Source organism: Diadema antillarum, unplaced genomic scaffold, assembly GCF_040938485.1.
Source record: "Diadema antillarum isolate AM-2024a unplaced genomic scaffold, OU_Dant_1.0 scf00000045, whole genome shotgun sequence".
NCBI classification, from domain to species: domain Eukaryota; kingdom Metazoa; phylum Echinodermata; class Echinoidea; order Diadematoida; family Diadematidae; genus Diadema; species Diadema antillarum.
The window spans coordinates 1859350-2003528 of NW_027270934.1; the positions used below are offsets into that span (position 1 = coordinate 1859350).

Sequence of the window (144179 nt, forward strand, 5' to 3'; positions counted from 1 at the left end):
CTTGAGAAATTTCAACCTTAACAAATAATGAGATTCGACTTGCACATCATTTGTGGCAAATATGAAAATGATTGATATAATTATAATAAGACATATATACTGGGAATAAAGAAATTATACAGAAAATCATGTTTTTAGATAACTTGCTATGTATTTCCTTATATTTTGATAAATAGCGCCCTCTGTGGGTGACCTTGAGAAAATTCAAATAAGCGGTCATGTAGAGTATGAGTTGTTCTACTCATATGTCAAATATGACGATGATACATTAAACAATAACAAAGTTATATAGGGGCACAATGCGCCCCCCCCCCCCCTTTGGGCCTGGGAAGGGTCAAAATAGCTTGGGCTTTAAAGGGTTAAGTAAGTGTCAGATCACTTATACGACGTTAAAGAGTTTAAGTCAAACACAAAAGACAAATCGATAACCTCACATTTTCAGATTAAAATTATTCAATATACAACTTTGTATAAAGTTTGATACCGATAATGAAAATCCCCAAATATGGAAGATAGACATGTAGAATTAGAAATTAGAATTCATTGTATCTATACTGAGCGAATATCATTGACCACCAGTATATTTTAAAAATAGCCCAATCATATCAACCTTCATATTCAAGTAGCTGATATGTCCATTACTTCTGGCAATCTATTTTGAATAATCATGACTGAAATTCAACGTTTCTCTCTTTCTGTGAGGAAGATTCGCAGTGCTTTTGTTTTTTTAGAGGATAAAGTTAACTTGTTTCAATAAGTGGGTAATGTACTTTCATTGCATTTGTCCATCAATTGTTTTATTCCTTTATTAAACATTCTTTTGCAGGTTACAGATTCGTAACAATTCGATAGGGTCAAGATGATTGATGTATAGCTTATAGCTCTCTATATGCATGATATGGAAAGATCGTGTTCATACATTCATTACTCATTAATGTACTGTACTGCACTGTACTGTACTTTACTGTATTGCATGGTTGTTGTCATGGTAAATCAGCCTTGAACCCAGCTAATTGCGCTCTCAATTTCTGCCACAGTGTTCATAATTCTTCCTTCTCTAACAGACATTGGGGAGGGGGTGCGGTAACAGCTGGTATTTTCATTCTCACTGCTCTGAAACTGGTTGTTGGGTGTCTTTTTATTTTTCATGATTTGCAGGTGCATGTGTTCTCTTCTCAATACTTCCCCGTCTCTTCTGAAGACAAGAAAATGTATAATTTTCTAAAACTGTCTAAACCGTATCATTGTCATTATCCATTGACTCATATTGTTATTATTGCCAGAATGGCAATGGCTCATCCGCTTACAGCATGTGGCTTATCCGACCCCCAAACCTGCATTAGAGAAGAATTTGCTATATCCCTGTGTATTTGTGGGTTTTTTCTCTCTCTGTTTCGGTCATTTGTTGTACCCGTGCTCCTCATCTCAATCTGTAGCTCGATTTTAACTGGGACCTACGCTCCACAAGCTTGCTTTTAAGTAGGTTCCTTCATATTTCTGTAGCATTCATTCTCAGATTCCAACTTTCATAGATTGACCACTATGTTTTATATGTTTGCAATAGTATGCAGGATATCATGTATTATCTAATTTTGTTATATTTCATGTATTTTTTTCATTGAGAAATATGAAAAATAAAATGAAATAGAAAATTACTCATTAAAGGCCGGATGAAAAATAAAGTGTAAAGAATTTTTTTTAAAGAACTCATTCATTAAAGGTGTAATGATTCAAGATTTCAGATGCTGTATTCATTTTACATTGTTTCCTTGTATATTTTTTTTCTCATGGAGAGTAGATCCATGTTATTATTGTTATAAGGAGAGATTTCTTATGCTTGAACCAAGTGCGGGTATACGCAACTATTCACTCAACATCGGTTTTTCATCTGTTTCAGCTGTAGTTTATATTGGTATTACAATGTAACACGTCATGATGTCCGATGAATAAATATGGAAAACAAAGTATTGGAGGGATCATTCAACAAAAAAGGGTGTTTTCTTTCAAAAGCAAAGTTCATTATGTCCTGTTCTGGAGCCACATTTCATGGTGTCAAGCCCCACTATATACTCGGATATTCGCTCGTTCGTTTCATCAAAACCCTCTGGGCTGCAGAACTATTTTCGATGTGTGTCTGTTAAAACGGTACCCCTCGTTCTCTCTTCCGGTATTATTTTTCGAGGCGAGGTATTTTGTTCTCTTGAAGTCGTCATGTCTGTTAATACAGGGCTTTGAATAGTGAAGCTGTGCTTATAGAGACAGTTTGCTGTATTCAAATTGTTTTCTCTTTCATTTCTTTGCTTTGAAGTATTTCGTCTTTCAACTGAATGTCGATTCAACATGACATTGCTTTCAATGTTTTCTCACGTAGGTATGTATTGCATTATACTGCATAATACTTCAGTACACATATTATTATTATGCTGCCACTTTGTTAGCTTTCTTAGCACTGTCCAGCCAATAAAATGTAAAAGTGAAAGGAAATGAAATAATTTGAAATGAAATGAAATGAAATGAAGAGCAACTTTGGGAACCTTTCTGAATAAGTCATATAATCTCATAAACTATATAGTTTTCTTATCCAGAGACGGCGGCACCGAAATCTTAAAGGTTCATAACTTTTGAATCGATTGTCTATTTTTCCCGATTATCAAACAAACTGTAAGGCAATATGCACCCCAATTTCTTTTGCACCTACCACTATATCACCTCCCTCCGAAGTTCGTACACATCTTTAAAACTCACTCAAGTGATCAGTAGCACACCACTGATTCACATTGCCCTTGTAAGGATAAAAAATACTTATTCACGATTGATAACAATAGTCCTTTTGTAGACAAGAGAACAGCCATTCATCGGAGAGTGCACATATTCCCTCCTGATGGCGTATAGGTCGACATTTTGAAACTTTCAAGTATGAGTGTACTATCAATGATTATACCTTCACACGTGTGCAGTTCGGCGTCAGCAAGGTACGTATACTGTAAGTTGACACATTAATTTCGTGTTGGCATGCTAGAGTGTTGACACTGTGCAGCTTCAGGTAGGCGTTTGGGAGTCTGCCTGAATGCAGAACACTACGACTAATGTGGCATTAGTATGTTATGGCATAGCGATGTGTTACCCACGTTGTGGGTTATGCTTGCAGACTGGCGCCCCGGAGTCGGTGCAAGTGTGTGTTTAATGCTATAATGTACTAGTCAATGAGTAACGTGCTACATGTGGACTGGAGTAGAATTAGGACCAATATGAGCACTGGTCGTCTGTTGCATATAAGTATAGTGACCACACATTTATATAAATGTAATTCTCGAGTAGGGAGATTCTTTAGGCCATTTGTCACGTTGGTCAATAGCATTCGAGCCGAGTGTGCGCTCACGACGCCCGTACAGACCAGAGATATACACGCTCATACGACAAAGCGACCACACACGAGTACACAGGTATGCATACTCACGCACCCATACATAACATACATACACACACACACACACACACACACACGCATTTTATATATATATATATATATATATATATATATCCGTTTGGTATATATCCGTCGGGAATATGTAGTTTGTTGAGGATTGAAAAGTGCTCAATGCTGTGAAGCAGGCACAGAAACACACCACTTTGTCAGTCTGCCTGAGGATCGCGACAGCGTGAAACCGCCGGTAGCAGACAAGGCACCAAAACACAGGTACGCTATATATATATATATATATATATGTATGTATGTATATGGGGATGTGGGTGTGTGCCTGTGTTTGTGATGTACTATTCTTAGGCTTTCTGAAAAGTCACTGTTAGCATACGTTTTCAATGCATAATGAAATCTGCCCTTGAACGTTAAAACAACTCAAAGCCAGGATTCAGTGAAAACATTGTTACGCCAGCATATTACCAATAGATAACACCTTTGGTTTAGTTAGAGTATTGTACTTAAGCTTTACACATAATTACACTATATATTATCGTATTGTTTCACAGAAATTATTTGAAATGATATAGTATGAACATCTCCCTTTCATATTTCATAATTGTACATTACTAATGTAAGGTGTTGTATTTGTTATTGTTTTTTGCAAGTCTACATGAATGCATACCTGCTGTGCAAAGGCCTACATGCATAAAAGTTTTCAACTTTTGATTATTGATAAGGACGAATTTACCAACGATATGGTAATAGGAATCATTATATAAATCTTATTTTTTAAGCAAAAATCCCCAAAGGTACATGCTATGCAATTCTTAAAATTTCCAAGGATATTTCCTTTTTGATGTTAGTCTAATTTACTTTTCACATTTATGTCTAACAAGATAAAAGTAAAACAAGACATTTCGATAAAACGTCTCCTCGGCACTAAACTTAACGATTATTGTTATCATCCTTTTTTTTTTTTAATGATGAGTTAAATCTTAAACTTGCTATCGGGTACATGAGCTGTGTGTGAATGCTGCATAACATTTCTTTCTGGATCTTTACCTAACCTTGCTATCAAGTAATCTGTCTATATGTGGCTTGGCGACAGTTTGAGGGAAAAAAAGAAAGAAAATGGCGGTTGCGTGACTGACCTCCAGTATAAAGCATCAACATATCAGGACCTTCGTTGTGTCTCCTAAGAAAATCGCATTTGATCCTCCTATAGGATAGAGCACGCGATTTTTGCGTATTAAGAATTCATGCGTACATGTAGGGGGCTATGATGTGAGTAGTCAGTACTCAAACACACTCGCATTTTTTTTAATATGCATAACATTGAGAAAGAGAGAGAGAGAGAGAGAGAGAGAGAGAGAGAAAGAGATACGAGAGTGACACTCTCTACACGATCGCATTATCACAATCAGTGACAATTGTGTGTCTTACATAAGCACGGAAATGTGTCACTGAACACATACACAAAAAAAGTATGTTATCCTTGATCACTGTTACATAGCTGGCTTGAATAGAACGTCTCTGGGAGAGCAAGACAATTCGGTACTGAAAATCCTTCAATAACTTTTTCAGAACCTTTGTATAACAGTCTATTTCTTGTTTACCAAGCTCACAGTAGCAGACGCCTCTATCTCAATAGAGAAAACACCCTACATACATGGTTCGCCAGCTATAGAGTCGGAGCCGAGCAGACGAACAAACTTGCAACATTTTTGGAATCGTCCCGGTAATAGTGGTTTAGATATGAATTGATTATTTAACTTTTATAAAGACTGATGTTAGATAGATTTTGTGTTAGGAGTCTGATATAGTATAACGTGTTCGGGTTGAATTTCAACAGTCCCCCTTTATGTCCGAAATGTTCTGGTGATGTTTCTTTTTTTTCCCCGAAGGTTCGTCATCAGGAAGGTTCGCTCTCCGGAAGGTTCGTTATCCCGAAGGTTCGTTATTCCAAAGGTTCGTAACACCGAAACACACAAATTCCCTATACCTAGATATTCGTTAATTTGAAATGGGAATAGTGTTTGCTAATCCGAATATTATGTAATTGTTTGCGGTGTTATTCCGAAGATTCATCAACTCGAAAATGACTAACGAACCTCCGGAATAAGGAAATGTAACCGAATTTTCATACCACCCTTCGCCAATTTCACACCTGCCTATCTCATATTCTACTATAGGTGATCTTAAATATAGTTGTCTCGCTACGCTATGGATGATGGACGTATCGCTGAAGAAGGGAGCAATAATCCCGTAAAAACTCTCGATGAAACTCGACGTGATGGCGAGAAGTGCAACACTGTACTCGACGATGCCCATGTCGATGTCGACACACGGGATCTGTCTTGCGGTTGGTTCGGATGTCGACCAAAGTGCGTGCAAAAATCATGCAACAAGGCATCAGCTCTTCTGGCGGTGATGTCTTGCGGCGCAATTTTTCAGGTAGGTCTGATTAGTATGTATTTGACAGGCACTAGTATCTATTTAGGCCCCCATTTTACATAACGGAAACCCTTGAAAAACCACTGAAACACCCAAATTGTGCAAGCTCCCACAGCAGTCTAAGACCAGATAAAGACATTGTCAATGCAGAATGGCTAAAAAAAAGAAAACTTAACAAATCATTGAAATACAAAAGGTTATTTTCCAGCACATTTTTCAGAGATCTATACCAGGTGTATACCATGTCAGATCCTGATGATTAGAGAACGTTCATTGAGAGACCAATAAGACTTGAGGGATCACTGAAAGACCATCTGACATCATACTCTCTGAGAACTTCACGAGATCAATCGAGATCTCTGAGAGACTAGTTTTTTAATGGTTCCTCAGTGATGTCTGACGGATCATAAAATGGACAAAATAATATAATTGTATAGTAATAATTGTAAAAATCCTGAATTGTAACTTATTTTGTTTCGTATTTTTGTGAACACACAGTGGAAATGAATTCAAATCGATCAATCAATCAATCTGTCAATAATCCTTAGTGTTCTTCTCAAAAAGCGGCAGTTTTTGATGGACTGTCGAATAAATAATCGAAGGACTAGTAGATATCCTTGAGCGCATGTTGAGAAATTGCTGAAAGACCACTAAAAGACCATTTCATGAAAGATTGCAAAAGACTACGTTGAACCATTTTTTAAAAACATGGAAATACATTGAAACCACGAAAATCACTGAGAGATCACTTCTCTCATAATACCTCGAAGATCTTTGAAAGTTCAAGGAAAGATCACTGAGGGATCTTCAAATTTTTACAGCCTTCCATTGGTTTTTCAGAAGTCGTGCTGTATGTGGAACTTGGTGTTTAACTCACCGCTGCGGGGCATAACATAATTATGAAAGTCTATTCTTCGTTTTTTTTCCTTGGGGCGCAGGACATACACGCAATGATAACGCTCATCTCTCTATCATACCAGCTAATCGTTTTTGTACAAGTCCCCGCTCTAGTGTTTCATTAAAGTTGTAAATTTACCTCGTTAACAAATAAAAAATGAAAATCGATTCTAATGTGTCTCATTACATTTTCGATATCCTGCTGCTAAAGTTAAAAAAAATACATGGAGTTTTCACTTTAAAGGGGTCCTGAAATCCAAATGCATGTTGATTTGTGTTGATTTATGATACCCTCAACATCACTTTTGAGGTAAAACAAATATCTAGAAACATTCCATATATTTCTAACGATTTTTTATTTTATTTTTCTTGAGATTACTTGGGAACGCCCACAAAAAAAATCCTTCCAAACTAATCAATATTAATATTCTTGAGATGACATCATCTGTCAATCATTGCTGAAGTACTGAAATGTTTAACAAAAGACATTGGAATGCACCTTCCTCTCGACTCAGCATAACTTGCATGATTCTGTCATATTAATGTGACTAACAAAAGACATGGCGAGGGAACATGCAAGTTATGCTGAGTCGAGAGGAAGGTGCATTCCAATGTCTTTTGTTAAACATTTCAGTACTTTACCAATGATTGACAGATGAGGTCATCTCAAGAATATTAATATTGATTAGTTTGGAAGGATTTTTTGTGGGCGTTCCCAAGTAATCTGAAGAAAAATAAAAGAAAAAATCGTTAGAAATATACGGAATGTTTCTAGATATTCGTTTCACCACAAAAGTGATGTTAAGGGTATCATAAATCAACACAAATCAACATGCATTTGGATTTCAGGGCCCCTTTAAAGAGATGAAAAATTGTGCTGCAAATAACGCCCTTTAACACCTCACTGTCTCAACCTTTTTTTTTCAGCCCGAAGCTCATACAAATCATTTAGAAACCCATAGTTATATCCCATATGTATCTAAAGTCCACCTACAAGAGTTTCGCTGCCCGGCGGTTGAGAAGCAGTATTTTTAGACTATACACACATGAAATTAATGTTTTAACAATAAATATTATACATCCTTGAGCAACGACCAGAACCCCTTAAGTGTTTAAGCTATAAAATGGAACATATATACCAGTTCAAAAGCATTTCAACTCATTGAAGCGATCTTACTTGTATCAAAATACTGCCAACATCTCTCCTTAATCACGTTAGTATTTGACAAATAGTTGATGATAACTTTGATAGAAAGAACCACATGATAGTGCCACTGGCTCTTTCTCCAAGCACGTATGCATGATTGTCCTGAAGAGTTATGGATAAATTGGTTGAAGGGATAACCCGCGAATTGGCACCACAGATATCATGAAAGCAAGGTTCACATCATGAGTTCGACACCCACGAGTCACCTAGCCCATGAATCATACAGCCAGAAGTTATGCAGCCAACGAGTCACACATCCAACGAATTCGACGCTAATATTGGCAAATAAGGCCCATAAGACCTACACGAGACAAACAAGACCCATGAGTTCGACACGTTAATAGCAAACGAGGCCCAAGAGTTCGACACTCAGCAAATAAGGCCCAAGAGACCAACACATCAGGCTCCGTGATGTAATATCAAACCAGTTGACCGTTTTTGCCTCGAGTCTAACTCGTGGACCTTTTTTGCTTAGTGTCGAACTCGTGGGTGTTGGTCTCGTGGGATGACCGTCATAGCATTGCCAACCCGTTCTCTCTTCTTTTTATCAGGGAATGTTTGTTACAGGTCTCATTCCAAGCTCTCTCACGTCCCTCGAGCGACGATTTCAGCTGTCGAGCCAGCAGACGGGTCTACTCTACAGCATCTATGACATCGTCAACGTGATCCTCGTCGTGTTCGTCGCCTACATTGGTGGGCGTGGTCACAAACTCCGCTGGATGTCGTTCGGATGCATACTGGTTGGTGTCGCATCATTTCTTTTCGCTCTGCCGCACTTCACCACTGAAGCCTACTCTTACGCCGACCTTGAAACCGGTTCAGTTTGCAGAATCACTGACAACGGGACTAGCGACCAATGTATGGAAACTGATGAGGGTTCAAAGGTCAAGGCCTTGTCTAACTATTACTACCTGTTTGTAGTAGCCATGTTGATCGCATCCGTTGGTTCTGTGCCGTACTTTTCTTTGGGTATACCGACCTTGGACGAGTCCGTTTCAGATGCTAACTTTGGAGTGTATTTCGGTACGAACATAGCAAGGCTGCTTTATTTCTGATAATTATGATTTCAAATCCTAGTAATGCTACTGCTAATGTAACATCTATTAATTTGCACACGTAAAGATCTAACGGAATTAATGGATGCGTATCATAAAAGGGAAACATTTTAGGTAATGTTGTTTGAAGTAGAGTGGATATCATCGATATTGCCAGGGAACAAGATATCAAAATATTGGATAGATAGACCGACGAAGAACGAGCAAAGGGCAAGAAAAAGTATCAGCTCCATAACAATTACGTATTTTATCTTGTGCAAGGTTCCATCACTTTCCTTATCCTGAGATAAAATTGTGGGGTTGTTGTTGTTGTTGTTGTTGTTGTTGTTGTTGTTGTTGTTGTTGTTGTTGTTTTGTCCTCAACCATTACTTGTGCTGAAGATGCCGGGAGGGGGTTGCAATAAAAAAAGGGGGGTTAGAAATAATCAATGATTTCTTCATTCTCCTAATATTTGTCCATAGATCTATAGTAGATTTTTTTTTTTATATACACTGTTATGTATTACCATTACCACATGTTTTGACACGCCCTATAGTATATAGGCCTACCCCATGATTTTAAGTTATATATATATATATATATATATATATATATATATATATATATATATTCATATATTTCTTTATAATAACAAGTTTATATCTCCCACGCAGGTATATTCTATGCGTTTTACTTCCTCGGGCCGGCCATGGGTTACTTCCTGTCTGGTGTTTTCCTGGACATGTTCACAGAGCTAGAGATACCAGAGGGGTAAGGACTGGCCATTGAACGTTATTTTGTGATTAGGTCATGCAATGAAAATCTGCCAGGCAAAACATTTTGTTCTACTTCAGTGATGCCGATGGACTAATCTTTAAAACCTACATTTATTTTACTCTGGTAGTTGAAGATTATACCCCTTTACATAGACCTCAATACTATTTCAGGCTTCGGTAGAAAAGAAATTAGTTGCATTGCCTTTATCTGACCTCATATCGAAGAGATCAAATGAATTCGTAAGAGTAGTGTTATGATGAGTGAGGAAAAAGATTAAATATGTCATGAAATGAACAAGTAACTATGATTCCATAACTATTGTATTGACATGAATTTTTATGTTTGAGTAACAATGACTGAATTAAGAAATGTTCGATTGATTTAACTTGAACGGTACATGATACGAGACTCATATCCACACCCATAATGTGTCATTATGTATTCTCTTTCATTGTTTTCTTTTTAGTATAAAACATAATGAAAAAGCTTCCACAGATGAGACATTACAGAGTATAAAGTCTGTACATGAAAATTTTTGCGTGAACTTGGTGGGCCTGGTGTGCAAAGTACATTTATCACGTGTTTATGGTCATATCATACTCTTGTCTGGAATGAGTCTTTCATAGTTTATTTCAAAATGCAATTGTAGCGTATTATGCCTTCTTATTTTGACGTAACAATACTGCCAGTGCCTAACAAGACCTTATGCGACTGGATTGATAATGCACTTTCCCCCATAGCAGGCGGATTGAATAAAAACGCAACTTAAAAGGTAAAGGGCTACAGTGCTTTCGGGGAAAATCGTGAATTCTAACTCGCGACAGAATGACCAAAATAATGATACGTTTATCGCCTTGCAAAGATATTTCAGGTTTGCAACATAATGATTTTTCACTTCTGTATCAGAGCGAATCTATCACCAGAAGACCCCGGATGGGTCGGCGCCTGGTGGATCGGGTTCTTGGTGTGCGGCGTTCCCATGGTGATCGTCGCCATACTCCTCAGCTTGTTTCCGTCGGAACTTCCAAGTAAGCCTTTTTAGCACTAGATCCCATATCACGTAGTGGTCCAGGAGAACGATACTATTTTGAGAGAAAGTGTCTGACATTTACTTTGATTAATCAGGGAGGTACTTGAGAAGTCTCACCTCCCTGGAGTAATTGACAGCTTATTCACCCAAATTTTTATCCACATTGGCTCCAAAAAACATTTTGGTTCTGTTATACGGTGCATAAGTCGTGTTCAATTTGAAGCAACTGAAGGAGTGGCACCTGGGTCCCATTTCATAAAAGATGATAGGATGGCAACTCTTGCTGGAATGGCAACTTCCCATAGGAACAGCCAATCAGGAAGCTGGACTCTTTTCATTACCATGACAATTTCCATCCAGCAGGAGTTGCTCTCATATCCACTTTTTATGAAATGGGGCCCTGATCTGTGGAATGCTCCCTTAACTTGCCTAAACTGAGGGAAGTAATAGCAATCTGACCAATCTAAAGTCTGAAAGTCAATAATGAAAGATTGCTCGATTATATTCTCTTGAATGGCTAGATACTTCCTGTAAAGATATCTTTAAAACAACTGGGGGGGGGGGGTATATCTGTGTAATGCAGTGTTTAACATCATGATCGACAGATGTAACAAAGCAACCTAATAGTTGAAGCTTCTTTCACTGCTGTCTTTACTATTCCCTAATGTTATCAATAATATTGTCATTCCTGTTATTGTTAGTACCATCATTATCATCATTGGTAATACGATCATTATCACTATAATAATTTTGCATAATCTATTTGTTATGCACATAGCTACAGCCGCAATCCGCGCAGAGAAATCCAATCAATCTCATAGAAACTCTGGATTCCTGGAAACCACTCAGCCCGGGTTCGGCGAGAAGCCCGGGGATTTCCCGAAGGCAGTCAGATACCTGCTGGTCAACCCTACGTTCGTTTTCACCTGCCTGTCCGGTGTGAGCGACGCCTTCTTCGGGAATGCGGTGGGAGCCTTTTTACCGAAGCTGTACGTCAACCAGTTCGGCACTTCTACCAGCATGGCCAATGTGTTCGCAGGTAACGGTCACAGAGAAATATTTTCCGTGCATCTGTATGTTAGTGTTAAAGTCACAATAAAATGATGATAAAGTACTGATTCATTGTGTTTAATATTCCGAGTAAGACCATACCTAACCTGTTAATCTGTTAGATACTAATAAGTATTGTTGGGCGAATTGGATGGATTTTGTGGAGGAAATCACCAGAAGGAATTTAACTAAGGACTACCCTGCCTGTATGGTTAAACAGGATATTCGTTATCATCAATTTATCAATCTTCTAATATTTACAACTTGGTAGGAAATCATTGATCTCTGGAAAAAAAAATCAAGAACAAATAAACGATTGGCTGGTCGTCAAGTCGCCTGCAGTAAGTAATCTCGCCTCTCTGATCGGTTGTATCTCGGAAGATTGTCGTCCGTTTGTGCTATCGCAGTGGCGGATCCAGAAGGGGGCGCACCGGGCGCGCGCCCCTCTTTATTTTTTATTAAAAAAATATCAAAATGGAAAATGGGGGGGGGGGGGGGCGTGCGCCCCCTGTAATTTTGTAAAGGCGCCTCCCCTTTACGGAATTTCTGGATCCGCCCCTGTATCGATATAATCGTATTAGCCCTTGACGATTAATTGCTCGTCATCAAGGTGTCTGCTACAAAAAGTATCGCCGTGATGATCGTCGATCAGCAAGAGAATGCGATCTTACCAATAGGTGGGATAGTTTATATAGGGCCTTGAGTAGCACACTTACTCAGACGTTGAATCGTCTGCTTCGACAGGTATTGCCGTACTGGTCGGGGGAATCTCTGGGGCCGCGATCGGTGGCATCCTCCTGCGACGGCTGGAATTGAAGGTCCGCGGACTCCTGAAGATGACCCTCGTTGGAAACTTCGTCACGTGTATGTTCGTCATCTGCGCCATGCTCTACTGCCCACAGGGTCGCATCGCTGGGGTGACCGCTCCTTACAACGGCACAGAGTAAAGGATCCTCCTCCTCCTCTCACTCTTAACTTTATGTTCCTTAAAGTGTCCCCGATGAGGAAGAGATCACTTCATAAAACTGCAAGTCAATGCAGAAATTATAAGTTACCTTATCTGAAAGTACAAATGTGCTGGTGTATCTGACGTTAGTGGCGATCTACTCAACTGATCATGATGAAAAGTCAGTTTCATAGAACATAGAAAATAGGCAATATTTCATTTATCAGCAGTGACGTACGTAATGCCATAGGCCTACAAATGTGAGTGATAACTTTCCTTCTCCATCATTCTTTGTTTCCTCAATCTACGTGGTCTTCTCCTTTCCTAATATTTCATCCCTCTCCTTAATTTCCCAAGATATATAGGCATACGATCAACAAGTTTTCCTTTCTCTTTCCTCAGAAGAACATCATCCATGGACGTGAACCTGACACAGGCGTGCAATCAGAATTGTCTCTGCGCAGTGGATAAATACATTCCAGTCTGCGCACAGACCGAGAACGGTCCCATAGAATACTTCTCTCCATGCCACGCTGGATGTTCGCTGGATACCGGAAATGGGGTAAGGGTCCACGGTAAACATAGTCCCTGTAACCCTGGAAAAAGACCCATGGGTATAAGCCAGGGCAGACGGAGTGGGCCTCTGAGTAATTGATATATTAGATATGTTATTCAAGTTAATTCAAATTTACATCAAGAGTTTAGGTGTCTATTGAGCCTTGAATTTCGGCGTGCTTAATTGAGATATTGTTTAAATTGTAGATTACAACAATAACTATTTTCATGAAAATATATGCAGCAAACACGTCATGCTTGTGATAAAAGCCAATTACATTAGTCAATATAACGTCGGAGCTAGGGGTTTTGAAGAGCCCTGAAGAAATTGATATTGTTAAGCAACGACATCACGACGAATGCAATCTAAAAACAGCAACCACAAAAACAACCAAAATTAGGAAACGTTGTATTTCACATGCAGACGAATGTCTTTGCATTTATATCACGTATCATTGCTTCACAAATACAGGCAAGCATGATGAGGCAAAAGTTTCCTCTGCACATGAACAATTAATTTTCGCATTTGATTCACTATCCATCAATCGTAGACATTCGGTGACTGCAGCTGCCTCCAAGATGCGGATTCGTCTCCGTGGGTCACTGACGGGCTGACGACCGTATCTGGCCGTTGCCAAACACCAAGAGACTGCAGCTTCTACCCGCACATTGTTACATTTCTCTTCATATTCATCGCCATAGCAACATTCTCATCCTTTGTTTCGACGATCAAAGTCTTACTGAGGTAATGCCCACAGACAATTTGATCTTCCTGCTTTGCCGTTCATATACATGGATTTCTTAAAGCTTGTTTAAAGCTGGTTGTCCCCTTATGCTCGCTCATGAAAATACCATGTTGTTATCCAGAGGAAGATACTCCACACGATATTTCCGATATGTTGGGACGTTAATACCAAGTAGCACCTTACTACATGGAAGTACCAAATTTGCATTTCACTATGTTCACAAGGGAATGATAAGGTAATAATCGATACTCCTCAATCATTACCACGGGAAAGCACCATACATTTATAACCACAGGGAACTATTAAAAACAACAATAATACACAGACCCATTACAGATTTGTTCGTTTTTCCACATCGTGAGGTCCGAGCTCTATCTGGTTTCATCCATTGTCAATCGCTTGTTGTTATACAACTAATACATATCATCTAGGACTGTAGTAAGAATTGCCCACACAAACAGGTACTTGTGCAACATATCCAAGGCGATGGCCGACAGTTTTAAAGATGTCTATAGTGTGGGAAATTTTAGTACCCTGTTCGAACAAAATGATGTGTATAATTTGTTTTAGAAAGTGGGAAAGATCCTTTGTCGTTTGATTCGTTTGATTATGTAAATCACCATCATTTCAAAGTCCATTTTATGTTACTACATCTACATCTAAATTAGATCCAACGATAGATCTTAAACCAGGCAAGATAGCAAAAATGGATTCTACTTCAAGTGTCTGGTCTACATGTAAATCTACATATTTTTTTTAATGTTTACCTAGCTTTATCAACAGGATCACCCATCATAAACTTGTAAATCAATGTGATAGGTCCGAAAATAACTATAAACTGATTTTAAAAGTCCAACGTCGCGACGTGAGAGAGCTAAAAACTGGTCATAATGAGCAAGAGTACGTGTAAGGCAAAATGCCTAGTCACGTAAACACTCGCAACAAATTATTTGATTAGGATCTGAGCCATCATCCTTTAATATTTTTCAACATACATGTTTATGTATTACCTTATAACTCCGTTTGTTGGTTTGTTTGTCTTTAAATCAATCACAGCTGTGTGCCGGAGACGCAACGCTCAATGTCTCTTGGTTTGAACAGTCTAATTAGCCGACTGCTAGGTAAGTATACACCTGTCATATAGGCACAACAGAATGAAATGTTAAGTTTGTGTGATGGATGTGTGATATTCCTTTTGAGTATGCAGGGGCGGATCCAGGAATTCTGTAAAGGGGGACGTGACTAATATTTCTGGTGGCACTTCCGGGTTTCATTTCTTTTTTTGTTTGTTTTTATTTCTTTTGTTTTTCACGAAAAATAAAGGGGGGGGGGGGGCGTGCGCCGGTTGCGCCCCCTCTAGATCCGCCACTGGTATGTAGTTTTGAAACTGTAACGTGGTGTAACTGGCGTGGTACGTAAATCGGTGTGGAGACGTGACTGATAGGTGAGAGTAGGCCCTTTATACCATACATGGCGGTCAACAAATTTATTACCTGTTGAATTCTCATCAATTTCCTAGTTCAGATTGCCGAGTCTATTTAGTTTTTATTTTGTGACTCACTCATATTATTTAGGACCGTATGATAATATTTTGTAATATGAATAAATCAGATTTTATTATGCAAACATATTTAAATACTATAATTTATGTTCTATTTTGTGTTGCATCTTATTTGACTGAATAATGTCATCTTTATTTTACCATGTAGACATAATTGTCGCAATTCAGCTACTCAGCTGCGAAGATGATTGAATAAACATGGATTGAATTGAATTAAATTGAATTTTCAGTATGCGTAATGAAAAAAAAAAACGTTTCAGGGCAGCATTCAAGTGTATTTGTTTACAAACATGGGGCTTAAAAGAGGATGATCTTTTCAAAAGTAGGTATCCTCCTAAAATGAAAAAGACATGACTTCTTCAGTTCACTTTTGACACGAGTTGTGCTGCCTACTCCCCAAACTTAGGTGCCATTCCAGGACCTATCATCTTCGGAGCAGTCATCGACGGAGCATGCTTAGTGTGGCAGCAGACTTGTGGTACCAGGGGCTCCTGCTGGATCTACGACACACGGAGCCTTGCACTGAGACTAGCAGCAATAACCTTGGTCTCTAGAATATTCTCTTGTCTTTGTAACATTCTTGCTATGGTTCTATACAAACCAACGTCTTGAGATGTCAAAAAGTATCCTGCTACGGATTTACAGTGCTACAGTTGAGATGGGGCTTCAGGTTTCCAACATATTTTTTAATGATTTTTTTCAGATGATAAGAAACATCTTATGAAAGAGGAAAGAGCAGATAATTCTAAGAGGAATGCAAAGTTTATTTGGTGAAATTGGTTTAGAAATGGCTGAGATTTTCAAAACAAAACGATTTTAATACAAGGTGGGACCCACCTTTTAGTAGGATCGTATTTGTTTCACCTTGTGTTTGGGTATCTCAGCCATTTCAAAACGATTTTCATCAAATAAACTTTGAATTTCCCTTAGATTTGTATGCTCTTAAATGTTTCATAAAGTGTCTTCTAAGTACATTGTATCTCGCAAAATGTTAAAAGCTGCATCCTCATCTCAACCAATACTATACCCTCCCTTTAAAGGCAGTGGTTACTACTGGGAACAGTGATTTTAAAAAATGTTTGAGTTATGATATCTGATGCACATGTGTGTTGGTCAGTTGTATCACAAAACATCTTACCATATAAAACGTTTACAATAAAGCCCAAGACGTAAGGGGATATCACTACAGGTACAGTGTATTTTCCTCAGACAATACTTAATACTGATCATTCTGATTAACATTTTCACCTTGGTTGTTCTATCTCTAACTCACATTTTAGAACTATCTTGAAGCACTAAAGCTGAATTTTTGTTTCATCTGCAAATGGTAAATAATGAATTTAATAGCACACACAAGTTGATGGGAGGGATGGAGTACACACTGTACCCTAAAAACTGCCATTTTCTGAATTTTGGTCACAAAACTTTGTCAAGGAATGGCTTTGATACATACTTTAATAATGTACTACTTGAATCCAGATTAAAATGCGTAGCAAAACTTTGAGCGTAGCAACACAAGAATTGTGTGCATGAGTACTAGCAGGAGAATTCATGAAGGATGAGAGACAGAGGGAGGGAGAGAAGTTAAAAGATCACATAAAACAAAAATGGTCTGATAATGGTCTCTTCTTTTGCTTCAAGAATACATGTACCTCACACTTAAAAATCAACTAGTTACGGTTGAAACTCACTAGCATGAGGCATTAACCTTTCTCTTCTTTTGTTTTTTTTTTTTTGTGAGTGACCAACTGACCAACTGTGCAAGGCTGAAACAAAAACTGGTGGTCGGTTAAGTGGTTTCAAAGACCGAGTGACCATCACCTCTGGCATTATACTCAAACTGAATGAGAACACATTCTAGCCAGCATGGGTATGACTACATGTACATGTACACGTTGTATCTTATAGATGTCAGCATTTTTTTTTAATATATACATGTACTGTATATGCAGTGCACTCCCATTAACGAACATGGTTATAACGAAATTCCAGTTACAATGAAGAAAAAATTCAGGCCGCAACAATAATGATTATCCACCCTATGTGTTTTTATTGTTTATCTGTTCGGTTTTAAAGAAATTTTGATATAACGAACGAAAACTGCCGGTCCCAAGGATTTCGTGACAGCGGGAGTCCACTGTACTAAACTGGAAACGGTAGAAACATGAATGAAACATAGTCAAGAGCAATGGCTGGAATAAAGAGACATTGTCTACATGAAAGGAGTGATGTAATTTTCTCATTTATTTCAACTTGATACAGTGACAAGTTTGTGTCTGTGTTTTACAACACTTCAGTTTGTGTATATCGATTACACTGTATTCAATTGCCCATTCATTATCTACATGTAGAATGTGTAAAAGTTTCCTTTTTCCTTTCTCAATTTCTCATCCAGCCACTATAATGCTTTGGCAACAAAAGTGGTATGACAAACTAGATATTTTGGACTAATGGGAAGAAAGAGAAAAGGGGATGAAATACATACTAGCTGTAGTAATTTTCCTCGAGAAATGTACCCAGATTAATCAGACTGTAAAGTCATAATTTGAAGGGTTTTGGTTACACACTGTACATGAAAACTCCTTATAACATGCTACTTAGAACCTCTGAAATTTCCTTGTTATATTGTGTATCTCGTAACATCGGGATAAAAATAAAAGAGTATAAAGGAATGGAACTGAACCTTCAAAACAACCTAGTCATATCAGTTACAGTCAACCACCCCAAAGTCAACATTGCACAAGCCAAAAAGTTGGCTGAGCGGACAAAAATTCTATGCCAGGAATGGATAATTTAACATATGATTTTTTACAAATCAAAATTCACATAAGTAAAATAATTTTGCCCAGTCCCATTGGCTTCAACTCTGGCGAAGTTGACCGCAGTTCGCCTTATCTGACCTCTTTTTAACGAGGGTTCCACAGTATCCCAAAGGTAGCAAAGGTGTCTTCTTTCTGCCCCACCCCCATCTGATATACCGCGTACCAGAGTCATACTATGAACCTCCGAAACATTTGAACAGTATATCAGTGTGTTTATACACCTCTAACATACCAGTCAGCCATATTCAACTTATACTCTCATTAGTAATCAGTCATGCTTTTTTCACCTAAGCATATTAGAGCAAGACAAAACAAGAAACAATGGACATTTATACAAGTGTACATCTGTACTAGTAATGGTAGAAAACGAGCAGATCAGAGCCACAAAGAACTCTGCAGGCTGTTTTACTGCCTATACCTCAGCGGGCATACATCTTCAGAAAGGTGATGTTGAAGTACCGCTGGCCAAATTGGAATTTATTTTCCTGCTTGAAATGTAAATAAATATTTTGTGGAAATATAGCCTATTTCTGTTTGTTCTTTACCACCAAAAAATGTCACATCGACTCACATTGCTAAGTCTGTGAATAAAGAGAGACACAAACGAGCCTGGGTCTTGGATAAAACGAGTGAAATAACATTCAGTTTACTCTCACTTCGTCTATTTCTTCAAATTGCAAAATGAGCACTTGTTTCTTGTGGATTAAGATGATAGTCGGGACTAAAGTTCTGAGCTTAAATACAGATTACAACTCAAGACGAAGAAATAGACATCACAAGTGTAATGCCTGGTGCATCCAAAATGCGAGTAAACTTCATATTTCACGTGGAATTGGAAATTAAACGGGAACGGAAATGCCCTTCAAGATCCTTCCACATCCCATGAGCAAACTCTCGTTGCATGAAAAAGAGACACGCTTGAGACCTTATGAAGAACATAGGGCAGAATGAGTTAATAAATCGACTCAAATTCGGCTGACCGAGATAGTCTGCACATTTTCATTCAATGTATGGTTGATTTTTGCCATTCTGATACACAATAATCACCGAACAAATCCATGTCTCCATCATTCCTTATGTGACTCAATTTATGAAAAAAAAAAAAATAATAATTTGTGAAAATCAATAACCTTTACCTAACAAACTTGACAAGCTTCAGGGATTTTGTAATACAGGGAAACCCGGTTATAAAAAGCTTGTTTACAACGAGGCAGCCCTTTAAGCGAGGTGAATTCAGTGGTCCTGATTTTCCATTACCTTATTTAGCTGGTCTCTTTTCGGTAGGTTTGCAAGACGGTACTGGTTATAATGAGGTAAACTTGGCAGTCCTGGCGACTTTGTTATGACAGGGTTTCTCTGTATGACAATTACACTTCAAAGTTGGGTTTAACATGGGAAAGTCATCAGCTGAATGGTGCAAATGACTTGGAATACTGTAAATGAGAAATAATTCACAGCATGAAAATTTTGCAAATTTTCTGCTCTGATCAACTATCACAAGGATAATAATAAGCATATATTTTGAAGATGTAATTCTCAAGAATACATTCATTAGAAAAATCAGAAGCAAGCATCAGCCAATGACATTGGCTCTGCACTAAAAATGAATTTCTCAAAAACTGTTCATTCGTAAAATGGTGGATCTTTGATGACAGCACTGCCCAAAGACCAAGATCTAAGAGTGAGGTTGATGTAAGGCAAAATACTGCATGGGTCTGGACAAGTTTGAAATCAAAGCTTTGAACCACCGTTTGGGAAGTGGAGAGATGCTTTACATACAATGTACTCATCATAGAGTATGAATGATAAAGACTTAGGGATCACCCTTTTAAATTCCATTCCTTTTGTTGCATTGATAGGACACAAAACAAGTGTCAAACATTTTTTATAAACATACGGAACTTACATATCACAGAATGATATTTTGTCCTGTCTGACGATGGAACATACAAATACTACCTACTCATATATATACAGGTCACATATTAAGCAATGTCTGAAAATGCTATTTGAAAACCACCGTGTCTAACATGGCGCCCAGACACTGGACAATATTTGAGGTCATCAAGACCTCGACTCTCTCCTCTAGATGGCGCTTTGGATCCAGTTTGCCGACATTCTTCACGGCCAGCTGTTCTTGCGTCATTTTGTCCTCCTCTTCAACAGCCTGCAGAGTAGGAAAGAGGGAAAATTGTAGAAGAGGAGATTAATCATCCTATATCATGTCAAAGAGAATTCAGAATGGATCACGTGCCACTTAGGTACTGTAATTGCTTACAGCATAACTAGTCACTACAACTTGTACTACTACCTCTACTACTTCTACATATTTTGGAGATGGTAATGATGACTATCTTAATTCTTGATAATAAGACTAGTATAAACAATAACAGTAAACAGAATTATACTAATAACAGCAATAATAATCACAATATCAAAAGAAAGGAGCATGAAGAATAAAAAGCACAATGACAAATTCAAAGCATTCAGTAAAATGATAATATTTCACAGAGTTAAACATCACATTTCTGGAACCAGGCACTATAATACTTTCCACCTAACTTTGCATAATTGTCATGCATATCAGAACCTCGTGCTGGGCAGAAATATATACAAGGTGTATGTACATGTAAGTAGGTTCTGCACTTTATAAATTGATATCATTGCATTGCATTATACTGACATATATAATGAATCAAATATTCACTAGAAGTGAATTACTTCAATAGTTTATTTGTTTCATACATTCACGGTTATGGATAACAATCACTATTAGGGGCTTTTTTTTTAATATATATCACCGACAAAGCACTGATAGCTAAAAATTAGTTCAATTTCTGTAATAGTGTTCATAGCGCATAGTGCAATCACACTCTTTGTGTGTATCCTGAAAAGTATATGAAGTACAATTTTGCTGGAAAGTACAAAGAGCATAAAGGGCTGCTATGGCATCTGTCTTGTCCTATCAAAAAGATATGGTTCCCTAGTCTCGTGACTATCCAAAACTGGATACATTTCTTCTTCTTCATATGGCACAATTGTGCTTGGTTGACATCATTCTGCTGACTATCGCATGTCATCTGGGGCGAACCATGAAGATTCAGCATCATTCACCCGTTTTCTAGTGTGGAACACTTCATCATGTTAGCACCCTACTCTTTGCCAGGAAGTGAGTAAGATCTTTTACATGCACATGTGGTGACTTATACATACATGGGTAGCCCATTTATAGTGTCCTACCAAAGGGACAGAGTGTTCTTGCCTTTTTCCAGAGGGGATGTCATGATTACACTCAGCATCGTTGAGCTAGACTCATCCAATCCGTCAGACTGAAGGGCAGATACGCTATCTAGCGAGCCACATCATTGGCAGCATCTAACTCGGAGTCACAATATTTGTTCCTACGGCAATAACTCCGATCTTATTTTCTCCAAGGACTTAGGTTTAGGTTTAGGGTTGTGATAGGATTTTAGATTTAGTTTGATGAGGGGATTATGATTAGTGTTAGGTTATGTTTGTGGGTAATTTCTATGTTTGGCTTCGGGTGCAGATTTTTTTTTTTTTTGGAGCAAATGTCATGGAACCTCTGCCTCACCTTGTTGTAGACTTTGGCCAGATTCAGCATCTCCTTCACTGTTGACTCATTCAGCTTACAGTGCTCATTGTAGTCATGTAATGTCAGTCCGTCCATCCAGCTCTTTTTGTGCAGGTTTAATAACATCTGCAAACCAGACACACAAAGAAATAAAATGTACAAGTTGCTGTCAGTACAAACAATACCATGGAATATCCATAATATCTGCAAAAATACAGGCCATTACCCCTTCCCCAAACCCAAAACATGATAGTCCTCAAATTCGCTCAAATGAGCAATAGATCATTTCTGTAATGTATCAAAATTCATGGATGTTTCCTTTCCTACATCCTAGTAACCAGCCATTTAATTCACCAGCTCCCTCCAATTAAGTTTCTTAAGCAGGAATTCACCTAGCATTCATCAGTTGTTACTAGGTAGGGCAAGCTTTGTTGCTGTTAAGGCAATCTTTTGTGAACAATGCATGCGAAGAATCTGAACACAATACAGATATGGTCTATTGAGTAAGGGCCCATTCTTTCAGCAGGCAAGTGCTTATTCACATTTTTAGATGCCCAACAGTGAACTTTAGTTGTCCAAGGTAAGCGGGCAACTGAGTTTGGGGCACCCTGGAAGGATCATCACAGTTTAAAAGCTAAAATAATTTCTTCATTGCCGATGCATATACATAGTCAGCTCAGAACCGGAAAGTCTACAAACTGTACGATTCAATGGCTTTCTTGTGAAAACTAACGATGTGCAGTAGAAATTATACTTCACTAAAAATGGGTCTCAGAATCTTCACAAGCTGACAGGTAGGTGGCTAATTGTATTGCACAAGTATTTTTTCTTCTTTTTTTTTTTTACTTAGTGTCCACATTCATTCACAAAATTCAGCCCTGCATCAGTTAATATCCCTGCAAGAATTTTTTTTTTTCAATTAAGTTTTTCCACTGGACACATGACCAACTGTTCCAAGAAACCAAGAAAAAAAAAGAAGAAGAAAGCTTTGATTTTGCCATTTGAGAGCAGCCAATTGAGCAGAAGATAATGAAAACCAGGCAACAGCATCTGCAGCACAAACATTTCAAATTGGCAATGTCTACCTTCTGTTCCAGCTCATTCTTCCTGTAGTTGATGGCTATCGAGTAGTAGTGCCTGTTGAGCCCATGGATGAGGGCCTGGATGGACGGCTTCTGGAGATGGCCCAGGTTTGAGGTGGTCTGCCTGGGCTCCTGGCCTAGCACCATCATGTTTGGGTTGATCAACCTGAAGGCATCGATCACAACCTACACAACAAAAACAGACGAACAATAATCATAATTCCCATGGCACTAACAATGATGACCAATTCACACGTGTCCACTGCCACCCTGGTGTACAAGCAATGCTCCAGACAGTGCAATCAGTTTTAACCCATTGAGGACGATTCCCGAGTATACTCGGACAAGCATCTGCGGGAAATGTGTGTTGTAGCAAAATCAAACCGTCCTCAACAGGTTAATAGATGTAATTGACTTGCAGTAGCCAATAAATCTACATCCGATACACTGCCACTGCACTGCCACTGCAGTGCTGGACATTACAAAATGTATAGTCCACCCCCTTGCCAAAGGAGAACTCGGGAAAGGAGCCCTATACTACCTATTTGCTCCCTTGTGGAGAGCAGCAACACACAGACAGCAGAACGCTTTTCAGGGTGGTGGGGGGGGGGGTCAATGGTACCCCCATTGCTTAGATGGGAAGAATGTTAGGATGGACCCTTTGTAATTCCATTGAGGTTGTGAATTTCTTCCACTTTTTTCTCTCTTTTTTTTTGTGTGGACAAGACGAAAAGGTGGTGAGCTGCAGCCCTCCTGGCCTCCTGGTTCCATGGTCCCTACAACATAGATAGAATGTGCCAAAAGGACATGCACTAAGGTGCTAGCTGTTTAACGTCAAGAAAGTGTCGCACATATTAATCTTACCTTTCCCTTGACACTCTGGATGGGGTCTACCACCACGGCAACTGCCCTGTCTGAAAGCGCCTCAAAGCTCTGCTGGGTGTTGATGTCGACGCCCGACAACCAGCAGCCAAAGCCGGGATGGGAGTGGTACCACCCGACGACCATCTCGGGTCTCCCTGTCTGTTTCAGCATGTCTAACATCTTGGCCTGAAAGACGGGGTCTACAGCCTCTACACTCACACCCTGGAGAAAAGATTGTTTAAAAGAAACAGAAGTGAAGATTCAATCTAGAAAAATGAGAACAACAAACAATGGAACAACCAAAGCACACAAAGATATAGCAGTTCATTGCTACACATAATTGTGATAGTACGGCTTATGGCTATGTTCATGTCTACTGAATACCTTTATAGGTCTGTTAAAGTGTACACACAGAAACATCTTCGTCCATGACATTTCTTCCAGTAACTCTCGGCCCAAACAGCTCTCTGAACAAGCAATTTTTTTTGTAAACATTTAGCTTTGGACAAACAAATGAAAAAAATACAAATAATTGATGGTAATCTCTCTGCCACAATTCCAACGCAAACACTGACCGATCGACTGGTTAATTACATGGTCCATTCAATTAGAATATGAGGTCTCAATAAGATTTTTATACAGGTGTGTGTTGGGTTTTTTTTAAGACAATGTTTATGGTTGTCTGTAACTAACACTGTGCACATTTGTATAGATAAGAAGAGAGCAGCACATGGCCCCATGAACTTACTGTTCCTGACTGTGGCATCGCAAAAACGTCAATGACCCTGACTGTGTAGTCGTCCACAAACTCTCCAAGCATCAGACCCATAACCTCCATGGGTACACCGGCTCTCCCATGCTTTAACATCTGAATGAAAAACATACATTAAAGGGATAGTACAGTATTGGTGGAGATGAGAATTGGGCTTTTAACTTTTTGCGAGATACCAAGAAAACACTTATGATATAGTACAGAGCATACCATTTTAAGAGGAATTCAAAGTTTATTTGATGAAAATCAGGTTTGGAATGACTGAAACATCCAAAAACAACGTAAAACAAAGCGATCGTAATGATAATCACTCTTTTTTGGATATCTCAGCCATTTCAAAACCAATTTTCATCAAATAAACGTTAAATTCCTCATAAAATTACATGCACTTTCATATTTCAGAAGAGGTTTCTCATTATCTCACCAAAAAAAAATGTCAGAAAACTAAAATTAGGTCTCAACCAAAACTATACGATCCCTTTAACAGTGTTGCTTTACAATCTTTCCAATATGTAAAATCTGACCTGAATGATGCTATTTATGCTACTAATGTGAGAGATTTGGAGTAAACTGAATCCATTCATTATATAAAATGATTACATTTAACAATGATCACTATCATTTTGCTACAGAAAACAGAAATCTGGAAGTGACCACATTCATTCACAGTTTTTTCAAAAAACTAAATAGAATACATTGTACACCTTTTCAGAGCACTAGTAGGCATATTTGAAGAGTTTGTTTGCAAAAACCGATAAGTCCATTTTTGAAGATTTTGAAGTATGATCTCTGTCATGAAGTACAAAATAATACCTTTTAAATGATACACTGGTCACTACATATAAAGGTACATTTTTGAAGTTATGGTCAAAAGAAGCAAAAATTTTCTTATTATTCTCTTTATTTTTCTTGACCTTTAATCGCAAATATCTCCATTTGGCAAATATGGACTTATCGGTTTTTGCAAACAAACTCTTCATTTGTTCATATGGTGATAGTGAGAGCATAACTTTCAAAACCTCTGTAAGCTTGAGTGCTTCTTCATACATTCAAATATCTAAACAGAACAGTTGGTACAGTTTAAAGGTGTTTTAAATACACCCATCAAAATGCTGAATGATCATAAAACTATAGATATGATTATATATATATATATATATATATATATATATATAAGATAGCATACATACTTATGATACAGGCCGGCAGTGCATGACAAAAGTTACAATATGGTGCACGCAAAATATAACGATTGCAAACGATAACCCACTGTCGATTTGATATCGGTTTTTGCTCCCTCATTTTAATCATCGAGTACTTGAATCCCGCACCTTATCGACGCGATTGCGCCACAACCGCGATATGCTTTGCTCGATATTATCGTTATTCTCAATTCTCGCTGGCTGGCTATGCAAGCAACTTATCTGTGTGGGACTAGACTTTCAGCGGTAGATTTAAACATGGAGGCTGAAATGAACAGGTTCGCTACTTTTACAGAGACTGAAACAGTATCTTAGACAATAAGGACACAAAGGATGCCATCAAATACACCCTACGAATTTTGGACTCCTACTGTTCTGAAAAAGGAATCAATCCGACGGATATTATTGAGCAAGTCAACCCATGATTTGTGCCGCTTTCTCTGTACATTCTACGCGGAAGTGCCCCTTGGAAATGGGCAGTGTGTGTACGGTATACGCTAAGCGCTCTTTGATCACGCTACGCTATGAACTTTTACTACGACATTCACTCTCGGAATCCACATGTGCAGCAATGGGACCTGGCACGAGCCTTGTGTTTAAATCCAGTAGATCCCTAATCCTACAAAACATCATCTAGTCCTGGTCCTGGACCCACAGTGCAGTAAGTACAAGGGCGTCTAACGTGTTACTGTTAGTGTTACTGTTAGATCCATGGTAGACCTATTGTAGATCTAATATAAAAACGTTAGGCCAGGGCCCCTAGACCTAACCTATTGTAGGGCCTAGAAAATGTTAGATATAACCACGAAGACCCTAGACTCTATAGTTGAATTTGGATCTTCGGGATTTTGTCTACACAGGTTCAAAGAAACTGGTATCATTGCTTGTCTAAACACGTGTAACTGTTAGAAATGATCGATCTAGGCTTTTGTATTTATTTCAATTTATCTTGCCTGGGTATGTATGCTATTTCACATATCACATAGTGCATGACATCTTATTGCACTATAACAAGTACCAAGCACCTCCACATTCTGAATATGCCCTCAGGCAATTATATTCAATTTGGCCTGCGGCCTCATTGAATATAACTGGCCTTCGGGGCAAATTCAGAATTTGTCGGTGCTTATATTGTTATAGTGCATTCAGTCTCATGCACTATATATATAATATATATATATATATATATATATATATATATATATATGTATATATATCATCATAATTTCTCTACATTTGGTCAAAAGGAGGTGAACATTTACGAGCATGACTGATATATACATTATACATTGATACACACAATATACATTGTGTGAACCGGAGCATTATAATATAATGGTTTCGAGATTTTGTAGAAATTCAGTATACAAAGAATGATCAAGATGGCATACAGCACGTAACTCATCAAGCATGTCCAAGTAACTATGATGTGTGCATATGGATAAGTGGATTCTCATTAATCTTTTGTTTTTCTTTCGTGTGTTTGTGTGTGTATGTGTGTATGCTGCAAATCTGGAAAAAAGATATGAAGTCCACCAATTTCTTTACAAAAAATATGGCATCATTTATAATTTGTTCTGTATTTCTGGCTTATCCATCATTAAAGAGCATAGGTAAGAGTACCATACACTGTTATCCATCTGTGTGTGTGTCTGTGTGTGTGTGTGTGTGGGGGGGGGGGGGGTGTTGTCATTTCAATGACTTGCTGTAAAGGTGGATTTTTTTCGCGCTCGGCCTGGTAAGAAGAGTTTCATGTATTTTTAATTCCGTGGATACAAGACATGAAATACTGGAACATATGCTAGGCAAAAATATTTGCATGCTTTTATTTTCGTGCTAGTTTCTAGTTGCGGGAAATGCACAAAAATGTCAACATAGCGGAAAATTTCCACTTTTACAGTACATTTTTTATCAGTAGCGTGGTGACATTGAGGACTGAAGCTTAGAAACCTACCTTGAGGAGCGCCAGCGATGAGATGTAGACCTGTTCTGCTGTGTCCACCACTGGACCGTCACTGGGTGTGCTTCCCTGACCCAAACCTGGCATACCGCCCCCTAGCCTTAGCAACCTGTCCATGGCGTCTCACTTCTATGAGGTCTTGGATTCCTCTATTTTTCTCCACCTGCATTGATAAAACATACCGGTACAATTTGTATACACTGAAGTGCATAACATACATACATGTACTAATTGGGGATGCATAATTCATAGGAATACATAGGGTCTGCCCACTTGTATTATCAATGGCTACATGAAAAAAGTCACCAAAATCTTCATTTTCATTTGAAAGTTGAGCAACATTGGAGACACACACAGCACAGCATGCAGCATACCATATAATTTTTAGTCAATCTTAAATCTTAAGATAAGTTTGACTTGAATTCTTCTGAAACACCCCCCTGCCTAACCCCGGCACGGGGCGCTGTAACCAGTAACAGCACCCCGAAGACTTGTATGCAATTTTCGGGCGAATAGTGAAGTAATCAAGTGCACTGTGATGCTTGCAATTCAGTAAACAACCCATCGTTCAAAAACAACACTTGGATTCGTCCAACGAAAAGCCACATGTTGTATTTACCATATTGTTGAATATTGTAGGCAACTATGTATCACTCACGATTACCTCCGAAAACAAGATTAATCGTCATCATCTTTGAGAACATCTCCGCGAGATACAAATCGTCACTTTGAACATATCACGTAAATAAAATGATATGCGCATGAGCAAATGAATATTCATTTCAGTTCTCAGCAAGCCGTACTGTTTTTTTTTTTTCCACACACATACTGTACATAGTGTATCATAATATGTGCTACGTTTTATCCATACCCGATCAACAGCACGGCTGTTGGCGCATGCGCTGTGTAAGTTGTACTACAATACGAAGTGCGGAACCTGGACTAAAACCTGGGATAAAATCTTTCACTGGGCTCTTAAAACAGATCGAATTGTAAATTGATTTCGGCGGCTCTGATTGTAAGTATCTTATCTAATAGTATGGCTATGATTTTCAGTGTAAAACCCTGTATTTTGGTCTCTGGTCACAAAAATGCGAAGCCATATCACAGGTTTCTTCGATAGCCATAGGGCTGCCATGCGACTCCGACTCGGTACGGGTTAGGGTCGCTGGTGCAGTTATCCCCTGCCCTGGTATCGGATTAGCAATAATAGCAGTAGGCTCTAAATGATAGACAGAACACAATAGCCTTGGCATTTCCATGGGCGCAAGCAGGGAGATGGGAAGAGACTCGTGCAAGTGGCAACAAACACACATCACATTGCACTTACTATATGCAAGCGCAAGCATGGTGTCACTGGACACCATGGTATTACCGGACACGCACATTTTTTAGTACTAACGACATTCTGTACACGCGAGACTTCGTAGATTAGCCTCACAGAACTTTGTGTGGACCGAAATTGCAAAAAAACACAACATAAAAATGTAAAAACACGAAGAAATTCACATTTTACCTCAAATTTATAGTTGAGTGACCCGCACCTTATCATAGTTAATATTTACGCATGTTTGAATCACATTTCACGACTGAAATTCTATGAAATCCCACTCACATACAGGAAAAATGCTGAAGATTCCAATAGAAGTATTAGAACCTAAAGTTTACTGATCGATATCGGAAATTTGTAGCTATCGTCCTCAAACGCACATCACTCTAAAGTATGACGATACACCTCATTGGTGCACTGTACTTGAAAGGAAGAAGAAGAAGAAGAAGAAATGCGAACGATGCGGAATAGTTATGCGCTAAGGGGCCCGCAACTTGTCACCCGCGTGTGCAGCTCTTATAGACAAAGCACGTAAACTACAAGTAGAGTCTAACCAGTTGTCGATTTCTCACAACACACAAGGTTTAATTGCGTGAACTGTTCGAAATGTTCAAGACAGACATTTTACCGTGAAATATGAAATTTGAGCCTCATTTGCCCATTTTTTCTTTGTCATCCGCTCGGTGAGAATGTGTACGGTGATTTGTGGGATAAATTGTGATTATGGTGCAAGGACTAGGTGCGAAAGATTTCAAATATTTCATTGCAAAAATCGTGTCCAGTAATACAATGCGATTTTGCACCGCACAAAAAGACAACATTTTTAGAGGGGTATGTTTGCAGCATATTCCTTTCTTAAAACTGGAGCGAACAATTGACATAGACTAGACAAAATATAAGTTGTAGTCTGGATTCGTAATTTCCAGGAGTCTGTGCATAGATTTTTAGCCGAAATTTCTTCCTCTGAGTACGGAATTCAAAGCCACGAAAAAAAGCGTCCGGTAATTGGCACGTGGAATTAACCGAGGGTCAGAAAGCTACCATGGTCTATAGCCCTACCCCTAGTCCCACATGTAATTATTTCTGTGAGAGTTGTCCCTGCTACGTCTCTTCAGTCACTAACCAAGCAGTAATAGTTTGCAAATGGGACGTTTCATCAAATAAAACATTACCGAGTCTTAAATTAGGATAACACGGTCCCTGATACTGTAAACTAGTCAAGGCAGAAGACAAAAAGATCAAACATATTGCAACTGATTATCAAACATCGATTGATTTCATTCATTTTAAATCTCGTCGTACAGCCAGCCCTCGCCTCGTTAGCATAGCATTCCACAGACACACACAGCCGCACAGGGGCATTCGACTCGAACTCCTGATTCTCCTAAAGTCAAACACGCTGTCAGTGAAAAGAACCATTAAATAGCGGCATGACAATATGACCCGATTAAACATGAAATAATATCACAATACATCAAGGAAAACAGCATTAGAGGTAACTTACTTTTTTAGTGCCCAAGCAACACAGCGTGTGAACAAACCTGTGTTGTATGCATGAACCTGTAATGTGTGCGTGTGCTTACGATACATTCACGAACCAAATGATACAGCACAATCGCGGTGGGCAGCTAGCCTAGTTTCCAGGTAATTGTTTACTTTTTTGTTTTAAAATCTGTTTGCACAAATAAACAGACTAAATGCGTGCAATAACTTTCAGTTTTTCACAAATTATCAATTATTTGAAGTATTAAAAGCTCTAAAATGTATTTATTTTGAAATCTTTTTTTTTCTTTTTTAAAAGTAGAATATAAGAAAACCTGGATTTAAAGGCAAATTCATCATAAAATGGATACGACGTTGAGGGTAGCAAACACCAAAAATAGAGCCGAAATAATAATGTACTCTACCCACCGAACTAAAACATAGTGGAATGCGTGTTCACCCAGGAAATACGCAGCCACCAAAACTTGCTACCACTGCCATTTTGATAGGTCAATTTTTCCTTATATGGAGTGCACGCTATGTGGATCCAACCACTCTCTCATTTTCGATTGTTCATGCACGCGTCATATCGCGCACCCCACCCCCACTTCCTCCTCAATCGCGCACACACTGGTAACACGGGAGGTATATGGTATGATCAAGGAGGTATGTTCAATTCGGTGTAATACTGAGTAATGGCATAGATAAAAATGGCAGTGGTAAAAATGGCAGAGGTAAAAATGGCAGAGGTGAAAATATCAGAGGTAATAATGGCAGAGGTAAATAATTAAGACAGTGGTACAAATGTCAGAGGTAAAGTTGTCAGTGGTCGAAATGTCAGTGGTCAAAATGCCAGAGATAAAAATGTCATTGATAAAAATTTAGTCGTAGAAATGCAAGATGACAAGGTTAAAGTGACAGAGATTTTATTTTCCTTCATGTTTCTGACACCTTTCTAGCAATACGCGCTTTTCGTGCCTTCTCCTGAAATAATTAAAGCACGGGGGAGACCGGGGAGAAATGGGACACGGGGAGAAATATAAACTCACGTATATAAGTTGAAAAGTGGTCGGCAAGTCAACAATCCAATTATATCAGTATGAGCCTCGGTACACCTGAAAAAGGACATATTGACTACCATACAGCTCTACAGGTATCTTGTCAGTAAAATATCAAACTTAGATCTCGTAGGTCCTATACTATGTTAATAGGTATTTTAATAAGTGTGCAAACTTCTGAAAATAAAATTGCTTGATAACAGACATGCAGGTATGAAAAATTGGCAGGGATCTTTTACTGTTTTTGTTATCACTGGGAGAAATTTAATAGGGCATAGTGTTACATTTCTCCCCGCAGCACATGTAAATCCTACTTTGGTCATGATGGTTATCTAATTTCTCTCCAGGTTGTCTCATTTCTCAGCGCTTGATGTCCCATTTCCCCCCAAATTAGGGGTTAAACAAATCATTAATTACACGAAAAAAAAAAATATATATAGGGGTATCACAAAATGCTCTACTAATGTTCCTACACTCCTGTGCTACATACTCTCTCTAAAAAAATCGAGTGAAAATATTCACTCTTAAAGGAGTGAATACAAAAAAAGAGTGAATTTAGAGTGAAATTGGAGTGAATTTTGAGTGAAAATGTTCATTTTCACTCATTTTGGAGTGACCTCAGGGATCACTCCTAAATCTTTGAACAATGTAATGAAATATTTTGCAAGAGCCTTCTGATGTCTGCAGATACATCTAGCTGTAGTTTGTTTTTGGCGTTTTGTATTTTTACTTCTCTATACATTATGTCGTGATCAGGCCTTGTGAGAAAGATATAGGCTCCTACGAAACCTGAATGTGAGAAAATAACATAGAACAGGTGAAAAATTAGCGGTTCGCTTCGACAATGTCTCCTTCACTTCTTTACACTATACAGTTCAAAAAATGAAAAATAATGACAATATACTAGCCTGGAAGTGAGCGGAATTCGTTTGTGTAAGAGTGTGTTGTGAGAGTAAATGTTGTATATCTGCGTATAGAAGTATATGTTTATACCAAAATTGGGTTCGTGCGTGTGTGTGTGTTTGTGTGTGTGTGTGTGTGTGTGTTTGTGTGTGTGATAACTTCATTGGGCGAAACAACGTATAGGATTATACTGTTTAAGGGCTATGCAGCATTGTTGAAACCCCCTTTAGTAATAACAATAATAATGATAATAATAATGATAATTTCCCATAGGCCTATACTAGGCTCTTTTTTAGCTGGTTTATTATTCCTCTGAACAGACAGATTACGCCACTGCACTTGAATCAAAATCAGAATAATGAGAGTGCTGTCATCTTTTTAAAACATAATTCAATAAATATTCTTCAAATCTGCAATTTGGATTTGATAATTTGATAAATACAGTTTGCTCTGGCTATAGGTCATTATTCAAAACCTCTTCATACGTTTACCTCTGACGAAATTGCTCTCAATACTTCTGACATTTTACCTCTGCCATTTTTACTTCTGCCATTTTTACCTCTGCCATTTTTGCCTCTGCCATTTTTACCTCTGCAATTTCTACCTCTGCCATTTTACTATGACATTTTTACCTCTGTCATTTTTACTTCTGCCATTTTTACCTCTGCCATTTTTACCTGGCACCAATCAGGTTCCATAGCTAGATAGAGCTAGGGCCTACGACAGTGACACTGACAGTGTGTAAATTTATGATGATGATCGATGGTGATGGTGTTGATGATGCCCAAATGAATGTTCGTTTTGCCAAATTCTGGTGCGTTTCAAATTCCATGAAACCGTGGTCCCGAAACCGTAATGTTTGTATTTATTTAAATCTTAAATGACAAATTTATATTAATAATTTTCCTTAACTTAAGGTTGAGTCTATTTTGATGGCAAATTTTCACACACACACACACACACACACACACACAAATCAGCTCGCTCTCTCACATATCATTGAGTATCATGCATTGACCCTCTCCCCCAGCTCACAATTAATCATGTATTTGTAGCCCGTTTGAAAAATTCCAGGATAATCTTGTAAATTCCAGGAGTTTTTAGTGTTGATTTCAGGAGGACTGACCTTGAAAAGTGAAAGCACTGATGATATGAAGCAATAAGACAGACGCAGGATCTTGCCTGCTTTTGATGAGCAACTGAAACTCTGGGCCTAACTTCTTTTAGTGGCGAGCATTATGCCTAAATTAAAGTGCTTATTAATGAAGAAACTTGATTTATTTACGGTGCATATGTAATTCTAGGTTTAACAAAGCAATCTAGAAATTCAACAACAAGAAAAAAAAAACGCCGCAAACATGTTAAAAGAACTAATGTGAGTCCTCCGCATAGTCGCCATACAGCCTACACACAGCGCCCGTGCACACATGATTTCGTGGAGCTCTGGACCCTTTTTATCGACTTTGTCAGACTGGCAAAAGATCGAGAAGTTTAACTCGAAGTTTTGCCAGTGTGACCGCAAACTTTCCACGTAACTTTCCGCCAAACTTCTCGATCTGTTTGCGGGCTATATTGTATCCGAAACGCAAGGCCATTGTCATGTACAAACGTGCACTGTTACGTCATAATCACTAGCCACTGGACGGCGTACTCTTGCTTGCGCGCGTACCAGTGGCCCAGTCTGACCGCGCCTAAGCGTGCACTCCATATAAGGAAAAATTGACCTAACAAGATGGCGACGCAACACGGTAAATTTGGCTGCACGGTCTCGTGTATGTTGGGAATAGGGACACGCATTCCACTATGTTTTAGTTCGGTGACTCTACCACGTCGAGGACGCGGAAGATTCAGTCTTTCGTTTGCCAATCTTTACACCCCTCCAGTCCTGGAATTTGTGTTGTTGTTGTTTGTTCGTCTGTTGTTGTTTTTTGGTCGTTGTTTTATGATCAAACCCCACTTGGAGATCCTAGAAGAATGATACCGGTATCACCGTTAAAAACAACAACAAAAGACGCAAACAAACAAACGTGCTTGTTGAATCTACGCCGAAAATTGGAACCGAAATAATATTATCTGGGAGCCTATCAAAAAATTCAGTGTCTTTCGTTGTCAAATTTTTCCAAGTGATTTTGAAGTTCCCCTTAATCTAAAAGAAAGTTGTGTGTCAAGCCTCCAAATTAAGTGCATTTTACTGAAGGATCAGCCCTCATAAACCACACCCAATGATTCTTAACAGACTAATGTGGCTAATTATTTTTTGTTATATTTTCTATATTTATTCTAATAACTTTGGTAAGAGTTATTTCGGGGGGATTGTAAGGAGTATAGGCCTATACTTTCACTTTGAAGGTATAATAGCTGTGAAAGTGAGATGTAAATCACTCATTCAATAATTATCAAGCACATACTCCCCTGCAAAATTATTATGAATTTGTATATGATTGTAATTAATTTCAACCATTAGCCGAGTTTTTTTTTCCATTTACAAAGATCATTCAACGCACAGACAAGGTAAATAACTTTTTTTGAATGAACTTCTCGGAGCCTCGAAAGAAATAATGACAACAAAAGTAGGAAATACTTTATCAATGAAAAACAAAACAAAACAAAAAAGACAAAACAAAACATGGAGTGAAACTATAATATAGTACGCTTCAGTGCTGGGACATGATTTCAAATTTGGTCCTTTTAAACATTGTCAATGAGTCCTGGATATGTAGTAGGACCTACAGCAATTTCAGAAATTGTGTTTCAGAACAAAAATGTGTTCTAATCCCTACTCTCTAAAAAAGTCGAGTGAAAATTTTCACTCTTTAAGGAGTGAATACAAAAAAGAGTGAATTTAGAGTGAAATTGGAGTGATTTTTTCGTGAAAATGTTCATTTTCACTCGTTTTAGAGTGACCTCAGGGATCACTCCAAAATCTTCGAGTGATCCTTAAGGTCGTTCCAAAATGAGTGAAAATGAACATTTTCACTCGAAATTCACTCCAATTTCACTCTGAATTCACTCTTTTTTGTATTCACTCATTCAAGAGTGAATATTTTCACTCGATTTTTTTAGAGAGTATATTAGTCCCTGTCTTTGTTTTTAAACAATATTTCCTGGCAACAATATCCGTCGAACCCAGTATATCGAGATTGCTGCCATTGCTTACCTGTAATACTGACCACAGACAAAATCCTGGTCATTTTCAGTCTTATCTTCATAAATAAAATCCTTTCAATCACATTATCTCTGTATATGACATATGAAATTTGGTTTTAAAACACATAAACTGCCGTCGGCCATAACGGGGGGGGGGGGAGTTCCAGAATAAGAAGAAAAGTTGATTCAATGGGTTATGCAATAAATCAGGTGCATCTATGTCAGTGCATAAATCAACTATTGTTAGGCATTCTGAAGCCCCCCACCCCTCCAGTTATGGCTTGACATGACAATTAAAACCCTCACCCAAACCGAACAGGTCTATTGATTAAGACCTAACATTTTGTTTTCTTTATGCTAAAAATCCTTGAAGAAAATCACGATGATATCCTTTACAGTTTGAAAAGTTTAGGTCATTCAGAAAAGCTATTAGAATTTGTGAGCCTTTTACAGTCTCTCCGCCCACTTCATATCATCATCGGACAAGGTTAGTTCTCCAATCTTTCTCTCAGGATGATTTCCGAGCATAAGGTTATGTAACATCTGGAACCATTCCAAGTCTTTCTTCTCTAACTTCTTTGCAGTTTTTACACGCATCCGATCCTTGATCTTCGTACAAGCGACTGATTAAGGTGAATAGTGGGACCATGCAGGGAATCGTCTTTCATAGCCCATGATTGACAAACCTTAAAAGTGTCCTGGGTGATAAACAAGCTGACTTACTACAGATTCGCATCTATATATGACATCAGTTTTTTTCATTGAAGACCTGGTAACTAACTATTTCAGTCACAGATGCACCTTTAAAAAAACAGACCCTTGCAAACCAGACTGCTACCGAACAAGCTTTCTGATTGTGGAAAACAGCCTTTGCTTTGGTAATTGCAACAAAGCTAGCCAACCGTCTTTGAGCATTCTCCAAAAACACCCATTCAGCTTCAGATTGAACCCATGGCAATCATAATTATTTCCGTCATCTTCGTAAAATTCAGGATCCTGCTATCTTGTCCCGTTGCCATTTCCAAATCTATGATGCAGTTTGCTCTTCCGACATGTCCTGCACATGCTGACATGCTTCTTCTGGCGCTATTGACTGCATCTTGATTCAGTAAGATTTACTGGCTTTCGAAATTAAAAGAAGTTAAAACTGTTCTTATGTATGTCAAAGCCACTACTTGATGCATAATCATTATGTATAATTCAGTTGTCTTACCGAACAAAAGTTTGTAATAAAGCAGAAAATATAAAGATATATCACTTATTTTCTCAACAAACCGTCATCATGACAATTTATTTTAGATAATGTTTTTGATAAAACTATTCATTTTTTTAATCAACAGTAGTGATCATTGATTATTTTTATCAACATTTCTATGTTGGTTATTCTTGTCCCTTATTAACATTTCAGAACTATTTTGAAGCACCAAAGCCGTTTTTTTTTTTTCATCTACTAATGTCAGCAAGGGACATTAAAAGCAGCCTCTGACGTTTTTGTTGTTTTGGTTGCAGCACACACACGCACACACACACACACACACACACACACACAAATAGGTTATTATAGTACCCGACACATACAGCCAAGGCTTGTTTCTCATACATTTTTGTCAATAAAATATCCGGAGAATACTGAATGATCCCTTCTTCGTCATCTGTAAAAAAAAAAAAAAAAAAAAAAAAATGTTCTCAGTTTTAAATTGTACATATATATACGTTTGTATTTCTGGTCATTGTTTTTTACTGCATGTGCAACATCATAATTATTTCAACTATTTCTAATATTACAATATGATTGGCTTCACTTTTTTTTTCGCACTTGTTAGCCTATGCTGCTTTTAATGGGATTATGAGATCACCAGTAGCCCCCTGTTTCTGGAAAGATATGTGAGTGCGTTATGAAATTATTTCGACTTCCTTTTTTTTTTCATAACAAGTAATTCTTCGAAACTTTTAATGTGTGATACCATTGCCGTTACCTCGTATTTTTGAAACAACTTTATATGCATGTAAAATTCCTCGTGCTTACCTTACGTGTGACATACTATGTGTGAACAATATGTATGCGTAATTACTAGTATATAATTACTGTATGTTACTTATCTTTATGAATACACTTTCATCTATTGTGTTATGGAAAAATGGCCGGCCACTCAAACTGTCAAAGGAAACGATGTGCATGAATGGTTGTTATAGTAAAATCAGTGATTTGGTTACCCCCCCCCCTTTTTTTTTCTCTCTCTCTCGTTATTTAATTCCATTTCAGTAAAATGATACAGAAAGATAAACACATGCACACAAATTTGTATGTGGCATACATTATCATTCTCGGCTCTGCTCCGTAGCTAATCTTCGAACTCCGATGTACCTTAATTCTTGCAACCCTCTCTCCTCGTATGTTATGCCTCATTCTTATTCCTACCACTAGCTGGTTACGTAAGTTTACCCTCAAAAAGAGACAACGCCCTTTAATAATATACCCCATTCTGGAGGCACGGTTGAGGGTCCGCCTAAGAGACACCTTTTTCCTTCTCTATTTTTTTTTTCGCCCAGTACGGGTGAATGCGTTCCTTTATACAATGCTTCACCCGAAAGTACCATTGGGATCACGCGTTAGATCAATACCTCGATGTAGAATGGACCGCACATTTAGATCTGCGATTTGTGTCTCCTCACTTTAATAGACAGGTCGTGTCTCTATCAGATCAGCCCGAGCTGATCATTCGAAGTTGTTGTTTTTTTTTCTCCCTTTCTCTCTGCGTAAATGAGAGATAGATAATATTGTGCATGTGTGCGTCAGTGTTTAGCAGACGTCTTGCCGCCACGTCTTGTCGATGCTGCCTTGTCCCCGTACATTATGTTTTTTTAAGGGGAGGCGCTGGACCATCCAGGTTCATATTTACGTTGTGACCATGACGCTTGAACAACGTCATTGCCAAGACTGAGCGCTTGTTTTACGACGGACGCTTTGAGCGCAGGAATCCATTCTGGTAACTATTTGCTTCGTCTGAGCTGAGTGCTGACGGCGGCTGGAATGCAGTGTTGAATCACACATAATATTACAGACATCGTAATATTTCAGCCGAAAGACATCATGTAAATCCGTTCGGCGTCGTTCGTGTTTACGGTGCAATGAATGAGCGACCATTATTGGTGACACATGAGAAATTCACTCCACACAACAGACTGAACGAGATTCCAGTGTAATAGTCAGAGCATCCACATCAAGCGTGAGTATATTCTATATGTCTATATATTTAATGTTGTATATATAGAAGTATCTACATAAATGTTTTATGCCGAACCATATCGTATTGAAGGACTGTTAGACATGAAAGAGAATAGGTGAGTTTAGAGGAGATAAATTATTCGGGGTAAAGTCTCAGTTTTTACGGGACATAATATACAACAGCTATAGAAGTCTTTCAATTTTGAATGGATTTCTTACATATTTATTGTTTATAACCACATTCTCAGGTTGATATTATCATGAAACAAACAACAAATAATACCCCGTGCCCCAAACGAATTTAATACTACAATTCTGACATGACAATTTTCATCATTACTATACGCCTATATCACAAACACATGGCAAGGATGCGTGGGTTCACGGGGATTTCAGCTACATCTTCGCAAGGTGTATTTGGGTATCATTTCATATCTTTCGATATGCCTGTAAATATACATTGTTGAAGATGATTTAATGTATTTCAACGTCATGTTGCAAACAATCGACGTTGGTAGCATTTGACGGAGATATTCATATTACACTGAACAAAAATACTCTTGACGACGCACAATGATAACGCCAATCGACAAACTTTTCTACGGTCACCAAAATGGGCAAAACGCTCATTGAACTTCAGGGCACGATGAAATTGCTAGGGTATGATTATGTTTTATTCTGATAGGCCTATTTATAATGAGGTATATTCTTCAGAGTATAGAAAGACCTGCGATCGACGCAGGTGGATAGCTTTTAAAGCGTGTAGGTTTGTGCGGTAAGTCCACGCCTGGCTTCATTGGGCACAGAACAGATCACAGGCTCGCTCAAAAAACGTCTATGCCTGTGTGCCTGTGTGGCGCTTTCAACCGTATCGGGTGTAGGTTTCCCTGCAGTTTACGCCATTATTCTCCAACCTTCAATAACGCCGCCATTCATAAGAGAGTACAGTGAACGCAAGGCAAGGCAGCCACAAACCTTGTGGCAGGTCAGATGGCAACCTGAACTGACAATGTCTTTGTTGAATCAAGGGATGTTGGGACAGGACAAAACACAATGAGCAATTTGCCGAGCTAATGAATCTCCAGTTTGGCGTATTTACACTGAGCAAATGACGTAGTCTGTGAAATATAAGTCCCTTCTGGAAACCAAGTGTAAAAATCTTGAAGTGTGCGACGGAAATATTTTGAAATAGACCCTATATGTCATACAGAAGAGAAAAAGAACCATATCATTCAGCCCCACTAACATCGAAAATGAATATGAAAACATACTTGTAACAAATATTGATCGTTAAAAGTATTCTATGATTATACTACGCATCCTTATATCATATTATATCATGCTATATAATGATAGTATATAGTATATGTAATATATGGTATATAGAGCATAATTATCATAGTATATAGTATCTATATCACCTTTTATATACATGTACTTATACACACACAGACGTATATTCTACCTTTTAAAGAGGGAAAACTATATACCCGGAGTCCTATAGGGTACTAGTATAGGGATAGTTGGGGTTGAGTTCGTATGGTTTTAACAGTAGGAGTCGGGTCAGGAGACTAAAAGCTTCATACACTGTACACAGTATGAAGTGTTGATGAATTTTTACTGTTTCAAATTCTACTCATTTCATTTCATTTATTTCCACAGGGTATAGATAAAAAGACATACAAACATTACATGAGCGCAACCTACATCATGCAAGATGCAATGCAATAAATATATAACACGTGGGGGAATCAACAATAGGCCATAAAGGCCTTTCAAAGGCTGATCCCTGACAATTAAACATGGTACAATTATTAATTACTATCACAGAACAAAACATTACAGAATACATTGGACTATACAGATGACAAAACATTACAATAAACAAGTGATTAGGCAAGCAATAAATTATCTAAGTCATTCATGCGTGTGTCAAACGAGATTACTGAATCAAAAGAAATTGTTTATACTTTCTTTGAAATGACGAAAGACTAATGGTACTTTTAATGTTATCTCAGCAGAAGTGATTAGAGATCATACTCAGATTGAATTACTCCATGGATAGTGTTTGAACGAAAAATAGATTTGCACAACGCACATTGGCTAATATCAATATTTAGGAACACAAGGAACCCTTCCCCATATATTCAGGGAATAATACTGAGTGAAAAAAAATTCATCTGTCATCCTCAAACATGTGAAATGCTCACCTTATACCATGTTATATATGCATTCCAACGTGCCTGGAATACACATTAACATGGGGACAACAGAGAAAGGGTGAAAATTTTATTTTGCAATCTATTACTATCTCCTGTACGAGTATGTGGTTCTATCAGCAGGACTTGCCGAAGTTTCGAAAAGAGACAAGAATGCACAAAATAATATTTAGCTTAAAAAAATAGTTACAAGGAGAAGTTGCTTATTATAGGGCCTACACACTGTCACGTGGACTCAAAAGAAAAGTTAAAATTTGAGTTTGAATGTCTCCTCAGATAGGCGAGACGAACCTCCCTGGTCTACTATAGGGTGTTTTTTCATTAGAAGGATTTGCAAAAATTACGAGAAAAAATACACGAAATAGAGTATAATACGCATTTTGCGAAAAATTACCTCAAATATTCATCCAATAATCTCACAATGTTGATAATGAAAAGAGAAAGACCCTTCATATTATCACTTGAACATGTTCCCTCTTTTTCCAGATGAGTTCTGGTAGGAGTTTTCTTGTTACAGACAATTCAAACAGACAAGTCAAGATACAGCAACACGACCTTCTGAAAAGCGATATCGATTTCTCTTTGTTATGATTGTGCGAGGAAATCGCATAAGCACCCAAGAATATAACGGCCGATCACTTCAATCAGTCCCTTGCCACGTGCGTGCAGACAGTGTCGGCAATTTGAACATTACGTCTCGTTGGACTTACCCTGTTGCACTCTCTTCAGAAATGGATTAAGATTTCATCACAGTGTTATGGCAAACTTTTTAAGTTCAAAAAATACAGTCAGTTAAGGTATCTGGTTCGTAGACCATTTCAGCTCATTCCGAACTACCTGCATGTGTTTATACTTGATAAACATGAAGCGTTATAATTATATCCATCACCCGTAGTATGCCCTACTCAAGGAGGTGGTCACCTCCCTGCCCTACCTGAGGTGTTGTTGAGAATTAATCATCAAATTCTCATCATAATCATTTCTACACTTCTTTGTACTTCGGACAATATTAATCTATGATGGCTACTATTGCATGTTTCTCTTTCGATTCCAGAAGTATGAGGGACCCCAAGCTGCCACCCGATGAATACAACAAGAGGCTGCATATCTACGCCGAGACCCCCGGGCAGCAGTTCCCGCCGATGGTACCTGCCTCGGAGAAGGAGCTGAACGTTCCTCCAACAAGTCCAGTTAACCCCGCGGCAGGTGGACAGCAGACCAACCCGTATGCGCGGATTCCTGCCGCGAACTTTGTAGAGGAAGAGGAAGAGGAGAGCGGTGTCGCACCTCCAACGTCCAATGCAGCAGGAGGAGCGTCGTCGTCGTCACAAGATGTGATTGGAACTCAGGGATCGAAGCCCCGAGATCCGATCTATGCTGAGCTCGCCCACACCAATTCAGAGGACGAACGCGTTGAGCGGATAGGATCTCACGACTCACGAGACACTAGAACAGTGCCTGGTTCTTCGGGTGGTGCATCTAATACGACGCCAAATTCAAGGATTGGGAACGGTGAGAATGTATCAACGCATGTGAGCTCACAGGGTGACAACGCCCGAAGGAAACCACTAAACAGACCAACATCTCCATCAACTGCAGTATCGAGCTTACCTAGCCCCGGAAATAGACCTACGCAAGGGAGAGGAGAGCCACACATCAAAACGATACGAACTCACACGCGGTTGGACGCTAGTTTGGAGATTCCGTCGACGCCACGGCCGAAGCTGCCGGGTTCCAGCAACAACGAAGACGGCGGCGGGGTGACGCTCATCAAGAAAGTCGATCTCAACCCAGAGAATGATGGTGACGATGATGAAGTTGATACTGCAGGCATCACCCTCAAACAAGTGAAGACTCTTGAAGATACGGCTTCTGGACTCGAGGGCGCTGCCCACGACGAAGGCCGTGCCCCAATGCCGACCGATCCCGACTTGGATGCGGGAACCGCGCTGCTGAAGAAGAAGCGACGGTTCCGGCGGAATATGATCATCATCATCTCCTTCCTCATGGTCCTGCTCATCGTCGTGGCCGCCGTCATCATATCCCTCGTCATCGTCACCAAAGGTATCCTACATTTATTTACATTCAATCAGCCAATGAAATTCAAGCTCTATCTGAACAAGCCACGTGCAGTGCCCGGTTGCAGTGTAACGATGTCACCATCATGTTTGCTTGCATCATTAGGTTTCAAAGGAAGCCAAACTAATGTTCATTGCTTTAAACTCTTGCTTAAATTAATATCTTTGAAATCAGCAAGTAATTCACCAATCATTCGTCAGTAAAAACATTTTCCTCTTCATATTCTCTCCAGTACAGTTTATAAAATAGTTGTCCATTGCCATGGTTAATTGGTGGTTACACTGAATCCAGAAACAATGTCATCAATGTATTTTCATTTTTCTAGTTACTGTATGTCGAAAATAGCGACATGTTTACGTAGAACTTATTTACACGCGTACGTTCTTATTTGGGGCACTACCTTAAAACTTGCAATGAGATATACGCCAGAAAATTTGTTAAAAAATCCGAAAAATGACTTTTTAAAAATTAGCTTTGTGGTATAAACGAATGACTAAATTCAAATCTCATTGCATCGATCATTGAGAGAAAAAAAAAACAGACAAAAAAAAAAAACTGGTAAACATTTTATTTGGACATATCCTGGCGAGCAGAGGATTTTATCACTGGAAATTGTCATATCTTTTGGTAACGACCGTGAGAAAATGTCGATATCAAACAAAAACCGCGACCTGGCATGTATTCTGCAAAATGTCCTTTGTAACATGTGTACTTGTTAAACCACTAAAAAGATATCAAAAGATATAATCGATTATAAATTTCCTTACTACACAGGCTGCCATAGACTTACTATAAAAATCAACTATATAATCAATTATAACTCTTCATAAAACAGGGCCGTGAAGAATGTTTACATGATCATTCAAATGACATCAACACTCATTCCTTCTTTCCAACAATACGTTGCGTTGCGCACATTCTAGCCGAAAGTTTTTGGTAAACTTGGATAAATTCCTGGGGTAAGTTCATCACTGTTTTTATTCATTCATTCATTTTGTTTTTATCATCAGCACTCTCATAAATCACCCATCGCTGTCACATTAATCATATCAATCATTACCGGCAAAAAAAAAAAAAAAAATGAGCGTAAAGAATCATAATTACTTTAGCGTAAAGAAATTATAATCCTGGCAATATTATAAAACAAAATAATTGAAAAGAAACTAAAAATGTTTGCATTAAAACATATCATATCACATAACTAACACAGAACTAATCTCTTGCACATATTATTATCATTATTGGCCTAACTATCAAACGTTTCATTGTTTGAGCACAGTTGATCGTATACTATTATACGTAATGTGCAACTCATAATGATATAAACATTTGTTAACAAATTAACACATTTTTGGATTGGCGTCTGTCTAGTTATTTCTGAGCTCGCGAAGATCGCTGTGGTGTCAATTAGTCGTGAATGTTTAGAGTCAATAATGGGGAACAATGATATATTTCTAAAGGAAGTGTATCCTGATCTGGGGGGTTCTACATTCCAAAGGTCTGTGAGCGGAGGAAAATGTCCCTTTTGCATGAAGCTGTAGTAACTGCTTCAATGCGATGCTATATAAGCTCTATTTAATGTCATGGGATCTTGTAGTGTTATTAATCTAGTCTGTCACACGAAATCTGTGGTAATGGTATTACATGCAATGCACACACCAAATGTTCACACACGTTTGCGGTCCAAATGCACGGATCAGTTGAACAAATTTTATGTCTTGAAAGTGAACAAGGGTCGTCAACCATGCGTGAAAAGAAAAATCAGAGCTGTTTGAAATGCCGACAGCAAATATAATGGCCATAGATTAGCCCCCTCTGGCGAGGCAAAACACTGAAGATAATTCATACGAAAAATTCTGGCCTCCCTCTTGTTTAAAAACTTACAGGTTTCACTTACAAGCAAGCGTACTATACTTGTATGCAATGGACTTTGAACATCGATCGTTGTCTGGATAAAAGATTTGCCCTACAGGACTCCATGCTAGCATGTATTCAGTTCAAATATTGGACATGAATTTAATGAGGCGAGATGTTACAGTGAAATCAAATGGTGCGTCTTACGTATTAAAGCTAACACACGCACACAGACACACGCACACACACACTCACGTAAAAGCCAGGACAGAATGTTTCAAAAGATCTAGAGGTGACAGAAAAGTAGAACCAAACTCTGCTGAATTATTGTAAATTGAACTAATGTCCCTCGAGAACTGAGAAAAGACATCATAAAACGAAACAAAGGAACGCAAAATGACCTCTGCTCGCCAGCTTGGGAAGAAGGGGAAAATAAAGAGAATGAAGATTTTAATGTAAACATTGGATTGTCATGTCATGTTTAAGGTCCTTATTCTCTGATTTTATTGTTTTCATTATCATTTTCGCATTGGAGATTTGTCCACAAATCTCCCAATTCAAGGGCTTTGTTCATGATTGTCCACAAACACCAAGGAAGTCTATTTGTTCGGACGATATCAAAAGATCATCTTAAGACGTGTCCTCACCAACAAATAAGAATAAGGTTTTATATACATATATAGGACGCGACTGACATCAAATTTACTCGACCAATATACTCTTCTTTGGGTGCACTTTTAGTGTGCATTGTATTTGAATTACTCAAGATTATAACAATACACTATCTCATTTTCCCCCAAATATATCTCAGGTTCTCATTAATCTGTCGGGAATTCTCAGATATCTTTTGTTTTTTTCGAGGCAGATGTGTTCCTGCCTCACAAAAAGTTGTCAGACATATCATTCATGGACCTTTGGTTAAATGCTGACTCGAAGCTTTAAAATGCCATATAATTCAATGCAGATGAACTATCCTAACCCATCTAAATAGCGCAAGGGTAGGTACACTCTGGACATGCTGGAATAGTGCTTTGAATTCAATAAGGTCTATTAATGTTAAGTGCTTAATCTTACGAAACGGTATTCTGTACAAAGACTGGAACAAAGAACAGGATATAAATCTCCAAAGCAGCACTGTGAAGGGATTATCAAATCAAGCTGACATTTTATATTCATATTAAATGGGTTCAATTCATTACTGGTATTTATATTCAAAGCAAAAGAAAAATCTTTTCCCAAAATTTATTAGAGTTAAAAGTGAAGAGAGTATAAAGTGTTTCTCGCGCTCCGAATCAGTAAATCAGGGAAAGCCTACATTCGTCAGACAATAATTGTCTGTCCGTAAAACATGTTCTAGAAAAAGTGAGAAAAAAATCCGATTCTCGGTCGTTTATAATCCCCAGCTTTAGAATGATATAAAAGACTTGCTCTGTTCAGAAATTATAAAAATTAAAAGATGACTATAGATTTACCCATTTTAGCTGTTTTGAGTCCACACTTATAATCACGGCTTGCCACTTTCTTATTTCTTTTTTGGATGCACTGTCACAAATTCTATGAATTTATCAAAGAGATTATGTTGCTGGTATACTGCAAATTTTCCAGCCAAATTTTCCTTATCAGTTGGTCCGATGGGAAAATATGACGAATGATGAAAAAGCAGAATATCACACTGACGAAGAAATCGAAAACACGTAATACCCACTGAATATTAACAGGGCATACACTGCAAGTTCTTCACGCGAAGGTTTAAAAGAACGCATGAAAAAAAAAAATCAGTGGATTTTAATCATTTAGAGAAATAAATATTGATCAATCCACGTGTACTCTGAATGGGTGTTTTACTATCCCTCCAGAAAAAGAAAAGAAGCGAAATGATATTGGTTTGCTTTTATTTTCCTTTCGTCTGTTTGTATTCTCCTTCATCAATGTTTACTTGGAATATTTTTCCTTGCCTTGCTTTTGCGTTGACATACAAGTCAACACAGTTGATCAAGTCGTTTTTCCGTTGGCCATGAGTGGGTCTACTTTAAAACACTGGTTATATTCATAATGTGTATTGAAACATACCCCTATTCTTCCAAAACAACAGGCTAAGAGCTTCACGGAGCTGCAGAATCTCAAAGTCCAGTGGTGCTGACCAGCCGGTCAGCAAATCACAGCAGATCAGATCGGACGATGTCACAACAGCCACACTGCAGGTCAAGATGATCACGACTCGACAGCCAGCCGCGTTCAGGAGGAACCGGATGTGACGACACGTCGGTCGACGGGGTCGATCTCATAGCGATGGCGTGCACGACCGAACCACCACACGACGTGGTGATTGCCTCAGTATCAATAAGGGATCGATGAAGGGCTGAAAAGAGAAAAGAGAAGGAGATGATGGAGGGAGAGAGAGAGGGGGGGGGGGAGAGAGAGGGAGAGAGAGAGCGATGAGTGGGTGAGAGAGATATAGAAAGGGGAGAGAGAGATGGAAGAGGGGAAAAGACAGAGAGAGAGAAAAAAAATGAAAATCGAGATAAATCATTTTCTTGGTTCCTTTGACCTTCTTTCAGTATAATGATCGTACTGAAGACAATTCCTAACTACATTGTACATACTATAATCAAGACAAATTTCCATGAAAGATCCATTATTATTATCATTATCCGATTATAGGCAGAAGTTGTCAATAAAATGCTAGGTTGTTTCTAGTCAAATACTCCAAGCGAGATTTATGTTATTATGACCCGTGATTGTATGACCTTTAAAATAACGAAAGTTAGACACTGTAGGACGACCGATCGCGTCTTATTTGTTTATCATCCAGGCAACTCAATGAATTAAAGAAAAGCTCAATATTCACTTCACCTTGTTGCTATTTATTCATTATTGTCAAGAGTTGCATCGACATTAAATGTAATCATATAATAAAAACCGTGATTCCACCTGTCAGATCGTAATCTCCGTATCAAAGCGGCAAGGTATATCAATAAGGAGCCGGTCAATAATAATTTGTGAAAACGGTCTCACACTATATATATATATATATATATATATATATATATATATATATATATATATATATGTATATATATATATATATATATATATATGTACTTGGAGTATATGTATATGTATATATATATATATATATATATATATATATATATATATAAACCGTCCGTTTTGTCGTGGTGTTCGTAATACTTTTATTGTCTGACAGGACAAAGTAGTTATTACCTTCTTCTTTTTTTCTCGGAACGTTACTGTTCTACCACGTCTATCACAGAGTGACAGCTCTGTAAATTTAATAAAGGTATATTTCAAAAGACTGACCTGTTTGGAAATTCATATTTTGTGACCCCAGAGCCGCTCTTGATGTTTACAGAATGTTACGCGATTTGTGTGTAATGTATAATGGCCTTGGAAAGGTTGGAGACTCAGGGAATAGTTACACGTATTTCTAAATAATGTACAATTATGTGTAATGCCAATTTTGTCAGAGATGTTAGTTCGTGAATGTCTTTAGATAATGATTCAGTATTTACATGTACTGTATGTTCGATAGACATTTTGAAACAACGAAATGATATGACGGAAGAGATTGTACAGCATACACAATATCATATTTCTGAATATTATCAGGTTTGCTACCATGATTACTCGGGTACGAGAAAAAAAAAAAGATTATCAGGTGATAGGGTATTATTTTACATACCGATTTACGATAAATTCTTGAAATTGCGTCTTGCGAGCGATCGAAGATACCATTGAAATACCAAACTGGAGAAAGTGTGTATTGCATAATGATTGTGTATACCTTCCAAACCTTATTGATTCATATATATATATATATATATATATATATATATATATATATAAACTGATGTCATCCCATTTCATTGAATACATGTATTAACTAGATGGCATACCAATCATATTGTTGCCTCGTTCATTGTTTTCGCGGTTATAGAAACAACGGTTAGAAACATATTTGTTGTTGTTGTTGACTATCAGATTGTGAATGAGTGCTGACTGATATTCTACCTTGTGTATCTAATGCTGCAAAGATATGTCGAATCTCATTCGAAATAATGAGTTTATCTTCGTAAAATGATGTGGTACATGAATATTTTTTCAAAAACATTACTTATAGAAGTGTATCATAACGTAACCTATAGTTTTATTTACGGTATTATGATTAAAACATTTTCTAGACGTAACTTACTGTGGTAGAACATTTTCCTGTCTCATTTCTCTTTCTATTGCTGTTTGTAACACGTTTCTCATATACTTTATTATAATAGATATTTTGTTCTACATTGTTCATCTTCTGACTCATAGCAACTCCGTTAATTATTTCTATGTCAGAGACTTTAGACAGTATGTACAACGATATAGAGTTTTCCGTGACAATCGGTACTCTAAGCATAGACAAGGTTTTACTTTTTGTGAATGTTTTATTCCCATACTTCTCATATAAATGTGACCTGTGTCCGTCAAAATCAATGAAGTTCCTTCCCACAAAGCATTGAGATATCTATTATGTATGATTGTTTTCATATAACATTGTTCTGCTGAATCTCTCTTTAAACTGAAGTTCTCACGCAACCAAAAGACAATGATCCCGCGTGTTACTGTCAATGTTTATTTCAGATTCTGTTCGGAGGAAATGAACCAGTTCGTATAATTCCACTTTGCGCATGAGCAGAAAAAAGGGTCATTTGTACCAACAGGCATTTTGGTTTGTAAATTCACTTAGAGAGGCATTTGTGATGTGATGAATATTTATGTGATCCTTTTAATTAGTGCTCTCGAGCGCTTCCACCAGACAGTAAGCTTGGTATTTGGCAGTTTTAATACATGTAGCAAGATAATGGTAATAATGGGAAACAATGAAATATTATACATGTATGTTTCCCAAGTGCTAACTAACCAATCCTTCTGATCGCCTGCATTGCGCGAGTTTACCAGTATTCGTTGTTTGAACACGAATTCAATAATTGTGACGTCGGGCAAGCTCATGCACTATGTTGCTTTCAAAACAAGAGAAGTGCCTTAAAGAAAAACAGATTGAAAAAGACGTAATTTGTACCATGCAATGAACACAATGAACTAGTAACGAACTGGCTTAATTTGTACCAATGAACACAACGAGTAATCTATCATTTCCTATATTTCGATGAATACTTCTGTACTTTTCATGGAAATATTGAACAACGTTTCCTGTGCAGGGAAATAAAGATATTGACATGGAAATTAAATGCTATACTGTCTTCTTTGCTCTTATTCACGTCACTTCTTTAAAAATATGCGTGGATGAATGTTTTCTTTTTATAGTTAATATGCGTCTGTGAGTGTGTATATTGTACAATCTATTGTAGTAGTAGTATAAGTAGTAGTAGTAGCAGTAGTAGTAGCAGCAGCAGTAGCAGTAGTAGTGAAAAAAACTACAACTAATCAAAAAAACATGAAACTATACGGTAATTGGATATAGACTCCTTTATTTTTTGAGACGGTCTAATGAACTGCACTTATCACAAGAGCTTTGTATACAGAGAACGAGTACCTCTTAACACATAGTCGTGGTTATTTCAAGCTGTAACTCTCCTATATTTCTCGTATAACCACAACGGCCACATACCGATCCTTAATTTGCTTCTGATCACAACATCAAACGGAAACGTATACTTCTTAAGAGTGGAATGATGTTACAATTGTTGACAATTTCAGTGAACACAAGCCTAAAAATTCTTCCAAGTATTTTGCTTGTTTGACTATAGAATCACGATTAAGTCAATTTTTCTTTGATCTGAATGATTCCCCTGACAGCCGGTGATTTATGATTTTTTTTTTCAATCAATAACATATCACGAGGTTTAATATTTTGGTTCCTCGATTCTCAAAACCGGCAACTTCGCTGAAATTACTAATTTATCACAGGACGAAAACAAACAAACAAACAAACAAACAAACAAACAAACAAACAAATCGAACACACTCAATGAACGCCTTCCGGGAGCCTTTATATCAGTCATTAGTACATGTAGTATCTTTGAACTGCACAGCCTCTTTCTGAGGCCCTTTGAAAACTTAACAAAAATCAACAAAGAAAATAATGGTGTTCAACTCTGGACTCTTTGTCAAGAGTCATTCCAGTACAGATCCAAAACCTACACTTTAATTTGTACGTGCGCGCCATTTCTTTAATAATTTAAATTAAAAAAACTGAAAGGCACGTGTATGTAGCATGACTCGTCTTCAGACAAAGGCATGGAGGAGGTTCAGAGGGAAATTGGTGCCTTCTTATAATATTTCTTGCGCATCGAATTTAACAAAGTAAACAGTACGAATTACTCATCTTTTGTTCTCTCGGGTTGAACAGCGAGATTACGGCATGCCTGAGAGCAAACATATATCCTCCCAGCAAATACACTCAATTCTTGGGGAGGTCATGACAATAATACTGGAGTTTGATTTTTGGAGCATTCTTTCCCACCAATTCTTAATGATCGGAGTGTTCAACCCTTGTGCACCCAAACCACTAGTCCAAGGCCCTGTTGCATAAAATTTGAAATCAAGTCGATGCGATTAAATCCTATCCTATCCTATCCATCCTATCCTATCCTATCCTATCCTATCCTATCCTATCCTACCCTACCCTACCCTATCCTATCCTATCCTATCCTATCCTACCCTACCCTACCCTACCCTACCCTATCCTATCCTATCCTACCCTACCCTACCCTACCCTACCCTATCCTATCCTATCCTATCCTACCCTACCCTACCCTATCCTATCCTATCCTATCCTATCCTACCCTACCCTATCCTATCCTATCCTATCCTACCCTACCCTACCCTACCCTATCCTATCCTATCCTATCCTACCCTACCCTACCCTACCCTATCCTATCCTATCCTATCCTACCCTACCCTACCCTACCCTATCCTATCCTACCCTACCCTACCCTACCCTATCCTATCCTATCCTATCCTATCCCATTCTATTCTATTCTATTCTATTCTACATACTGTATGTGTATGTGTATTGTATTGTATTGTATTCTATTCTATTCTACATGTGTATTGTATTGTATTGTATTGTATTGTATTGTATTGCATTGTATTGTATTGTATTGTATTCCATTGTATTGTATTCTTTTCTATTCTATTTCATTTCATTTCATTTCATTTCATTTCATTCCATTCCATTCATTTCAATTCATGTCATACTTCTCATTATCGGGTTACAATGAAAATACATTGTAGTATGAGCACAGAATGTTGCATACGTATTTCTCAATGGTAAACAGAATAATGTATTACACTGTGTAATGCACACCAATTGTTTTGACAATACTCGGTAACCTACTGGTCACCTTAAAGGGTGTGTACAGTATCTGGTCGAGGTGAGGATTTAGCTTTTAACGTGTTGCGAGATATTCAGAAACCACTCTATGAGATGTCAAAGAGCATGCAGTTCTAAGGGGTATCAAAAGTTTATTCGATGTAAATCGGTTTTGAAATTGCTGAGATATCCAAAAACAAGGTGAAATAAAGAGATCCTAATAAAGTTGTGTCATGTCGCCTTTAATTATTAGCACTTTTTTGGATATCTCAGCCATTTTAAAACCAATTTTCATCATATAAACGTTGAATCCTTCTTAAAATTACATGCTCTTTCATATTTCATGAGGCTTTTCATTATCTCACTTAGGAATGTTCAAAACATGAATCCCCACCTCAACCAGTACTGTACAGTCCCTTAAAAAAAATACGAAACATTGAATCTCCGAGTACTCAATTCTCATTGGCTGATACCCAATTTACATTTGATTTTCTGACTGATTGTGAATGGATTTTTCTATGCAAGAGGGCCCTAGTTCTGAACTTCGTTTGTGTGTATTTTTCAGAGCGATATGGACGTGAAAAGTTGTATTGTCAGTCAGCGCATCTACTGCTTTGGAAGAAGTAAGACAGAAAGACAGAAAGAAAGAAAGAAAGAAAGAAAACGTCCGGAACCTGCATGGATCGACTCTACCATGATCTCTCGAATATGACAACTTCTCGTGGCTATACCCTTCTGCACGAGTACATGTGTGTGTGAGTGTGTGTGTGTGGGGGGGGGGGGGGGGGGGGAGTACAGTGCGGGACCAGGTGCGTTACTGAAAATGTGGATAGGTCTTTGCCGTTTCATGTCATCACTATGTCACATTCACTCTTAAATTTAAACTCCAATAAACGTGTGCGAAATCTACCGCTTGCTCTCATTGACCAAGTACATGTAGAAGTTGACATACAATTGGTATCATGAAACTTCTGTGTGCTGAAAACTTAAAATGATAATTTTGCACTATTGTCCCTGCGATGGAAATGAAATGACATTTACTGCCACGCATGCTACAAAATACATTTGTAATCATCAACACACAATTTTCGTACATAGTCAGTTTATACACCCCAAAAGAAGGGGATATTGTGATAAAATACAATGTACATTGCAGTTTGCTCAAGATAACTGAAATCAAGCTGGGGCTTGAACCTTGGAACCCCTCTCTTGGTAGCAAAGCCTGCAAACCACAAGACCACAACACTTTCATGAACATGTTATGCTAGGTATCATATACATTAGAACCTTATAGAGGTTGGATATAACAAAACAATATATCAAGGTGATTTTGTTGGTTCAGACTCTTTAATGTTTCTTGTACAATGTACCATGATGTTGCGAGAAACCTGATACAGTGTAAAACAATGTAATTGCCATGTTTTATGGTTTTTAGGCCCTTGTTAACAAGGTTCCCCTGTACAATAGGTATGCCAAATTACACACTTGAGCAATACACACTGCACTTAGTTTTAAGGTGTGTGTTCGAAGCAGAGTTATAAGGTACAGTGAACCCCATTAAAACGAAGTCCTTGTGACTGGCAGTTTTCTTTCATTGATAATGAAATTTTGTTATAACCGAACAAATAAACAATTAAAAACATACAGTGGATAATGTTGTGGCCTGAATTCTTACTCCCTTGTAAGTGGAATTTCGTTATAATGGGAGTGCACTGTAAACTGCACTTAGTTTTAAGGTGTGCTGTATGTTCAAAGCAGAGTTAAAATGTAAAACAATTGCATCATGGTAATGGAAATAGCAAAATTGATAGCACTGTCCATTCTTGCATGGGTGTGATGTATACAGTTTCATGTGGTGTGACCTCATAGCTTCACAATGTGGAAAATGTTACAGTCATGATACATATGTACAGGGAACTCCCATTAAAATGAACACGGTTAGATCAAAATTTCGTTACATGCAAGTAAATACTCAGGTCCTTGAATTATTATCATAAATAATTATCTTTACATACATAATTTATTTGGATATAATGAAATTTCGATATGCACTGTAACAAACGAAAAATGCCGGTCAAAAGGACTTTGTTATAATGGGAGTTGCCAGTATACACATTGCTTTAAAATCACTAAGGAAGACTTGATATGGTAAAGGGCTGGTAAAGTTCATCACATGATCCATGGGACATGATAATATCTCTACTTTAAATTAATTATTGATAACTGATATCTTATCATAATAACTACTTCAAATAAAAATAAACTGAGAAAAGAAGATGTAAAATCAGTTAAAATGAACTAATCTTAACTAGGACAAAGGTCTGTAAGGGATCTAACACTTTATTCCCAAGCAGACAACAAAGTTGAAATGAATTAGGGTGAAAAAACAACTTTTTCCTCTATGCAAAAGTTTCAGACATACAACTTTACACAAGTTTGAAGGTTAGTCATGCAGTTGTACAGAAAAACAGAGCACTTTAGAAGAGCACCCTCTACCAACATGCATGTGCGTCCTATGACTCGTAGAATGTAACAATCATGTCCACATGTAGTTTGAAAGGAAATTGTCTTCACATTGGAAAGGGAATGATTATTCTTTGCAGCAGACATCTTGCAGAGCATTACAGCATACTCTTTTAAACTTAGGAGTACAACGTTGTATTAAATTTTTGCTTTATCAGGGGTATTCTGTACATCACAAACGAAAGTCAGACTTGCCTTTATCAACATTACATTTACACATTATACATTACACAGAAAAACAGAGAGGAAACTAGAAAAACAAAACAATTAACAGAGTAAACTAGCATGGCTGTCCAGACAGTAATGCTATTATAATTCATAAATAATGATGTTAATAAATGTAGTAGATACACATACACAGTGTTCACACTTTTTTACATGATCATGGCACATAAAAATGAGTAAAGGTGCATTGTTATAGAAGCCCTGGGGGCTGTCATGAAAAAGAAGTAAAAAGATGAAGAATGGTTGTGAATGTCAACTCCTACATGAATTCAGCACCGAGTTTGACTTCCTTCCTTCCAACAAGACTTTCTTCACCAACGACAATGAACAAAGCAATGTACATGCCACGATCTGCACAATGTACTGTACACGGCATATACTGTATTTCGGGAGTGGTTAAATTCGCAATCGTGGAGTACAATCAGCTATATAAGGCAGTTTAGCAAGGTATTAAATACGCATTTTTGTGTTTGCTCAATTTTCAAGTGAAATATGAGAGCATACTCAATGAAACATATACATTTTAGGTTAAAGCATGAATACCCCATAGGTGACTGTGGTACTGTGGTAGAGTGGTTGTGCAAAAACTGAATGTGTGAATGCTTGCTAAGTGCACAAATTCTTTCTACAAGTGCAAGTCATCCTTTTTTTGTGTGTGTGTGAAGTGTAGTCTACTTCAAATCTTAGTAGAAGTAATTGTAGTACTAGATTTTACAGTTTATATGCTTTTTCTAAATAATTGATTATAGATAATAATGAAGATGACTTTATTTCATGGAATACCAGGGGATATCGCACTCGTTAGAGCCAACATTCCCTGGTATCCCATTCACTGTCATCCATTATCACATAAACTACATAAACGTAAGACTGGAAAATAAGTTAAGTACAGCATGAACAGTGAAAATGAATGACAATGGATGACGCTTCTACAAGATGGCCAACGCAAGCCGACACCACGAAAGGATTAGTTTTTCTCCACACCATGGCACAGTCCATGCCAATCGCACATTGTCCAGGGGCTTCCTACAAGAGATGATGCAAGTTGCCTTCCCACAAGACTAGAACTTTGACCACAGTTCTTGATGTCTGAACAGTAGAGCAGCGAGAAGAAAACAAATCAACGTGAAGGATCCACATGTAATGTTCCTCCCTCCGTTGTGCAACATGCATCGGTACATCATGACAGTTTCCGGGAATGCAAAAGTCGGGGCACTTGCGGCTGCAGCTCACTGTCAGAGGCATCAGTCTTTCTTTTTGCTCTCATCGTTCTTTTCTGGAAGCGTTCCCGCCGTCTCTGACGTCCCTTCGATCGGTGCCTGCAGCCTCTCCTTCAGCTGTCCTCGTTTCACTGTCACGATCATGTGAGCTGCCGTATGGAGCCAGATGCACTGAGGAGAGATGGTATGTTTTGATTGTGACAGGTTTGTGAGAAATGGTACACCACAACATGTTGACTAGTCTTGGAGAAAGGACCATTGCATTTTCTCTTTAACTTTCTTGTAAGAGTTTGTGCAAACTTGGTCATCTGAACATCTACACAAACAAATGCAATACTCAAGATTTAGAACAGTGCCTTACATGAGCATCCCTACATCTTTGCTTTCTTTATGTTTTGGACTAGATGCAGAATGGAACGGTGTTCACATTTAATAATAATAATAATAATAATAATAATAATAATAATAATAATAATAATAATAATAATAATAATAATAATAACAACAATAATAATAATAACAATAATAATAATAATAATAATAATAATAATAATAATAATAATAATAATAATTTCTTCTTTATCCAGAGTAGCCTCTTCAGTGTTTCCACTGCTCTAACAGAGGAACCTGCCATTACTATTGCCCTAGCGTTGCCAGGTACTAGTACCCATTTATACACCTGGGTCGAGAGGGACATGATGGGTAAAAACATCTTGTCTAAGGACATAAGCACTGGGCGGGAATCGAACTCGGGCCCTTCCGATTGGGAGTTGGGAGTCTTATCCACTATGCCACAATGCCCACATGGCTTGATTTTTGTGTCTGGACTACCAGTCTTCAGACCCTTTTATTACAGATACTCACCCATGTTTACTCTGCTTAGTGTAATAATTCATCCAGAATAATCTCAACACTTTGCCTTGAGAAATACATGCATTAAAACAAGTGTGCCCTTTAATGTTTGTTTGGCTAGTTGGTTGGATGGTTCATTTTAATACCCACACTGTTTTCCAATAAATCAAAGAAGCATAATGCATTAAATAAATGGTATCTGATATTCAAGTCATTACAATTAGATTGTTGCCGGTGAAAATACACTGATCTTTAGTTGGTATAATATGATGAACAGATGGAGGTACTTACAATCATCACTAAACAGTTTATAAGAAGGGGGATGTTGTACACCACAGATATAAAGAGCCCACTTGAATCGAAGTACTGTAATCTTGAAAACATCCTGGAAGTAAAGAGATAATTCATGATAAGAACTCAAAAAGTTAATTGATTACATATATACAGTACTGAACTACAGAGTCAATTTAATAATGTTTACATCTAGCAGGAAAGAATACCTTTGTGGGAATAGCCAATCACAATTGGGCAAATAAACAAAAGAAAGATGTCACTGAAAAACAAAAAAATATGGACAGACTGCATTCCTCTGGCACCACTCCTAAATGATCTTTCGAGCCAGAGCTCCTAGTATTCTGCCTGAGAACTAAGACTATACAGTAATTACAGTATGCAGTCTGAATTTCTAGGAGTCCCTTTTCTCATACTATCCCATCTACAATGTGTACATACTTCAATATTGACAAAATAAAAACCTAATAATGTTCTGTTAAATTGCACAGAACTTTCACATGCCGCTCTCTGCAATTACATTTTAAGAAATCTAACTAAAAGTCAACATTAGAGAAGCTACAACAAAAACTGAGCATGGTAGTGCTATTAGCGATGGCTTGGCCTATTTTTCAAAATCGGAAACGTCCTTTTCATTTTACAATTCCCCCCAAAACAGGCTTATCATACAATATTGTGAGAATGACTATTACCATGACAGCATTGTGAACATGATATGCACATAAAACAATAACAACAATTTGCCATCTTCCTCCAAATTTGCTTAACCCGTGTCCTGTAAATTCAATTTGCTAAAGATCCTTTTTCATCAGCATTCATTCATTACTCTACACCTGACCTGACTATCAGTAAGCCAGTAAACTAGGGCATTCATTATGCCTCAGTCCAACAGGAAGGTAATGGTAAGGAAAGAGGGATTAGGCAATCTCTATTCATAGGCAATTGATTTCCAGGCATCTGCATTGGTTAGTGAGGAATGTGCAGTAAATTTCAAGAAGCATAAAAGTGGGTATAAAAGTATGTTATTCCTTGAAACAAAGACATGGATTACATATACCTGTAATGTTTGGCAGCATACTCATTGAGATACTCAGACAAGTAAATCATCAGTACTGCAGGGACAAAACAAAATCAAAACATTTACAATTACAAACTAGCCAGGATGAATGATTCATTATTATCAAAGAAATCTTGAAATTTCACCAACAAATTTGAGTCATAGTTTTGTACAAAAAGATTCACTGATTTGATTCTTCAGATACACAGCTCAAGAGTATAAAATAGCAATTAAATGTTCCCAAAATATTCAACTGCAGTATCTATTCTACATTTCTTGGAACAATGGAAAAACTGAATGTGGAGACTTCAGAACTGCAAACTACCTGTATTGTAATTTGTTTCAGCTGACTACTCATTATGAATGCTGACATTCATTGATGATTATTACACTGTTAAAGCCCCCCCCCCCCCACAAAGAAAGTCAATGTATTAGCATTGATCTATATTTGATTTTTCCCTTTGAATATGCAAGTAATCATTTCCAAAATCCCTAAGGAGCATGATACAGTATTCCTATTGACAGGATAGTTACAATCTTTACTTCACCTTTAGTTATAACCCATTGCTTTTGAAACTTGTAACAAGTAGTGGAAACTTAGTAGCAATGAGATTATTTGGACCAAGAAAATTTGTTCTATATATATCAGATATTTTATTATATCAGATGTCTTTGAGTTTCCACTGTACGAGGCTCTGTATCAACATGCACTAAAATGGAAATACATACAAGTGTCATATCATAAAATGATGGCACAGCATCTTTTGTCGTAGTGCTGATTCAACCAAATTAAAGTCATGTCCTGCTTGAAGGTTTGCATAGTGAAGTAAATGAGGGAGAAATGCTTTCAGTAACATCATGTGTACATAGTCCTAAATTGCAGGGACTGTTGCTTGGCAGAAGAAGAGCCTAGAAAGAGAAGAAGTTCTCCCTGAAACTAAAAGTCATCACTTCATATACTTTTACATATATGTATAACATCAATCTCATGAAGACTCTACATAGAAAAATCAATCCCTATCAGCTTGAATCAATAATATGGGTGAAAAATATATATTCTGTGATGTCACTCACTTGCTGTGAGATTTGAAGACATATTGGGAGTAAATATAAGATTTTCTTACACATAATGAGGAAGAGGATGATCTGGAAGTTGTTGTACTTCCTGGTGATGATGGTGATGATGAGACAAAAGAGGTGAAATGCAACCAGCGAGAGAAGCCAGGGCTCCGTCCAGTCAATCTGTGGGAAACAATGAGAGAAACAACTATATATGCAATGATCATCTCCTCTTAAAGTAAAGGAGACAATTATATTTACCATTGGATACTCTGTGCTTTAAGCAAAGGCCAATGATATCATCACCCCATCCCCCCCCCCCCCCCCCCCCCCCACACACACACAAATAGAGTTGCATGAATAAATACTGGTACACTGTGTCTAAATTAATACTAAACTTAAAACTGAAACTAATACATTTGAACCCCATTTATACTGCGAGTGAGTTTCAAGCCTCTTCGAAGAGGTTCGAAAACCCGCTTTAAAAAGTGGTCTCTCGTCTCTTCATACTGCACGAGCTGATTTCGGCCAAAGCAAGCCCTAGTTAGCAGGCCCTAGCAGACCCAACTGGCTCCGTTTTCATGGCAACCAAGTTCCCCTCCAAATACATGGCAAGGGATTTTGAATTTCTCACATAACTGCAAATATGATTGAGTGTGCAAAGTGTGCAAGTTGTGTGGTGTTTTTCAGCGGTGGTTGGTCAATGTTATAACTTCTAAGCCGGCAACAGAGTGGCTTCTCGAACCCCCAAGCATTTATACTGCAGCCAAGGCTCTTCGAGGGTTGTACAGTATAGCAGTCTCTGAAACCACCTCAGAACCTAACCTGACTGCACCTCCTTTTTCTGAATTCTATCAGTTTATACGGACTTGAAAGGCTGTTCGCGTGAGGCTGCTAAAGGAGGCTTCAGAACTCCCTTTTTGCTTCAAAGCATACATACACTGGGTGTAAAAGTAAAGTTGAACATATATGTACAACGAAATCTTAAAGGACAAGTTCACCTTCACATATGTGAATTAATTAAGAGAATGCAGCAACATTGATAGAACACATCATAAAAATTTGAGGAAAATCAGACAATCTGTTCAAAGTTATGAATTTTTACAGTTTCAGTGCCGCCATCGCTGGATGAGAAGACTACCAGAATCAGTCCGGGAAACCCGCTCATGAGGACCGCCCCCGCGTACGAGGATGGTCCCTCCTCATGAGGACCTCCCCCCGCCTCATGAGGCCCCCCGGGGAACGCCTCATGAGGCCCCCCATTCACTTCTTATTCATCTCACATCTGACGTATAAATTGTCGCAACTTTGCACGGTGATTTTTTGTTACACACACATGTCCACTATCCATGATGAAAAGAAGAAAAAATCCTGTCTGTTTTTTTTTTTTAAATCGAGTTTTAATCACCCGATGCAGAGCGCCCATCAAAACACGGGCGCCAGCGCGTTCGCACAATGCAAGACTGCCGCACCTAGCGGCCTGATCCGACTAAATATTTTCGATGCTTTTTTCTGCGGCTCTCACCTCTCCGCGCATGAATTAGCCTCGTGAAGCTGAAGTCTGACATCTTTTTACACAAATTCGTAACGAGAAAAATTAAATCAGTACTAACCTGATCTTGTCCATATATTCCAAATTACTATTCCACACTGATAGAGTAGGTGGGTAGATGACGTACTCCAGTTTGTTAGCAAAATAATCACTTTGTAGGTATGACGAGTTCACTTTCTTCGTCAATTCCGCCCACGATTCCGCCGCCCGCTTACCGTTTGGGCGCTTTCTCTGGAATCATCCCGCGACGCGACGTACGTCGCATCACATCACGCATCCAGCACATACCAGTCTGGTACTTAGTATGTGCTGGATGCGTGATGTGATGCGACGTACGTCGCGTCGCGGGACGATTCCAGAAAAAGCGCCCAAACGGCGGAATCGTGGGCGGAATTGACGAAGAAAGTGAACTCGTCATACCTACAAAGTGATTATTTTGCTAACAAACTGGAGTATGTCATCTACCCACCTACTCTATCAGTGTGGAATAGTAATTTGGAATATATGGACAAGATCAGGTTAGTACTGATTTAATTTTTCTCGTTACGAATTTGTGTAAAAAGATGTCAGACTTCAGCTTCACGAGGCTGATTCGTGCGCGGAGAGGTGAGAGCCGCAGAAAAAAGCATCGAAAATATTTAGTCGGATCAGGCCGCTAGGTGCGGCAGTCTTGCATTGTGCGAACGCGCTGGCGCCCGTGTTTTGATGGGCGCTCTGCATCGGGTGATTAAAACTCGATTTTAAAAAAAAAAAAACAGACAGGATTTTTTCTTCTTTTCATCATGGATAGTGGACATGTGTGTGTAACAAAAAATCACCGTGCAAAGTTGCGACAATTTATACATCAGATGTGAGATGAATAAGAAGTGAATGGGGGGCCTCATGAGGCGTTCCCCGGGGGGCCTCATGAGGCGGGGGGAGGTCCTCATGAGGAGGGACCATCCTCGTACGCGGGGGCGGTCCTCATGAGCGGGTTTCCCGGACTGGAATTACAGCTTGTGATGTCACATGTGTAGAACGACTAAAGAAAATACCAGAGCACTTGACTTGCCTCTTTCAGAAGGCAAGAGAAATAATATTATCCTTAACATAAGTCAGTGACAAGTCAAGGGAATGTTTACTTCATTGATTTTCCTTATTCATATCGTTCTTTGCATGTGACATCATTTTAATCTATCCAGGCAGTAGGCCTAGATAGCCCTAGTCTAGTGTCGTAGTGATAGCGCAGAAACTTTAAAAATTCGTAACTTTTGAACAGATCGTTCAATTTTCCTCAAACTTTCACTGATGTGTTCTACTAATATTGCTGCATTCTCTTAATTCCATTTTGTGTCACAGAGATTAATTCGCAGGACAACTCAAGGGAACCGAATGCTACTGCAGTGACAGTGTCTAGTGTGTGTAGTGTGCCACAGCAGAGCAGGAGCCGGGAGTGCAGCCGCGCCGCAAGACAAGAGTCGGGGTGCCTTCCGCTTCCCGTGCCTTTGGCTTTGACCTGCCCCACGGCCCACCACGAACCAGACTGATGCTTACAGATGTAATTACCAAAGATCAACTTACATGCTTGATAAATGACCACATGCTGTCTATTTCCCCAAGTCTAACAGAATCTTTTCCATCGTCGTTGTCCATCGCAATGGTTGGAAAAAAGCAGAATTGTTCGCTTAGTCTGGTAATTATACTGGCACCGTAACGCCACCACACGTACAAACACATGCATTACGTGTCGATATCATCATGCACTAGGTATATACAGCCATAATATCTCTATGTATAGAGCTTTATGCACTTCGTGGCTTCTTTTCAGTTTACCTTTTGAAGGTTATGGCAAGCCAAAAGGAAACGTCATTTTTGTTTACTTATTTTATTTTTCGTCGAATAACAACCAAATGCATTTTGTCTGCTTCGAATTGCGAATTACGACGTTGGAATACAAAATATATACTATTGATACATGTGATAGTAGACGGGTATCTTACAAAATCTCTTTTTGTGTCTTAACTTCTGTGATGGAGCCGCAGTTTTGTTTTATTTTTCTATAAGAATGGAGGTGGTGACGGTGGGGGTGGGGTGGGGAGGGGGATTGGTAATGGAGGCGAGGGAAATGCTCTTGGGTCAAGGAAAATTGATATCTCTCTTCCACCTCCCTGGTATCACCCCTTCCCCCTTCCACGGTGACTTTGGTGACGGGAAGAAACTCGGGATTGGGACCCTGGCAAATTTGTGGATTTTGGTGTGTGTGTGTGTGTGTGTGTGTGTGTGAATTTTTAAATCATTATTTTCCGTGGGTTTTTTTTTTTTTTTTTGTTGTTGTTGATAAGAGCGTGTGTGTGGATGGGGGGGGGGGGGGGGGGGGGGGGGGAGGGGGCCCCTGCTCTGATTCACAAGCCTACATTCACGAGCAGCAAATCAATTCCAATGCTAATGTCAATATGACCAATACAGAAAATACGTCAAAAAGGGTCCATGACGTATGATGACAGTCTATTCAGAATCTCCAAAATTGTGGCAATAATGCAGCATAGTTTTTTCTCCCTTATATTGATTTGAATTCGTTTTCTTTAAATGAAAACAAGATATCAGTATGTAAATTTTATGTATTAGGCGTAAATATTCACAATTGAATGACATGCGCATTAAAAATCAAAATAATAATGATAACAACAACAACAACAACATATATCTTCCTTGTCCGCATGCACATGCATGGTCTGCGTCAACCGTAATCACCATCATGTATTTTGCCTTCTTCATCGCCCCAGATGACAACCAGTGACAGGTGTAGTCACGAATCAACTGATTTTTTGCAGGTTGATGTTTCTGTTTTGGAAGTTCGCCTAGCTGTTGACAGAGACGTTTGTCGAGGTTCGAAACCATAACTTTGGCTTAAACCGTGACTCGCCGCCTACGCTACCAGAAATAAAATATCTGCCAGTGCGTACGCGCGGGCAAGCAGCACATTCGTGTATGCATGTGTGGTGTATGTTGAAGAGCTTACACGGCAAGTTGCGGAATAAACCAAGTTATGGTTTAAGGGCGCGACAGGCGTTCAATCCATTCTATATACCTTTTTAGAAGAAGAAGCAAAAGTAACAACAAATCCCCCTTATGGCAAACCTGAAAAATAATTATTGCACAGCTACTTTATCATACACCTCCCTGGTCCGTCATTCAACGTCAACGTGCTGAAAATGGATAACGTACGATATGATAATTCCTTTTCCTTGTGCTATACGTAATGTACAGAAGAATTGAGAACTTTAAACTTTGAAATGGTTGGTAAAGGCCGTTATCAGAATATACATATATTTCTTTAAATTGACAGTCATTATAGAGCTTACTTTTTACCGTCTTCTCAAAATGCCGTGGCACGGAGATTCCCTTTATTATTTCCTTCTTTACTCCTTCCTTAACACCAAAGAAGGTTTGCGTCTGGCATATACGCCTACACTCCCATCATCAATAGTCGGTCTCGTCAGCCCACAGATAGGACCACAGTATAACCAAGGAGGTACGAGAGAACCTCCTTGTTAAAACACTACTATGTCGGTCTCCAGTTGCCATAGGCCTACTAACTGGAGATCAGTCTCGCCGCAGTGCTCAGTCCTACAAGCAACGGTTATTTCTTGAAATAAAGGAAAAGAAGAAGACGTAGCGTATATAGGTCTAGAGGAGGAACAAAACGACAGGTCCAGAAGTGCTATAAATAGCTACAAAATAGTCAAGATGTAGTGATTTAGATTTAGATTTAGATTTTATCGACTCTTCCGACCCCATTCCGGGGTATGAGAGTACAACACATAAATACAAGATATGGTCGTTACAATAACAAAAAATACATGTTTGTGATATATTACAAGGATGTATATAAAATGGTCTATACCTACTAAACATACAGTATATACAGTGATATACAAATTGGCAAGCAAGGTTAACTAATCGTATGAACCATACGACCAAACAATCGTAACATACAACTACTACAGATCGAGTATCACTGGATGCTTAATTTTTCTACAACTACGAGTTACAATATTTTCTTTCTTGACTACAGTACACTCAACTTGTTCAGGCTTCTGCAAGTTTGCAAAATATGACATGATCAGCCTCACAAATAATACTAATCTTTTAAGCTGTCCTAAATGCGAACATGAAAATAATCTGGACATGTGTACTGAGCAAGGACATTCAACCAAATGATTGCTTAAATATAACTGTCTTTCATTTTTCAAAGAAGGGGCATACGAAAACATAGTGAAAGTCATCACCTGTTTCATGTCTATCACAACAAGGGCATTGAACATCCCTTTCATCAAATGACTGTACAAATCTTCTATTATTAACTGGGAACTGATGTGACCTACATCTAAAACGGCCCAATGAAATTCTATCCCTCTTACTCAACTGGACTAAATACCTTTCAAAGAGACTATTCGTCTTAAAAATCCTATAATTTAAACATACTCCATTTGACCAAACATTTGCTATCAAATCCTGTTTAGACATATCACTTAATCTCAGTTTCAAGGTGCTCAATATCCGGCTCAGTTACTAAATCCTTCCCCTTTTTTAGCCATACAACACCAAGACCAGCATGGTTTAAAATTTCCTCAATATGAGATATCCACTTAAATATAAAGGTCGTGTCCTGTTGACTTATAATCTTTGGAGTGTATAAAACCTGAATGAATATTTAGCAGAAGAACCCCTTACGATCCTCAGCCAGAAGCTAACCATACGATATTTAGCAGTATTAGCCAGTCGTGTTCTCCCGGTTTCTGCATATACCCATACAATCTGGTGTAAATTTATTTACCAGGTACACATAACAACGATTTCAAGAATTTCCTATGAAAAATTTCGATTTGATTCAAATCCTCAAAACCCCAAACTTCACACCCATACAATAGTATTGGTGACACTAACTGATCAAACAGTTCGCATTGAATATCCACAGGAAGCTTGAGTTTCTGAACCTTTAGTGACATAGAAAAAAGTGCTTTCCTTGTGATTATGACCAGTATAATAACTTACCAGCAATATCAATACGACTAAAACTATATTTCACGCTTGATTGCACACATCAATTCTTAATACTCATGTGAAATCGTGTGTGTGTATGTGTATGTGTGTGTGTGTGTGTGTGTGTGTGTCTTTTTTTTAAAACCAGATCCTTTCAACTATCAGGCCCTATATCGATAGAAATACCAACGCGCAGAGAAATTGTGCTTTGATTATGAGTACAAAACATTTTCAATTGTATTATTTATTCAATAATTTTTTTGTCAATAGATCACCCTCTCTCTCTTCCTCCCCCTTTCTCAATATAATTAAAATAAGTCTGAAACGTATCATCGTTGTTTCGTGAGGCAGGCATAAATAGGAGATAAGAAGATAAAGAATACTTCACAATACTTCACTTCACACTACACTACTTGGATAATGTTGTCATAAACAGCGACGTCTGTCGTCACCACTTTCCAAATAGTATTCATGTACTATGGAGTGCTAAACATTCCAACATTCTGAAATAGTTGAAAATACAAGCATATATAATCATATTTGGGATCAAAAATTAGGCCTAAAGTAGGCCTAACTTGGAATACTTTGACATCAAAGCAATTCTAACATTGCGCGCTGCTTCTTCCGGCCACTCTGTAAAACGTATCAAAACATTATTGTGACATCACAATTCACAAAATAATTCTGACATCTCTCCCTGCTTCGTGTAACGGGCACTCTGTGAAATGTAACACAACATTATTGTGACATCACAAAGCAGTTCTGACAATGCGCGCTGCTTCCCCCGGTACTGCCACTCTGTAAAATGTAACAAAATATTATTGTGACATCACAAAGTAATTCTGACATCGCGCCCTGCTTCGTATGGGCACTCTGTGAAATGTAGCAAAACATACATTATTGTGACATCACAAAGCAATTCTGACAATGCGCACTGCTTCTTCCGGTACTGCCACTCTGTAAAATGTAACAAAACATTATTGTGACATCACAAAGAAATTCTGACATCGCGTCGTGCTTCGTACGGGCACTCTGTAAAATGTAGCAAAACATTATTGTGACATCACAAAGCAATTCTGACAATGCGCGCTGCTTCTTCCGATACTGCCACTCTGTAAAATGTAATAAAACATTATTGTAATATTTTGACATCGCGCCATGCTTCGTATACGGGCACTCTGTGAAATGTAACAAAACACTATTGTGACATCACAAAGCAATTCTGACATCGTGCCCTGCTTCGTACGGCCGCTCTGTGAAATGTAACAAAACATATGGAGAGTTTTATAGCAAAACGAGCTAACTCCATTCTTGTTAATTTGAGGTATTTGCGATTAAAGCTGCTAAAAAACAAACACTCGCAAGTAAATAATAAGAAAATACAGGATATTCTTAATCATATAGACTATAACTTCGAGAATATTCCTTGTTATATGTCACAAGTGAGGTATTACTGGAAAGGTTTAATTTTGCTCTGTCTGATGATGGACTTACTTTGAAATGTTTGATAATGGCGCTTAGCTCATTTTGCAATAAAACTCTTCATATATTATCAATTATGACATCACAAAGCAAATCTGACATCGCGCCCTGCTTCGTATCGTCCCTGGAACCCCCATCCCAAATATAAAACAAATATCATCTACTTTATTTCGAGTTTCCGGTTAAAACTATAATTCAATTCATTTAATTTATTTTCATTTTTCTTTTTCCAACGAAACATAACACAGAATAAATGAGGAATCATTTCTCAAACATATACATTCGACTTTGCAAAGGATAAATGATACAGATAAAGATATGCGTGCATACTGGCAACAAATACAAAAGTTATGCTTCAGGTGAGAAAAAAAAATGAATTGAGAGGTCCACTAAAAAGCAAGCTTGTATAATTGTGAACCACTCAAAGAAAATCTTGTGAAATACTTATTTGCAAATACTTAGCACAAATATAATTTAAGACAAGACAAAACAAAACAGGAGAAACACAACAACAACATGACGCGACTTGACAGAATAGATGGAATAATGGAAGGAAAGAAGAAGAAGAAAAAAAGAGGATGTCTACACGCTGATCAAGGAAACGGAAGAGGGAATTGAGGAGGTGCTTCAGACAGCTGGTGACCGTCGGTGCCTCCTAAAGTACTTTTCACTTCGGGGATGCGCCCCTCAGTGAATAGGACTTGTAGTGGAGTCACCTCTGCCTTTAGTTTTAACCAGAATCTCTGAAGACAAAATATGTTTGTATAATGTATTCATATTTCCAAAATAAAAATGCATGCCATCCATTATGAGTATCTTTTTTTATTAGTTTACTATCTTATTGTTGTTATTGCTGTTATCTTCAACACTAATGTTGTTATCAGTAATCGCTGTTCTATTGACAACAGAAATGATCATGATAAATCACACCTATTATGCATGTGTTTTTATTTTGTTTTTCTGCGCTGAAGTGACTTACTTTGCGTGTTTGAATCTACACAAATTGAAATTAATTAGGTCATCGCTTTGTACCTATTTAAAGGGATTATTCTCAACAAGTCTTTGGAAGTGTAACACTCTCCATGATTCTTACAATGTTTCTATTATTTACATTTTCTTTACGCAAGGCTTCCTGCTAATTATGAATAATTTCCCGGTAGAAAGAAGTGACTTTGATGGTTATTCAACTCCTCTGTACAAAACGAATTGCGGCGATCCAGTGATGATGGAATGGCTTTGGTCCATTCATTGTGTCATTATGTGATGCGATGCTGGCGAGCTCCCTCCCGAATACAGTGCACGCATACCGTGTGTTGTGCGTGATTCGTAGATTTCCCATCGTATCGCTATAGAACGCACTGAACGGGAGAGCTGCAGCCATCCAAGCCATTGGCCGCTGACAGGGTAGAATCGAGGGAAAAACAGAGCGAGAATTGAGAATTTGAAGGGATTTGCAGGCATAACATCGAGCCCTCCGCAGACAGTCGCTGATAGTACGTGCAAGGGACGGAAATCTTGACATAAATATGGATGAGGTACAGTATAAGTCGTAAATATTCAGTTGTGTTTTTGTTTATTTGTGCGTGTGATGTGTGTAATATCATGTGAGAAGGATTGTGTCATGATGGCAGGTGCAACTGATATTCTGTGTGATGTGGTAAGGGGTATGGGGGCGGGGATCCGTCGGGCTGGATCATGTCAGCGCGCCGTCATTGTGGATACGTGAGGTCCAGCGACTCGCGTTGTAATCTTGGCTGTGTCGTTGTCGTCATTCATACATAATGCGTGCCGTCTCTATCATAATATGCCGTCGATGAACATACTACAAATCCCAGAAATCCCCACATTTGCTTTATTCCCTATGTTCTGTTGAGATAAATGAAGCGATGATAAGTTGTCGCATAGCTTGAATACGCCTCTCTCGCGCAGGTATGCATCATTCTCTGCTGCATGACTGCAGATCACAGATCTCAACGCTTGGTTGACGTCTTATTGATAAACACAAACATTACGCACGTACACCTTAGCAGAAACGGATCACTTTCTGTGTATTGCTAATCATGTATACCTAGTACCTCAACTTGATCTCATCTTTCTTGGCCAGCATATCATTTAGTGTGATGCTAAAGTCAGCAGTGCATCGTCATACAGACCGTACATTGGGTGATTTCAAGTTTGGTGCTAGTGCTAGTGTATAATATACACAGCTACGCACGACGTCTTGTCGGGCCAGTGCTAGTGCTAATAGTAATATGCTATCTCAGCACTAGCACCGGCAGTAAAACTGAACTTGAAATCAGTCAGTGTTGGAAGGTTGACCTCAAAATTATGACATATTTCCGGTTGCTGGTGCTGGACTTGGTGTTGAAGGGCGGGTGCTGAACCCAGCTCTGCCGTTTGTGTTAGCGATTTTAATACATACATTTTTTCCCATTGGCTAACACTAGTTCCTTGGAATTATCATTTCCATCATTTCAAGTTTGGTGCTGGTGTTAGCACTGACTGTCGTGTGAGACCCACATTCACTTCTGTAATAGATGTACGTACGTTTTACGTGCAAAGTCTATGCCAATGCAATAGTCGCCCATGCGTAACGTACACAAACACTCTAGACAGGGCCAGGGCTACATAAATCTGAGCCCTGGAGCAAAATTAAGTTAGTTTTGTTTCAAAAAAGGGATGAAATTTGTGGTAGTTTTATCTGTCTTCCTCATTACGTGTCTAAAACTAAGCAGTCATGGCTGCATCTGTTATGTTTGATTGTAATCATGCATGATCACCTAATTTGTCGTACAATTCCTGCTGACTTCGGGGTGCTGTGATTCCAGCACCTAGTGCTGAGGATTGATAATGGTGATCTGTATTGCTTTGTTGATATGACCGTGGATATTGGAGCTTGATTTATTGTAGATGGATGGGAGATAGCACTAGCATAAGCACCGAACTTGAAATCACCCATTGTGCACTTAAATGCTCAGAGTGGATAGTAACTATTCACCAATGCTGTTGGTGTGGATGGCAACAGCACTATACCTGATCCTGAGCATAAACTGTACCGGTATACATACGTAGACATGGTTATCAAACAGAAGCTATCTAGAGCTGCTTTCTTAACCACTCGAAAAGAATAATGATAATAATGATAAGTACCGGTACAGCATTTGTAATGTGCCTTCGATCTAGTATCCTATTCTGAGGCGCAGAGGGACGTAATTATGAAAAGAATAGCATACATCGTAGTCATAATTGTACATAAGAAGGTTGAAAAAGAAGGAAGAGATAGATAGAGGTATACACCCAATGAACAATTCGTTAAAAATTCAATCAAAACAAGATGCGAACATACGTGATTTCAGAAGCTTTTAAAATGTTTCAATGGTCTCTGCTGATCAGATCCTCAGTGGAAGAGCGTTCCAGAGAGATGGAGCTGCAGAAATAAAGAAAATGCAATTATATCTTTGAATACTGTTCACCATGAATGTGATGGCAGCCGTATACATGTATAATCAGGAAAATCAACACCTTGCCTACTTCTGAAATTTTGATAAGTCCAAATGTGTAGGCCTACAAAACATACAGTTAACACAGTTGCTCGCTGCCATCTGTCATCACAATCAGTTCGATTCCGTTCATTTGCATGAAATAACTCCAGTAAACGAAATATGTGTAACCACAAACAACAATATGATCATTTTGAACACTTATCTCGAAGTAAAAAACATTTTGCAAGCATGCCCTTAGCATGAATACAATGTACAGTAATGTAGAAATATATAATTGTGATAGATGAAGATACAGAAACAGAGATAAGGACAAGGACAGAAAAAGGGACATCTGGAGGCAAAGTGACTAGTCAAGAGATGTACATAAAATTAACCCATTGAGGATGGACTGATTTTGCAACAGCATGCATAAAGACACCTGCCTGAGGATGTATACTCAAGACTCATCCCCCAACAGGTTAATATGGACTATAATACATAACAATGGAATGAGACACAGTGATGACATAGTACCCAGAAGGTTATCAGAAATCTCATAGGTCAAGTCAAGAGACAGTGTGGATAGTATAACGAGAGACAGATCGCATACTTCTGATTGCTATTGTTTAATACATGTACAAGATGTATATATGCACTATTCATAGTTTTGTGAAGCTACCAGTTTGAAACTGGCTTGAAGTGACTCAACCGCAATAAATTCTGGATTGTTCTTCATGATGGATGTTGCTCACTAGTCAAACTGTGGAAATTTTGAATCCATAGTCAAACTTCATGAAGTAGGTACCGGTACGATGAAAGTATAATGTAAGAATTGATTTATTGAGTAAGGAAGTTGTAAAGTGTAGGTACTGTGCCCTTATAGTGGAGACAGATGGACGGGTGTCCTCACTTGTCAGGTTAATGAAAAAGGTGCCTTCTTCTCAACCAATTATTTTATTACCTCCGCCAAGGAAGGAGGTTATGTTTTCAGCAGTTGTTGGTGTGTTTGTTTGTTTGTCTGTGTAGAAGATAACTAAAAGAATTGTGGATAAATAAATAACACTTACAGGGAAAAGTTGATAATGACACAAGGACCAGATAGATTAAATTTTGGTAGCGATCCAGGAATTTTTATGGATTTTTGAAAGATTTTTGATATTTTTGCAGATAGGGTCAATGAACTTTGGAGTTTAAGTTGCACGTATTTGAGGTTTGCATGTACGCGCTCTAAAGCACATGTATGCTCTGCTTGGGCGAGGTGCTGCGCAGCTGGAAGCTGATGACGTAAACAAAATGCTTATATATTGGGAAATTGGGCGATTTTCAGCATGTGTGTATCTAGATGGAAATTAGCTGTTTGGTGGAGGTCTGCGCTTTCAGAGTGCTTTTCTAGTTGATTTATGAATCCGCATTGCTCGCAGTGAAACAATTCCCTACTGGGACACTGGAAGGCAGTTATGCATGCATTGGAATGGGAGGTCTTTATGGTTACTATTTCTAGTATATATAGGTGACTTGGGTATTGATTTTCATTTTTCATTCATTATTTAATGAATCAACAAATCAAGAAATAAAGTAAAATCACACTTATTAAAATCTCCCTGTCCAACAGGGAGTTTTCATGAAAATAATATAATGTATTATAAATAAAATCGAAATAAAGTAAATAACCATCAACTAATGATGAGACAAAGCATGTTATTACGTACATTGTATGATTTGCAGCATTAATTAGCACCACACTTGAAAGTAGAATAAATTGTGATAAAAGTTAGTAGATCAAAGCAATGTTTTGGCAAAAATGCGATTGTGATATTGATGACTTTCAAGGAAAATCATGGAAGATATCTAGACTTATTTTGCAAAGATCTAATATGGACATAAACATTTCCCAGAACTTGCATTGTCAGATGGCTGTTTCAGGCTCCCAACAGTGCCTCTTTGGATAACAAAAATGTGAACTGTCATTTCATCATACTCTTCCTACGAACATGATGAGTCCCCACCTCTTTAATATGCATGCTTTTATTTCAGGACTTGAATCCAAGGATAATTTCCCTTTAATGTTCCTCGTACAGGGAGAAGGGGTTTACAGCACAGTATTCTTAACCCTTGGTTTTAGAGTGAAAACATAGTTTTTCAATTACTGCAAAACTGTTCATTTTTTTTGTAATATTCTTTTATTTGAGTTTCATTCAATGTGAAATCCATATTAACAATAAAATTAATACGTCCATCAACAAAAAAAGAAAGCAGCTGTATTCTTCTTTCTTGTGCTGCTAAATCATTTTTCAAACATACAGTACAATATATTTGATTCTTTTTACCAAATCATACCCGGTTTTTATAAAAGAAATGACATAAAAATCTGCATAATTCTCAGAAAAAGCTATTTTGATCAGCCTAATCAAGCCAATCCGAATGTGCCTTATCACTCACACACCGACTAAGAGATGTGTGTTACTCAATCACTTTTTCACTTAACTTCCTTCTTTTTTTTTTCTTTCTTTTTTTTTGGCAGAGCACACACTATATACATAAATATATCAGATAAAGTATAGCTCTTAAAAGGGAAAAAAAATCTTGATCAACTTGATCAGATTGCTCAATATCCACTTCATTATATAAATTCTCTTACACTCTCTTGAGAATACAGCAGTTCCTAAAACATATTAAAAAAAGCATTCTTTACTTAACCGAACAAAACTCATCATTTTTTTCTATCTAACCTATCAACCACCCCTCCCCCCCCCCCCCCCCCCCCCCGTACAGCACAAAATAACCATATGTGTATATCATCAAAACAAATCATATTCCTGCCTGACCCCTTAACCATTATTCTGCCATTGCCTAACTACATCTACCTAACCCTAACCATCCCCACCTATTTCCCCGCTAACCATTACTCTACTCTAACCTAACTACATCTACCTATGACCCTAACTTTAAAAGCTTTTTGCTTTTAAATGCACACACACACACACACACACACAGACACAGACACAGACACACACAATGTGTGAAATATTATGCTGTGATAACACAATTTGGTAATAATGACGAAAATACAAAATATTAGCCAAAAAGCTTTGAACGTCAAAGGTACTACAATCTCAAAGCTTACCCAATCATGGTTGCTACATGATGTTTTATATTTGATTACATCAATTACAGTATAAAATTGAGCTATAGCGGTACTCATTGTGTGATAGAGTGAATTGCCTGAAGTTGTTCTGTGTGCGATTCAGTACCGCCTGGACACAGTTCGATTATCATGTACTAGCAGAGTCCTACATACCTACTACTGAACAGAAAGGGTACTTCAGGAATAGAAAGTCTGGCATACTGACTTTTATCATCTTACATTTAGATCTCAAAATAATACAAAACAATTAATTATCCTGGCAAATCTTGTAAGCCAGACAAATCTCTTGATCAAGTTTTCCAATATATTGCAAGTAAAATCAAAATGGTTAATGGTAGAAGGTGAGTGTTGAGCCTGTCCGAGTACGACAAGTATGGTGTTTTAGATTTGATACTGTCAAGAGTGTCTGGTACCCAAAGGGTTAATCTTAAGTCTGCCCCTAGAGCATGTCATTATCCTCAAAGCAATTAGGCAAGTATGTGGGAGGTGAATATTTTCACAGGACTTAGCACTGCATAAGGGTCAGAGTGGACTCTGGGATAGCCATTAGCAACAGGGCCCACCTCTTGATGGTCATTTCAATCATCTGAAGATGGAGTGAAGTGATCAGTGTTTCGGTCATCATTGTGAAGTAGAGTTGCGCGGCCTGGCAATGTATTGACCATGTGGATGGTCACAGAATTTGATGATGGGGGGGGGGGGGGGGGGGCGATGAAGGTAATGACAACTCTCTCCTTCCAAGCTAATATTATATATTTATTTCATCTGACCAGAATATTCAGCTGGATTTGTCATCTCATTATAAAACCAAGAATGGTTATAATCGTATCTGATCCCCAGGTACAACGTAATTGAGTTTGTGGTGATTAAGTGCATGCAGACATGATAACATACTGAATATGCCTTATATTTGTTGAGTCTATTTTTTTTTTTTGTGGATCAGGACTTCCCAACAATATCGCGAGTGGTCAAATTTGCAATTGTGTAATACAATAATGAAGAGGAAAATGTACATGTGCACATCGCATTCGTATCAGGAACAGAGTAGACAGAGAAGATATTTTCGTGCCTTTATTAAATTTGCAAAAAAAAATAGTAATACCCGACTTGCAAAATTTACAAAAATGAAAACGTCAGAATGAAATACATGGCATATGCAGTAGTTGATGACTTCTTTGAGAATTTAATTGGGTGCTTTGCATGCTTTAAAAACAGTTGAAAGGCTTTAAAAGGGAATGCAGCAATATACACATCAGTAAAGTTTGAGGATGATCGAACTATCTGTTCAAAAGCTATGGACTTTTAAAGTTTCAGTGCTGCCATCGATAGATGAGAAGACTTCTGCAGTTTTTGACATCACTGCAGGACAACAATGTTACAAAAATATTAGTATAGAGAATTTAAAGGACAAGTTCACCTTCATAGACATGTGGGTTGAGTGAATGCAGCAATATTAGTATAAACACATCATTGAGAGTTTGAGGAAAATGGGACAATCCGTTCAAAAGTTATGAATTCTTGAAGTTTCAGCTCAGTCACGGCTGGATGAGAAGACTGCTATAGCTTGTGATGTCACATGTGTACAGTGATGCAAAGAAAGAATAAAGAAAAATCAACATGTTTTCACTTTTTGTCTCGCCCACCGAAGGTGAAGGCGAGACTAAGGGATCCAAATGGCGTCTGTCCGTCGTCCGTCGTCTGTCCGTCGTCTGTCCGTCGTCCGTCCGTCGTCTGTCACAAATGTTAAAGTTTACCTGCAAGACTCTCTTATGATGCATAACTTGGCAACTGTTACAGCAATGGCAGCCACACTTGGGTGATAGAAGCACTAGGGGTATCTTCATGTTATGGTGTTGTCAGAGGTCATGTGATGATGTCAAAGGTCATTTGAGGTCATATATTAAAGAGTATGTGTAAGACTCTCTTTTCTATGTTAAAGTTTACCTGCAAGACTCTCTTTTGACAAATAACTTCACATAAGTTGCTTGGATTACAACCTAACTTGGGTCATAGATGCACTGGGGGTACCTTCATGTTATGGTGCCATTGGAGGTCACAGGATAAGGTCAAAGGTCATTTGAGGTCATACGTTAAAGTTTACTTGCAAGACTCTCTTATCACATGTAACTCGACACATGTTGCTACAATGGCAAACAAACTTGGGTGATGGATGCACTGGGGGTACCTTCATGTTATGGTGCCGTAAGAGGTCACATGATAAGGTCAAAGGTCATTTGAGGTCATACATTAAAGTTTACTTGCAAGACTCTCTTATCACACGTAACTCAGCACATGTTGCTACAATGGCAATCAAACTTGGGTGATGGAAGATGTCTCTTGGGAAGTTGAAGATAACCACAAGGTCAAAGGTTACAGACAGGGGTCAACGAACTTTTAGGGCCCAATGTTAAGTTTTTAGGGCGCATTTCGTTCATGGCTCATAACTTTTGATCCCTTTGTCCGTTTGTGACCAAACTTGGATGGAAGATACATGTCCCATGGGGAGATGAAGGTCGTCACAAGGTCAAAGGTCACAGACAGGGGTCAACAAACTTTAAGTGCCCAATGTTATGTTTTTAGGGCGCATTTTGATTGTGGCTCATAACTTTTGATCCCTTTTTCCGTTTGTGACCAAACTTGGATCGTAAATGTCCCTTAGGGTGTTGAAGGTCACCACAAGGTCAAAGGTCATAAGCAGGTCAATTAACTTCTGGGAGTTATAAAAAATATTAATTCCTTGTGCGCGAATGGCCGAGACACAATTTGGCGATTGCCTTGTCTTGCATAACAAAAGAAAACTTGACTGCTCTCTTTCAGAAGGCAGGGGAATATTATTACCCTTAATATGTACGTCATTAACAAGTTGAAGAAATGTGCACTTTATTCAAAAAGTGAAGTTTTGTGAAATTTTCTTTTTATTTTCCTTATATCGTTGTACGCATGTGACATCATACACTGTAGTAGTCTTCTCATCCAGCAGTGACTGTGCAGATACTTTAAAAATTCATAACTTTTGAATAGATTGTCCAATTTTCCCCAAATTTTCACTGATATGTTCTACTAATATTGTAGCATTCACTCAATCCACATGTATATGAAGGTGAACTTGTCCTTTAAACTAAAAGCATATTCACATTTCTAGACTAATAAAAGAGCACTTCCCTCTGATACCTCTTTCATTAAGCAGGGAGAATATTACCCTTACCATATGTCAGTGAAAAGTTGAAGGAATGTGTACTTTTCATGAAAAAAAAATGAAATTTTGTGGAATTCTCTTCTATTTTCTGTAAACCCTCGTCCTGAAGTGACATCAAGAACTGTTGAGATCTTCTCATCCTGCAATGGTGGCACCAAAACTTTAGAAATCCATACGTTTTGAAGGGTAGTCCCATTTTCCTTATTTCAACTCCACTGATGTGTTCTACTAATGTTGCTGCATTCACTCTATCCACAAGTATAACTGAGTTTCATTCTCCTTCAAAGTTCAAGTAGAAAAGATATTTTGTGGTTAACCCTATTCCTACAACAAACTGGCTCATAGCTGACATTATTAAAGGTCCTGTTTACCTTTGGGAGCAGTGATTTAAAAAGAAAATGCTCAAGATATCACATTTGATGCATATACATATAAGTCAGTTGCATCACAAAACATCCCACCATATAAGAATTTTGCAACAAAACGTAAAATATAAGGAGATATCACTATTTTTCTCAATAAATAGTAACTGTAGATGGTTTAATCTGGAAGCATTTTTATTATAACCATTGTTCACATTTTGAATATCTAACAACACTTGACATTGATTATACTAATTCAAATTTTTAAAGTGGTTGTTTCTCTCCCTAACACATTTTAGAACTATTTTGAAGCACTAATGCTGGGTTTTTATTTCATCTGCAAATGGTAAATTATGCCTTGAAAGCAACAAACTGTGTCTCCGAGAGTAACCATTGATTTACAGCTACACTGTGTGACATACATAGTCATATACATGTATGTCTGTGAGACTTTTTGTCATTAGGTTTGAAATTTTCAGAATGCATGTATGTCCTATTTAATCCTTTCAAACTCTTTAAGGTTTTAAATATTTCGTAGGAGACCTAGAAAAAATAAAATGTTTTATAATGAAGAATTGAGAAAGGACATTTCCATCACAAAAAAAGGAAGATTAAAGCACATATTTATGATGAACTTTTTGGTAGTATACTCTTTGATAGCATCATCTAATTATTGACTGTAGTCATTAAGCAAATGCAGTAAAAGGGAGAAAGTGTGAAATACAACGTGTATTTGGCAATTTGTGCACTTGTAATTTGCTGCCTGTGGTATTTCTCTTCACAAACACAGGCAGGTTCATGTCAATGTCAAAGTGGAATGTGGTATACAGAGCTCTGTGTTCATTGACTGTCAAGTCAGCAAGTAGAAATATCTCAGCAGCATAAAACGTATAGTAGAAGCAAGCATGTACCACACATTACAACTTTTGCTGGAGAAATGTAAAACTGGGAATAAAGTATTATGTACTAAGTATGTTATTATTTTGAACTCGAATACTTTGTACCACCCACCCCCATGCCAAAAACAAAAAACAAAAAAACAAAAAAACAAAAAACAGCAGCTGGTGTAAGACATACATTTGGAATGAGAAATGTTTTGCTTCCTTATTACAAGACAAAGGGAACATATTATTTAAAGCACTTGAAACTCAAGACCACCTACTGGTACTTGCCAATGCCAAGTGAGTTTGTTATTAAACTCCTTCGCAGTGACATCTCGTGCAAACATGCCGGCCCTGGAGATGACCAACTATCAATCGCTCCTCGTGCCAGTAAAGGAAGTGTGCCCTCTAGTGTTCAAAACTTGTCCATCCTTGCAAGAAGTAGGAGGCATGGAGGCCCAGATTTCCCACACATATGTTTTGCGTGGAATGGAGATTGATACATGCTATAAGCTGGACAGTGCAGTAAAATTTTGGACTGACAGTGACAGCTTACATGATGTATGTTGCCAACAAAGCTGAAAGAATTAAAGGGGACATTTACCCTGAAATTGAATTTGTCTTTATTATACCAGAAATTTGAGAGGAACAAAGTTTGACCACATTTTGATAGAAGAACAAGAAAATAATGATGTTTTGAAGGTATAACCAATTGAACAGAAAGAAATTGTGATGGAGCATGTGAGCTCTGGTCCCAGTTGCCCCATACATAAAAGTCTGTGAAACTACACAAAGGATCAATGTTCGTCTGTGTTATGCTGCACCATGATAGCAACTGATTTTTTTTTTTTTTAATATTCAGATTGCCTATTATCAGGTTTGTGTTAAGTAGTAAACCTTTATTGTTTTTTTTGTTCACTTCAAATAGGACTTCTCATCATGATTTTACTTTTTACTTAATTTTGGAGCTTAGTCTTTCCTTCAGGCATCAAAGAATGATTGAGACGCGAATGATGATGTTGTTGTTGTTTTGGTTTTAATGGCGTGTATCACTCAAGATTGAGTATTCCACGCAGGAACTTTGGAACTTTGCAGGGGTAGTCTTCTTGCAAGGATACATTAGGAAATAACAGTCATGGTTGGAGAAGTGAAGTCTGTAATATCATATATCTGTTGGTTCGAAACAGTCATTATCTTTAGCCCTATTTATGAGTGATGAAGCAGGGAGAGTTTCTTTGACATTAATTTGGATGTTTAAAAGATCTTTTACATCTAGAATTATGCCAGGTTCTCACCCAAATAGATAGATACTGTTTTTTTTTTATTGTGGGTTTTTTTTAACCCATCTCTGTACACATGTATCAATCTTTTGTCCTCCGTACACTGTAGATGAAGGAAACAAACACATTACTTTCCTTTAAAAAATAGCCAGTGTTTCTTGGATATATGTTAGAGGGCTTTTTTTACCGAGGTTTGTGCAATCGTGCTAAGTCAAACAGTGCTGGCGTTTATGAAGATGATTAATCTTCAATCCGTGTCACTCTGGAGTGGTAGGGAAGTAATTTATGATCCTGCGTGAGTAACTGAGCGTGTCTTTCCTTACCTCAGGGGCGATGTTCCATCAAGGGTCTAGTTGTCGTATGACTTCACACTCTATGTTTCATAATCTGTAGATATGACATTGATTGATATTGTTTATTTCCGCTTGCCCGAAATGGCTGCCGTAATTTATAGCCCTTTCCCTGTTAAACTCCTCTCTCACTTTTTTTTTCACCCTCTTCATATGGTTTGTTCCCCTCTTAGCAATTTCTCCATTCTGTTCTCACTAATGAAAATGTGTTGGTAATGTAGGTTCTTTATCCTGTCATCTTTGTGGAGCACTTTAGTTTTCCTATTAAGCCTCATTTTTCTATAAAAGCTCCTTGCAAAGTGTCAGTGTTTATCAGGGGAAGACAATTCCAATCACAAGCACTTACCTGCACTTTGTTCTTACTGGGTGATGGCACAATTTGACATTAATCATTTATTATAAATTAGGAGTGACAAAATGATGAAAAACAAAAACAGAAGACATTTAGAAAACATGCAACATGACTGTATCAGATCACTGTCTAGTTTCATAATTGTTCACATTTAGGCCTATTGTCAGCAATACGTTGTAGTCCAAGGCAAGGTTCCATTTGCAAACCAAACTCTTCTCTGAAAGATTTTTAAAGCTCACCAGGTTCCTGGAGACATCAGGATGACTGTCATGCTTTTAACCCTTATGTCTATTTGATGTGATATAGTACCATTTCACTGGAAATGAAAAATGATGATTTATTTGCTGTTTCACTATGAATGAACCATGACTTTAAAGGGAAAGTCCATCCTGATATTTATCATTCTTCTTCCTCTTCTTCTTCTTCTTCTTCTTCTTCTTCCTCTTCTTAATATTAGTATTAATATTATTAATATCATTATTATTATTATCATCATCATCATCATCATCATTATTATCATTATTATTATTATTAACATCATCATCATCATCATCATCATCATTATTATTATTATTATTATTATTATTATTATTGTTATTATTATTATTATTAATTCTGCATTTGGAAGACAATGCAAGAGATAACAGATAAACAAACAAAACAAGTAAAATACAAGGATGCAAGATGTCAGGCTGTTCCTGGTGCGCTTCCCTAAGTTGCCGGGTTGGAAAAAAGCAATCAAAATCACTGTGGCCCTTGGTTATGTTGCTATGAAAACAGAAAAATCAGAGAAGTACATTAGTGAAAATTTGGGAAACAAATCAGACATGCACACAAAAAAAAGTTATGAACTGATAATGTTTAGAGAGTAAGACAGATTAGCAAGTCTGTGTCTTGTAGCTTGTTTCTTTCACAAAATTTCACTAATTTTCATCTTTCTCAAATGTTGTGGCACAGGCAGAACAGACCTGCTGAGGAAGACATGCAAAAATGTATATCTCTTGTATATGCCAAGGATAGATCTGAAGAATCTATTTCTCAGGAGAAAAATGAAATTTTTGACTTTTTGTGTACAAACAGAGTTGCCAATTTGTCTTACTCCATGAAATTTAACAGTTCACAGCTTGTGGTTTTTTTTTTTTGTCCCAAATATTCACTGATCTACCTTTCTTATTTTGCCTTTTTTCGTATGAAGCAACATGATATGAGGATGGAATACCCCTTATGTTAGTCAGTTTCAGGCACTTCTTTTAGATATTACACATGTCTTCTCACACATAGTCCTCTGGTGTAGATGTAGGCTACATAGATGTCGATTACTGATAAAGGAGGCTTTTTTTTTCTCATGCATGTATGATGATGTACTGGTTTCCATGGTGTTCCCTTCCTTCGCTCCTTCCATCCCTCCATTCCCCAATCTTTCTTTTTTGTTATATACAGGGCTATTTTGTATCACATTGGTGTATGATGCAGTGCTGGTTTCCATACCTCTGTTCATTCTTTCTCTCTTTTCTACCTCTCAATCTCTTTTTATCTTTTCTCGCCATGTCTATCTCCCACTATACCACCTCTATACATCTACTCTGTCAGCATCACCTGCTCTTCTCTAGCCTGCCTTCAAGGCTTTGGGTTCATTATTTGTAATATGATACAGACTGCCACCCGTTGTCTCCTTTGATAGAAGCAGACACTTATTACACCCAGACAGTCACTGCCAGGACAAATAACTTCAGAGCAGTTATCCCTGAACTAAATACTAAATCTTTTTGTTCAGGAGGATAATTATTGAGGCTTGCTTTTCTTAGGGAATAATTATGAAAAGGAGAAAATCTTATCCGGGTCCTGTTCCTAGAAACTTAGTGTTTTTATATGATAAAATGCAACTTGAAAAATCAAACTCAGGTCCCCCAAATAGCACACAACTTTGCATTTAATTGAAAGTGCAGTGCTGAAAAGACTTGCATGTGATTTCCTATCTAAGTATCAAATGCAACTTTGTTTAATCAAATGCACAGTTTTGTTTGATTTGTAATGGCCAATAAAACTGCCAACATTGTAGCAAGTTACACAGCATCATTACCACCAGTGTGCCGCTATGTTGTTTACTGAAACTTAATTGACTTATGTTAAGTAAAACCAGTCTCTGAAAAACATTGTAAAATTCATCTGAAGGTCAGTTTTCATCAGCTACAGAAATGCAGTCTGCCGATGATAAGTTACACTGTCTGTAACAGTCCGGAATTGAAGTGAACAAGAACTCCCAAAATTTGTTGACAATTTTAGCCCACAGTGTCTGGAGGTGAGACTAACTCTAACCCACCTGTGCCGTGCTGAGATGCCGCCATCTCTGCTAACAAATCCTACATCAATGCAGTGGTCTCGGGGAAGCTCATCTGTGGAGTCAGAGTAATCATCCAGTGCTCGATACACTGCGATCAAACATGATCATTTCTCACATCATTCTGATCTACATTGCAAGCACATAAGTCCGTATGATGTCTATTCCATATTAAGTAGAAAATATTCATTCAGAAAATAATTCCAGGTAGTGAATCTCCAGTATATTACCTAAAGGGGTATTCCACATGTTGTTCAAGATGGATTTTATAGATAGAGTTCATCTCACTATTCACTGTTAACATTTTTAACATCTACTAAAAAAAAGTAAACTCTTATGTCTGATTTTGATGAAATTTGTGCAGTTCTCTTCACGTGATTTTACTCCTTTTAGTGAAGTTAAGTTTGAAAAACATAGTTTGCGACATTGTGCTTTGGCAACATACATACAGTCCCTCCAAGTGAAAGGACTGTAAGGTGGGGAAAGCAAGCTTCCGACTAGTAAACACCACATCAATGACTTCTCATACTCGTTTATAACAAAAAACACTGCATGAGAATGTGGTAGAATGCTCAGGTCAATTTAATTATGTGCAAATTAAAATCACATTTTACCCAGCAAGTAATGCTCTTGCTCAGTTATTAGTCATGTACTATAAAGAGCAGAATGGATAAGTAGAAAAATATGTCTTTTTTTTTGGGGGGGGGGGAAGGAGGGAGGGAGGGAGGGTACTTATTTTATCTTCAGCCTAGCTCAGTGGTTTGGTGAAACTCAGTAAGATATAAATGACTTTCTATGATAGAAGAGTTATGATGATACTGTGAATATTCTTCACAAAACATGATGTGAGGTCTGTTGCATTATGACAGCAATTTCTTGAGATCGATAGTACATGTAATGTGAGCAGAGTATCACAAGCATTTGATCGCAAAAGTGTGTCAAATAATGTCTACTTTTCCAGTTTTAACAATGTTTTTTGCAAGCTGTCTCTCACATTCTAATCGCTTCAATTTGTTTGCTTGCAAGCTCAACAGTATATCCTTTTTTTTTTTGCTCTTTTGCAATACAAATGGGAAAGGAACACTCATTTATTGTCGCTCTGGGGTCCAATTCCATTCTTTCTACGTATCAATGGTAATCACCAGTAGTAGCATGGCTGTAGTGTTTAATTCATTGGAGAGCTGCGCTAATTCATAGAATATGAAGAGCTGCAAGTGCCATCCCGTTAACGCTCTCAGAAATTTGAATCGCGAATCGCTGTGATAGCAACCACAATTAGGAGAATGAGACCAATAGCTTGCTCCAGGCCCTGTAATAATAATAATGGTAATAATAGTAATAATATGTGGCCTGCTCCAGGCCCTATAATAATATATGGCCCAGTGTGAGTGAAAAGCAATATCTTGATGTGTCAATGATATGTGTTGTAAGCAGTTCTCATTTGCACGCCCATGCCGTGTCCTTTGACATTTCATCTGCGGTTGTCTTTTGGCATTAGTGCAGTGGCGTCTTGTATCATTCCAGATTCTGCTTCTTCTACTCCTTCCCTTCTGCTTGACAAGGAGGAATGAAAATTTCCTCGGCATTTTCTTTTCTTCATCATTTTTTGTTCCTCTTTTGAAAGTCAGAAACCTCCATGTTCAGATCATCATGAACAAGTCTCTGTCGTTGCCTGTAGGGATGGCTGCTCGTATAGTTCATTTGAGGTGAAATCGCCACAAATTTAGAGTTATGTGACATTGGAGTGATCAATTAGAAACTCCAGGTGACTGGAAAGAAAATGTCACCCTGCATTTGATGGAGATGGACTTGAATTTTAAGGTTGCAGAAGTACAGGTACTCCAGGGGACCGTTTCATGAAACTTTTTGTCAGTGATTTACACTGACAACTGTTAAAAGCTACTGAAATTCTTGCATCTAATTGGCTGATAGAAAATTTGTCGATGAAAACCTCTGACGAACTCGTTGATGAAATGCCCCCCCAGATCGGTGAACATAATTGTACAGAATCAGGAAAGGAAGACATATTGAGGATTCAAAGATTTCCACATCCGTGTCAAGGTATGCATATTGCTGTGTTGAAATTCCAAGCTTTTGTCAAGTTTGTACATGTAGTTGTACTGATGTGCTAATGAGTTGTATGTAACAAACATACTAGCTTTGAATATTTTAATGCCACAAGTTAGTCTATGATCTGCTTGTAACCTGTTTAATTGCTCAATGTTAGACTATCAATCATATTCAACTAGGCAAAGAAAACTGATCAAAGCTAGGAAATTTGAAGAACAGTATTTAACAGCTTGGGTAAAGATTGAGCTAGCTAGTGGTGATTGTGCATAAAAGTCATGGCGGTGACACGATTGTGGCGTCCTAGTTTCTTTTTACTTACAGTGTGACTAATTCTACCGTTTTACAAGACAGACAAAATGCGCTCAAGAGTCTACTGGTGATGTATTGTGCAGTGTTTGTATCTTTTTCAAGATGGGAAACACTCCACTATGTACATTTTTTTCTTTTTTTTTTGTTGCAGAAATTTAGACTCGTGACTCAGGGTGTGGCTTTGTTTGTGGCTTTGTTTGTGGCTTTGCGTTCGATCAAATGTGGGGGGAGTGCAAGCAGTATTTTTCATAGTTACACAATCGAGGCTCTTTGTTATGCTATAAAGGTAGATGCAATTGAAAATTGTCATTTACTAACATTCCAGCTTTCAAATGTTCAAAGCTTTCATTGCTGAAAAATCCTTAGGTTGTTGTGTGAATATGCTGCTTTTCATGAGGATTTTGATTTATGAAGAGACGGTATGCTGGAAGGAAAGTTCCCTTTAATGCTCGCCACTGCATATGTTTGCAGTCAGATGGATATCACTTGAGGTTTTGAGAGAGATGAGTTAGGTGAATGTCCCCCCCCCCCCCCCCCCCCCACCTGATCCATGCCTTGCCGAGGAGGTGATAATCCGATGGCACGCATCTGCCCACGCCCGCCCTCCCCTCGCTGTCGGACGAGGTGTCGGCATCATCATCCGACCCCCTCGGCGTCCCAGCCAGGCCACTCGGGGCCGTATTTATGACAAATTGAAGTGGACACTTCATATGACCCGATTGATTATCCACAGACTCTCTCCTGGGCCCAGACAAGGGGCGGTGTACGGATGCTGCGTCCTCCCCATGAAGGGTGTAAATGATGCTATTAAGATGATGCCCGTTCCATCCTTCTGGTGGAGTGAGGTGTGAGTGGTATATTGAGGGCTCAAGGGAGGGGGGGGGGGGGGGGGAGGAGTAGTCTGGCAAACCCGTACATCACCTGTTCTTTATAAATACGGCGGAGGGGGCAGTGACTGGCAAATCCTATTCCTGTTCAGTATGAATGGGGATGGGGAGGGGGAGGGGGACTTGTAAATCCCCATCCTTGTTCTTTATAAATGGGGGGGGGGGGGGAGGGAGATGGCTAGCAAACCATATCCCTGTTTGGTGTGAAGGGGGGGGGAAGAGGGGTGGACTGGCAAACCCCTTTCCCTGTTTGGTATGAATGGGACATGGAAGGGGTGGACTAGCAAACTCTTTCCCTGTTTGGTATGAATGGGACATGGAAGGGGTGGACTAGCAAACCATTTCCCTGTTTGGTATATAAGGGAAGGGGATGGGTTTGGCTTTTAATGCTTTTTGGTTAAGGTTAGCATAAGCAGGACTCCTATCCCTCACTCTCTCATTATCACGTGGTGTATTTCTCGGGCTTTATGTGATGACAGGATCATGGAGGCACGGTAACTATTTCATCCCTCTCCACCCCACCTCATTTTACCTCTCCCAGCCCCTTCACATGTGGAGTGTGAAAAGCATTGTTTTGAAAGCTGTTTGAAGAGTTGGGGTTTGAATGATTGACCTGATCCCTTTAAAAAAATATCCCCTGGCAATGTCTTGTCATTTATCCCACTGCTAACAGGAAATGAATTGCTGATGTGCGTAATCTATTTGAAATCACAACCCTCCGGCAAGGCATTGATAGTACAGGTATAGTGGTTTATAAAAACCACTGTCAGGAAGCCTCCTGTTGAATGAAGGACTAACTCCCACCCACTTGGGTTCAGGATGGGATAGTGACACATATGTATATGAGGAGGAGTATTTTGGAGTATTCAAAAGAAGAAGGAGAAGAAAAATAAAAAGAGAAGATGCCCCCCAATCCTCATCCCAAGTTTTGGAGTCGGGAGATGTGTGGGAGTACCGGAGGACTGCGCAGTGAAATCAATGATGATGAAAATGTATGAGGGCGTAGAGGAAGGAGAGCCAGGGGCTCATTTGCACAGCAGTCGACCCACTTTGGGGGGAGTGGGGGGGAACATCCAGTCCGAGGAGTGGGGATTTTTGATGATTACCTCCCAGATGTGTCTTCAGAGAGCTCTCGTCTCTCTCAGAGTACACACTGTCAGAATCATCCCATTTACAAGCGATATCATTGAAAAACCTCAGTCTATGTTTTCTTTTAGTGCAAAGGAGTACTCATGATTCCACAATGCGGCATTGTGTTGCATTGCTGTGTTCATAGGCTTTGCTGTATAACTGGAGGTGTGTTTAGCATAACTTGGCAGTCTGTTTGATGCATCAATTTCCAAAATGGTAACCCAAAAGATTGTTTTATGGGAATTTGACCAGAAATCACTGGGTGCTACCTTTGGGTTCATTAGCCAAAATGGTAAACTACAAAATGGAAAATTGAAAGATTGATTGACTGGAATCTCTCAAGAAATCATTCACATTACATTATCTTTCCTCTTACTTTTAGCAAATTTTTATACAGTGAAATCATCAGCATTCATTGTTAACACTGATGTAACTGTAAACACAAAAACCACCAACTCTTTATATAATTTTTTTTTTCAGGTAAAACTAAATACAAATATAGGCTTTCAATGAACAATTTATTTCCTGATGATGTCAACCATTAAGTATTTGTTTTTGTTTTTCCATTAACTGGTGTTTTTTTGAACAATCTCCCTGCAGATTGTACTACAGTAGATTACAAATGTCTTCTTGTATACATAACATGATGGCAGTTTAGCAGTATGTCTTGTATTTGTGCTTCTGAGAAAATCCCCCTTCACCTTAGCCTTCCTTTGCTCATTGATGAATCTCAGCTCAGCTGTTGACGTGGATGGCCCCCCAAAGCACTGCTGTTCTTACGGTCATTACCCCAGAAAGTGGGGGAAAAAAAACCTAGCCAATGTGTAGAATGAGAAGAAGAGGAGATCAGGAGAAGAAGGATTGGGACACATACCTGCAGTGGTCCTGGGGGGCAAGAAGCAGTTGCGATCCTCATTCAATTTAGATTTCTAATATCACAGATTATGAATCTGCGACGCTGTGAGTATTTAGCATGTCCGAGGGGGCCGATCGAGATGGAGGGGAAGAGAGAGAGAGAGAGGGGGAAGAGGGAGGGAGAGACCAGCCACAGCTGCTGAGAGTTTGTAAAGTTTTTAATTCATCGCATATTCGTGAGGGGAATGGGATCGGTGGGAGGCACGGGAGGCCGGGCGACGATGACTATTTACCGTGCATGCTCATAACTTTGGAGGTGTGTGGCTGCATCCATCCAAACCCTTTTGGGGGTTATAATTCCGGCCTAATGAAGCGGATATGAGCCATTTTCTTCTATTGATCCAGGAAATCCCCTCTCCTGAGGAAGAATGGAGGCAAGAGAATGAAGAAGAGGGAGAAAGAGAGATAGAGGGGAAGAGATATAATGCTGGTAGAAATAATGAGATAGCTGCTGGCATGGAGAGCTGTTTATGTTGTGTAAATGATAACATTTGGGTTTTTCTTTTTTTATGAGGTCTCATTCATGTAGTTTAAAAGGATGGTATAGTATTGGTTGAGATGAGGATTCAGCTTGTAACTTCTTGCAAGATACTTAGAAACCACTTTATGAAATGATAGAGAGCATACAGTTCTAAGAGGAATTCAAAGTTTATTCAATGAAAAATTGGTTTTGAAATGGTTGAGATATCCAAAAACAAAGTAAAACAAAGCAATCTTAATAAAAAGTGGGTCCCACCTTATCTTAGGATTGCTTTGTGTGGATATCTCACTCTTTTCAAAGCCAATTTTCCATCAAATAAACTTTGAATTCCTCTTAGAATTATATGCTCTTTCATATTTCATAAGAGGTTTCTCATCATCTCAAAAGATCATCATCAAAAAATGTTGGAAACCTGAAGCCCCATCTCAACTGAAATTCTACCAACCCTTTAAGACTAGAAGCACTTCCCTTTAAGACTAGAAGTGCTTTCCTTTAAGTGCTACAGACATAGTTGACAGGCATGGTATAATCAGACCTTAGGGAATAATATGTCTCAGAAACATTAGGATGTGTGTTCAGAAAATATGACTTTTGTATCTTTCCCAGAGCTATGATGTTGGATGTATCCTCTTTATCATGGGCACACATCACATTTGTATTCAAAGGGTGTGTGCAAAAGAAGAAGAAAAAGAAGAAAACCTCAAGCGCTTGGCTCATGTGCACATTGTACCCCGACATGGTGGTGGCTATCCAAACATACTGCAGTCCTCTGGCTATATTTTACACAATGCATAGATGTTGGCCTTCTGCCACAATGAAGACATTTCGAGGATGTTGCTTCAGGGATGAGTCTGGGCCTGCTTTGGGCCATGAATTTTCCTTTATGATGGCAGATGACACCAGCCTAACTCACAGACTGCGGAAATGCTGCCGATTGTTGTTTTGGAACAGTAGTCAAAATTGAGATCTTAGCAACATGCAGAGGGTTTGATTAGTCCATTCATTCTTTCATCAAGCCATTAAGACATTCATTCATTTGTACATACATGCATTTATTCATTCTTTTACTTCTATTCATTGATTAGTTAATTCATTGATTCATTTTTATCTGTTAGATTATTCTTATCAGTTAGTCTGCAGATCCATTCATTTGTTGATTTGCGCATTCATATCAGTTCAATGATCTGTTCTTCAATTTTCTCTTTCTACAGTATCCATGCATTCATCATTCATTCTTTCATTCATCCAGCCACTCATTTATTCACACACACGCATACATACATACATATATACATACATGCATTTACAGTCATTAATTGATCTATTCATTTCATCCTTTTACTACCCATCCTTTTTCAATTCATTCAATCATTCATTCATGCATTCATTGATTCATTGATTGATTCATGCATTCATTGATTCAGAATGCATTCATGCATGCATACATTCATTCATTCACTCATTCATTCATTCATACATACATTCATTCTTTCATGCATTCATTCATTCATGCATTAATTCATTCATGCATTCATCATTCTTTCATAACTATTCATTCATTCTTTAATTATTCATTCATGCATTCATTCTTTCATTCATTCATTCATTCATTGATTCTTTCATTCATTCATGCATTCATTCATAGGGCATGTTTGTATGGTTGATGTCATTTGGTGACCGTCACTGGTCACTTTGGTGGAACCGTAAGAGACAGAAATTATACAGGCAGTATTGAGTGAAGGTCTCAGTAAGTGGCCACTGAATGGCTTTGGTACAGTGGTGCTGTGATTTCCATCTTCAACACTCTTTGGGACATGATCAGCCCTAGTAAGTTCAGATCTTGAGTAGATGACGTCATGACTTGCACACATTGACGACTTGTTTCAGACTGATTTCACTTTTGGATGATGATAACTGTAGGGGTCTTAATCTTTCAGTTGATCACTCTGAGCTAGTTCACATTTTATCATATATTACTTTAATAATGAAATACCCACATGGCATGTTATAGCTCATACATTTGGTTGAAGAGGTCCTTGTGATTGTATTATATGGAAATTTGCTATCAGATCATTTGCTTTTGTTTTTCATTGCACAAATTTATTTCATAGGACCATGGATGTAACCATGTAAAGTGTCATAATGTTTGTATTAATCATGTTTTGAATTTTAGATTGTTATTGTATACTTACATGCAAAGTTTCATATTTATTCATACTGAGCTGACTTAGAATGATATAACTGTGATCCACTATTACTAAGTGTATATTTTTTGCCACAGTCCTCCTATTGCAGTCTGTATTGCCCCCGTCAACATTAAATAAAATCTGACAACATTCACATGAGGAATTCTTATGTTTTGTAACACAATTTCACAAATTATTTAGGTGTGAAGCTGGGATATTTAATATTTTTGTGTTTCCATGACAACAGATTTGTATAGTGATTCCATAAGAATTGTGATGGTTTATGTATAGTCAACCTGCCAATCATATGTGGCTACATTTTACAAATATATGCCATGCAGTTCTACATACTTATTATGGAAGTCAATAGCCTTTGGAAGGTTTCCCCTTTTTATTTAAGGAAATATTTCAGCATAACATGGATTTCTTTGATTGCACTGTACGGACCAATGTGATTTTTTTTTTCCATAATGGGAAAGTAAAGATAACATTATATCTCTGTGCTGCCAGTCAATCAAAGACTGGCCGACCGACCTCTGAAATAAAACGATTCACAGGATCGATTTTGTTTGCGCACCTGATCGTAACTTGCTGTGTGCGTCATCTTAGTATAAGTGACTGCCTTCTTTGCCCCCCTACGGGGCATTGTTTTTGCCTCCAAATAGCTGTATTTTAAGCAGTCAACCGATCAATTTCCAGGCCCTGCGAATCTCGAGTGCTTGCCTTGTAAGCCAGGGGGGTGGTCATTGTGTAGTCATGGGCTGTGGCATCAAACGGGTGCACGCGTGGTGTTTCGGCTGTCGATGGGGATATTTTAGGAATAAAGGCAAGTCAGCGTAACACATATGCAGAGAAAGGGCTTAGATTTTCACTAGCCCAATCTGTACGTCTGCACGGCTGAAGACCTTTTTCATGGCCGCACCGGCCTTTGGAATCGTGCTATCAAGAGTCAGGCAAGGGGGATTTCAAACTCAAAACAAAACTCCTACATAAATTGACATAAATTACACATTATTCCCAACATAATTAACATACATTCACATCTAATTATCATCTAAATAACATGCATTAGACCTTCACTAATCTCAGATCACTGCAGGAACATGGACAGAAAACTTCTCATTAAACAACGCTGCACACTGGAACAGGTCTGACGGTCCAGGGCCAGTAGAAATCACTGTAGAACCAGTAACTTTTTTCAGGAATGGACCAGTAAAAAGTGGTCCGACAGACAGGTCGAACCAGTAGAAAAACTGGGGTAGTGTGCAGCCCTGCATTAAATCAAGGCACAGTGCAGGCATATAATCATTCATTGAGCAAATTATCAAAGAATTCTTCACACAAACCGGCTGAGGAGGACGTGACATGCTCACACAAAATTGATACATGTACATGTAGCTACCATTGGGTAGGCAGCTGCATGTATTAAACATCGAGTCTTCAAATATCCGGCCAAATCTATTATAGTCCGAATGAGCGCCGGTCCTGACATGTCGGGATAGGAGAAGTCGGACTGTACCTTGTTTAGCAGGGTAGTTATGCACACTTTGCACAAAATACGCAAGCAAGATTTGAGTTTGAATTGTACAACAATACACTTCTTACTTGACCTGACACACTTTTCTTCTTCTCTCCATCTTAGGTGATATGTGCTTGAGCACCGCTTACCTCAGAGAGGTGCAATTTTGATCCAAAATTGAACTACATGGTATGGTATTTTTTGAATGAGAATGGTGCCAAGTGAGTGACCTGGGTATCTATCACATGGCCGATGCCACTGTTAAAAAATGGAGAGAGGGGGGGTGGGCCCAGTTCATATTTCTGGTGCCACCTCCTGGTTTCCTCAGCTGACAAGCAAAAATAAAAAAGGCCTTCAGTGCAACTTTCTGCTGCCACTTCCGTGTTTCTTCGGCTGACAAGAAAGAAAAAAAAAGCCCCCCAAAGCCTTTAGTGCAACTTTCTGCTGCCACTTTTGGGTTTCTTCAGCCGACACCCCCCCCCCCCCCCCCCCCAAAAAAAAAAAGGGGGGGAGGGGCCTTACCCGCACTTTCAAGCCCTCTGGTACAACACACACAAAAATAACCTCTTTTTTTTTTCTGATGCCACTTCTGGGGTTTCAAAAAAAAAGTGGGGGGGGGGGGCCAAGTGGTTAGACCATGTATGCGATCCTGTTTATTATTTTGAAAAAAAGTGGGGGCGGGGGCCCGGTCCCCTGATTCCGCCAGCCCTGTATTGCCGTGATGTCTCACCAATAAAAATTGTGCCCACAAATTACTGTGGGATTTAATACCAAAGTAAATCAAATGTACATGCACCATCGATTGACTCAAGAATGCTTTACCCCCAGTTATCACTCAGTGTATGGGGTTCTTCTGCTAATGGCATTAAGAACCACCCTTACACCAGCAGCCAGTCAAACTGGGTGTGATAAATCGCCCCTTGAGCAAACACCCATGTTTGTGTACACTACTCATTCTGATTAATTTGTGGACTTCGGGTTGTCCTGAGGGATCTTTTGTGGCCCCGTCTTCTATGGAATTCTGTTACAACTTGAATTAGCATCCTGTAGGTACCCATTAGGGATACTCATGCCATGAAGAGAGTGTAAGTTAAACTCTTCATTGAGACGACATGTGGACTTTGTGAGTTGTTTGTTTGTTTATTTGCTTGGAGTGGCCATGCGATTAGTTTTTACTGTTGTTTTATTATTCCTTGGAGGATATATTGACCACTGGCCTCCTGAAGTTTAATGTCCATTATCAGTGGCGGTGCCAGGGGGCGCACTGGGCACACGCCTCCTTTATTTTTTTGTTAAAATAAAAGAAATACAAATAAGAAAGTCAAAGGGGGTGCATATGCTCCCCTTTATTTTTTATTTTATTTTAAGGCCCCCCCCCCCCCCTTTTCCGGAATTCCTGGATCTGCCCTTGATCATTGAGATGAAACAATGTGAGGTTTGCCTTTATTCAGTGTTAGAATCAATGACAAGTTTTCCCATTGATTTCAGTTATGCCCTGGTGCTGATGCCAATTGTCCAGAACTTTTTATTCCATTTTCTTCTTTCAGTCCTGTCTGTACAGCTGAAACAGTAGCTGTTGCTATGTCAGGGAAGCCTTGAGGAAACTCGAGATTACTATTGATTGCCTTGGTGATGTGTGAGTGCAGTAGACAGGCCGACTACATGAGTAAACAAGTAGTCGACGGACATGAATGCAGTAGCACTTTGCAGGAGACGAAAAATGAGATGCAGGGTACTGCGAGGTGCGAGTTGGCGTTGAATAGAGCATCTCTTCTTTCACCAAATGGCAAGCCCTGCTCTGTCCAACGATAGAATGGAGACCATTTACATTTTTTTGTTTGGTTTAAATATAACACCTTAAACAGTCAAGGTTATGGTTTAAGTCACGGCCTGGGGACAGCCACGACAGTTTCTTCATGCTCAAACTACACTGCAAAAACATTGGTGTTAGATTCAACATCCATGGTGTTAAATGTAACACCAAACAAGTGTCACCTGAGGACCACACTGACAGGTGTAGAAAGTACTGTAAAACACAATATTTTCGCGGCATGAAATTTTCGCGAATTGGAGCCAACAGCCTTTTTCGCGGCATGAAATATTCATGAGTTGCCTCTAGCATTCATTGCATACACTGTAGACAAAAACTTTCGCGTGCATTTTAATTTCACGAATCTTGGCTCTCGCGAAATTTGCGAAATTAAAATGCACGCAAACTTTCCTCGTTTTACAGTATGTTGTGATGGTGTTGAAAAGTGTTCACCTGGAACTTCGTGGTGTTAATTTGACACAGTTGCTGGTGGTATCTTTGACACTGCGCTGGTGTTAATTCAACAGTGACACCACATGGTGTTGATTTGATATTGCTAGTGTTAATGTCAATGGTATAACACCCGTCCAGTGTCAATAGGAGACCGCACCAAGTGGTGTTACTGTAGTGTTAATGTGTTCACAACTTTTTCTTTTTCCAAAATCAAGTATTTGGTTGGAAAGCTCTCGGTCATTATGTGAAGTTCAAAATCAACGAGAAGGACAGTACCGGTAACTAATTACCTATCTAAAAGAATAGTTCTATATTTTGAAGTGATACCCAGAAGTGTTAATTTAACACCACAAATGAGCAATGGAAATTTAGCGCCTGCTTTGTGTTTTATATTTAACACCAAACTTTTTGCAGTGTAGGAGATTGGTGAAGAGCAGATGGAGCTTTTAGAGTTAAGTTCATGGTTAGTGGAATCATCATGCTCAATACAAAACTACTCAATGGTCGACATTTGCACCTGGAGGAAGGGTTGCAAAATTTGCTTACTGTTTTATCATGTTTGAGAGAGAGAGAGAGTAAACAGAGCCACATGCACATCTTACCATAATACAATTGTACTGTATCTCTCCATACTCAACGCTTGTAGAAAATAGATAGTATAGACTGATGGATTGATCAATTGATAGATAGATTGATAGATAGATAGAAAGATAGAGCTGAAGTACCAGGAACAAGAAGAAACACATGCCTGTATGCACACACGGGCTTAGCATATCTGGAAGACACATACATTGTATCTGGAGTTTCGTAATGCTACTCTTTAATATTCTTGCCTCCCAATTAAACCACCCCTCTATCTGAAGCATCGATGTAAGCTCTGCTGCGCAGGACAGAGAAAGAAGATGGAGGATTTCCTGCTCTCTCGAAATCGGCAAGTTTGACCTTGGGGGCGCCATGCTTCCACAAAAGCATTTAAACAGCACCGCATCTATCAGTTCCCCCCTCCCTTCCCACTCCTCGACCAGCGAAGAGATGAATAGAAAGCAATTTATTAGCTGCCGGGGAGCGATGTTCATGTTTTGTGTGGAACCAATAAATGATTCCTTTCCTCCAGTTTTATACCGAGAAAGCGTCCGTCGTCGGAGACAGAGGAACCGCTTTTGAGTAAATATCGGCATGACGACGCAAAGACGAAAGAGAGGGGAGAGAGAGAGACACACACGTGGTTAGACCGTGAAGAATCTAATTCATGAACTGCAGATTGATCCATGTCAAGAGAGCAAAAAGAGGGTTTTAAAAGATGTCGAGAGATGCAGACATTTTTCTTTCCCTTCACTTGCTGGGTTGTATTTGTGTGTGTGTGTGTGTGTGTGTGTGTGTGTGTGCGTGTGTGTGTGTGTGTGTGTGTGCGTGTGTGTGTGTGTGTGTGTGTATCTCTTAGACGTGATACTGATGAAGACTTGAGGAGGTATAAGTAAAGAGGCAAGGAATTCAGAAAATTTATCGTGTCTGGTATTGGTACTCATGTCGACATTCTGCCGTGAAGTGTGTTAATGGTATCGTATGATGGGGTAATCACATTCATTGACAAGGAGACTTGTGATCAGGATGGAGTCGCTCTATAAAATCTGTCCAATCAAGTCAGAGAACAAGAGGAGACTTAGTCTCTTCCAAGACCCTAATACTGTTTTGCTAACATGGACGATCAAGGGTGAAGGGAGCCCAAACAGCTAAAGTTGAGCAATACGGCACGTGAACCTTTTAAAGGCATTATTTACCATTTGCAGATGAAACAAAAATTCAGCTTTAGCGCTTCTAAATAGTTCTAAAATGTGAGTTAGGGATAGAAACAACCAATGTAAAAATTTAAATCAGTATGATTAATGTTAAATATTGTTAAATATACAAAATGTGAATAATAGTTATAATAAAAATGTTTCTAGACTGAACCGTCTACAGTTATGGTATAGTGAGAAAAATAGTGATATCTCCTCATGTTTTAGGCTTTATTGCAAATATTTTACATTTTGATACGATGTTTTGTGATACAACTGACCCAGACATATGCATCAAATGTGATGTCTTGAACATTTTTGAAATCACTGCTCCCAATGGTAAACTGTACCTTTAAAATGTGCAGATGTTATTGTTAATGAGCCGGGAAAAATCTTAGCTTTATGTACAAATCCTACTGACCATTTAGTCCCCTCGACCAATGGAATTGTCGGATTCACCAGTCAGAGCTATAAGTGCAGAATGCATTTTATGCATTTCCTCTTTGAGTAGAGCTCTGCTGCCAAAGTTGGGAATTTGAAGCAGTAGATATAAGGAATTCGGATGAGTTTTCAATGACTGGTACGTTTCTCCTGCATGACAACCTTCTTTGAGCTTCTCTTTCAATAACTAAAGTATCCTCCGACTATAAGGCTAGAGAAGGCCAGATTCTCGACTCTTTTTATGTTATCTTTATTCAAGCTGCTAAACCTGTATGCGTCAAGTCAAATAACGGCACAATCCAGAGAACCAGAAGAAAAAAAGAGAGTCCAGGCCGACTGCTTTTTGCTGATGACTTTCCCTCAGAATTTTGAGGGAGCTGTATGCATCATGACTTACACACACTATGCGTGAACTTTTGACCCCTGTCAGCTGAGTGCAGTCGGTCTGAACTCTTCTCTCTGCTTCTCGGGATTCTCGAATAAAGATATCATGAAAAGAGTCCAGAATCTAGACTAGAGAAAACTGTGAATTCTACCCAGATGGCATCCCTCCCTCCACCCCCCCCCCCCTTCATTCAATTTGATCAATGTGGCAGACAGTCTGAATGGCTGCAATAAAAATGCTTCTTCAGAGTATCATATTGGGTGTGGTAGTTACCGTTTGTCACGTATCGTATGTGCATTCAGTGTTTTGCCTCATAGTAGAGAAGATATCGGTAAAAAAGGGGGAAAAACCCTGAATGACAAGAAAATGTCATTGAACTGGCCGCTTTTGGAATTTTGCCGCTTATCATATCTTCTGACACTTGTTGATTTTTTATTTTCTGCCCCGCTAAAACTGTGATGATTTTCTGAGCCGCCACGATGAGGTGACACATGGCGGAACTTTCGTGAATATCTCCTCAGGGTCTCCACTGTGATTTCATGGGGAAACCGTTAATGCCAGCTTTCCTCCGTTGTGTTTCCGCTCGAGCAGAAATAAACATAAATCCGATCATTGGAAGAGATGCTACGAGACATAATTACACTTGATTTGAAAATATTTGAAAATAGGACAGGTTGAAAAAAAAAAATTTTGTTGGAAACATCTGAGTTGTTGTTTTTTTTAGATGCTGAATACTAATTTGTGCTTCCAAAGGTTAGCATCTTTGGGATATCATTTACTAGGATTAGAGTGAGGTGATGCAGCGTGTCACAGAGCTGGAACTTGATTAGAAATGTGACTTGATTGTCGCTGGTCCCAGCGCTACTCTTACCCCTGCGAGAGAAAGAAAATACAACTGACATTTCCCCTGCTTGCAACCAAGTCTCTCTGTTGTCCACGTGCAGTGTCCACAATGTATGTACCCTTGAGACACCACAAAGACCAACTATGCCACCGAAAAAAAAATCAATCCTGACCTTCGCAGCCTGAAAATCAGATGGATTTTTTTCTCTTCCCTTCCGTCATTCTTACCGTTACTTCTTAAATATCTTCTACTACGTGTTCTCAGGCAATTTTGGCATTCCTGTAGACTGCGTGATGTGTTAACAGGTTCCAAACTCCCTTGATCAAAATGATCCATGATACATTAATACAATTTTAGCATTCCTGTAGAGTGCATGATGTGTTAACAGGTTCAAAACTTTGTTGATCAAAATGATCCATACATTACAATTTTAAGCATTCCTATAGAATGTGTGATGTGATTTACAGGTTCCAAACTTCCTTGATCAAAATGATCCGTGGATACATTTATTTCAAGGTAATATAGAAGTATAGCTTCGTGGAATTGTATGAGGGATTACCTCATCAAGTATCAAGTATCATACTTATTTCCAATTATTTCATGAACTTTGATGCACATTGTTTGTCTTGCTCTATTAAACAATGTCAATATACAGTGTCAGATTTTTTTTTACCACATAAAATCACTTTCATTTCTTTAGCTGATTGAGTACATTGTGAGAATTTATTAGCAGTTTCCATCATTGGTTTTTTTAGGTCTTTTTCAAGTGAAAAGCTATTTGACATAATTTGACAATTTTCATGTACTTTTTACAAGGAGTTTTAGAAAAAAAAAAACTTTTACCAGTAATTTCTTTCTATCACATAGTAATTTTGCTTCATTATGTGAATAGTGATACTTGTAATCATATCATAAAGCATGCAGATCCAGAGGGATGTGTTACAGTTTTTAGAATCAAAAACTTATATCATTTGTAAAACTACACCTCTCCTCCATCATGATGGATGAATCATGAAATCTTTAGATACAAATGTTCCAAAATTATAAGAGGAAACAGCCTTTTTGCTTGAGAGAAAGAAATTTAAGCAAAGGTGGAAAGTGCATTCTATAATGTCCACATACTTTTTTGCTATGTCTGAGAGATAAAGTAAAGGCATATATTTGAAGAAGACAAGAATTTGAAAACATAAGTGCAGGGACTGTAAACACTGATCATGGTTCATCATTCCTGACAGTACGGTGTCAGCACTTTTTTTTTTAGCACAGAGAATGCAACATAGAAAATGGGTATGAAGGGCTCATTCAGGTGTCAAAAATGAATGTATGTGTTTGTGAACAAGACAGTTTTTTGTAGTATTAGTGGTGAATGTGCATCTCATGTGTGCATATTTGTATGCAGGATGAATTATGTTTTTAAAGGTACTAATTAAATGAGAATTACATGCACTTGAATATCCAGGGGTTGAATTACGTCGTAGTGCTGGCATTGTGCCAAGATATTATAGGCAGCGACAGCCGTGAAGGTTTACATGCACCCTACACATCAATTGTTCTCTCAGATATGTGATGGGTTTCACGGACCATTAGACATGTGCTTCAGGCTCAACATTTGTCGCTGTATAAAGTGATGTTAAATGATATTATTTTATGTCATTTCACACCTCACTGGTTCTCTTCATGCAAGCATCTGTGGTTGTGTTCGTGCATGTGTGTCTGTCTGTCTGTGTGTACAGTATGTGTGAGTGTGTTGACAAAGCAGAGAATGACTGCAGAGGGTGCGATTTTGTAAGCAATGCAGTTAATGCAGTCTTTTTTTTTTAACTTGTTGTTTGATTATTCATCATTGTGAAATCTGCACTTATTGCCAGCTTTTTTTCTGTATGAATGGACAATTTAGAGCCAAGCAAAGCAATTTTTAGCTATGGACCCACTTGGGAAATCCTTGCAAAATGTTACAGAGCCTTTGCATTCTGAGACTGCTGAGAATTTTAAGAGGTGTTTTGAGAAGAGCATTAAATGAATTTCAGAAGGTGTAGGATTTGTGGAGGTTTAGCTAGTCTATTCAGACTTTCAGGAGACAATATGATATTCATGATACATTTCGATCTCAGAATGCAGATTTGTGTAAAGGTCATCCATGACATAAACCACAAAGCCTGCCACAGACTTGCCCCGCCTAGCAACAACCATCCACACACGATGAGCATTCCAGTTCATTGGTGCAAGGGAAATGACATAAATTGCGTGTGTGAAGTGAGAAACTTTTTCTTGGCAGTGTGGCCAACATTAAAACACGTATGCCTGTAAATATGGTATTTCTCAATATTGTTGTGTGCCCTGGAAAACAATACGAATGCATGAGATTCAAGAAATTGTGTGTTTAGGAGAACAACATGAACGCTGGTGAGGTTCATACACCGTAAGTATAACATGTGCCTCATCATGTGCGTTCTTGCCATTCCTTGGGCACACCTTTTGTGAATCACATGCGTTCGCATCATTCTCCCGGGCACATGACGATAATATTGACCGTTCACTTCTTACCAATGCAAGAACATCAGAACAGGAGGTGAAGTTAGGATGTGGTAACAGCAAATACGTGCTATGGAAGAGCAGTGTATGTGTGCAAGAAATTGTACTGAAAGAATGGTTTGTTTGAAAAAATATTAAGGCTCTTGAGCAATGGCTGGCCCATCCTGTTATCGCCATCATAACTAGCACAATAATGTGCTGCTTAATTATGCCAGCAATAGAGAAAAATCACACCACTGAACTAATGTTCAACTACTGTAATTAAAGGGAGTACATGCTCTGATGCTTGACCGTTCAACTATAATTCAATGGGCCACATGATGTAATGCTAAAATAAATTCAGTAGAGGTACATTTTTCATCAGTATTCAGTAATCTATCTATCTTGACCTAGTTGTTAAGTTTGCAAGCTCACTCAGATGTAGCAATGTGTCTCAGTCCAACAGGAAGGCCGTGGTGACAGAATAGGGATTAGAGGGATTAGGTAATCTCTGTTTATCGGCAGTTAGTATCCAGACCTCTTTGTCAACCAGCAAAGAAGAGCACTCAAGTGTGATTGCCAGTTGGCAAACAAAGTGCAGTGAAGCTTGAATCTCATAACTCTGTTTGAAGTACACTTGTACAAGAATTGAATTCAATACCTGCATGTGTAGAGCAGTTACTGTTAAAAAAAAAAGATATTTTTGTGGCATGAAATTTTCGCGATTTGGAGCCGATGGCCTCTTTCATGGCATGAAATTTTCGCAAGTTGCCTCTAACATTCAATGCGTATAGTGCAGACTTAAGAATTTTCAGTTGCATTTTAATTTCGTGAATCTTGGTTCTCGCGAAATTAAAATGCATGTGAACATTCCTCATTTTACAGTATTCTGCTGAAGGTTGCCAGTGAGAGCATTACAGAGACATAAAGGCACAATTTACCATTTGCAGAGGAAACAAAGACCCAGCTTTAGTATTTCCAATTGGTTCTAAAATGTGAGTTTAGGGATAAAAGCAACCACTGTAAAAATTTCAATCAGGATTTAGTGTTAAGTATTGTTAAATGTACAAAATGTGAACTTTAGTTAGAATAGTAATAAAATTGTTTCTAGACTAAACTGTCTAGTTATTATTTATTGAGAAAAATAGTGATATGCCCTTATACTTTAGGTTTAATTGAAAATTTTTTATATGGTAGGATGTTTTGTGATATAACTGACCTACACATGTATGCATCAAATGTGATAACTCGAACACTTTTAAATCACTGCTCTCATAGGTGAACTGTACCTTTAACCCTTTATGTGACAGTGAGTCAAATGTGCACAAGTTTCGCCCACAAATCTATGGACAGTCAATTAATGTGGCACGCAGGGGGTTAATAAGCAGGAAGTTGTGTAGCCAGTTTATAGGAGGAATGCAGCTAGGGAGCTTGATTCCTGCTCCTAATGGTAGGAGGCGGAGGGCAGACGGAGAAATCAAATTTGCCGTCGTCAGATGGAGAAATGACTGAGTAATAGGAGGGGCATTGCAGGGAGAGGACATGAATGTTTGTGTTTTGGTGTGTGTGTTTTGGTATGTGTGTGTGAGTGTGTGTGTGTGTGTGTGTGTGTGTGTGTGTGTTTGTGTGTGTGTGTGTGTGTGTGTTTGTGTGTGTGTGTGTGTGTGTGTGTGAGAGTAAGAGTGTGGGAGGGGTCAGGGGATTGAGATACATGGAATCATGAAAGCAGAAGAACCATCAAAGAAGAAGTCCATTCCAAAATTTTATCAATTTCATAAGAAAGAGGGAAAAAAATTCCCTGCAGAACAGTGCAAAAATGATCAAAATCGGATAAGAAATAAGGAAGTTATGACATGCTAAGATGTCAAAAATTGTTCAGAAAACACTTCTTAACCATTCATTATGAATATTCAAATCAGCAAGTTGATGATGTCATACCCTCACAATTTCTGATTCATTTCATCTATAGAAATGACAAAAATCTCATATTTCAGCTAATGTAAAACTTGCCTTAAAACCACCCAAAATAAAAAAGAACAACTGTTGGTCTCTGATATTTTGATGTGGGAATATTCTGTTACCTGTAATAGCTAAAAATAACATTTTTTTTTAAATTTCATATATAACATTATACATTAAAAATTGTGAGGGCATGACTTCATCAACTCGTTCATATGAATATTCATAAGGACTGATCAAGAAATAGGGATTACAGCCAACACTTGCTGTCAGTGGAAGCTTGGTGGTCTAGTAGAGATGATGCCTGTCTGTAGATCAGGAGGTCGTAGGTTCAAATTCGTGCTTGAGTATGTACGCGTATGATTTCTTTTATCATTGCTACTGCTGGGGCACTGATCAATTCAGTGCTTGTTTGCATCGATGTGGGACAATTTGTCAATCAATTGCAAACTTGTAATGTTTCACACTGTGTGTCCTCATTACACAGAGAATGTATGATGTTGGCTCTGTACGGAAAATTGCAAAGTGTCTGGAAGAACTGCACATGCCCATTTAATTGAGTTCAGCAGCTAAATCCAATGCAACTTGCAAGCGCAGGAGTACTGTTTATATTCAATTCTACCGACAGTACAGCGCAGATGCAGATATGAAACTTCAATGCGGCTGTTTGCGTGTTTCATTGTCGCTTGGTGAAGGAAGAGCGGATGTGGAAATCACATGAATAAATCGCAAGTTTTCTGCTCTGTGTGTGTTCCCATTACCAAATACATTGCAAAGTTTTGTACAAAGTTAGAAAAACTTGCACTCTAGCTTACGATATTTCAGGCAAAGTTTCCAGTGGAATTAGGGACAGTTACGAGGCAACTTGCACCAGAACTTTGCAAGTTTTCAGGCCCAGTTAGAATGACCCTGTAATGACGTGAATCAAACAGAAGCAGCCCTGCATAGAGCATTTATCATTTCCATCAATCTGTTATTGTAAAGTCTCTACTGGTAAATGGAGTTTATTTCCCAAGGCTAATAATGACAAATGTGTCAGGGCTTTTAATGCATTCCAAAGACAGTAGGGGCTGAGACACAGATCATGTGTTCCACCTTAAGATGCAAACAATACATTTTCCTGTTATGATGCAAAAGAGTTTGATTTAAATCAAAACAATATTTCCTGGGGAAAAAATAACAAACAAATTGACCAATGACCTTTGAATGCAGTCTGTGGTCGGAATTGGATATATATTGCAACACGGCTTGTATTGCTGGGAGGGAAACGGGGGAATCTTTTAATGGCCGATGAATAGTGTTTATGGGAGGTATTACGTCTGTTGTGACGTATGCAATCTAGCATTACAATGATGCTGAAAGAGGAGATGTTTGTTTGAGAACTAGAAAGACATTATTGCTGGAGGAGAATGGTTGAGGGAGAGAGAGAAAGAGATACTGATAGAAAGAGAAAGAGATATAAGGAGAGGAAGAGAGAGAAAAAGAAACGGACAACAGGAGAGAGAGAGAGGGAGAGAGAGGGAAGGAGAACACCAATGATGATGGACAAAACCACATTGCAAAATGATAGCTTGCAGACTGCTTGTGTTGTATGATTGATACTGTAGGGAGAAAAATATCTTGAGGCCTTTGAATATGTCATATCACATGATTTCTTTACATGCAGATTCTCTGTTATGATCAACACTCCAATTATTAATATCTTTCATATTTTTAAAGCAGTTTTGAAGAATATATATGGGACATTACAATCTACAACAATAAATGCAATGGACAGAATATCTTGGTTGGATGAATAAATCAATCAGTTAAATGCCACTAGAACCAAGACAAAATACAACAAAGAATATTGATCAAATTGTGATGTAAGAGTTTTTGGTCCATTTCTTTTTTCTTTTCATTTTTTTTTTTTTGGTCGCAAATCAAGGAATAACCTCACAAACATTAAGCTCACAATTAAGAACCTTGATTGCCATTATGTTATACTAATATATATAATTCAATGAGAGAAGAATATCAATTAGTGCCAAGTAGATACACCACATACATGCATCCCCACTCTCATGTTCTGTTTCAACCCCTCTCCCACAATACATCGCAGTTCCTCATTTTCCATTAGAACCCCTCCCCACACTCTGCCTAGCCCCTTCCATACCCCATTTTAGCCCCTCCCAGACACCACCTCAGCCCCTCCCACACTCTATTTCAACTCCTCCCCCACATTCGATCTTGGCCCCTGCCCACACTCCTTTTAAGCCCCTCCCCAACACTCCATCTAAGCCCCTCCCCAATATTTCATCTCAGCCCTCCCAACATGTCATATCAGCCCCTCCCCATACTCCATCTCAGTTCCTCAACAATACTCCTTCCCAGCCCTTGCCCAACATTCATCTCAGCCCCTCCCAACACTTTATCTCAGCCCCTCCCAAACATTCCATTTTGACCCCTCAACAACACTCCATTTTGGCTCCTCTCCCACACTCCACCTAGAGTAAGCCCCACCCCAGTCTCCAAGTCAGCCCCTCCCTACCCTCCAACTTAGCCCCTCCCCACACTCTATCTACCCCTTCCCCCAGCTCTCACACTCCAACTCAGCCCATGTCTATATTCCATCTCAGCCCCTCCCCCATCTGTTTCCCCCACGCCAACTGGCTGTAGCTGCTCCTCTCCCCGTAGCTGCCTCCACAATAGGCTCAGTTACCCTGCCGACCGTGGGAGAGAGCTGACGGACATTTGTAAAGCTCTACCCTAACTGGCCTGATGCACCCACACACGTAGAGAGACACATACACTGGATTAGCTCCTCGCGGTGTGATGTAGACTGAGATTCGTCTCATTCTCGGCAGTGCTCGAGGAAGCAGTTGGCGCCCGGTGTCCGCCACCACTCGCCGATTGATTTTTTGCTTTGTCCGTCGCTGGAATGAGCGTTTGGACCCACACTTTGGAATAATAGTAAAAAGTAAAAAACGAGAGGAATACTTAGGAGAGCTTTTGAATTCTGACATCAGCTGTCTCCTTGCTTGCTGTGTGGAATCGGTGGCAAGGAGCAAGGTTAGTGGCCACACAGCGGTGGTCGCTGAGCCTGTCAATAAAAACTTGTGCGGATTGAGTGGGGGAGAAACTCGCCCGCTGTTCGTCGGGGAAGGAGAGGGAGAGAGAGCGAGTTAGCAGCTGGAAGTTTGTGGTAGCCGTTTCTCTCTCCTCTTCCGTTTGACGTGTGCTCTTTGGAGTTCAGTCATGTATCTCTCTGTGGGATGTTTATGTTGATTTAATCTCGCTTTCTCAGATGGGTGACCATCCCTAACCAGAGGTACGTCTTCCGATGCCAGGGCGTGTCGCTTTCATATCCTTGCTCATGCTGTGTCTGATTACATTTCTGGATTAGTAGCCTCATCATCAACTGGAGGTGCGGGAAAGTTTGGTGGTATTTTAGTTGATGAAGACAAAGTATCACATATCATGTTTTTTGCTGTTTAGTTTTTAGTTCACCGCTACTTTACAACATTTCAGGCTAAAGTGAAGATCCCCTTTGCATGGGTCGTCTAGTAGGATTGTTCTCCATTACAAGTGTTAAAGGGAAAGCACCATTTTTCACTTTTGCACAAATGCTTTATTTTAAAACTTCTAGCAGGAAACCTTGGTATTTTAAGGTTGTCACTGATACAATTGTGAGTTGTGACTAGCAGCTATGCGTATGATATTAATGGTTATGGAATTAAGCATCAAAAAGAGTGTGAAAATTTCCCCCTTTTTGAAGAGTAATCCAGTGATAAACAGAAGGTAGAATTGTTCAGTGTATTTTCTAGTGGACGATTTATCTGAGGAGCAATGAAAGATCTGGAACTTATTATTTTGTTACAAGATTAATCAACCCCTTTAATGCACTCAGGGCACACATATATTAACTAGCCAAGCTTTTTAAGGACCCCATCCAAGCCAGACCTAGTTGTAAAGTTTGCGATCCTATCCAGGTGTGGCAATGTGCGTCAGTCTAACACGAAGGCCTTGGTGACTCAAAATAGGATTAGATAATCTCTATCAATGGATAATCTTTATCCACTGACAATTATTTTTCAGACATCTTTATCATATGTTGGAAGAACGCACTTCAGGCTGCATGCCTACAATGTATGTATAGGCAAACAAAAGCCTTATTTTAGATTGTATGCAAGGAGAGTTAATGTGTGTACTGTATGGAGAGTAGGCATTTTTCTGCGTATTCTCTGCTTTCCTATTTTAAGCTTCTTTCTATGCTGTCAGTCATACAGCTGCATCACCGAGGACTCGTAAAAGCTAAATTGTGAAGTGCCTTGAAATTTTTTTCCTCTTTTTCTTTGTCTGAATAAGGCAGTAATTCTGTGGAGTTTTTTATACCTTGTATGAGTCTGCTATGTTCAGAAGAGAAGAGAAGAGAGTCAAACAGTCTTTCTTAAAGGGGATGGCTAGTGACTGATCAGTGGGAATCAGTGGGAATGCTGGAGGATGATTGTTCCAATCCTTGTGGGATTCATTTTAAGAGTACATTATATATCTATTGTTGTGTGAAAATTATTTGCTTCAGAATGGTATCATATTCAAGTAATGTGCAGTTTAATGGTTCCAGGTTAGTGTGCCTGGTCAGTGACGGGGCATTAATCTGCACATTACTTGAATATGAGACTGTTCTGAAGCAAATAATTTTGTATTGGAAAGAAGGCACACACTTTGGAAAAGTGTTATTAATGGAGAAAGAAGCTGTGAAGTAATAGGGTCTATTCAAGCCCATAATCTTACCAAGTCGTGCTCTGTGCGATGAATGGGATAAAAGATAGGATGTAAAGCACCATAGCAACAACAATGAAGGGATTATCAGATTAAGCTGAAATTGAGCCTGCACTATAACACTTTCTATCTATGACCACTTCCAACTTTCAAAGCAGTAGCATCTCTAATTCCTTTCAAAAGTTTCGGAGTTAAAGGGGAAGAGCATGTAAAAGGTTTTTAAGAAATAAAGAGGGCCTCTAAGACATGGTACCTAGTTACACTATCTCACTAAAGCATGTTTTAGAAAAGCTGCTGGAATTACAATATCCTATTTTTTTATGGTTCCAAAATTCAGAATGATGTAGAAAAAGAATTGGTCTCTCAGAAAATATGAATAACATTTAAGATTGACTATGTTGACCCGTTGCACAGGGTGTGTCGAGTCTTCACGTAAAATTAGTGTGTGCAACTTTTGTTGGTTTTGTGATGCATGGTCGCATATACACTGGACTATTTAAGAAAACATTCAATCTTCACCTTGCTAACATTGGTTCCTTTAAGTCAACAAACAAGTGTTCCCTTTAATCTAGGTATGCCTGTAACCAGACATGGAGTTGTGTTACATGCTTCTTAAACATATCGAGTGTAGCTGGATGGCGAGGCATCTGTGTTGTGCGTAACTCAGTCAATGGCGGAGTCAGCTTGCCTTTTCCACATATTTTTTTGCCTCTTTGCTGAAGGGAAAGGAATGGCGTTGTTCTCGCCTTGTTGTAACATCAGAGAAAGGGATTGCACGAGATCCAGAAAGTAACGAACCTTGTGCCTTCTGCCCCCGCCCGATCAGGCCATGTGCTTACTCCATCGATTTCCCGGCATCATGCCCGACAGTGCACGACTGATTCTGTTCATCGCGCTCTCTCCGAGATCGTCAACACTCCTTGAATTAGTTTTGTGATTCGAATGTCGCTCACCGACTTCGGGGCTCTCCCTGATTCCCGCTAGCATTTGTGTATGCACCGAGGGGGGGGGGGGGGGGGAGGGGTCGCTGTGCGATGTCACAGATACTTATACTTTTCTTTGCTTGATGTGCGTAATTTTCTGGGCTTTCAAACACTTGATATCAGCTTATTGCATGTTACGGACAGTTAGCCATGGCCTTAGCCAGAGCCTTCATGCACTGATAATGGTTCAGTTCCATCATATTGTATGCTGCCCTTTTCAGGTAATGTAATAGCACTATGGAATGCTCAATTTTCAGCTTATAGGAGAGTTGTTGTCTTTCATTTAGATACGTGTATGTATATGTAGATAGAAATAGGTTATACTTCAACATCTACCATAGATGTGATATAAGCAACCAAAGACTTCCTGTCATAGGGTTGTTTTTATCTCTTTTGTTGAATGAAAACAGCTACAAATCAACAGTAAATTTTCGAAGCTGTGAGTTGCTCTAACCAAATCATAAGAAAAGTTTGATGATAATCTTTCCCTGTGAGTAGCAATGTGCCCTGCTCCAACAAGGCAGCCATGGTAACATAATAGGGATCAGGTGGATTAGGAAATCTGTGTCCACTGACGATAAATTTCCAGAACATATTCGTTCCAGTCAGCAAAGAAAGCACTCAAGAGCTCTTGCCAATTGGCGAGTGAGGCACAGTGAAGGTTAGGGGACATCTTACAGGCAAAACTTCCTAACTGAAACCCCTTCTCAGCCATCCAGTATGGAATGAAAAGTTATGCTACATTAACACCATGTTCCCAGCAGCTACCGCAGCCCCATTTGCCCAAAACGTAATGCCCCCTGGATAGATGAGACATTCTCCTGTATTCTCCTCTTTGTATTCTAGTCTTTTCTATTCCAGTCCTCGCCCTGCTGAACATATAGCTATCAGACGCTGTTCTCAAAGTGTCTGGTCAGGCTAGACTATCAATATTTTATGTTGTGTCCTGCTACGGACCGCCTCCAAATTTTGTTACAGCCTATTATGTGCTGTCATGTTTTGTTGGGTTCACCCCATTTTATTACTGCATACAAGGTCTATCAGTAGCACCGGGACTGCCATGGTAATTATTTTTGACAGTTTAAAAATCTGACACGGCATCCACGGCAATCACAGCCTGTTAAATTTGACTATGTCTCACCGCGTTGTCTCAAGTCCATCCCGTTTTGTCAGTGGTGGCCTGAAGCGTGACTGCTGTGGCTGCCGGGAACATGGTGTAAATGCAACATAAGACTGCTGCTAAGTGTGGAAATTGTCCTCCCCCTTCCCCCACCACCCCTCTCCCCCCCCCCCCCACACCACAGTCTCAAATAATTCCTCTTGCCATGTCATTTTGTGGTCATGTTTCATTGGAGCTTGCGACAGCACCGGTGACCAATCAATCGGTAGCCAATTTGATGCCAAGAAAAGCTGACAATCTCCGGCCATCTTGTGCCCTGTTCAGACCTGCCAGATATAGATAAAACACCAGGCTGAGCTCAAGAACTTTTTTTTACTTGTTTTGAAAGCTGATGAGTGGTAGATGTCATCTATTGGGTCTATTATAGTCTTGTTGGATGTTGCAATCATTTCTAAGAATGTGGTTGAATTTGAAACTCGGGCTTCAATTTACGGAGATTTTGTGCAATACTCATTTCATGCATGAGCAGAAACTGAAGCATTTCGTCCGCAAGATGCCAAGTTGAAATATACATGTGCTCTAATAAACATGTCAGAAATTACGTGGTCTATTGATCCAGATTACAAATGAAACAGATCACCTAATTTGTCAGTTATTGCAAATTTAAAGTCTAGTGTGTTTGTTTGTTTGTTTGTTTTTGTCTGCTGGGAAATGAGTTTTCATGCTTGACTAAATTCTGGAGCATCTGTTGAGTCCACTCAATGTAGAGCTAACATTCTTTTATGGTCTGTAGCCCATCGCATTCTAGAAACTTACTTTCTGTGGTTTGGTGCCGTTTTGTGTTGTCACATTCTGTCGCTTCATTTTATTCAGTGTCTGCGTTTCTAAAGATACAAATCTAAACACAACATTTCATTTGAACCATTTCTATTCCATATATAGTTGTTTGCTTGGGTTGCAGAATTTTCAATAGCTTTCCAATTTGCCCACATTCATGTTTGGCTTGTAAAATGGCTGCACACCTGAGAAGACTGAAGTTCCTAATCCTCTCTGAAATTGGCAATTTTTTGTTGATTTCTTCTCGATTTTGTGCAGATTCAATGAATTTACCTAGTAGTTCCTTCTACCAGGTGCAGTAATCTACATCCAATATCAGGTATTTCGTAGTGAAATTTTGGAGGAATCCATTTCAGAATGAAAAGATGGCGCAGCAGCAGCTGCAGCAGAATTACCCAGGGAGATGATGGCAGGGAGGTGATGGCTCTACCGTATGTCCAAAAAAAAATTACAACCCTCCGCAATGATAACGTTAAAAATTATGAATTAATCCAAATACAATTTCAGGGTATGAATCTGTAACTTATTACCCAAGTCTTGCAGAAAACCCCATCCAATTTGCTTCAGTGGTCAAAGAGAAATGAGGATTTTTGTAGAGCATGTCGGGAATCCCTTCCCTCCGAGTTCTGCCCATTGTGTTCACACATTAATGTGCAGTTCCAAGAGCATCCAAGTGCTAAACTTGGAAGAATCACATCCTTGACGTGCTTCACAATGATTCACATTTCTCTGTGACCACTTAACCAAATTGAATGGAGTTTTCTGCAAAATATAGGTTGAATATTATATTTTTAGATCGTGAAATAGCATTCACACAGTTTAATCATATTGGAAGTTATCAAGGCAAAATCCGATTGTAAATTTTGGGGGGGACATACTGTAGAGTCGAGTATGAAAGGGGTGGGCATGATGTAGCCCCCTGTCAGGTACAATACCTCATCGGACAGTGATCCCAATGAGCTACAGGTGGCTAGTCCAGCTGAAACTAATCGTTTTCCCCGCAGCAACTTCTCTCCCTTTGCACCCCGCAGCAGAAAATTCTAGCTCGCTGGCGTTACTTGGGGAGTATCGCAGGAGTCGTTACACACATGGCGTTTCTGAGAAGACATGAAATCAGCGATGCCCCGCTGACTGTTCCTTGTATCTGTTGCTAGTGTCTCATTTTAACATAGATCTCTTTTAAATCTTTTCTTTGGGGACATAGGTTTTTTTTTCTTGAAAGTTGTACGTAGTCATTATTAACCCATTGAGGATGGGCTGATTTTGCTACAACACGCATTTCCCATAGACACCTGCCCGAGTATACTCAGGACTCGTCCTCAACGGGTTAAAGTATTGAAACTGTATGATGTGAAATGCAAGATGTAGCTTGTGGTACTGTTCATCCTGTACAGCAGCCAAAAGCGGGCATATTTGGACTTACGACTTTCTGCAACATAATTAAAGGGTGTGTACAGTTCTGGTCGAGGTGAGGATTTAGCCTTTTACGTTTTGCGAGATATTCAGAAACCACTCTATGAGATGTCAAAGAGTATGCAATTCTAAGGGGTATCAAAAGTTTTTTTGATGAAAATTGGTTTTGAAATGACTGAGATATCCAAAAACAAGGTGAAACAAGGAGATCCTAATAAAGTTGTGGCATGTCGCCTTCTATTATTATCACTTTTTTGGATATCTCAGCCATTTGAAAACCAATTTTCATCAAATAAACGTTGAATCCGTCTTAAAATTACATGCTCTTTCATATTCAATAAGAGGTTTCTCATCATCTCACTTAAGAATGTTCAAAACATGAATCCCCACCTCAACCAGTACTGTACAGTCCCTTTAAAGGACAAGTTCACCTTCATAGACATGTGGGTTGAGTGAATGCAGCAATATTAGTAGAACACATCAGTGAGAGTTTCAGCAAAATCGGACAATCCGTTAAAAAGTTATGCATATTTGAAGTTTCTGCTCAGTCACGGCTGGATGAAAAGACTACTATAGCTTGTGATGTCACATGAGTACAACGATATAAAGACAGAATAAAGAAAATTCAACATATTTCCATTTTTCTCGCGTAACAAAAGAACACTCAACTTCTCTCTTTCAGAAGGCATGGGGAGTGATATTACCCTTGACATACATTGTACGTCAGTAGCAAGTCGAAGAAATGTGCACTTTATTGAAAAAGTAAAGTTTTGTGAAATTCTCTTTTTATTTTCCTTATATAGTTGTACGCATGTGACATCATACACTGTAGTAGTCTTCTCTTCCAGCAGTGACTGGGCATGCAGATACTTAAAATATTTGTAACTTTTGAACGGATTGTCCAATTTTCCTCAACTTTCACTGATGTGTTCCACTAATATTGCTGCATTCTCTCAATCCTTATGAAAATGAAGGTGGACTTGTCCTTTAACCAATGCAACAGAAGAGTAATGTTTATCAGTTTATGGGGTGGGGGGGGGGAGGGGGAGGTTAGAGCATTGTAGCTCCTGTGCATTTAAACAGTACAAGTGGGGAAAAGGATCATCTCTTCATTATTCTTGCTTTAAGATTATTTTTATTAAGGTTATTGCCATGGTAATCCTGCATTCATGTAGGTGAATGTCCTTGTTGAAGTACTTTTCTGTATTCTTGAAGACAGATGTGGTAAATTGAAGAAAAAAATGAAACGATGTACAGATTCATGTTTCATGTCTTATTTCATGCATAGAGTTGCTAATAATACGTAGGAAAATATTTCGCATCCATTGGCAAACACATATAAATTCTGTATTTATGACTTTGCAAAATGTTGTATGATTTACTTCTAATACCCTTTTATGGGATAGCTCTCAGATGTGGTTGGATATGTTATAAAGAAGATATTTCTTGTATGTAGCAAAATTGAAGCCTTTATTTCAGTAGTGAGTTTTAAAGAGCTACTGTATATAGGCAATGCCAGTGTGCTAATACAGGGACCATTTATAGTCTTTGTCTACAAGACCTGCTCTATATTCCTTTCTTGTCTGCAAGATTTAATCATAATTTTTCTGATATATCTGGATAATTGCCCCCTGCCATTTTCTTTTCCCTACATTGTTTGAGGTGACTGTCTAGTGGCTATGGTCAATTGCTCTCCTTTAATTTAGTTACTTATTGTTTCTGCAAAAGACTTTATGCATGCATAGAGGAAAAACAAAAGGGAAGTACAAAGTGTATGAGGTCTGACTGGACAGACTGGTCTTATAATGAACCCTCATTCGAGATAATGTCAAAAGGGGAACACACAGGAATTTCGAACAATGCTTTCCCTTACAGTGCAACGTCCCTAATAACTATGTGCATTGTATCTAATTACACATCGCTGCCTTTTGAGAACCCCATCAGACCGCGCTGTCAAGTGGTATATTTCCATTGGCTATTGTCTGTGTAAACCCCCTTCAGAGCCAGCCCAATGCTGAAGAGGTGGTGGTTGTACTGAAATATACCAATTCTAAACTTTAAAGGGAGATTGTTGAAATCCCAGATGTAGCATTTCACATTGGTCACAGCCAAGAAACTATGAAAGAACTGATTTGTCCAGTGCAATATGTTTTTGTTTTTGTTTTATTTTGTTTTTGTTTTTGTTTTTTCATACGGGGAGGGGATTGGGGCATTTTATCAAGTGTCTCGTCAGTGAATTTCACTGACACATTTGCTCTTGGCCAATCAAATGCAAGGATTTCAGTAGCCTATAACAGCTGTCAGTGGCTGACAAATTTCATTAAATGCTTCCTAGGTATTTTAACCCCCGCTTGTATTCATACAATAGCATAGAAGAGAAAAAGGAAATAGCTGGAGTAGTAAAACTTAACATAAGAATAGAATTGAATTGGTCTTTATAGAGGAAATGTATTAAAAAGAATGTGTTCTTGTGAAGACTGCAATTGATAGCATACACAAAGCCAGGTATTTATTCATAGGGTCAGAAACGAATTTCATTTTGAATAGATGAACATTGTGTAGCAGCTTTTGAAGTTCATAGAAACCAGTAACCACGAGCTCGAGTTTGGCTGTTTCCTTTCAAGATACATCTTTGACGATGGGGGGGGGGGGGGGGGGGGATGCAGAAAAGGTCTGTTTCCCCCCTTGTCCGTCCTTGGAAATGTGTGAGGAAGTTTTGAAGTGTGCTGTCGTTGGAGTAGCCGGCTCCCGTTCAGATCATTTAGCCTCGTGTGCCGAATCGTTGAAGCCAGCGGATTAGAATCGGGAGCAAACAGGAGTTAGGTGGTGGGGGGAGGTTGCCGAATGTCATTGCACTATCACGCACGAGTGGCGTAATGGTGCGGCGGAGCGTTGCTCCCTTGACCACAAGAGCCATGCCGACTTGCGCTGTGAGCCGCAAAGACAAATTCCTCTCTCTCTCTCTCTCTCTCTCTCTCAGTCCGATTCATAGTTGTTTGCAAGCTGTTTTTTTCCTCCTCTTTCTTTCAAAGGTTATCCTGGAATTCCAAGCTGTGTCTTTGCTGCATTAGAAATTGAAGAGGAATTCTGGTCTGTAAATATCGTACTGACCTGTACCTAGTATTTGATGGAATATGTTACTCTTTAGAGGCATATTTTACCATTTTCAGATGATACAAAAACCCTACATAAGTGCTTCTAAATAGTTCTAAAATGCGAGTTAGGGATAGAAACAACCAATGTACAAATTTGAACCAGTATAATCAGTGTTAAGTATTGTTAAATATACAAAATGTGAACAATAGTTATAGTAAAAATGTTTCCAGACTAAACCGTCTAGAGTTATGGTTTAATGAGAAAAATAGTGATATCTCCTTGATATAAATTTATGCTTTATTGCAAAAAAAAAAATATATATGGTGGGATGTTTTGTGATGCACATATGCATCAAAAGGGATATCTGGAACATTTTTTAAATCACTGCTCCCAAAGGTAGACAGGACCTTTAAAATGGTTCAGTCCTGAAAGTGATGGAAAAGGCTGGGAAATGAGCACCATATCTATGATTTTGAGATAAAAATGATATCCCTATCCTAATGTGATCTTATTTTTTTCTTCTCATGAAATTTTGAAATGGCCATGTACTGTTAGTGGCAATGTAGTTCAGTCATGAAATAAAATTGTCGCCCACCTTTGCCTTATTTTTTAAAGAAGTGGTGTTGGTCCTTGTCTGTTGATAAGTTTTGACATATAGCTCAGAGATTAGAGTGAACGCTAAATCTCAAAGGAAGTTTCCCTCCTTTCAGGAAAGGGAGAAAAAGAATCACTGTTGTATAGGCAAGCATGTGTATCAAATCGTAAATACCATCTCCCCAAAGTTTTCTCTGAAATACGAAACCTGCGTGATTGATAGCAGCGAGAGTGTCCAAAGGTGTCAACAACATTTCTTCTTACCCATGCACTTCTGTCTTCATTCCTACACGACGACTTGACGGAGGCGAAAGAAAATAGACTCCAAATTTGATTGTGGCTTTCTTTGGCTTGTGCTCCCTCTCCCCCAATGTGAGTGACAGGGTGTTCAGACGCAAAAAATTTATACTAGAACAGTATAGCTTTACGAAAACAGTATAGCTGTATATGATGAATTTATATGTCTATGCTGACTAACGAAATGACGTATAGCAAAACGACAGTCAGAGCATCGTTCTGAACTAGAACTTGATAATGAATCGGCATTCCATCAGGTCCATTATGCGTCTGAACATATTGCGACCGTAGAACAGCATAACTAGGCGGGGCTTAATGGGAGCGCACACGAAAGGTGACCCCATACTTATCACTCATGACCGTAACAGCATACGCAGTGAGAAACTGCACATCCATACGACGTTTTCCAGAGTGGTCGAGATTAGCGTCTGAACGGTGTGTTGGCTGTATGATTCTTTATAAGTTGTTTCTTTATCAAGTTTTGGTATAAACTGCCTTGCGTCTGAACAGGGGGTGAGTGTTGGGGAACAGAATAGGAATTCAATCAGAGATGGCTGCTGTGCACCACTCTCTAATTGAATCTTCAAACAATGCAAGACCACAGAGCTGGCTAAAATGGCCACGGGTTCTCGTTAAGTGACCATGAGATTTTTCTTTCTTTTTTTTAGGGAGAATGGATGCCCAGGAAAGAGAGAGGAAGAGAGAAAATTATTTCTTGATCTAGGTCCAGGTAATTGCATATTGCAGAAATGATTCCAAGGGATCTTTTTGAGGTGAAAGTTGAGCTCTTTTATTTTATTTTTTTTTCTGCCCATGTCACTCTGCTGTGAAGAAAGTTAGAAAGGTTTTGAAATGAAATTTTCCATGATTCAGGAAAAAGAAATGAAGTATTTTGCCCTCATTTTTGTATTTGTGCCATCAAATTTGTTGTTAAACTTTTTATTAAGTTACCCTATGGGTCATTCGTTTGGTGAGTAGAAAAAGAAACAAGGGAAAGTGTAAGAGCTGATGCTGTGGACTTGTGGGTGAAATTAGAGTTTTGGACAGCCATCAAGTTACAAGGACGTAATATAATATGCTCTATTTTTATTTTGTTCGGTAGTGTGTTATGTGTAAAGATACTCAGCAGTTTAGATGCGGGAGTGGTGACCCCTTCTCATGGTGAACTGATTTATGAAAGTAACCAGATATCAGAGTGGTGACCCTTTTCTCAAATGAGTTTATTCATGAAAATGAATAGACTTCAGATGTGAGCAGTGAATTCATCTTTAGAATGAATGGATATCAGAGTGGTGACACTTTCTTGGCCGCAGACTCCTTCACGATAATGAATGGACTGGACTTCAGGTTGGAGATCCTTTCTTTGAAAAAACTCATTGATTTGTGTCAGGAAGACAGCAAGTATGTGTGTAAAAAGAAAATTGATATTCTACTTGTTTCATATCAGCCTTAGATATCTGCCTATAGTAACATAAGGCATCACTTGCCTGCTGAGAACCATAAAGGTGTAAAACCTCTAATTCCTGAACTACCTGTGGTCATCCCTCTCAAAATTAACTGAACTGCCTGCAAATGCCCATGTTGTGCATTTATGTGTGTGTGTGTGTGTGTGTGTGTGTGTGTGTGTGTGTGTGATGCAGTGTGGGAAAATGTGAATATCATCCACTTGATTTCATTCCCCATACTTTGCATATCTTTATAAATGCATTACAATTTTTTCTCAATGCATGCCAAATTAAATGAAATTTCTCACTTGAGTAAGTGAGTGGGGAAGAAATTCCCTTTTGCTCGGAACTGGTGGATTATTGTGGTACGTAAGCCTTAAGATTTAGTCCTAAACTGCCACAATCATTCGCCGTTGGATAAGGGCATTCTTTGAGAACACTTCTAAAGGGAAAGGGGTAAAACTCCACATCCCCCCATAACCATCAAAACCCACCAGCTCTCAAAATGTGTTGCTTACTTCAACCAGTACTCATTTCCAGCTGCAATCTGACTTGTACTTTTGTGGTACCTCGCGTAATTGCTTCATTCATGCTTGCTGCTTTGAGGAGCTTGATTAGATTCCCTCTCCACACTTTTTAAAGGGGTAAGTCAACAGGTAAGATATTGAAAGGTATCTTGAGAATCACTGCATGTTTGGAAAGAAAACATTGTCACTGTCATCAATAATATTGCAGGTGTCGATGCAAAAAAAGTAAAGATAATAACTACAGCAATGATAATGATTAACAATCATAATGGTGATTATTTTAATCATCATCATCACAGGTTTTTTTAAAGTGCTTTAAAGAAACTATTCCCAAACATTTAACGTAGAACCAATTTACACTGGAAGTATAGAATAATATCAATACACAAAGATAATATATCAATCATTTTACATAGTGATGTAAACCACATCCATATTCTGTTCCCATTTACAAGGTGAAATTAGGAACATTGCTTTTCTCCTTTGTTGGTCATTTTAGTTTTATTGCCTTGCAACATACACTATAAGATTCTTCAATAGTGGAGACCTCATACTCTACATACTTTCTGTATTCATGGCATAGAATTTTCTCAATCTGAAATGAGGAACAAAAAGTTTCTTGCATTGTGCTGCTGAAATCTCCTCTAAAAGCTATTGTGCATGGTGATCTGTTGCTATTTATCAATGTGTTGATCATCAAGCCTGCAAGTTCTGCTGCCTGCATTGGTTGGGATTGGAGTGCAAGCAAAAGATTTTCAGGCCTGAAATGGGATCCGTTTGGAGCCAAACCTCTTCGTTTTTTTTCGTCTGATTACAACTATCCGTCTCTGCTCTCCTGCTCAAAAGCTTGCATCCCTCACCTTTTCCTTGGACTAACATATCAAAGACTGGCAAATACATCCTCCACGGCTTGCCGCTTTAAACTCCTGTTGTTCACGTGTGTGTGCGTAGCTCCCGCACGGGGTAACTATAAAGAAGGAAATACAAGAGAAAAGGGGGTTCAAGAAAGCGGGGGAGATTTGCTCGCCAAATATTGTCTTTGAGAGTGGCGTGTTAGAGCAGCGGAGTGTGGCGTTACAAGGGCAAACAAGCTCTGCACACTCGAGTAACATGCACCATCATGTTCTCAATGGTCGAAAATCTTGGAAGGGGTCACCGTAAATTATTAACTCCGGCTCGGCTCGGAATGGAGCGTTAGAAGAGGGAGAGGGCAGACAGGGGCAGGGAGTCTTTGCAGAGGTGTGGAATAATCTGCCACTTGAAGACACAAATTCATTTTGAAGTCTGAATGGAGGTTACATACTCTTTGCAGTGGATAGAAACTACCCCCTGTATTTCTGTCATTCTTATCTCTCGATGTTCTCAAAAGTACAGATTATTCGAGAAGTGTGTCCACTCCAATACATACATTTTTTTTTTTCGGTGGTGGTTATGAGTATTGATCTCGGTGAAATGAGATAGTTTCTGTGTCTGTTGAGGAGTGATTTCAGTTCATTAGGGAAATCTCAGTTTCCCCTCAGAAGTATATTAGTCTGTACCTCCCTATCCCTTAGAGATCATGTGATGCAGAGTAACCAGCCCATTACCAGGTCACCTGACACTTGAAACCAACTAGTGGTTACTACATGTTATATGTGCATGGTGTATTCATGTGTATCATGTGTGTGTGTGTGTGTGTGTGTGTGTGTGTGTGTGTGTGTGTGTGTGTGTGTGTGTGTGTGTATCTGTGTATACACTGTTCCACTGTGTCTGTACTCTGTGTGCCTAAGTGCATATGGGTGCATATATGGGTGTATGTGACTTGAGGGTGGAAATGTATACATACAAGAAATGCGATAGGATTGAGAAGTTGAGAAGAAATTTGATCCTTAAAAGGGTAATTGCGTGGGATGTGTGTCGCACACGGCTAGTTCGGTTTCTGGCGGTGGAGTTTGTTGCCAGAGCAAACATCCTTTTTACCTTCTAAAAGTGATATGGTGTTCTCTATGTGCGATTGGAGATGCATGGTTTGTGTTGCTTTCTTCCACAAACAAAGGCAATGGCCATGTTGATCAATTACGATATGGTTTATATCAGATATCAAGTCCTAAAGATGAACATCCAGAGTAAGAAATGGCTTATAAAAAAAAAAGGAAGCAATACATTAAAAGTTTTCTGTAATGCAAGTGTAATAGACATTCATGTTTTGGGTAAAACTCTTTCACTTTGGGTTCAAATACTTGGGTCTTTTTCTTCCAATTCTCTTTCTTCTTTTGCTGTGTCACAACTCCTTTGAATATTTTGTGTGTGTGTCTGTGTGTGTATATGTTGTTTGAAAGTTTGCATGGTAATGTTAATGAGGAAGGGAGGTTTGCTGTAACAACATGATATTATGCAAACTTATCATTCTCCCACCACCCCCCCCCCCCCTTAGGTCACAAAACAGGTATAATGAAAAACTACACAAATTGATGATTCTTCCCTGAGATTTAAAGAAGCATTATATGAGGTTGGGGAAGTGATTGGTAATCTTTATTTGCTAATGGAGGTCAGAATTCTGCACTCCATCAATCACTGACAGAGACTTGGGGGGAAAAGCTCTGAAAGCTACTTCCCCTGCAATCCCCACAACTTTGACAATACAGTTGAACCTCTCTTATCCGGCCTCCCTTTATCCGGATCTCTCTATTATACGGACGCAATCTCGCTGTGATTTTTTTCTTAATAATTACGGGAGGAAAGGGGGATTCCCAACTCCTTGAGAACTCCTACACAAACACTATGAATTACATATACTTGATACATTTCTTAATAGTTATTTAGGTAAATAATCCCAAGAATTTATAAAAGAAAATGATTTCACTCTTGCAAACAAGAACCTCTATTTTGGGGTCTGTTACTGAGTGTAACAATGAAAAGGTTGCAGTATACACATTACTACATGTGGTACTACAATGGGCTACTGTACATGTGTATGTATATTATGTACATGTATAAAGCATTGAGTCTCCCGTATCCGGCCAAACCCCTTATCCGGATGAGCCCCGGTCCCGACTTGTCCGGATACGATTGGTTCAACTGTAATATATTCTTTGCAATGATAGGACTGATCAGAATAAGAGAAGAAAACAACAGAAATCTTCAGGTGTGAGTTTCTTCAATTTGTTTTCCTCTATTTCATTTAACAGAAATCTTGTAATATGCATGGCAAGGTCACACTTCAAACCTAATAGTAATAGCCCTTGTAGGCCTTATACATGAAATCCATGAAATCTTATCTCTTGAAACAAAATAAAGCTTCATTACAACTGTAGAAATGAGTAAATATGCCTAATGTGATCTTCTTAATAAAATATGGTATCTACTCTTACGAAAGGTGATCATTGTGTCACAAAGTGCGGAAGTATTTCTTCTGTTGGCAGTTTTGTTTTCAAGTATGCACTTTTTTTTCACAGTCTTTATACCAATAATTGTCTATGGCACATTATGTTTGATATTTTCATTCATGTGTAGTGTAAACAGTCAAAAGGATAGTGCTTTTTATAGATTTTTACATCTTTGATGTTGGACTCAGAAGAAACTCCATTCAGAATGACTTCTACACCTCCCCCTCTTAGCATGGGCAAAAGAGGAATTGGCTGTTAAGGTGCAATTGTGCATTGCTGAACTGACCGATGTGACTTGTGCATTTTAAGTCACTTTTTGGCAGTTTCCGGCTCCTGTGATCAGAGGGAATTTACATCACAAATTGTGCTATGTCATGTCAGTTCAGAGCAAGAAGGGGCATGGCACGTAGTAGATTCCGTGGGAAGACATTATTACAAGATATTTACACAGCTGACTGGTCATTAGAATCATGAATATTCCACATTAGAGGGAATATATAACAGTGTGAGTAAAAGATAGAGAATGGGATAGAGCGTGTGTAGTATGTGACTGTGATGAGTGTGTGTGTGTGTGGGGCTGTGGGGGGGGGGGGGGGGGGGGGGGGCGAGGAGAAAGTGCATGCATTGTGTAGTTATCCATGAGTGTGAGTGTGGATATGGCTGTATGTGTGTGCTTGTGTATTTGTGTGTGTGGCCATGTTTATGTGTATGTGTGTGACAGAGAGAGAGAGAGAGGGAGAGGGACCTGCAAAAATGTAGAGGTCTTGAAGCAAGGATAAAAACAACCAAATGGTAAGCCAGCACCATTCTACATGTGGGGGTGCTAGATGCAATAGACATGAGGGGCGAGATGTTTCCTTTCAAATTTGACAGAGGTTTATCAAATCTCTGAGATATGAGAATGCAGGAATTATGGGTTCAAGAGGAATTTAGGCTTCGAAGAAGCATATTGTATCTTATTAAGGTAGATTACAAAATTGGGTCGTAATTGTTCGTAATCAAATGAAAAATGTGCAAAAGTGGTACCAAGAGCATGCATGCTTCATTGAAGTTAAACTTACGTTTTATGGTATAACTTAACTGCAAAAAAAAATTTTGCTTTACTATGAAAGTTCATAAGTCAAAAATTATGATGTAGGAGTCTCTATGTCAAGAAAGAATGAATTGAGTAAAGCAGAAATTCAAAATATGGAAAAAACAAATGTGGTGCTCATTGACATTACCCTGGTAAAGTAACAGGCTATTAGGATAGAAATCTACAAAGTGATTTGGTAAAAAGAAAAATTGCCATGCTAAATATTCAGTTAGACAGTCATGCTGAAAATGTCAATGTTTTAATTCCCTCTTATTCATATCTAGGTTTTTCTGTCATTGTTGAAGGGTACCCCATGTTGCTGTGGTACTTGAATTAACTTACAGTATTTTGGGTGAACTGGGGTATGATTGTAAAACTACCTAAATGTGTGCATGATTGACTACATTGAAACTTCAAATCTGATTTTCTCCAAAACATTTGACAACTGAAATGAGAAAAAAAAAAGTTAAAACTTAAGGTTGAAGACGGCAAGTTGTAGAAAGTGATGTCATGATTTCTACCCATCTCCAACCCCTTTTCCCATTCCCTGATACAAAGAGAAAAGACAGAAAAAGATGGAAGAGAGAACTCCACTAGTTTTAAAGCAGTATTGAATAAGATTCATCAACTGCTCTCTGACCTTGTGCTAGTATCTTTCAGTATTAGACAAGCTTTTGTTAGCTTGAATCCCCCGACATGAGAGTTGTCAGAGATGAGAATGAGGATGAGTGGGATCAAAAAGACGAGGCTGGAGCGAGATGGAGGGTGGATTTGAATTGAATGCCTTGCCTTGTCGCATCTGTCTGTCGGTCTGTCTGTTGTTGAGTCGTGCTCCGCTACATAACCTTTGTTAATGCATCCGTGTTTATACCTGTAGCCAGGGGTGGATACTCATTTGTCAGGCAAGGAACGACCGACATCCGTCTCTACTCGCAGAGCCTGACGGCGGGTCATCAATCCTGGGAGGGAGACGTAGCGTTGTCCTCCCGCCCCCTTTGTGTTAGTAAACACTGGGCAAACTAGGATCAATTCTTTTCCATTGCCGCCCCCTCCCCCCCCCCCCCCCATCCACCCCACTAAGGGACAGATTTGCTGTGGGCCCAGGCCCTGGCGGTCGTAAATTTCGCTCGGTTGGGGTTGTCACGTTGCGGCACGTACCTGCAGATGGGATGAACTTTGCAAACGGAGCAGATTCTTTTGCTGGGTTTTGTTTACCTGAGGGGAATAACAAGCTCCATGCATTTACTTTTTCGTGTGCGTGTGACCTGTCTTCATTTGTATGCTCTAAACCAGCCGGAATTGCGACTCTGAACGCTATTGCTGACTATTGCGGAGATCAGTCAGCGGTGTTTTTCGTCTGCAGCTTTGTTTTGGGGGTATTGGTGGATGGGCAACCTTTTACGATGTGACTCAAAATGTGGTTCATTTATATTTCGTGCCCATATAGGTCATTTTTTCTAATGTACATGTATCAAAATTTATGGAAATTTATTGATATTATCCCCCCGAGGACCGAGCAAGGTGATAACCCGTTCCAGCAAAATACTTTTATAACTTGACACTGAGTTGTTTGCGTGCAGTTCTTGATTGAAATTCCAATTTGGTTTGCATGCATTAGTCTTACCTACATAGAGGAAGAAGCCCTAGGGAAGCTTTCAGATTTTCAGGAACAACCTCTTATATCAGAGGTATGCTTAGAGTTTACGATACATGCCGGCAAATTCACCTTTTTAGGTCATTAAGCATCAATAACCCTGGAAGTCTATGCATTATGGAACAAAGCTCCTTCCCTCCGGCAAGCACTAAACGATGGATGGTGGCGACCAAGAAAATAACAATTAAGAATCACCACCCGAGGAAGCACCAAACTAAAAATGCTATATCACCGCTCACTTGTGACCTACTCTAGCTTTCTTATGAAGTGCAACTTTGAACTACATCTTGATTCCAGTCCTGCTCAGAAGAGGGAAAGACGAACTTTTCTTGAATTTCCTTGGCTTTATTATTTGAGTATTCAAGGTATCTTATGTTTCCCTTAAAATCAGCATTGCTTATTGAAATGCTTGATATTGCCAATGTACTGGACATTCATAGAATTTTTGCCATGACCGTTGAGGTGGCTCAGATGATAGGGTGTCTGAGGCACCATCGAGAGGCGTAGGTTCAAAGCTTCATGGATTCAGCTGTTTGGAGCAATGTTCAGGGCCAGCACAACCAGAGAGCTGGGGGGCTCACCACCCCCCCCCCCCCTCCACTCTTTTTGGATAATTCTTAGGAATACATAAGGTCTAACCACTTGGGGCCTCCTAGTTTCTTTACCCCGGAAGTGGCACCAGAAAAAAAAATGCAGTTGAGCTTTTCTTCTTAAAGCGGTAGAAGAAGTGCAGGTAGGGCTTTTTTTTTTGTTTTGTTTTTTGTTTTGTTTTGTGTTTGCTTGTCAGCTGAAGAAACCCAGAAGTGGCAGAAGAAAGTTGTGCTGAAGACTTTTTTTTTTTGATGAATGATACCAACTCATCACAGTATTTCAGCCCAATTGATTGACTGGCACTCACTAGCAGATAATGTGTGCATGAATGAGTGAACCAATAAATGAAAGACTGAATGAATGAAAGAGAGAGTGAAAGAATGAGTGAATGTATGAGTGATTGAATGAAAGAGAGTGAATAAATGAGTGAATGAATGAATGAATGAATGAATAATTAGTGAGCAAATGAATGAACAAATAAATGAGTATGTAATGGAACGAGTTAGTGATTTAACAAATGAATGAATGAGTTAGTAAATGAATGAATGAATGAATGAATGAATGAATGAATGAATGAATAAATGAATGGATGAATGAATGAATAAATGAATAAATGAATGAGTGAGTTAGTAAATGAATGAATGAATGAATGAATGAATGAATGAATGAATGAATGAATGTGTACTCATTGATGCAGTATTTGAGATAACAATGATCTGGTAACCGTGCAAAGTTCAGGGAGGAGTTCAAAAGGAAAACATATTCGTCATAATAGCGAAAGAAGTGACTTATCAAATTAGTGTCTGTCAGGAACCAAATCATGGTTAGTAAGAGATGACGTTTCCGACTGATTGCATGATTTCTCCAAGCCTGTTGACCTGATATTCACCATGCATGCATGCTCACTGTATTGGCATCAGTCATTCTATACATACATTCCTACAATGGTGTATTCACAGATCCACCATCACCTACAACACACCCACTCCGCAAAAATAGATATACCGGTACTTGTACTGGTAAGTGGAAGAATAGAGGGCATTTTGTGCTGATGCTCATACACTAAAGTAGCACAGATTAAGGTATATGCACTGTGAGGCATTTAGGTATTTAAGCCCTGTTATTAACCTGTTGAGGACGGGTCCCGAGTATACTTGGGGAAACGTCTATGGGAAATGCGTGTTGTAGCAAAATCAAACTGTCCTAGATGGGTTAAAGGAGACCTCCGGATGATTTTCAGATTTTTAAATTTGAACAACTATAAATTAGTAATACTGAGGACTGAGTTTCAGAATTTATGATAATTGGGATGAAGAATATGAATATTTTCAAAATTTAGAACAAATTGCAATGAACAAGGATGATGACATGGCAGAGTCACCATAAGAATGCATGAGTTGGGGCTCAAGGAAGCAGAGCAAAAGAAGAAGGCATACATAGATTATACACAGGTGAACTCGCAAGCAAGCGGTATTGTAATGGAATTACACTGCTACATTTCTGAAATATGTGAACCTCCTATGTCATCATCCTTGTTCAGTGTAATTTGTTTAAGGTTTTTCAAAGTATTATTTCTCTGCTCAAGAACCACAATAAATTCTACAAATCTATACATGGGGTTTTCGATTAATGTACTACATGATGTGAAATTATGAAAATCGTCTGGAATGCCCCTTTAAGTCTCTTGCCTGTGTCAACTGCTAATCATTTATCCCAAGGACCATCCATATAAAGTCTGCACCAGAGGAATAACCCTTAGATTCTGTCTGAATCCTCAATGGGCACATTAATGGTTAAACTGTTTCTGCTTGGAGCAGCTGCCTGCCTGACAGGTGCAGCTATATTCCAACTCTGTCATTGTCTTGGTCTTGTGCACATTAAAATCTTATCCATTTCTTCTTCTTTTTTGAGGGGGGGGGGGGGAGGATGGGAGCATGTTTGTAGAGAGCTCCCAGCCTCACGCACATCTTACGATCTATATACCTCTTCGAATGCAAAGTGAACGGCCAATATTTGCACTCGGGTGGGTAATTTCAAATCCTCAGACATGCCAGATTTGTCTTGGAAGGTGTTGATTTCAGATAATGTACCATCTGTGTCACTTTGGTCGCACAAGACTTCCAGACGAGAGTTGGGTGGCACAAACACTCGACACGTATGTAAAATGGACGGGCCATTGTGTTCAGATTTCCGCAAGATCGACTTGTGTTCTGAATGCCGACAATGTAGGGCTTCTCATCATGCAATTAGCGAGTCCTGGGTCCTGTTTTATGAAGAGATATGATTGATTATTTGATAAAACCGGGCTCTGGCATTTCATTACTTCCTCCATCGTGGAATTTTTATACTCCATCTTTTCTGTTATATGCCTTTTCGTGGACAGTTGCTTGAGGATTCAGTATACTGTATACACTCAATATTTTGCAATGTTTTTATTTTCGGGAATTTTGCAAGACAGGTGCTATTCGAGAATTTAAAAGCATGCGAAAGTATTGATGCTGAGCTCAATATGAAAGTGATGTGCATGCATGCATTTCTCCATTCAGTACTGGGCTCCACAATTGCAAAGTAATTTAATCCCTCGCAAAATTGTTGTGAAGTCCCGATTTGCAAATAGTTAGACTTGCTAAATATATGGTGTTTACAGTACTCCATATTTTCTGTGTATGCTTCTTTATAGACAGATGCGTGAGGATTCAGTATACTAGTCTTGTGTGCACTGACAGTTGAGTTAGATTGCCAAATCATCTGTGCTATAAAAAGTCTTATCTGTTCATCTCCTTTCATAGTTTGCTTGTTAAGGGTGTGGCTGCTAGTTTAAGGAATGCGAAGATGTTGGTCTAGAATTGATGAAAAGACTAGAATGAGCCTATGTGTTGAGGGGGGGGTGGTAGTATTGACTTTGTAAGCATTTCACTTTCTGCAGGCCAACATCAATGATTTTGATGACGTGAAGAAACAGATAACTTACTGGTCTGCCATATTGATTTGTCAGAAACATGCAAAGCACTGCAGCACTTTGATATCACATGACCGCATACACCACCTACATGTACATTGCAGAACCTGATGCCGACATATTGTCTGTACGACATGAAGCATGTTTAATACCAACCAACGCTTTGTTAATTGGATATTCCGCTCTTGCAATCAAGCGCGGCCAATTCACTTTACGGAGTTTGTCAGGGTCGTAGGATGTCTAATGGATGATTCTGCGTCTAGCGGCGTGCGTGTTGTTGCCGTTATTGTCGCGAGTCATTAAATATACACTTGCCTGATTCCATTAGCCAAATGCCATCGATATGGCCTTGGATTGAAGGCCATTGAGAAGTCACACATCACTTTACACATATACAATAAGAAAAACAAGAAGCAATATAGGAGTAGACTATAACAAGGAACAACTAAAAATGAAATCAAACAAAAGCATGCATGCATACAGTCAGAAGAACGAGGTTTACGTATTTCGCAGTGACCCCTCTATAGACACCTGTTGCTACATTTTACATTCAAGCCCACAATATTGTATGCACTGGTGTTCTTGCCTAGATGTTAAAAAGCTCTATGTTGGTGAGTAGTCATAGAATAAAGGATGGGGGAGGGGGGTAGTGGTGGGGTGGGGTAGTGGTGGGGTGGGGTGTGATGGTGAGCGTTTATTGGTCGATCAATTCAATAAGTAGGGTAGTAGTACCACTGGGGCACCACTGAAACCAGGAGTCCTTGTTTCTAATAAGCTTATTAAGTGCTCTGTAGAAAATTCAATAAAGAGATGTGTGTTGCAGAGCCTTTTAGATATCTTTGTTTTGGAAAGGGAGTGGGGCTTACATGAGACACAATATTGTTTGTTTGTTTGTTATTTGTATGGAAGTTATAATTGTTGTTATTCTGTATGATATATCACAAACTGCATTTGATACCAACCCTCTTTGTATGGCACACTCTGAATATTGTCTCTTGTGTCAGCCATGTTTTTTTTTTTTTTGGGGGGGGGGGGGGGGTATCATTCTCTCAGGAAATATCATGATTCAAATTCAAGCAGTCTCCTGCATCAAATTATGATCAGAATACCAAAATTTATCTGGATTTTTGTTTGCTGCTCAAGATAAGTATACACTGGCTATAATGTGTTTGTAATATGAAATAATCATGTCCTCATCTAAGGCAGATGTGAACCTGTCGATATATGAGATGAAATCACGCAAGTTTAAGGCATGATAGACGAAATTGTATTCTTATCCTTTTACTTTTTCATTTCCACAATCATTTTTTTTGCAACATCTTTTTCTTTTTCTTCTTCTCCTTTCCTTCTTCTTCTTCTTCTTTAAAATCTCCTTTTAGGTGTGTAGAAAAATGCCTAATGGTTAGCTGTAGTATGACAATAGTTTCAGCTATGGTAGACAAATTGCTAAGATTGTCATGAGTCATCAAGTCATTCTAAAGCCATATTCATTGCTCTAAATGTGACACACTCCACCCCTCCCCTCTTCTCTCCCCACCCCCCCCCCACCCCATTTCTCTGGCGCACATAAAAACACACAGTCGCAGAAACCTTGTGTGCAGTGTTTTATGTCCCCCAAATATAAACTGTTTATTTTGGTAAATAGACAGAATCCATGCGGATGCTAAGAAAAAATATTGCTCACCAGCTTTTGAGGCTCCAGTGAATATTTGGGTTTGCAAAATTGCTTTTTCCACGTGGACATGGGTTATTTCTCTTGCCCTCTGCAACCGTATCAATTTCATCTGCTAAATGCGCTGCGAAAGAGGTGCCCCAATTCAGCGTATTGTGCACGTGTTTGTCTGCGATATTGATGGAAGGTAAATCTACCGTGCCCAGTATTGGAGTTGCGCAAAGGGAAGCGTACGAGTGGCAGTAACGAATCGGGGCCTCGAGCTGAGCGGCTCTGGTTCTTGTTATGTCATCAGTAGCCTCTTTGTGAGTGCCATTCTAGCTGCCATAATGGACCAAACAAATCTCCCAAGTACTCTTGTCTCTCAGGGAGCCAAGAGGCCGGGTCTGACGTGGTTCTAGCTCAAAAAAAAAGAAGTTATCACCAAGGACGACACAAGCGTGAAGGAGCACTCTCCAAGAATCACCCAAGAGTTATTGCTACCGACGGTATAGAAGTCATCAAATTCAAATTTACATTTGTTTTGCCCAATAACCATAAGTTATTGTGGGAACCACTCATCCTCACATCACTTCATTTTTTTTTTGTTTCATATGATTTCATATTTCTCAAATGAAGATACTTCAAAATAACATATTGATGAAGTGGAATACTCCTACTGAACATGATGGACAAACTGGTCAGCGAAACAGTATCGTTGGAGTACGTCGTTGGAGTACGTAAGGAATGTGACAAAATATGCCTACATTAAAGTGAACGTGTTTGATTGCAAAGTACCATTTAGCTTTAAAGTCATAAAATTCATAATATTAGACAGAAAAGTATTGAACCCCCCCCCCCAAAAAAAAAAACAAACAAACAAACAGACAAACAAATCTGGAGTAAGTACAAAAAATGAAGTATGAACATGAAATGTAAGATAACTACAACATCATAATGCTGCTGAAATATTCACATTTGCATTATAAATATATAAATGTATCTGTGGTCCATGAAATGCATGCAAATGCCATTATTGTGTGTATGAAATTTGATGATTAAAGGATAGCAAAGCCTTTAAAGTCCTATTGCCCATGAATATTTTCCTCATTTTTTTTTTTTAATGAAAAGGAGAAGAAGCCAGCATTAAAAGCGTTGACAATATTTCCCGTCATAGCCTTGGATTTCATTCGTGCAAACTATTGTGAACACGAGTTCATGTAGCACGTTACTTCCGCTACGGTAGCAGGGATGACTTTTTGCCCGCTGTCGTCTTGGGCAGAAGGCTCATGCAAGTTGCTTTGCAGGAGCATCTTTGCTCTGTGGTAGCGTCTGTCGTTGTGTTATTTGAATAAAATTATGTCTTTCAGATGGGTGGTGCATGTATGCCCTTCCTAACCCCTTCCATGCCAGGGACTTTGGACAGTGTGAACAACACTATAGGTTTTTCTGTGCTACACTGTAAAAACATCGGTGTTAGATTTAACACCATGGGTGTTAAATCTAACACCGATCAAACTTCAATAGAGGACCACTTCAAACTTCAATAGAGGACCACACCCACAGGTGTTCAAAATGTATTGTGACGGTGTTAAAAAGTGTTCGCCTGGCACTTCGTGGTGTTAATTTGACACTGTGGCTGATGATATTTTTGACACTGCGCTAGAGTTAATTCAATAATGACACCACATGGTGTTGATTTGATATCAGTGGTGTTAATTGCAATGGTATAACATCCGTCCAGCTTCAATAGGGGACCACACCAACTGGTGTTACTGTGGTGTAAATTTGTTTACACATATCTTCAAAAATCAAGTACTTTATCAGAAAAATCTTTATCGTCTTGTTGAAATTCAAAATTAACATGAAGTGCAGTAACTAAGAAACTATTCAAAAAATAATTTTAAATTTTGAAATGACACCCGGAGGTGTTAATCTAACACCATGAATGAGCACTGGAAATTTAACACCAGCTCGGTGTTTCATATTTAACACCGGACTTTTTGCAGTGTAGTCAACTCTCAAAGCACACAAAGGGTTAATGGAGAAACACATGAGATGTCTCCTTGAGTTCTTCTGCCTCCAAGACCTGTGGAATATCATACCTTGGTCACGATCTCCTCTTTTTGTCATCGTTGCGCTTGTCATCAGTTAAATGTCGTATTCCATGGTCGTATGTGATGTGGGCGTGTGCAGGGCAAAAGAGATGTACATTCATCACTCACACACTTGAATTGTTCAGTTGTGTGCCAAGTTTGCATATTGTTCTCACTCAGACACAGGTTCTTCTGATCATTTTATGGAGGGAGAGGGTACATATACGTATTTATAACAAGCTATCAACTTCTATGCCTGATGCGCTTGACTAATTCCTGCCCTCATTCAGTGCTTGTTATTCGGTGGTACAAACTTACTGTGAGAGCGGCAAAACCTAAGAACAATATTGATAATGATAGTAATGATAATAATACTATTGTTAGTGATGATGATGATAATAACAACAAAAACGACAGTAATAATGATGATGATAATAATAATTATAATTACATTAGTATTGATAATGATAATGATAATAATAATAATTATTATTATATTAATATTGATAATAATAATAATAATAATAATAATAATAAGAAGAAGAAGAAGAAGAAGAAGAAGAAGAATGATGCTTAAAAGCAGTAATAAGCAATCTAAATGTTCCTCCAGTATTGTGAGATAACGTGACTTTGCTGCACATACAATGTAGATGTAAAAGAATAATAGTTTAATAGGCCTTCTTACCATCTCTATACATATCTGTCAAACTGGCTAAAAAGAAGACCTCCATAATCACAGTACGTTGCATTCAAAGAAATAAATGAATGTTAAGAAAGAAAAAAAAAGACACACACAACAATGTCACAGCTCATCATCTCTTCAAATATCAGAAAAAAGATATTTTTCAAGAAAAAAAATGCTTCAAACTATTGTGGGCATTTACTCAAATTCCTTCATTCCATTTGCATTATCAATCACTACCCTTTTTCATTTACCTGATCAATCATTACCTATAAATGTATTTATAGTTTTCAGAGTGTAAGGGGGAAATGGTGTAAGGTTTCAGCTCTTTTCTTGTTTTTTTTTTTTCCAGTAGACACTCTTCACTGTGGAGTTAAGACTATGTGGTTGTATTGCCTGAAGTATAAACTGAACACCACTTTTTTCTCTGTCTTTTTTTTAAAAGTCTGTCTCCTCCAGTACAGCATAATGGCCTCTATGTAATGCAATATGTAGGATTGATCAGAAACACTGGCAGTTGAAAACTATTGATGGTTAGCGCTTTGTTGCCATGGCAACCCATAGCTGAGTAGGAAGCGCTGAACGTGTGACTCCAGAATTGTAGGATTGTGCTGTCTGCCACAAGAGAGCCAAGGACAAAAGTGATGTGTGGTATATTGGTAGTAAAATTGCCTCTCCGACAGTTTTACCATTTTGACTGTAGAGCAGAGGGGAATTCATTGATTTGATAACATGCTATGAAAAAATGTGGACATGTATGTATGACTATGTATTACACATATGGATAGATAGATGGATAGCTAGATATGCACAGGTATCCATGTATAAAGTTCTTTGAGAGGTATTTTAGAATATACCATATATGCAAGCCTTTTAGGGAACATCTGAATATATTTACCTTGGGTGTTGATGATAATGGTGAAGCTCTTTGTCACAGTATTCAGATCAGAGACATGCAGTATTATATGTATGTGCATATACATAATAGATATTTAGCAAGACGGATAGCTAGATCTGCACAAATGTATCATGTTCTCTTAGAAATATTTTATAATCTATGTAAGCCTTTAGGGGAGCATTAGAATATATTCTACTGTATCTTGGGTATGGATGATGTGGTATAGTTGTTGTTACAGTATTTTGTCAGATGAGAAACATTTTGTATCAGATGAGGGGAGGAGAATGTTTGGAGAATGCACTTTTGATGGTTTATTTGTCTAGACAGGGAAATGGAATGAGAAATAATACCACCATGCGATACAAATCTGATATCAAATATCATGAGTTTGAAGGCAAGCCACGTGTGCTGCAATTCTCATGATTTTTCACGGTGCGTCGCACGAGTTGCTATTTCCAGAAACTAATCACTCTGATGACATTGAGGCAGATCGTCGTAGATCAATATCAGCCCCTCTCAGAAACAATGCCCCACAAGACAAAAACGAAAATCCCTGAAAAAGACAAACGAAAAGAGAATATCAAAAGAAATCTATGCAACCATCTGTCTGGCGAAACATATTGAATCAGAAGAAATGAAGGATCATTTGAAATATTACCTTTCCTCTGAAGCGGTTCCTGTATATCTCCTCCCTCTACTATCTTTTTTTTTTTTCATAAGGATGTTGAATTGCAGCATGTCTATGCATTTTTAGTTCATTTTCACACATATATGAACAGTGTAAATTCCTTTAGACTTGTAGAGAGGTGTATAATGTTGAATGGTTGGTTCTTCAAGGATTTACTTTCTGCATTAGATATTAGAGCTTGCTATCTCTTAATGGAGTTTGTCCCCAGTTTTTCAGTCGTCCATACCCTGCAAATATTAATTGCCACTCCAATAATAAGGAAAAAGACTTGTTGATCCTGTATCTTACCAGCCTGATTTCTATAAGTTGCTTTTGTTTCCTTGTGTATAACTGTCATTCCCACAAGTAACACCCCCCCCCCCCACAACTGTCATTCAATGTCACTATTCCCGTTCTCTGTTCACTATTTCTTCTTTTCCTTTCTTTTCTTTTCCCTCTTCTCTCTCTCCCAACCTTTCCTTTGTCTCTCTTCAAGTAGATACCCTACCCCTCACTCCATCCCCTCCACTCTTCCCTGCCCCCCTCCAGACCTCCCTACACCCCTCTTCCTCCTCCCCATTCCCCCCCCCCCCCCCCCTCTTCCTATACTCCTGGAGTCCACGCAGGTTGAGTTTCAGTCTGTACGGTTGAGCACCCAGGGCGTTAATGCCATTTGCCCCGCCGTGCTTACCCTCACATTCACGCCTCCGGTGGCACTCAGTGTTTAGCCTGCACTGCGTGTGCCCTTTGAGTTGACTGGGCCGATGCCTTTTCCACATGTCAAGACATGTGTATGATTGATGATTAGTTGTGTGCAATGGAGTTCTTTCCCCTTTGCCTAAAGCATGTTGGCATGCCATCACAGAAGAAACTAGGAGCACAAGCTCTTTCTCTGCTATTTGTGGAACTATTCCAGAAATCACATTATTTTTCCTGTGATTTTTTTTTTCTTCTGTGTGTTTGTGATGTGCTTTCCCATTATGATTGGATTTCATCTCTTCCATAAAGTATGCCTTTTTAAAAAAATTTCAAAGTGGACTGTATATCAAAAGAATATTGTTCAATATAAGTAAAATGAGATGAAATTGTGAAGCTGTAGAAATATATAGGATGTGCATATCAGTAGTATGTGAAAAAGAACAAATTGCAACAGAGGCAGTGAGCAAATGAGTGTAGCAATTCCACCAATGTTATTAAAAATCAGTGAGTGATCAACAAGCTTGCAGCTAGCTTGCTGCAAGTTGGTTTGGTTCCAAATATGTAAATTAGTAATTTTTTTTTTCTCGGCCAATCAGGGTGCAGGAAAACCGATCTAATTGCAAGCTTGAAGGTAGCAATTCCACTGATGTTATTGAAAATTATGAGTGGTGACTGATCAGCAAGCTTGCAGCTAGCATGTAGCAAGGTGGTTTGGTTCAAAAAATGTACAGTTGATAATTTTTTGTTTTAGCCACTCAGGGTGCGGGAAAACTGATGTAATTGCAAGCTCGCTACAAGCTTATTACCAGCTTGCTGCAAGCTCCCTGTCATTCTTGGCACAAGCTCGTCACTATCTGACCGCTAGCACATTGCAAGCTTGCAACATAAAAGAGGCAAAATGTGGTTCTGAAGTTTTTCCTGTAGTCACTGCATGGTCTAATATCAATCATTTCAAGAACAAAGGAACATTGTTGTATTTTAATATTGTTGCTTAGCAACGTACATGGAGTCTGATTGTGATTGTATCTTTGTGGCTTGGAGTTGTTGTTTTTATTTGCGAGTTCAATCAGTGTGAATATATATTATTCAGTTTTCATTTTGGTTTAATGCATTCATAAAAGCACGGGGAAAATTAATTGCTCCCTCCAAGTCCATCTCCACAATTGAAATGAAATTCGCATGAACTTGGCCGGATTACCACTTAAGCTGGCTTGATGAATTTCTCTCACTCATTTTTTTTCCCTCTCTCTCTTTCTGTTGCCATCATCTTTCAAGAGGTATGAAGGTCATGGGTTCAACTGCACTATTGTGTACGTACATCTGGTTATATGGATGGGTTTTTTTTTTCTTTGTTTCTTCTTTTGATGTTTTGTAGTGAGTAATTGTCAGAAATCATAATCACAAGCTTATCAGTGGAATGAACTTAAAGTTGTAAATGTGCTAAATGCAGTCATGGTTACACAAGGTGGAAGCTTTATTGATGATCTAGTGAAAAGGTCATCTCAGAAAAGAACCCACACCAGAAGATAACAGTGGGAATAAGACAAGATTTGGTTTTAGATTTTAGAATATCACCCATCAGTGCAACGAATATTGTCAGCATAACTACCGTGAATAAATTTGCTGTTATTGAGATTATTGAGATGATAATTGAGATGATAATGGTGATGATTTAATCATTGTTAATATCATCATCTCTGTTTGTTGTAGTGTTACTACTGGTGATGATGTCTTTTGGTGGTAGTAGTGGATGTAGAAGGGGTACCATCATCATTGTCCCTGTCATTGTGAATTGTCAATATGCAACGGAGGTGTTTTAATGTGGATGGTGTAGTTCTGATTGAGATGGGGCTTCATGCTTCCAACTTTTTTGAGATAATAAGAAACATCTTTTGAAATATTGACTACGTATCAAATATTGTTGCCTGATGATTCCAGCCAAACAAAGATTTGTCCATCTGAAAGTACGACAAGAATCTAAAGAACGTAATGTAATCCATTGTCTGTGCGATATGCAGACTAAAGCAGTAATCCTAGCAATGGGAAACCCATTCTGCCGTCAGCTGTAGATATGAAGTCATACTAATCAACTCCTCAAAGGATTTTTTATCCACAAAGTGAAATAGCATTAACTTCGAAGGTTGTCACACTAAAAAAAAGAGCAGAAAAAGAGATAACTGACAGGGTATAAAATTTCGTTTAACCCGTTGAGGACGGGTCTTGAGTATACTCCGGCTGGTTTCAATGGGAAATGCATGTTGTAGCAAAATCAGCCCGTCCTCAATGGGTTAATAGCTGGGTGGCACCACAACCAGCCTGCTACACCCACTCATCTTGAAAATCCATGCACCTGCACAGAACCACCCTTTAAAGGACAAGTTTACCTTAATGTACATGTGGATTGAGTGAAGGCAGCAATATTAGCAGAACACATCAGTGAAAATTCAAGCAAAATAGGACAGTTTGTTTAAAAGAACGGAATTTTAAAGTTTCTGCTGGATGAGAAGACTATTAAAATTTGTGATGTCACGTGTGTAGAATAAAAGGAAAACAGAAGGAAAATTCCACAAAATTTCATTTTTTGAAAAAAAGTACACATTCCCTCAACTTGTGGCTGACATATATGTTATGGGTAATATTATTCTCCATACCTTCTGAAAAATTCAAGCCAAGTACTCTTTTCATTATATGAGAAAAGTGAAAATATGCTGCATTTTCTTTATATTTTCTTTATCATTCCATGCATGTGACTTTGTAAGCTGTAGTAGTCTTCTCATCCAGCAGTGCCGGCAATGAAACTTCAAAAATTAATAACTTTTGAATGGATTGTCCGATTTTGCCTAAATTTGATAAAACTATAATGTGTTGTACTATTGTTGCTGCATTCTCTCAATCCACATGTATATTAAGGTGAACTTGTCATTTAATTGTGTGTTTGGTGTGCATATGGATGTGTCAGTATGAGTATACAAATATATGTTAACTATGTTCTTGTGCTCAGGTGTACATATAATTCCTTTATCAGCCTACTAAGCACATTCATCTTCAATAACAGTTTGATATCTTGTGGTATCCGTCACTGAGTTGAAGATGACATCGCAAGAAACCTCTGAGGACAAAAGGGGTTAAAGTGGGTTGTTTGTAGTTTGCATATTTTAGCATTTTAACCTACTGCCTTCTGGAACTTGGTGGCCTGTGTATTAAGTCTAGGGGTATTTCAGAATTCAGCACTGGATAGGTCAAAAGAGAGAGGTTTAAGGAAGCTCTCTTCTCCACATTCCATACAGTGATGCCCTGAAAGCTGCTGAGAAAAAGATCAGGGTTAGTGGTAGTCTTATTGTCCGTGAATCAAAAATATTCCTGAATACATGAGTGAGAATACAATTTCATTTTTCTTGTTTTTGTCGTCATGATTCAAAGTGAATGCCTCAAAGTGTTTGATTTCAGAGTATCAATTTGCAAAAGATCTTAGGACACTTCACAGTGTAGGAAAGTTGATAAAGGAATAATCATTGAAGTGTAGGCCTGCAGATGGTGAGGTAAGACCAGAAGAGGCAGATTTCCCCCATGTGTGTGTTTTTGATGTCAAATATAAAGTCCTACATTATTTGCTCTCCTCTTTTTTTCAGTCAACCGTGGAAATGTCCCTTTAATCCAACCTGAGTGGCCTCTCACTGGTGTTGGGATTATCTGTTTTAATCAATCATTTTTTTTCGCCGGGGCATCATTTGCAGAGTTGTTCTTGTCTAGTGTATCGGCATCTGCGCCCAGAGGCGTCGTGGATATTACTTTTTTTCTCTCCTCTCCCCCGCATCCACCCCTTGTCCGGGCCAACGCTCACATCTCTCATCTTTGCACTCACATACACCCCCCTGGTCACTACATGCTCCTCTGTTTTCTTCAACCCTGCCAGCCCGCCCAAAACAACATTGTTACAATTTAGAATCCACCTTACACCTACTGTGAGTCGGTGTGCGGCACATGCTTCATCTTACTTAATGGGATTTAATTGGGTTATCAGAAGGTTGTTTTTAACACTTGGCATTGCTTTGTTGTTGTTTTTAGTATCACTATTGCAGCCATGATTAAAGGCTGCTAGAATTCTTAGTCATGCATTGGAATCTCACTCTTTCCTTTTCTTCTCTGACAAATGTGGTTGTTGTTGTTTTCCCAGATTGACTACGGGACATAATTCTTCTCTCGCATGATGCATGTTTAATCATTGGACATAAGTTTGTTACAAAGTAATAAGGTTACTCATACATTGCCAAGCATATACTAGTAGTCACAACAGACACCTCAATATTTTCATTTTTAGCTACAGTATTGTCCTCTGTGTACTTCACGTTAACCACTCCTTTTATTGCTTTTGGATAGGGGAATAGAAATAACTTGTCAAAGCACAAAGCTCCTGTAGATGTCTATTTAGCTGTTCACTGTTTATCAGAATTGTTAGAGGAAACCAAGGAGGTTCAAGAGAATAGAGTCACAACCATCTTATTTCCATTGCTAGATGTTCAATGCCGCCGCTCAAAAATATTTGCAGCATGTGCCAAACAGGATCTGCCACGCAGATAGGAAGACAATAGACTCGTGTCTCATTGCATAATCACCAGCCACTTTCTAAGGAAGATATTTTTTTGTGATGGTAATTACTTTTTGCTACCCTGTCTTATAAAAGGTAGGTTGTACAGACATGAGGATGCGCAAATAGAAATTGGGCAAAAAATGCTGAAATAAAGATAAAAATTACTCGATTGGGCATGCCCGGGCACTAATCTGACATATCTATCAATGAAGAATTGTACTTGAAGATTATTCCATATTAGTTTTATTTGTGGAAATTAAGTGGAAAAGTGATAAAACCTGCTTTCCAGGATGGTACAGTTTTAAACATTTTCGCATGATACAGCTCTGATTTACACTTTTGCACAAATTTCTGGACGGGATTGGCTTTTGTTTAAAATACTTTATCATTAAGTGAAATTTCATTTCTTTTAATAAATAAATAAGCAAAATATGGCCAACATTATGCAAGCGTTCAAAATGATATCTTCAGATTGCTCAACAAGACGGCGGCGTCAAACATCGATCATCAAAGGCACAAATGCACCTGTGGAATTCTTTTGTACATCAATAGAAATCTGACAACTGTTTGAATAATTCCAGCCAGTTGGAACTCCAACTCTTAAACCTCCTTGAGGAAATCGAAGGCTGAATGGCTTGCCATGTACTATTAAAACGCAATGAAAATCACTAAGCTGCAGAATCCACTTAATATATTGAAAGTCTGTAGAATACAGAGGATATTACATACTATGCCACAGGGCAATATGATACATTGTACAAGCTAATGTTATATGATGTATCATGATAAAATAAATTAGGATAGGATGACTATAGCCAAACAATCTATTTTGCATGAAAGTAGGATATCTACATAGTCACATACATTATTAACTTTATACTTAGTATGTGTTGTCTAAAAGCACTCAGTATACGAAGTGTGATACTGTACCTTTCCTTACAAATCTGTCATGATTTCTAATCCATTTTTTTTTTTGGGGGGGGGGTGGTGTTAGCTGCTCTCATCAAGGTGATACAATTTTGATGAGATTAAATCTGATCCATGTAATTCACACTGTCTTAAAATCTGTGTCATAGCACAGTAAAAAGTGGGACACCACTCTACAGAGTGAACTCACGATAGTCTCTCGTGAAACGCAAGACCTACCACGATACTACCACGGCCTCTCTGCAAGTGGCAATTTCTGAATGTGATATTTTTGATATGGGCACGAAAATTAGTTGTCATGTTTTCTTGTTTCTCCTTCCGTGGTGGAGGTCAAACACGGCTCACTGGAGGCAATCGATTCTCTCCCTCGAGTTCAAGTGCCCCAGCAATCCATAGTGAGGTCAAACTTGACTCGTAGCACCGGCTATTTTTAGTCCCCCCTAACAGAAGCAAGAGGACCTCGCTCCGTGACTGCAGGAAAAATCAGGGCGGAAAATGTTACCACTCGTTTATTAGTTTTCATAAATATGTCTTGCTGGATGCTGCATGCATCCAGTGCGGAAAAAAACATTTGTGCCGTATGCTGTGCAGACGTTAAGTGCAGCCTATATCCAGGGCTTAATGTCTCCTTTTTGCGCGCATGAAGTTTGGAGAGATAGCCGGAGAGTAAATTGAATTACAGTGATATGTAGAAGTTGTCTGAGGAAGGGAATACACAGTATGTAGTAGACTTTTAAAGAACATCTCAAAAATAAACATCTGTGAAATTGTGAGACACGGGCAGTTTTATCAATAGGTATAGCAAATGAGAGGCCTGAGGGATAAATTTATGTTATTAATGAATGTCTGGTAGGAGAGCAAACCTTTTAGTTTGACATTGTACAGTATTGCAACCACTGTGTTCCACAACTGCCTGACTGTAGTCTGCAGAAAGGGAGTAGGTAGAAACCCAAACGTGAGTGGTGTAGGAGTGTGCCACGTCAGAAATGGATATCTTTTGGTTCTTTTTTGTTGTTGTTGTTGTTGCTGTTTTACCAGATGAAACTGCTTCACGCAAAGTCTCTGTATTGCAGTTTACATTACGGCCGTCCTTGCCACCAGGGAGAGAATGTGGATGCCCAGAGAAGATCAGTTTGAGCGATTTTGCCTTCGACGTCGCTTCTCTCGGTCAGCTCTGCTCCGTTGTTCCCCGCCGGTCTTGTCCCTTTTATGTCCCTTTTTGCGGCTCTCTTCCCATTCATCCCTTGGATCCCATTCCGTCTTCAGGCATTGGGTCAAATCTCTCCCCCCCCCCCCGAATTACGCAGCTCTTTTTGTCGACAGTTGTCCGTCATTCAAGTGCTCTCGTCTCGTGCCTCAGCTTGAGTGACCGTTGTTTGCGTGCCGTCTCATCTACATATCTGCCTGATGGTCATTTCAAAGAAGAGGGCATGAGATGCCTCCAAATTATGCATTTGTTACTTCCGATGGAGTACAAATGTTCTTGTATTACTTGCAATACTGTATTTGTCAACAGTGGAGGTATACCGTTGTTGATAGGCATGAGATTTGCAAGCATTAGTGCAATGGCAGCTTCATTAAGCGGTTTGTTTCAGAAATTGAATCACGTGTAAATGTTGTGTTGTTGCTGTGCAGTGGATAGGATCAACTGCTGACATCTGTGGTGATCACATCTCAGGAATCTTTACCCTCCCTGGGATGACGATGATGTGACAATACCAGCGTGAGATGAATTGAGGTATCTGATTAGATGATTGTCTCTACAAGCGGAATGACACAACGAGAAAGCGGAAGTGTTTTTTGAAGTTGTACGTGCAAGCGTGCCTGCCATATAGACAATGGACCTGCCTGCTGCCACCAAGATGTTTTTCTCGTGATTGCAACGCTCGCAACCCACTGGCCGTGCACTCGGGGCAGCATGAGAATCGGCGCGCTTCGCTGGATCCGTACCAAGCACCGCCTCCACAAGATATTCCGCGAGAGGGACGCAGTGCGCTGCGGCAGCTCGCGGCCGATGACGCTGTGGTTCGACAACCTGATCTTGTCGGTGGGGCTCGAGCCCTACGTGCTGCGACTCAGCCGCAACCTGCCCGTGGTACGACAGGAGCCGAGGCAGCCGTTGTGGCTGGCACATGGGGTGAGGATCAGGGTGTGGTGGCCAAGGGGTGTGGAGAGGTGCTTGTGATGTTGTGTGAGTTGAGGGATGTGGAAATGCTTGTGATGTTGTGTGAGTTGTTGCCAGGATGACTAGAAAGTGTCTTGAGTAATTACTTGTGTCCTAGTGTTTGTCAAGCTTGCACTGATTGCCCCTGTTTCTCAGTGAGAGTGCACCAGTAGTTATTGTGATCCAACAGACCTTGTTCTTATTGTTGGTGTTGTTATGGGTGTGGTGGTTGATATTGCTGTTGTTACCATGTCGTATTGTGTATCTCTGTATTGTGTCTTTTGCATTACATTCTTTGTTGGAAGATGATTCTGTTTTGTTATCTATTGCTGCCGCCCTGCGATTTTTTTTTCTTGCTACATGTCCTGGTGATTGTTGATGCTATGTTGTTGATGTAGTTGTAATAGGTAAGAGCTGGTGTTTGTTGCTGGTGATGATCTGCTGACATGCGTGTGTTCCACTTTTCTAGGGAAGCTTTGATATTACTTTTTTTGTGTTTGTTAATGGCATGGAAATGTTGTCCTTGATACTGCTTGTTGTGTTAAGTTAATGTTGTACCTGTTGTTACTGATGTTACAACTTTGTTGCTGCTGGTTGTGATATGTTGTTTCGTGTTGTTGGTGATGACTTTTGTTATGCCACTCTTGATGGTGCCATTTTTACATTTTTATCATGCAGTATTCTATTTTCTTGTTAGACAGAAATATTATATTTTTTATGTTGGTATTCTATTGGTTGTGATTATTTTCTGTTTCATCACTTTTTGAATATTTATAACCAAATCATATAGAGTTGGAGCATTATCTTGCCTGCACTGTCAGAAAATAAAAATACCACATGATTCAAATTATCTCAGTGCATTGTTTATGATATTTCATACATTGTCTAGATCTTGTTCTGTTGATATGTAAATACATTTGGGCAAAAAAAAAAAAAAATCTGTTGTTGTAATGGACTCACCACACCCTCCCTCTGTGCATGTAGTACTCAAATGGATGGGGATATTAGAGAATCATATCTAAAGGCATAATTTACCATTTGCAGATGAAACAAAAACCCAGCATTAGTGCTTTAAAATAGTTCTTAAATGTGAGTTAGGGATAGAAACAACCACTGTTAAGATATGAATTGGTAAAATCGATGTTGAGTATTGTTAAATATAACTAATACAAAATGTGAACAATAGTGTATGGGTCAATCCACGTCAAATCATCCAATTTTCAGAAAAGTTGTCACCCGACCCCCTCCGATTTTCTTTAAAATCGCACCAAATGTTCCCCCAAGTGTCTGACGGAAAATCCCAACATATTTTGCCCCAAGGTCAATTGGTTGCTAAGATACAGCCTCACATAGCAACCAATGCGCATTCCAAAATATTAGTTAAAAGAAAATTATGCATTTTTGATCGATTGTGGTAGCATAGATATTTATGCAAAAGTGTTCATTATCTGGAAATTGAGAGAACTTTATAGTCTTTGCAAGAAAAAGTGACTGTGACGCGAAATTGACTTTTCGTTAACGTGCACGAGGTCACCGAAAATGGTGTTAAATGTTAATTTTGAAAATTTCAATGCATATTTAGGGGCTAATATCTTCCACATTTCATCACCTCAGGTTCTAAGATATTATGCTGTTGAAGGCTTTGACTTGCTCAGTAATTTTGAAAAAAATCAGCGGATTGGTGCTCACTGTTTTTACGGAGAGCGCCCTCAAGTTGACAAAAATGAAAAATGTGTCAAATTCAAGGTCACGGATCGCCCTTCGTCCCACCTAGGAATGGCATCAATTTTTGTGTATTGATAGACATTTACCTATATTATCTTGGGTTACCAATGAAATTTTGCTACCGAAATGTTAAATGGTAAATTTACCCCACTGAAAATGGTCGTAAACGGCCAAATTTCCATGTAATATCACATATTGGATTTAGAGGACATTTCAAATGTCCATGCTTTCAAGATGAAAAGCCGTAGCCCTGTGATATTTGCTGTAGGGGTAGTCTGTAATACATATTTTAGTAATATATACCACAAAACACTTTTGTTACACAATAATGACCTTGAAATTTAATCCAAAATTTGATAAAAACAATAAGTCGCTCTATTTTCCTCATTGCACTGCATGTAATATGTGTT

The 144179-nt window shown here is 38.7% G+C and overlaps 5 protein-coding genes across 5 annotated transcripts in view; 3 read left to right on the top strand and 2 right to left on the bottom strand.

The window, feature by feature from the left end:
* The first annotated feature begins 5644 nt into the window (after positions 1-5644).
* On the top strand, positions 5645-16233 carry LOC139714167 (solute carrier organic anion transporter family member 4C1-like). Its single transcript, XM_071625888.1, has 9 exons — positions 5645-5875; positions 8531-9002; positions 9689-9785; positions 10698-10819; positions 11600-11860; positions 12616-12814; positions 13220-13379; positions 13924-14117; positions 16086-16233. The coding sequence occupies exons 1-9, from the start codon at positions 5645-5647 to the stop codon at positions 16231-16233; spliced, it is 1884 nt and encodes a 627-aa protein (XP_071481989.1).
* Positions 16234-18941: 2708 nt separating this feature from the next.
* LOC139714536 (26S proteasome non-ATPase regulatory subunit 14) lies at positions 18942-28133 on the bottom strand. Its single transcript, XM_071626229.1, has 6 exons — positions 27971-28133; positions 24791-24910; positions 24043-24264; positions 23182-23364; positions 22097-22222; positions 18942-20668 (listed from the first exon to the last, which is right to left on the bottom strand). The coding sequence occupies exons 1-6, from the start codon at positions 28091-28093 to the stop codon at positions 20507-20509; spliced, it is 936 nt and encodes a 311-aa protein (XP_071482330.1). The 5' UTR covers positions 28094-28133; the 3' UTR covers positions 18942-20506.
* A 14266-nt stretch (positions 28134-42399) lies between these two features.
* On the top strand, positions 42400-47529 carry LOC139714177 (uncharacterized). The gene is made up of 3 exons (XM_071625897.1): positions 42400-43405; positions 45307-45325; positions 47367-47529. Exons 1-3 carry the CDS (start codon positions 42400-42402, stop codon positions 47527-47529), a joined length of 1188 nt encoding a protein of 395 aa, XP_071481998.1.
* An 8759-nt stretch (positions 47530-56288) lies between these two features.
* On the bottom strand, positions 56289-63099 carry LOC139714545 (transmembrane protein 18-like). The gene is made up of 5 exons (XM_071626240.1): positions 62950-63099; positions 59903-60020; positions 58779-58833; positions 57722-57815; positions 56289-56749 (listed from the first exon to the last, which is right to left on the bottom strand). Exons 1-5 carry the CDS (start codon positions 63019-63021, stop codon positions 56603-56605), a joined length of 486 nt encoding a protein of 161 aa, XP_071482341.1. The 5' UTR covers positions 63022-63099; the 3' UTR covers positions 56289-56602.
* Positions 63100-141798: 78699 nt separating this feature from the next.
* LOC139714554 (gamma-2-syntrophin-like) overlaps positions 141799-144179 on the top strand; it is a 52304-nt gene continuing 49923 nt past the window's right edge. Inside the window, exon 1 of the mRNA XM_071626251.1 lies at positions 141799-142017. Coding sequence (XP_071482352.1) covers positions 141799-142017 — 219 coding nt within the window. The remainder of the gene's footprint in view (positions 142018-144179) is intronic.

Bases quoted from the DNA above. Each gene is read 5' to 3' on its own strand.
- LOC139714545 (XM_071626240.1), bottom strand. From the start codon at position 63,021: ATGGACAACGACGATGGAAAAGATTCTGTTAGACTTGGGGAAATAGAC. The intron at 60,021-62,949 runs GTAAGTTGATCT...TGTTTCCCACAG, and splicing joins TGTGGTCATTTATCAAGCAT to ATTGACTGGACGGAGCCCTG. The intron at 57,816-58,778 runs GTATATGTAATC...CTTTACTTCCAG, and splicing joins TATGCTGCCAAACATTACAG to GATGTTTTCAAGATTACAGT.
- LOC139714536 (XM_071626229.1), bottom strand. From the start codon at position 28,093: ATGGACAGGTTGCTAAGGCTAGGGGGCGGTATGCCAGGTTTGGGTCAG. The intron at 22,223-23,181 runs GTAGACATTGCC...TCTGGTTTGCAG, and splicing joins AGAATGAGCTGGAACAGAAG to ATGTTATTAAACCTGCACAA. The intron at 20,669-22,096 runs GTGAGGCAGAGG...CCTACTCTGCAG, and splicing joins TGGCCAAAGTCTACAACAAG to GCTGTTGAAGAGGAGGACAA.
- LOC139714167 (XM_071625888.1), top strand. From the start codon at position 5,645: ATGGATGATGGACGTATCGCTGAAGAAGGGAGCAATAATCCCGTAAAA. The intron at 9,786-10,697 runs GTAAGGACTGGC...CTTCTGTATCAG, and splicing joins GAGCTAGAGATACCAGAGGG to AGCGAATCTATCACCAGAAG. The intron at 14,118-16,085 runs GTAATGCCCACA...CCCCAAACTTAG, and splicing joins ACGATCAAAGTCTTACTGAG to GTGCCATTCCAGGACCTATC.
- LOC139714177 (XM_071625897.1), top strand. From the start codon at position 42,400: ATGAGGGACCCCAAGCTGCCACCCGATGAATACAACAAGAGGCTGCAT.